Source organism: Ceratotherium simum, chromosome 34 (genome assembly GCF_057802395.1).
Source record: "Ceratotherium simum simum isolate JZ-2026a chromosome 34, ASM5780239v1, whole genome shotgun sequence".
NCBI lineage: Eukaryota > Metazoa > Chordata > Mammalia > Perissodactyla > Rhinocerotidae > Ceratotherium > Ceratotherium simum.
The window spans coordinates 5057519-5197481 of record NC_141933.1 but is presented as its reverse complement, the minus strand read 5'-3'; the positions used below and the strand labels follow the sequence as shown (position 1 = coordinate 5197481).

At 53.0% G+C, this 139963-nt stretch overlaps 5 protein-coding genes across 7 annotated transcripts; 1 reads left to right on the top strand and 4 right to left on the bottom strand.

Moving 5' to 3' along the window:
• Window positions 1-27584: 27584 nt before the first annotated feature.
• MRPL21 (mitochondrial ribosomal protein L21) lies at window positions 27585-40978 on the bottom strand. Its single transcript, XM_004441086.3, has 7 exons — window positions 40845-40978; window positions 37387-37444; window positions 34350-34435; window positions 32911-33074; window positions 30730-30782; window positions 30060-30163; window positions 27585-27702 (listed from the first exon to the last, which is right to left on the bottom strand). The coding sequence occupies exons 1-7, from the start codon at window positions 40942-40944 to the stop codon at window positions 27638-27640; spliced, it is 630 nt and encodes a 209-aa protein (XP_004441143.1). The 5' UTR covers window positions 40945-40978; the 3' UTR covers window positions 27585-27637.
• A 37-nt stretch (window positions 40979-41015) lies between these two features.
• On the top strand, window positions 41016-96434 carry IGHMBP2 (immunoglobulin mu DNA binding protein 2). Of its 3 annotated transcripts, none has more exons than XM_087422514.1 (15): window positions 41016-41158; window positions 42784-42953; window positions 45437-45629; window positions 45813-45910; window positions 47364-47527; window positions 49182-49382; window positions 50752-50902; window positions 55332-55506; window positions 58167-58349; window positions 58680-58798; window positions 59398-59492; window positions 60529-60652; window positions 61656-62486; window positions 64928-65100; window positions 96157-96434. In XM_087422514.1, exons 1-15 carry the CDS (start codon window positions 41073-41075, stop codon window positions 96220-96222), a joined length of 2829 nt encoding a protein of 942 aa, XP_087278640.1. In that variant the 5' UTR covers window positions 41016-41072; the 3' UTR covers window positions 96223-96434. The 3 variants fall into 3 exon arrangements, with proteins under 3 accessions (XP_087278640.1, XP_087278639.1, XP_087278638.1); XM_087422513.1 differs by lacking the exon at window positions 96157-96434 and adding an exon at window positions 67853-69019 and having other exon boundaries at window positions 50752-50899; XM_087422512.1 differs by lacking the exon at window positions 96157-96434 and adding an exon at window positions 67853-69019.
• LOC147912525 (mas-related G protein-coupled receptor member D-like) lies at window positions 85517-91119 on the bottom strand. The gene is made up of 5 exons (XM_087422929.1): window positions 91015-91119; window positions 90515-90639; window positions 90125-90333; window positions 87350-88314; window positions 85517-85543 (listed from the first exon to the last, which is right to left on the bottom strand). The coding sequence occupies exons 1-5, from the start codon at window positions 91117-91119 to the stop codon at window positions 85517-85519; spliced, it is 1431 nt and encodes a 476-aa protein (XP_087279055.1).
• Window positions 96435-103623: 7189 nt separating the features above from the next.
• Window positions 103624-104589, bottom strand: MRGPRD (MAS related GPR family member D). Its single transcript, XM_004441126.1, has one exon. It carries the CDS (start codon window positions 104587-104589, stop codon window positions 103624-103626), a length of 966 nt encoding a protein of 321 aa, XP_004441183.1.
• Window positions 104590-120795: 16206 nt separating this feature from the next.
• Window positions 120796-125258, bottom strand: MRGPRF (MAS related GPR family member F). Its single transcript, XM_087423109.1, has 2 exons — window positions 125116-125258; window positions 120796-122717 (listed from the first exon to the last, which is right to left on the bottom strand). Exons 1-2 carry the CDS (start codon window positions 125222-125224, stop codon window positions 121657-121659), a joined length of 1170 nt encoding a protein of 389 aa, XP_087279235.1. The 5' UTR covers window positions 125225-125258; the 3' UTR covers window positions 120796-121656.
• Between the last annotated feature and the right edge of the window lie 14705 nt (window positions 125259-139963).

Genomic DNA, 139963 nt, shown 5'->3' with positions numbered 1-139963 from the left:
CGGATCCGCCTGCGCCGCGGCCCAGCGCCCCCAGAGGCTGGAGCGGGAGTTGGCTTCCAGGGCCGGCTGCTCAGGCCCCGTTTGTTAAGCTTTTAAATTACGCACTAAGGTGTATTCATTGTGGAAAAACAGTGAACACTGAACCACAAAACAAAAAGCTTTCAAAATTGCCTGAAATCTCACCGGCTGATACCATCGGGCTGTATTTCCTTTCGCTCTTCGGTGCTGCTTTCTATGTATCTTTTCGCTCTCATTTCGTGCGCATTTACAAAATGCAAGCCGTATGGTAATAAGCGTTTCCATTCTGTTTTTCTTAATTTAACGTTCTTCATTTTTCCCAGGTAATAAATGCATCCTCTTGGGAATAAATGGAAACTAGCCAGCAGCCCCTGGTCACCTCCTCCCTCCCTACCGCCGTCTAACTCCCCTCCCTGAAGTACCCACGGCTGTTAGTCTGCTCTATATTCTTCCAGGCTTTTGCACATTTAATGTCACACCTTATATGCATATATAGAAATGCATAGTTTTATTTTGGGGAACTCTTTTCATCAGTCAGATTGGGTTGTGTGTATAATTCTGGAATTTGCTCCTCCTTCCCCACTTAACTGTATATTTTGGAAATCATTTCGTCTACCTCCTTCTAAACTTGATGATATTCCATAGTTTGAAAGCACCTTCAGTTATTTCAAGCATACTCTGTAGTTTTTAGTTCGTTTCCAGTGTCTCTACTCAGTCATTCATCCCAAATGTGTTTCTCCAGCCCCTGCTGTGTGCAGATTTCTTCTAGGTCCCGGAAGCACCATTATTTTTAACAAAATAGCTGCCACCCTCCAGGGGCTCACCTTCCACAAGGGCAATGAACAGGGACAATGCAGGCGGGTGAGGAGGGGTACTTTATATTTTGAATGGAGAATTTGTTCAAGTCGTTAAGATGGTTCAAATATCAAATCAATATTTAAAAAGTGTCGAGGGGGAGGGGAAAGCCTTACTCCCACCCCTGCCCTGCCTGACACACAGGTAACCACGCTTGTTCTTTTCTTGTGCTATCCTCCCAGTATTTCCTTATGAAAATACAAGCAACAGTGAGTGTGTATGTATATTTCCCTCCTTTCTCATGTAAGAGGAAGCTTGCTACAGCCCCCTGCTCTGTGTTCGCCTTTTTAAAAACTTGCTTATATGTCTTGGTGCTTTTTCCTGTCATCACATGGAGAGCTTTCTTGCTTAATGTTATTATATATTGTATAAGGGTACACGGTGTTCCATTACATGGTTTATTTCACCACAATTTGTCTGTCCTCTGTGACACTTGGGTATTTCCTGTCTTTTGCCCTATAAACGTTGTTGCAATGAATAGCTGTACAAAGGTCAGGTTTTCTGCCTGCACGTCTATCCGTAAGGTAGATTCTCAGAATCGTGAGTGCTGGGTCAAGGGCATGTGTGTGCACAGTGTTGATGTATGTCACTGAATTGCCCTCTCTGTTAGTCAGGGTTCTCCAGAGACACAGAACCAATAGGATATAGGAGTTTTATATATATCTTATTTTAAATACAATATGATATGATATAATGAAATTTATTGTAAGGAATTTGCTCACACAATTATGGAGGCTGATAAGTCCCAAAATCTACAGTAGGCAAGCTGTAAACCAGGAGAGCCGATAGGATAGTTCCAGAGCAAAGGCCAGCAGTCTCAGACCCAGGAAGAGCCGATGTTTCAGTTTGAGTCTGAAGGCAGGAGAAGATCAATGTCCCAGTTCCAAGTCAGGCAGGAGGCGTTCCCTCTTACTCAGGGAAGGGTCAGCCTTTTTGTTCTATTCAGGCCTTCAACTGATTGGATGAGGCCCACCCACATCATGGAGAGCAATCTGCTATGCTTAGTCCACTGAGTCAAAGTTAATCTCATCCAGAAACCCCCTCACAGACACACCCAGAATAATGTTTGACTAATGAGCCCCCCATGGCCCAGTCAAATTGACACATAAAATTAACCCTCACATTCTCCATGGGTCTCCTAGTTTGCCCTCCTGCCAGCCAAGTATGAGAGCACTGTTTCACTGGGTCTTACCAAAAGTGTGTGTCAAAATGTTGGACTATACCTAGTCTGAGAAGCAAAAAATGGTATCTTTGTGCAGTTTTGATTTGCATTTCTTTCATTATGAGTAAGACTGAGTATTAATAAATTTTAGGGCCATCATATTTCCTTTTTTAAAATTTTTATTTATTTTTTTATTATACATACAGTTGACCTCTGTCACCCATTTTGCCCACCCCTCAACTCCTTTACCCCCTGGTAACCACTAATCTGTTCTTTGTATCTATGAGTTTGTTTTTGTTTTATTTTGTTTGTTCTTTTTTTTTTTTTTTTTAGATTCCACATACGAGTGAAATCATATGGTATTTGTCTTTCTCCTTCTGACTTATTTCACTTAGCATAATACCCTCAAGGTCCATCCATGTGGTCACAAATGGCAAGATTTCATTCTTTTTTATGGCTGAGTAGTATTCCATTGTGTTTATATACCACATCTTCTTTATCCATTCATCCATCAATGGACACTTAGGTTGTTTCCATAACTTGGCTATTGTTTGTATTTCCTTTTCAATACAGTCATGCCCCACATAACGACATTTTGGTCAACAATGGGCTGCATATACAATGGCAGTCCCATAAGATTAGTACCATGTAGCCTAGGTGTGTAGTAGGCTCTACCATCTAGGTTTGTGTAAGTACAGTCTAGGATGTTCACCCAAAGGGGCCGGCCCCGTGGCGTAGTGGTTAAGTGCGCTCACTCTGCTGCTGGCGGCTCGGGTTCGGATCCCGGGTGTGCACCGATGAACCGCTTGTCAAGCCATGCTGTGGCGGCGTCCCACATAAAGTGGAGGAAGATCAGCATGGATGTTAGCTCAGGGCCAGTCTTCCTCAGCAAAAAGAGGAGGATTGGCATGGATGTTAGCTCAGGGCTAATTTTCCTCACACACACACACACACAAATGGATGTTCACACAAGGACGAAATTGCTTAATGACGCATGTCTCAGAACATAATTCACAAATGATACAACTCATCCATCTAAAATGTAAATTTCAGTGGTTTTCAGCATATTTAGAATTGTACGATAGGGCCGGCCCCGTGGCTTAGCGGTTAAGTGCGCGTGCTCCGATACTGGCGGCCCGGGTTCGGATCCTGGGCGCGCACCGAGGCACCACTTCTCCGGCCATGCTGAGGCTGTGTCCCACATACAGCAACTAGAGGGACATGCAACTGTGATGTACAACTATCTACTGGGGCTTTGAGGGGGGGAAAGGAGAAGGATTGGCAATAGATGTTAGCTCAGAGCTGGTCTTCCTCAGCAAAAAGAGGAGGATTAGCATGGATGTTAGCTCAGGGCTGATCTTCCTCACAAAAAAAAAAAAAAAAGAATTGTACCATAATCACTATAATCAATTTTAGGAAATTTTCATCATCCCAAAAAGAAACCTCTCACCATTAGCAGTCACTTCCCATTGGCCCCAACCCTCCCAGGCTTAAGAAACCACTAATCTACTTTTGGTCTGTACGGATTTGCTTGTTCTGGACATTTCATATAAATAGAATTGCACAATATGTGGTCTTTTGTGTCTGGCTTCTTTCACTTAGCATGTTTTTGATGTTCATCCATGCTGTAATATATATCAGTATTTAATTCCTTTTCATGACTGAATAATATCCCATTGTAGGAGTGTACCACATTTTGTTTATCCATTCATCTGTTGACGGCTATTTTGGTTGTTTCCACTTTTTGGCTCTGCACCATTTGCTATTCCCACCAGCAGTGTATGAGGGTTCCACTTTCCTCACATCCTCACCAACACTTGTTGTTACCTGTGGTTTAGATTATAGCCATCCCAGTGGGAATAAAGGAGTATCTTATTATGGTTTTGATTTTCACTTCCTTGATGGCTAACTAGTTTGTCTTTTGACTGTGACTTTTTTAGGAAGATTTTTTTTTTCTATAGTCAAATTTATTATTCTTTTATGGCTTCTGAATTTTGACTCATAGAGAAAATTGTCCCCACTCTGGGATTGTAAAGAAAATTTCCTATATTCTCTTCTACTACTTCTATGCCTTTGGGTTTTACATTTAAAACTTGGATCTGGGGCTGGCTCGGTGGCATAGTGGTGAAGTTTGCACACTCCACTTCAGCGGCCCAGGGTTCCCTGGTTTGGATCCCAGGAACGGACCTACACCACTTGTAGTCATGCTATGGTGGAGTCCCACATACAAAATAGAGGAAGATTGGCACAGATGTTAGCTCAGGGACAATCTGCCTCAAGCAATAAGAGGAAGAAAGCCAACAGATGTTAGCTCAGGGTGAATCTTCCTCAACAGAAAAAAAAACAAACAAACAACTACCTGGATCCATTTGGATTTTATTCTGGCATATAATGTGAAATATGCACCAACTTCCTTCTTTTTTTCATGCTGTGTGCTGGCACTCTTGGGGGAAAGAATTTTGGTCAGGTGGTCAGGAAGCCCAGTGTGAGGAGGTGACATTTGGACAGAAGGGGAGCAGAATTTGTCACTCCAAAATATGCCACTTTGGCATAAGGATTATTTTGAGCTAAAGGCAGTCAAAACCCAGCACATTCAGGAAAAGCTTTTTACCTCCCCTTCAACTGCCTAAATTTACATTGGAAAGGGGGCCTGTACCGGGAAGAGAGCTGTTACCAGAGATACCTTTTTATATCTGCATAACAGGACAGCCTTTGTTATTCAGACATCTCCTCTGCTTTCCTGTGAATGGCTTTCCTCCCCTTCGTATCCCCAGACCTCCACCCCTTTCCTTGCCTCAGGATGTTATATATCAATGACTTGGCTGCTTTCTGAGTCTTCGTATCTTTATGAGGCTCCTGTACGTATGCAGTCTTATTTGTTTTTCTGCTGTTAATTTCTCTTATATCAATTTAATCAGTAGACCAGCCAAAGAACCTAGAAGAGAAGAAGGGAAAATTTTTCCATCCCTACAGTATGAGGACTGAAGCAAGGAAGAGAGCTGTGCTCAAGAGCACTCCAGTATCACAGATGAAGAGAGCTTCTCGTGCAGAGGTCCCAAGGTGGGAAGAAGCTTGGCAGGTCCAAGAACAGCAAGACCAGTGTGGCTGCAGGTGGTGGGGAGGCCAAGAATACAAGGATGGGTTCTAAGAGGCAGCTGGGTCACAAAGGGCTGTGTAGGTAACTGTGTGGAGGAGGATTTTACTTGGGGTTTAATGGTATTGAAGAGCTGCAGGTAAGATCTTTACAGCACTTTGCCTGATAAAATAACACCTAGAAAGGAAACTTCTGGGTCCTAGGTTAAGGGCACTTCAGATTTTGCTGCAGTCTGCCAAATTGTTCTCCAAAAAGGCTGTAAGAAATTATTCTCCTTCCCCTTTCATTTTGTTATTTCAATACCATTTGCCATATTATTAAATATTTTTGAAATTTGGTTTAATGACTACATGTTTTTTTTTTAAAAAAACATCTATACTCCATGCAAATGGCAATGAAAAGAAAGATGGGGTAGTAATATTTATATCAGAAAAATGGACTTTAAAACAAAAGCTATGATAAGAGACAAAGAAAGGCATTACATAATGATAAAGGGAACACTCCAACAGGAGGATATAACACTTGTAAATATCTATGCACCCAACGTAGGAACACCTAAGTATATAAAGCAATTATTAACAGACATAAAAGGAGAAATAGACAGCAACACAATAATAGTAGGGGACTTGAACACTCCACTTACATCAGTGTATAGATCATCCAAACAGACGATTAATAAGGAAACATTGGGCTTAAATGACACATTAGACCAGATGGACTTAGTAGATATATACAGAACATTCCATCCAAACACCAAAGAATACACATTCTTTTCAAATGCACATGGAACATTCTCCAGGATAGATCATATATTAGGCCACAAAACAAGTCTCAGTAAATTTAAGAAGATTGAAATAATACCAAGCATCTTTTCTGACCACAGTAGTATGAAACTAGAAATCAACTACAGGAAGAAAATTGGAAAAGCCACAAATATGTGGAGATTAAACAAAATGCTACTGAACAATGACTGGGTCAATGAAGAAATTAAAGGAGAAATTAAAAAATACCTGGAGACAAATGAAAATGAAAATACGACATGCCAAAATTTATGGGATACAGCAAAAGTGATTCTAAGAAGGAAGTTTATAGTGACACAGGCCTACTCAACCTATAAGAAAAATCTCAAATAAACAATTTAACAGTGCACCTAAAGGAACTGGAAAAAGAAGAACAAACAAATCCCCAAATCAGTAGAATGAAGGAAATAATAAAAATCAGAGCAGAAATAAATGAAATAGAGACTAAAAAAAAAAAACCAACAGAAAAAATCAATGAAACGAAGAGCTGGTTCTTTGAAAAGATAAAACAAAATTGACAAACATTTAGCTAGACTCACCAAGAAAAAAAGAGAGAAGGCTCAAATAAAAAAAATCAGAAATGAAAGGAGAAATTACAATGGACACCTCAGGAATACAGAAGATTATAAGAGAATACTATGAAAAGCTTTACACCAACAAATTGGATAATCTAGAAGAAATGGATAAATTCTTAGAATCATACAACCTTCCAAGTCTGAATCAAGAAGAAATAGAGAACTTGAATAGACCGATCACCAGTAAGGAGATCAAAACAGTAATAATAAAACCTCCCCCAAAATAAAAGTCCAGGACCAGGCAGCTTCCCTGGTGAATTCTACCAAACATTCAAAGAAGACTTAATACCTATCCTTCCCAAACTGTTCCAAAAAATTGAAGAGGAGGGGAGGCTTCCTAACTCATTTTTTTGTGTGTGTGAGGAAGATCAGCCCTGAGCTAACAACCATGCCAATCCTCCTCTTTTTGCTGAGGAAGACTGGCCGTGGGCTCACATCTGTGCCCATCTTCCTCCACTTTATATGGGACACTGCCACAGCATGGCCTGACAAGCGATGCATCGGTGTGCACCCGGGATCCAATCCCAGGCCGCCAGCAGCGGAGCGCGTGCACTTAACTGCTACGGCACAGGGCTGGCCCCCCTAACTCATTCTATGAAGCCAACATTACCCTGATACCAAAACCAGACAAGGACACAGAAAGAAAGAAAATTACAGGCCAATATCACTGATGAACATAGATGCAAAATCCTCAACAAAATACTAGCAAATCGAATACAACAATACATTAAAAAGATCATACACCATGATCAGGTGGGATTTATTCCAGGGATGCGGGGATGGTTCAACATCTGCAAATCAATCAGCGTGATACACCACATTAACAAAATGAAGAATAAAAATCACATGATCATCCCAATAGCTGCAGAGAAAGCATTTGACAAGATATAGCATCCATTTATGATAAAAACTCTGAATAAAATGGGTATAGAAGGAAAGTACTCAACATAATAAAGGCCATATATGACAAACCCACAGCTAATATCATTCTTAATGGAGAAAAACTGAAATCTATCCCTCTAAGAACAGGAACCAGACAAGGATGCCCACTTACATGACTCTTATTTAACATAGTATTGGAAGTCCTAGCCAGAGCAATCAGGCAAGAGAAAGAAATAAAAGGGATCCAAATTGGAAAGGAAGAAGTGAAACTGTCACTATTTGCAAATGACATGATTTTATATATAGAAAACCCTAAAGAACGGACCAAAAAACTTTTAGAAATAATAAATGAATACTGTAAAGTTGCAGGATACAAAATCAACATACAAAAATCAATTGCGTTTCTGTACACTAACAACGAAGTAGTGAAAAGAGAGATTAAGAACACAATCTTCTAGGGCTGGCCCGGTGGCGCAGCGGTTAAGTACGCAGTTAAGGTCTCAAGCTCCGCTGGGGCGGCTCAAGGGTTTGCAAATTTGGATCCCTGGCGTGCACCGAAGCACTGCTCGTCAAGCCATGCTGTGCCGGCATCCCATATAAAGTAGAGGAAGATCGGCACGGATGTTAGCTCAGGGCCAATCTTCCTTGGCAAAAAAAGAGGAGGTTTGGCATCGGATGTTAGCTCAGGGCTGATCTTCCTCACACACACACAAAAAGAATACAATCCCATTTACAATTGCAACAAAAAGAATAAAATACCTAGGAATAAATTTAACCAAAGACGTGAAAGACCTGTACACTGAAAACTGTAAAACATTGTTGAAAGAAATTGAAGACACAAAGAAATAGAAAGATAGTCCATGCTCTTGGATCGGAAAAATGAACATAGTTAAAATGTCCATACTTCCTAAAGCAATCTGCAGGTTCACTGCAATCCCTATCAAAGTTCCAATGACATTTTTCACAGAAATAGAACAAAGAACCCTAAAATTTATATGGAACAACAAAAGACCCGGAGTAGCCGAAGAAATCTTGAGAAAAAAGAACAAAGCTGGAGGTATCACACTCCCTGACTTCAAACAAACCTATAGTAATCCAAATAGCATGGTACTGGCACAAAAACAGACACACAGATCAACGGAACAGAATTGAGAGCCCAGAAATTAACCCACACATCTATGGACAGCTAATTTTCAACAGGGGAGCCAAGAGCATACAATAGAGAAAGGAAACTCTCTTTAATAAATGCTGTTGGGTAAACTGGACAGCCACATGCAAAAGAATGGAAGTAGGCCACTATCCTACATCTTACACATAAATTAACTCAAAATGGATTAAAAACTTGAATGTAAGACCTGAAACCATGAAACTTCTAGAAGAAAACATAGGCTGTACACTCTTCAACATTGGTCTTAGCAGCATATTTTCAAGTACCGTGTCTGACAGGGCAAGAGAAACAAAAGAAAAAATAAACAAACGGGACTACATCAAACTGAAAAGCTTCTGCACAGCAAAGGAAACCATCAACAAAATGAAAAGACAACCTAACAATTGGGAAGAGCTATCTGCAAACCATATGTCTGAGGAGGGGTTAATATCCAAAATATATAAAGAACTCATACATCTCAACAACAAAACAACTAAGAACCCAATTAAAAAATGGGCAAAAGATCTGAACAGACATTTCTCCAAAGAAGATATACAGATGGCCAACAGGCACATGAAAAGATGTTCAACATTACTCATTATTCGGGAAATGTAAATCAAAACTACAATGAGCTATCACCTCACGCCCATCAGAATGGCTATAATTAACAAGACAAGAAATAAAAAGTGTTGGAGAGGATGTGGAGAGAAGGGAATTTTCATACACTGCTGGTGGGAGTGCAAACTGGTGCAGCCACTGTGGAAAACAGTATGGAGATTCCTCAAAAAATGAAGAATAAGGCCGGTTCCGTGGCTTAGCAGTTAAGTGCTCGCGCTCCGCTACTGGCGGCCCGGGTTCGGATCCCGGGCGCGCACCGACGCACCGCTTCTCCGGCCATGCAGAGGCCGCATCCCACATACAGCGACTAGAAGGATGTGCAACTATGACATACAACTATCTACTGAGGCTTTGGGGGCAGAAAAAAGGAGGAGGATTGGCAATAGATGTTAGCTCAGAGCTGGTCTTCCTCAGCAAAAAGAGGAGGATTAGCATGGATGTTAGCTCAGGGCTGATCTTCCTCACACACACAAAAAAATGAAGAATAGAACTACCATACGATCCAGCTATTCCACTGCTGGGTATTTATCCAAAGAACATGAAAATGTGAATGCTTAAAGATATATGCACTCCTATGTTCACTGAAGCATTATTCACAATAGCCAAGACTTGGAAGCAACCTAGGTGCCCATCAAGGGGCAAATAGATAAAGAAGGTGTGGTATATATACACAATGGAATACTACTCAGCCATACAAAGGATGAAATCTTGCCATCTGTGACAACATGGATGGACCTTGAGGGTATTATGCTAAGCGAAATAAATCAAAGGGAGAAAGTCAAATACTGTATGATCTCACTCATAAGTAGAAGATAAAAACAACAACAAACAAACACAGAGAGACAGAGATTGGATTGGTGGTTACCAGAGGGGAGGAGTGGAGGGAGGAGGGTGAAAGGGGTATTTAGGCACATGTGTATGGTGATGGATCCTAATTAGTCTTTGGGTGGTGAACATGATGTAGTCTACACAGAGATTGAAATATAATGATGTACACTTGAAATTTATACAATGTTATAAACCAATGTTACTGCAATAAAACAAAATAAAGAAAACATCTTTATTGGGGTATCATTGACATACGATAAACTACACATATTTAGAGTGTACAGTTTGGTAAGTTTAGACATACGTATATACCTGTGAAACTGTCACCTCCAAAAGTTCTTCCTGCCATTGGTGGTCCCTCCGCCTCCCCACCCCCGCCCCAAGCAAAGACCTATCTCCTTTTTGATAATGACTCCATGATTTTCACCATGTGAAAATAGTGAAAATGGCTCTCTCATAATTTTTTGAGCATCCCTCTACTGTTGGATGTCCACATTTATCCCATTTTCACTATTTTTTGATCCAGCTAGGATTGAAACGGGGGACCAACTTGCTTTAACTATATTCAGCTAGTTGTCTACTTGCAAAAGTGGTCAGATAACGCATTACTAAAGCCCACCCTATAGATAACATCTCCGATGCCTGGGTCACCACTGTAACTGGTGCTTAAGGTTTTCAGGAACTGAGAGTCAAGTCCTTGTCCAGTTCAGGCCAGTTAAGACCACTGACTCATCAACTGGACCTGAGCAGATTATCGATAGGTGACCTTTGACCTCAGGGAGCTGAAAACTCCACCCTCAGATCAGGCTAATGCTGCCATCTTGTGAACATGCATCCTATGAAGAGCCAGAAAGCTTGAATACTCTTGGGCAGATCATCAGTTACCTCACTTCTCATTGTCTCCAATCATTTATTCCCACTTCAGACCACTCTGCCCCCTTATCCCATAAGTATCCTTAATCCCCATTCTGGGAGGCGGATTTGAGATTTGTTCTCCCGTCTCCTCACTTGGCTGCCTTGTGAATTAAGCCTTTCTCTGCTGCAAACTTGTCATCTCAGTGATTGGCATGTCATGCCACAGGCAACATGAACCTGCTTCGGTAACTGGATGAGTATCCTTGTACATACATATTTCTCCACTCATCTGATTATTGTCTCAAGACAGATTTCCAGAACTGATATTACCAGACCAAAGCTTATGAATGTTAAAACTTTTGAAGCAATTTGTCAAATCCTCTTCACAAGGCTTTCTAGAAATGACATTTACTTTACATCTGATTTTCTTTCTGAAAAGTTGAATCTTTTCAACACACACACAAAAAAAAAAAGCATCAGGGAAATGCAAATCAAAACCACACTAAGATATCATGTTATACCCGTAAGAATGGCTATAATCACCAAGACAAAAACCAACAAATGCTGGAGAGGCTGTGGAGAAACGGGAACCCTAATCCACTGCTGGTGAGAATGCAAACTGGCACAGACTTTATGGAAAACAGTATGGAGATTCCTCAAAAAATTAAAAATAGAAATACCTTATGATCCAGCTATCCCACTACTGGGTATCTACACAAAAAACCTGAAATCAACAATCCAAAGAGGCTTATGCACCCCTATGTTCACTGCAGCATTATTCACTATAGCCAAGACATGGAAGCAACCCAAGTGTCCCTCGACTGATGATTGGACAAAGAAGATGTGGTATATATATACCATGGAATACTACTCAGCCATAAAAAAGACAAAATCATCCCATTTGCAACAACATGGATGGACCTGGAGGGTATTATGTTAAGCGAAATAAGCCACAAAGAGAAAGACAAACACTGCATGATTTCACTCATATGTGGAAGATAAACCAACACACGGACAGAGAGAACTGTGTGGCGGTTACCAGGGGCAAGGGGGTTGGGGGGTGGGCACAAGGGTTGGAGGGATGCATTTATACAGTGACTGACAAACAATAATGTACAACAAAAATTTCACAATAGAAAAAAAAAACTTAGAAAAAAAAGCAGCTAACTCCAAACGTGGCTTAGATGTTCTGTTTGGAAAGCATTTTTGTGGCTGTGAAAGAAACAAACCTTAGCATCCAGTGGGATTGCCTCCTTCCTGGGACCCTAAGACACTCTGTACCTGGGTGGGGTCCAGCCCAGAGCAGCCTGTGATGGCACCGACAGCCTCCTCAGCCATGTCCCACCCTACAGGATTCTGGAGACTTTTGCATCAAGGATGGCAAGATAAAAACCTTGGTTCAACCACTTTCAACTCGACAGGCTTCTCTGAGTGATGCTGGCTCAATACAGGGTTGACATAGGAGAAGCCATGTTGTGGAGAAGAGACCTTATTGTAACTTTGGGTGACCTCTGACTATGGACTTTGTGGACCCTCCCAGCTGCTATAAGTTGATAACTTTGTCCTTTTGAGTTCCTTAGGAATGTGCTGACCCCCAGGCAGAGAGTCTATGCTGACAGCCATCATCACTGACAACTGAAAGATCAGGGTAGAGGGCGTTGCTCTGGTCTCTGATGCACATCAAGTAAAACAAAAGACTGCCAGGAACTAAGACCAGATGGATGCCCCCGCCCTGGGACCAGATGCCTCCCCTGCTTGGAGACCAGCCCTCTATATAACTGGCCTGTAGTCTTTGTTCTGTAACATGGCTCTTTTTGGACATTAGTCGGCCATCTTCCCTCTTGCTAGCAAGCTATAATAAAAAGTCCTTTCTTTCCTACCACCTTGCCTCTTGACTGTTGGTATGTTTTGCAGCGAGCAGACAAACGCGTTTTTTGGGGGGTAACATGAGCAAGGCTGAGTCAGGGTCCTCAGAGTGGCCAAGAGCATACAAGGCAGGTGGAGGGGAGACCAGGGCTGGGGGGCCCAGTACATGCCATCCCAAAATAGGCCTTTTTGGCCTATGGATTATTTTGAGCTGAAGACCATTGAGAACCAGCAAATGCAGGGAAAGCTCTAAAAAAAAAAAAAAAAAAAAACACACACACACAAAAAAAACAGGGCACAAGTTTTCTTTTGTAAAAGACATTTACATTTATAAAGGCGATTTCCACTTGTAAAGGGTCTCCCTCTCCCATCCTAGAAGTGGAAGACTGAACTCGCATCAATGGAGAAGGCAGGGACGTTGAGTCTGCATGACAAACCTTACTCAACAACCCTTGAGTACCATGCTTTTCCTGTTCACATTCCTTTAATTTCCTCCTCCACCTGGAAGGCCAAATCCCCTTTTCCTTGGTTTTAACCTAAGATGGTATGTAAACCCAAATTCTCACCACCCGTTTGGGTTACTCACGGCTGGGTGCTCCCTTGCGTCCATGTGTGATGCACGTATTAACACACTCTGTCTGCCTTTCTCTTGTTAATCCATCTTTGGCCAGTCTCGTTTACAAGGCTGGAGGACCTCAGAGGGGGAGAGGAAAAGATCTTTTGCCTCCCCTGCTGGCATTAACCTCCCCAGGCAGGCTCTGGACGTATGCCCCCACCTCAAATCCAGGTGCTCTCACTTGCTAGCAGTGTGGCCTTGGATGTGTTTTTCAGCTTCTCCAAGCTTCAGTTTCTCATTTGTAAGGTAGAGATCATAAAGCCTACCTTGTAGGATTATTGTCAGGTTGTATGGGTGTGGTGGGTGATTTTGTGTGTCACCTTGACTGGCTGAGGGCTGCCCAGAATGCTGGTAAGATATTATTTCTGGGTGTGTCTGTGAGCATGTTTCCAGAGAGATTAGCCTTCGAATGGGTAGACTGAGGAAAGAAGGTCGTCCTCGCCTCCCCAGTGCAGGGGGCCCCGTCCAACCCACTGAGGGCCTGGAGAGAACAAAAAGGTGGAGGAAGGGCGAATTTGCTCTCTCCTTGGGAGACATTCATCTTCTGCTCTCGGACACCCCGGCTCCTGGTTCTTGGGCCTTCAGACTCGGATTGGGATTTATTCCACTGGATCCCCTGGTTCTCAAGCCTCTGGGTTTGTACCGAATTATACTGTCCTGGCCCTACAGCTTGCAGACAGTAGATGGTGGGACTTCTCAGCCTCTGTAATCCTGTGAACTAATCCCTCATCATAAATCTCTTTCAACAAATCTATACATATCTTATTGGTTCTGTTTCTCCTGAGAACCCTGACTAATACAATGGGATTATTTTCGGGATTAAATGTGGTAATTTATGTAAAGTGCCGGGCACGGGGCCTGGCCTATAGTGAAAGGTCGTGATGGGGTGGGTGGAGCCCGTGTGCCTAGCCTGAGTGCCCAGCTGATGAGGCGGGCAGTCAGACACCTTGCAGAGTAGATGAGAACAGGAGAAGGAAGCAATGTGCCTCCAGAACCTTCTGTGGGCCACTAGGCAGTCACCTGTAAACTGACCTCAGTTTTTATTTTCATAGTCAGGTATTTATTTAATATGCATCAATGGGTAGCTGCTACATCAAGCTAGGATTTCATAGCTGCAATGGCTTATGGCAAGGCTAAAGGAGGAGTCTTTAAAAAAAAAGTGAGGGAAATTCAAGGAAATTAATAACACCTGTGATGGGAGGCTAGGGCAGAAATCACAAAGGTCAAAGTTGAAGAGAGTCTGGGATCAGCGGTAATAGGCAGGGGTCTTGCTGCTCTACCTTGCCCCAGGACATTCCTTCCTCCTGGAAATGGACCACAGGTAAGATGGACGGGTGTGGAATGGTGGTCTTAAGCTTCCATGTGCTCCATCCTCACTTCCTAAACACACACGCGCACACACACACACACACACACACACCCCACTTGTCTGCTGGAAACATGAGGGCCCACAGGTCCTACCATCTTCTCCACTGGGGCAGCAAGACAGGCCCCACCTTCCCAGCCCTGCACCTGACCCTGGGCCCCTCCCCATCCTCCGGGGAAGGACCAGGTGTCCAGGCATCCACGGCAACAGAAAGAGCGGGCAAGAGTCTCTAGGGGAGGTGGGGTGTCTGGAGGTTCCCAGGTGCTCTGCTCCCCATGTCCAGTTGGGTCAACCTTGGCCGACTTTGCCTTGGTGGGACATTGTGATGAATCCCCGTCTTGCTGTGACACTATCAGTAGGACTTCCATGGTCCCAGAAGGAGCTCTAGGCCTTCCCTAAAACCTCCCACCGCCAACACCCTATCAGACTCACCACAGGCCAAGGGCCCTGATCTTGACCTTCTGTATCGCTTCCTGCCTTGCCACTGTTCTTGCAAACTAGAGCTTTTACTAAGCCTCTCTAACTTCCTTTAACTGTTTCCCCAGTGTCACACACCCCATACCACCATTTCCAAGCTGTGATCTTGTGATTTATAATAAGAGGCGTATACAGTATTTGGTCTTCCTCCTTGTCCCTGGTGCAGAGCTCCGAAAACACTTGGCATTTCCTAAGTGACAAGAGCCACCAAGGAGGAATGGGTGTATTTCTTATACTGGCCCCTTTCAGCTACACCTGAGTTTATGTTAAGGAGGTGACTTTTGGAAAGCCCCTAGACAGCCTCAGGATGGGGGCTGGCGGCCAGGGGAACCAACCACGTGGTTAGAGGGTTGGAACTTTCAGTCCCGCCCCCAACCTCCAAGGAGGGGAGAGGGGCTGGAGGTTGAGTTAATCTCTAATGGCCAACGATTCAATGAACCAGGCCTACACAGTAATTATGTGATGTGATGGAGGCATTAGCTAACGCTATGGTGGTAATCATTTCACAATATATAGATGGATCAAATCAACACGTTGTATACTTTACACTTACACAATGTTATATAACAATTATATCTCAATACAGTTAGAAAAAATATTTTCCCCATAAAAAGAAATCATGCTTATGTAATGAAGCCTCCTTAAAAATCCCTAAAGCACAAGGTTCAGTGAACAAGAATGCATCCATGTGCCAGGAGGGTGGCACGCCCCAAACTCCACAGGGACAGAGCTCCTGTGCTCAGGACCTTTTAAGACCTCACCCGAGATACTTTTCCATTTGGTTGTTCATTTGTATCCTTTAATGTCCTCTGTAAGAAATGGGTGATCTAGTAAGTAAACTGTCGCCCTGAGTTCTGTGAGCTGCTCTAGCAAATGATCGACCCTGAGGAGGGCGTCATGGGAACCCCCGATACATAGCCGGTTGGTCGGAAGCACAGGTGGCCACCTGGACTTGCCATTGTTGTCTGAAGTGGAGGGCAGTCTTGTGGGACTGAGCCCTTAACTTGTGGGGTCTGATGCTATCTCCATGTAGACAGTGTCAGAATTGAGTTAAATTGTAGGACACCCAGCTCATGTCCAGAGAATCTGAGAATTGCTCGGGATGGGGGAAAAACCCCACACTGAGTGGCCAGAAGTGAAGTATGGAGAGTATAGGAGTGTGAGTGTGGATGTAGCAGAGAGCAGAGTAGAGAAGAAACACAGGAGTGTTTTCCTATTCACAGGCCTTTTGTTCGTTTCTTTATGCATTTGGTCAATTACTCTCCACCTTTCTGTTGTTCTCAGAGGCATCAGGCCTTTTCATTTTGATTCCTCTCCTTTTAAAAGAAAAAAGTTAGCCTTTCACTTCTTAAAATGTCCATACTTCTTATTTTAAAAATATTTAATTTGTTTTAATATAAAAAAGAAATTTAAAAATGCTTCAAATACCCTCACGTAGAACTCAGCACTGCTAACCTTGGTCATAGACATATTTGGTATGTGTGTGTCTTGTCAGGCAGGGTGAAATTCCCCCTTCTACCCTTCCTGAGTTCTTATGGCTGAACTAAGAATAAAATTGACACAAGACCAGATTAAGAGGAGAAAAACCAATTTAATATGTATGTACTGGAGATCATCAAAACAATGCTGTCCGAGATGGGCAAAGCAGGTTGCTTTTATATCTTTTTACACAAAGAAACAATAAATTTGTGAGGAATTGATAGGACAAAGAAACTTAGGTTTGGGATATGTAACTGGTGAGGAATTTAAGCAGAGTTTAGGCTTGAGGTAGTAAATTAGTAAAAGTAACAGGTTTGTTTATACAGGCTTCTCAGCTCTGAATTTCCTAGCTCTGGTGATAAGGATGTCTCTCTATCTCCTGGTGCTGGGAGTGCACCTTTCACATGGGAGATTTATTTCCTGCTTTCAGGGGGACAGAGAGGAGGGGATGCCCTTTTTGCATTAGCTGCTTCTCAAATAACTTTAAAATAATCAATATGGCATTATGGGATATTTCGGGGTGGCCTGCCCTGGGCCCCAACAGTATACACGTGTGTGTATACACATTCATACCTATGTGCACACAGTATACACGCTCCTCTGTTACATGGCATCTCACTTAGTACCCTATCAGGACATCTGTCTATGTCAATACAAATGGTTCTACATTGGGTTCCCCCAGAAGCAGACCCTGAGACAAGGATTTGGGTGAAAGTAGTTTCTTTGGGAGATGACCCCAGGATGCATGAGTGGGGGACGGAGGAAGTGAGACAGAGAAGGAAAAGAAAGCAAGACCAAGTACATTAATGAGCAGGTCACCAGTTTGGGGCAACCAAGGCCCAGGCCCAGAACCTCTGGGAGATACAGCAGCACATGCCTCCCTGCTGGCCACTAGAGGGACGGGATGTTCCAATATTTATCCTCAGATGTGAGAGCTCTTGGTGTTTACTGCCCAGCACAGCCAGCCTGCCCTGCCCGTGGGGCTGAGAGGAAGCCCACAGGCCACTGGGGCCTTCAGTAGGACACGGTGGGCCATGTCCTGGAAGGTGAGTTCTGGAGCACCAACAACATTGCCTACAGTTACCTAGTTCTTTTTATCAGTTACATAATATTCCAGTTTGTGGCTGTGCTATAATTTACTTAATGAATCTCTTGTTGGTGGGTGTGTAGGTGGTGAGCAGTATTCCCCATTTTGAGCACACAGGTGCAAACTCTGCTCATGTGTGTGATCATCTCCTTTGATAAATCCCCTCACTCCTTCCTCTGCCTTCAGGAACGGCTCTGCCTGTTGGCACCAGGGCCTCCTGCCCTGTCCACGGAGCTCATCGGCTCTCTCGTGTCCACTCCCAATTCTTCACTCAGGCATAGAATTTTCACACGCCTTTGCACAAAGATCCTGTGAGTCAGAATTTTCAGGTGACTGTTCTTTGGGAGTTGCATTTATTTTCTTGCACAGGTAATGCTTGTCCACGGCAAAAATTCCAAAGGCACAGAGGGCATATGGGAAAAAGTATGCCTCCCGTCCTCTGGTCCTCCAGCTCCCGACTCTGGAGAGAGACACTCCTGCCAGTTTCTTGTGTGACCTTCCAGAGATCTTCCACTTTGACAGACATACTTTTCTGCATTTCCCACCCCCCCGTGAAATGGGAATCTTCAGATGTAGGGACACGAGACCTGTGGCAGGGGGTGGGGAACGAGAGCAAGAGTTCTTTCTGAAGTCATCATCTCTGTCCCGAGCTGGGTCCCCTTGCTGGGGACCCCCAGCCATGTATTCTTCCAGCAACCCCACCAGAACCCAGTGCCTCCATCCACCCCTCCTCATCCTCCCGCACTTCCTTGAGCCGACTGGTCATGAGTTCTGCCATTTTCCCTTCCCAGCCTCGCATGGACCGTTCCTCCTGGATCCGTGTCCTTCGCTACCGCAGCTGTCAGCTTATGCCTGGGTCCCTCGGAAAGACTCCAGGCCAGTACCCTGCCTCCGTGCCCTCCTCCACTCCAGACATGGCCAGGACTGCAGACACACTCAGAGTCTCTCCGAGTCTTTCTGTTTGTCCCCTGGGAGGCTGAGCTCCTTGCAAACAAGGACAATGTTGTCACAGCTTCTAGGTGTTGCATAAAGCCCGGCCCAGTGTCCCACAAAGGACAAGGTGACAACCAGTGACCTGGTTGGGGGAGCACAGCTCTGTACTACCTCACAGACCACAGCACTCACTCACCCAGGCCCTGGAGCCCATCTGCTGGGGTTTGCCTTCCAGCTCTGCCCCTTTAAGCCATGTGACCTTGGACAAAGTCGCTCAAAACCCACCTCTGCCTCAGTTTCTTCATCTGCAAAATGGGCAAAACAATAGTAGGTAAAGCATTTAGAATCATATGAAGGGTGTAGAGTGAATAAATCACAGAAGTAACATAGAGTCTGTAAATAAACAGAAGAATGAATGAATGAATGAATGTTGGTAAAGAGTGTCCTTGCAAGCTGATGTCTCAGACAAGCTACACTCAGGAAAAATATCTGCAAATACATGAAACCAAATCCCTGAGTGGGGGTCCCAGCCACCTCATCGTGGTGAAGCACAGAGGCAGGGCTGGGACACTGGCTCTGAGAACAGGCTGGACACACGACAGTGTTGATGCTGGTTATTTGTGTTGCCACCAGCAGACACGGTATACTGGGAACTGAGGCCAGCTTGAGGAGAGGGTGGTGAGTTCCCCACACTGTCTTGACCTCTCGTCACCAAGGAACATATTTACAGTGATTCAAACCTGCGCTCACTGGGTTCCACGCGGGAAGCTCCTGGTGTCTGGGGCTCCAGGGGGTGCGAAGGGTTGAAAGGGGATGCAGTCACAAGCAAGGAGGGTGGCTGGGACTGGAGTCTTGTTTGTCTTAGCTGCCCCGAGTGTGTGTGACAAGAGAGAATTTAGGTTCCTGTGCTACCAGAGGTTACTTCTTGGAAGCTTGGTCTCGTAACCAGCGCCCAAGTCACGGCCACACCCCGTCAAGGTGAAGGGTGACAGGCTGGCGGGCAGGCCTTCGGGGCTGTTGGGTTTGCTCATCCATGACCCCAGCCAGTTCACCCTGGGCAGTCCCTGGAGGGGTGCAGGCCACCAGGGCAAGGAGGAACCACTACTCGAGAAGTCTGGCTTGGCCTTTGAAGGAGAATACAGCACACTTGGATCAATTCCACAGGCTAGACCTGGGCAGAGCCGCACGCTGGCAGCCAGGTGGCTACCCGATGGTGGGGGTCAGAGTTCAGGGCTGATTCGAGAATGTGCCTTTGGTGTTTATCCAACTTCTTCATCTCTGTCTTAGCTTCCTGGGGCTGCTGTAATGAGCTTCCACAGCTGAGGGGCTTGAACAACAGAAATTTATTGTCTCAAAGTCCTGGAGGCTGGAAGTCCAAGGTCACGGGGTTGGCGCCCCTCAGGTACTCTGGAAGGGGCTGTCCCAGGCCTCTCTCTGGCTTCTGGTAGCTCCTTCGCTTGTGGCTGCATCACTCCAATCTTTGTGTGGCGCTTTCCCTATGCGTGTGTCTCTGTGTTCGATTTCCTCTTTTTTTTTTTTTTTCTGTGAGGAGGATCAGCCCTGAGCTAACATCTGCCAATCCTCCTCTTTTTGCCAAGGCAGACATGCCCTGGGCTAACATCCGTGCCCATCTTCCTCCACTTTATATGGGACGCCGCCACAGCATGGCCTGACAAGCAGTGAGTCAGTGCACGCCCGGGATCCGAACCCGGGCCGCCAGCAGCGGAGCCCACGCACTGAACCGCTACGCTCTAGGGCCAGCCCCCGATTTCCCCTTTTTATAAGGACACCAGTCATATTGGACCAGGGCCCACCCTACTCCACTGTGACCTCATCTTAACTCACTACGTCTGCAACGACCCTATCTCTAAAGAAGGTCATATTCTGGGGTCACATTCTTCACAGTATGAATTTGGGGGGGATTTAAGTCAACACATGACGCCCACCCATTGTTCTTTTAGCCGAGCTGTCTGGTTGGACCCTCTCCTTTCTCCGTGTCAGCCCCGGGCACATGCACGTCAGGGCTCTCAGGGGTGGGCTGTGAGGTGCCCCGCGGCCCCCCAGCCGCTTGAGTGTAGGATTCAGCTTCCGCTTGAGTAGCCAGAGGCCTCGGACACGGCTCCTGGGTGACGACAGGACACCTGGTCTCTGTCGCCGGCACTGGGAGCAGAAGTAGAGCGTGGCTGTGGTTGGAGAACTGTGTAAATATGTGTGGCTTTTCACCTGCGTGGCCGTGAGCAGAGTTCAGAAGACTCAGAATAGAGGCTGACACACCTACTCACAGCTTCTTCTTCCCCATCTGCAAACTGAGAGGCCAGAAGCTCTTCAGTCTCTGCTTCCGCCCATGGACTATCCAACAGGTATTTACTGAGCGTCCACCGCGCGCCCAGGCCCGAGCTCCACCCGGCCACCTGCTCTGGGAAGCTGGCCCCAGCTCGCATTTTGTTTTACACGGGGCTCACAATTTTATTCAGATGCTTGCGTGAACAGAGAAGTCAGCAGGAAATGAGTTGAAATACATCCGCATCAAATCCCGTATTGACTCTCACCACAAAGAGAGGTTTTATTCTATGAAGTCCAGTGTTTAGTAACAGCCATCTCTTTGGCCATCTCGTCTCTCTTCCTCTCCTCCGTAGTGACAGCCAGATGGACAGTTTCTAGAACATTCCAGCTCTTTCCAGCCTCTGGAGCTTGGGGAACTTTGCGCCTTTTGTTTCCTCTGAGTGGCATCACTGTCAGTGTCATAGAGGTGCTGCCCGGCCCTCCCTCTGGGGGGTCCCCTCCTGGTTATTTTCTGCCACGGCTCCCTGCTTCTGTGCTGCTGGTCACAGTGCTCCCCATAACTACTTTGTTGATTCATGTGTCAGCCAGCCGCCCAGTCGATTGCAGCGTCTCCAGCACAGGCCTCTTGGCACGAAGCCGGGTCTCAATGAGGACTTGAGAGGTGGACGAGTCTAACCGGATGCTGTGTGTGTGTGCGCGCACGTGTGACGCGCAGCATGGCATTTGATTTACACAAGTCGGTGAGGAGTTGTTCGCTCTGCTTTGTGCATGAGGGAATAGGGCTGGCGAAGCTTCCGTTTTGTTACTCAGCCAGCACCTGTCGAGCTGGCAGGAATCTGGGTTCCGGACTGTAAACCCAGCGTTCCTTTCCGTCACACCCAACTGCCCGACTGTATTAATCACATCTTTTTATTTTCTGTATTTCTGATGCTTTGAAGTCTAGGGTCTGGCTGATCTGGACGGACTGCCCCTGCCCAGGTGGGCCAATTCCTAGAGATGGTCAACAACACACCTGGGAGTGCACCTTTCAAATGCAGACCAGCCCTTCCTGAGCCCACACCCCCAACCCCCTCCTCTATCCTGCGCTCACACTCAGGGCCTCTCCCCGCTGCCCTAATCACCCATGCCACGGAGCCCCCTGAAATTACTCAAACTGGCCAATCCTTAGCCTGCTTACCCCACCTCTCCTGTTCCTTCCTGAGGAAACCACAGTAAAGGCTCCTGCCCACGTTTCCCCGTCTCCCTCTGCCCCGACCACAGGGACGCATTTGTGGCCCCCATGTGGCCCCTATGGCATGGTGCGCCCCCTCTCTCGGGAACTGTAACAAACCATCTTTTCAGTGGCATCGTCTCCTGAATGCTTGAATATAGTGAGACTATATCCGGGACTCCAAAGCAGGTTACCCGGTCTCCAGATGATGACGGGATCCCACAAGATAGCCCCACACAGCCCTGGCATAGCGAGCCTGGTAAACTCTCATTAATGCCTAGCGTCATTCACAGAGTAACATTAAAAATCAGATAATTGGGGAGGGGGCAGGAAGAACAGGTGGGCTTTATGGGGAGGCGAAGGTGCAGTAGGGGGAGGTAATGTTCTGGGGTCGTGGAGGGCTCCAAGCCCAGGCCTCAAATCCTGCTTCCTGAAATAGCCCCACTTGGCATCCAGGGATTTTTCAGTCCAATTCAAACATTCCTGGGAGAGAGAACTCCCCAAGCCTTGGTGATTTCGTTCATGAAGCTGAGCTCTGGGAGGAGGGTGGCAGCAGATAGAGGTGGGGCCTGGGTGTGTGCAGACGGAGGGACCATCGGAGACACACTTGGCTTCCAAACTCAGCCTCAGGCTGGCCCTCCAGGAGGATATGTTCTTTGGGTTCGAAAACATCGGGTGAAATCAGTTTCAATGTCAAGGTATAGGTTTGACAATTAAGTAGAGTCTTCCCTAAAAGGGGAAGGCAAACCATGAGTTTCCATTTGTATGCATTGCATCATCCTGTGAGAACAGAATTTTCTGGAAGGCCAGAAACTGTCAGCGTGCCATAGAGCTGCATGCGTTAACAATTAGCCACCACCATGACAATGACGATGATGTTTACCCTGCACACCCACTGGTGCAAGGCAAGGTGGGTACCACTATGTCCCCACTTTACAGATAAAGAAACTGAGGCACACGGCATGAACTTGCTCAGGGCACAGAGGGAGTAAGAGGTAGGAGTGGGGTTCAGCCTTGCCAGGCTGACAGAGACTCTGCTTTGAATGGTTCAGAAATCCCCTCAGTTCCTTAGTTATTCAAACCTTCAGCCCCAAGAAGCCCTTTGGTTAAGAGGGGGGACTGCAGCTGAGCTTCTCGACCCTGGCCGCCCACATTAGAATTACTTGGGGAACTGAAAAAAATACCAGTGCTAGTCGGGCTCCCACCCCAGACCCAGAGACCAGAGTTTTGGGGCTGGGGGCTGGCAAAGGTAGTTTTAGAAGCTCCTCTGTCCGGGCACCCAGGAAAATGACGCCTCCCAGCACCCCACTTGTTCTGGGGTTATAACTACAAGTTAAGAGAGTGTCCCCTGCTCTGCACCAGGTTTTTTGTGAGCAAGAGATAAAACCTTGCTGTGTAAAGCCTCTGAGAGTCTGGGGTTTATCTGTTACGGTGGCATCGCCTAGTCTGTCCTGACAAACATACCAGACGATTCTCAAGTGCCGCCAGGGTTGAGACTTGCCATCCCTCTCTGTGGCTCAGTCTCTTCACGTGTAAAACGTGTGCAGAATCATCGTACCTGTGTCACAGGGCTGTGGGGGGTTGAGATGGGTTGGCATATGTCATGTGCCTGGCCTGGTGCCCTGTGCATGTTACTTGCTCAACAAATGTTACCATGGCGACATCCTGGCCCAGAATGCACACCTGGGCCTTCCCAGCCCCGGGCTCCTGTCCCCTGGCCCAGGAGACCACGGGCTCCATGGCAGCCCATGCAATGTAATTTTCCTTTAAAATGATCCCCCGATAAAGGGATCTTTGTCCTCAGAGATCATTCCTGGAGACAATCTGATAAAGACTCTGCCACACCTGAACTTTCATTAGGATCCTGGGTGTAGGGCAAGACCTTCACCTGGCACTTCTGTTCTGCACATCAAGGCCTGGAGTGGTTGGCGGGGTTCCCGAGGGGGGACCTCTGTGTGTCCTGGTAGCCGTTGACAGGAGAGAAGAAAGCCAGATGGCGTCTCCTGGATGTTAGGCGGCCGGGGTTTCTGCATTTCCTCCAACCTCCGCTGCACTGTCTGTGCAGGAAGTGGGTCAAAGGGCGCCCAGGCCTCCAGGGGTGCTGCTTTCTCTCTCTGAGGGCCACTGCGGGGTGGCGCCCCGCCTCAGCGGAAGTGGCTCCAGGGTGTGGGACACTGGGAGGAAATGCCACGCGCAGCTGCCGTCCTGCTGGCTACCCTTTGCCTGCGGTAACTGGTGCAGCTCCCTCTGTGATCTCTGTAGACCACGCTGAGCCCCGACTGCCTGGGGTACAATTTCCATGTTTAATGCTTCTAGAACAAAGTCTTACATGGTTCTGGTAGACACGAGGGACTCAGCTCCTCCACAAAGTGCTGGGCCAGCAGCCTCGCCTGACACCACTGGGCAGGCTCCACCGACCCCCTCTAATCCCCAAATGTGGCCCGGGACCCCACCGATGTCTGCCCTCCACGGGGCACCAACCCTGGTCACCAGCACTGTGGAATTAGGGATTCTGATGGAGACCTTCATTCAAAGTGTGCTAACCGCAGGCCTGCCGGGGGCCAGGTGTGGCAGTGGATGCTGGGCGTACGTTGGTGAATAAACAGATGGATGCTGGGCCTACGTTAGTGAATAGAGATGTGTTAGTGAATAAACAGATATACGTCCCTCCTCCTGGAGCTGGCAGTCCGGTGGGGGAGGGAGGCAGAGGAGAAGCTGGGACCAATAAAGATGCATATGCTGACACCAGGAAGGAGTCAGGAGCAGACAGGGCCCGGAGGAGGGACCCCCTGAGATGGGAGGGCCAGGCAGCCCCATCCGAGCTAGTGACACAGGTCAGTAGCAGCCAGGCAGGCTGCTTAGTGACGGAGGTGACAATGGAGTCAAAGCCCTCACGTCTAACCCCTGGGCTGTCCTGTGTCCCCTGTTGTCCCCTTTCACGCCCTCCTTACATCCCCACTGCCATCTCTCATACATGCGGGCTTGGCTGGAGGTTTTGGGGTGGCAGCAGCCTTGGGCCTCGGGCCAGGCCTGGCCCCGAGAGGGTGAGCTGAGCTCTGCAGTCCGGGGGAGCAAGCTGGGGGGCGACGGAGGGGCAGTGCTGGGAGAGGACAGCCACAGAGCCTCAGGAGCTGGGCAGGGCCCCGGTGGGTGCTGACCAGGTGGAGGCTGGGTCACTGGGAGGCCAGGCAAGCAGGTGCGCCCGGGTGAGGCCCACGCTGCTGAGAAGGGGGAACGGAGAACCCTGGCCTGGGCGAACCCAGCAGGCAGCCCACGGAGAGCCAGAGAGGGGCGGTGTGGGCCGGAGCGTCCTGCCCACCTCAGGCGATGCCCAGTGCGGCTGTGGTCTCCCGCCCAGACAGCCGTCTAGAGGAACCTGCGAGGGAACGTTCATACCCTGCAGAGACAGGGACGTGGGTCCGTCTTTTGCCTTTTGTTTTTAGTCAAGTGATGTTATTAACCTAGTCCAGGTTTTTCTATTTTTTTTACGGTGGTAAAACACACCTAACACGTAATTTACCACCTGAACCATTTTTAAGTGACAATTCAGTGGCATTAAGTACATTCACAATGCTGTGCAACCATCACCTCTATCTACTTCCAGACCTTTTCTTGACCTCAAATAGCAACCTGTACCATTAGGCAAGAACTTCCTGTTCCCCGGCTCCTAGCCCCTGGTAACCTTTCCTCTTTCTGTCTACGCATTTGCCAAGTCTAGATACTTCCCATCAGTGGACTCATACGGTACTTGTCCTTCTGTGTCTGGCTTCCTTCCCTTACCCTACCGTGTTGAAGGTTCACCCGTCCTGGAGCACTCGGCCGTGCTTCACTCCTTCTTCTCGCTGAATTACACGCCATCATACTGACCGACCACATTTGTGTATTTGTCCATCTGTTGATGGACACGGAGTTATTTCTGCCTTTGGCTGTTGGGACCGATGCCTAGTTCAGTTTTTTTAAAAGGCGTAAACTTTCGCCAGTTCAACTCCTGACGATGTTAACACTCTGTAGGCACGTCACCAGTTCCCCGGAGCACGTGGTTCTGCCTCTGTCTCCAAATGGCGAATGTCGACCGAGCAATTACTAGCATCCCGTGTCCACGGTGGTCCAGTGGGGTGGATCCTGGTGTCACCCCATACGATGGATGAGGAGGTCGAGGCCCAGGGACTGGGTACCTCGCCCAAGACCACGCCCGGCTCGCTGGGGTGGGTCTGGGTTCACACCCAGGTGTCCGGCTCCAGAACCCGCACCACCACTAAGAGGCCCTGCTGATGGCACGCAGCAGGCGATCTCAGGAGCTTCTGGATTTCAGTGTGTGGACGCGCACAAGTCAAAGAACGTGGAAGGTGAGCCCTGTCTCGCATGTTTTACCACCTGCACGTGGAAAGACGACCACGCGAGATGGCGCCGGGCCCCGGGACTCTGGAGCCGCCACTCTCAGATGGAGCAGCCGGCATGAGCCTCGGCACGTAGCAAGTTACTAAAAATTCCTGAGGTGTCAGCGTTAGAGGGACAGCACCCCACATTCTGAGGTTGGGTCCCACCACCACCCTCTCACCCCAGTCACCGCAGCCAGCAACCAACACGGGAGCTGCAAGTGCCTGACTCCAGGACCTGCTAGTCCAGCGGCACGGCCGCCCCCTGCTGTACACGGAGGGCACTACAGCGGGAGAGAGTCCCCAAGGGCCGGCCAGCATCTCCCAGGGTGACTGGGGACCTGAAGTGGGGGCGAGTGATGGGGGCAGGCGGGAGGCCTCCCGACCCAGCCCTGCCTCCCTTTTCTCATTTCCACACAGCAGGGAAGATTCCAGAAGGAATCACGCAGAAGAAAGTATTTACTCCGGTTTGATAAAAGGTTTTACTACATCCCTTGAAGGAAGTCACTTGGAGAACAGCTCTGCCTCCGTGGATGACTCTGAACCAGGGCCCCGGGGTACCCGAGAGCCCCCACCTCCCCCACCCCCGCTCCCCCGTGTCCTTCCCTGCGTTCCCCGAGCCACTCTGGGTTCAGGACCTGTCCCTTCTTACCTGCATTAGCTGCCTGCCTGGTTTGAATCCCAGCTTTTGAAAAATCAAATCGCTAGAAACAGGTATACGGGGTTCCTCGGAGACGGAACTTGCTGGTGTTTTTGTCCATCTCGCCCAGAGGGGGAGTCTAGACTGTGTCCCTCTTGGCATCGGCTCCGGGTCCCAGCTGCGTCCCTGCCGCCTGTGGTGCGGCGTGGAGGGCGGCCGAGAACACTGGCTTGTCTCTCACACAAGCATCCAGGCTCCAGCCCCAGGAGGGCTGTGCCTGTCATTCTTCCCCAGTTCCTGGCTCCTCAGGCTCAGGGAGGCTGCCGCTTACTGAGAAGCTCACAGGCACGCCGTTCAGGCTAGAACCACCCATAGCAGGATGCAGGCCTTTACACACCAGAACACAGACACGCGGTCTCCTCGGAAAACGGGAGTTTATTTTTACACTTCTGTGAGCGTCAGCTGGACGATCAGCACAAACAGGGAGCGATCTCAATGGTGTTTATCCGGAGCACAGTCTGTGGGCTCACAACAACTGGAAGAGACAGAACACGGTCACAGCCGGACCACGATTCGGACGCTGTTAGAGAGCTGCAGCGAGGCCCTGCCAGCGACGCCGCCCGCTCCTTCCACGAGGGCTCTGTCGTGCACCAGCCCTCCCCAGGCGGCACCCGCATGCCCTGCTGGCCACGTGCCCCGAGTACTTTGTGGGTGCACTGTCCCCCCACTGGTTCTATGAGCCCGTCAGGAGCTGCAGAGGCTGTGACACCCAGGGGCCTGGTGGCCAGGAGAGCCCTTGCCGCGACCCCCAGCCTTTCTCACCCCGCGTGCACACTATGAGACCCCTGGACTGTGGCAGGGGACAGCCCATCTGGTTGACCTCGAGGCTCCCCGGAAGCAGTGAGGGTGTAGGAGAGGCTCCTGCTGGCCCGTGTCTAAGTAAAGCCAGTGCCCCTGTTGCCAGTACATTGTAATCCTCCCCACAACTGGCAGCTGAGGCCGGCAGTCACCGCTGTGACCAGGGATGTGAGTGACACAGATTCTACAGCCTGCGGGCCTGCCTCGTGGGGACTGGGACTTCCAGGGGAGGCTCCTGCGGGCACAGCCCTGTTCTGGCTTGTGGGTCACCTGGGCAGTGCTGGTGGCCGTGGGTTGGAACGAAGAAGGGAACACAAGGGAGTCAAGGAGAATGAGGAGAGCGCAGGCCAGGCCTTGGCCCAGGCTCTCTCCCGGACAGGAGGGCAGAAGTGGGCAGTGATGGCTGGACTGAGACCAGTCTGGGGCTTCCTCCCGGCCGCCTTCTGTGCCCCACTGCCCTCTGTCCCGGCTGCGCTGAGCCTGGCAACCACACGAGGCTGGGCAGGGAAACCCAGATCTGCCTCACTCAGGAGACGCACTCACCTTCCCGTCCCCACCCGCCAAGGGGGGGTGTCTCCTGGAGCCCCGCACTTTCTCAACACTCCTTCCTCGGTGTGCCCCAGAACACCACTAAATGAGGCTTCCTCTTGACTTCCTGCTAACTGGCCGCCCAGCCCACACCCGGCCCCTCTGCCCCCTCATGCACTTGTCACAAGCCCCCTGCCTGTGCCCCCTCACGAGAGGGCACCACGGTGAGACTCTGCTGTGCAGTCACCCCTCAGGCTCGCTGTTGCTGCGTCTCCACGCTGGCTCTGCTGTCAGTCCCCCTCCTCCACGCAGTGTGCTGTGCTTGTCACCTCTCTGACCTCTGGCCTCACCCCTTCCCGCCTCTACTTCCTCTCCCGCCCCAGCAGACCCCCTGACATCCTGCCCACCTCAGAGAAGCCATCAGACAGAAACTGCCGCACCGAATGCCCCCTGACCCCGACTGAGCCAGGATGGGGGCCCTCCCGTCCGAGGCCTCACCACCTGTGCTCCAGAGCACAGCCTCCTCCTCTGCCCGCCAGCAGCCAGACGCCTCGGGCCTCCCTCCCCGTCCTCCTCCTCTCCCCACGTTTCCCTTCTTCCAGGCTTCAGGAGCGTCCCTCCCGAGCCCACGCCCTTCCCGCCACCACCTCTAACCACCTCTACTTCACGGCTGATGCACCATGTCCTTAAAAGGATTTTAGTGTAATGTCAGTAATAGCAAAGAACATGTGGAACAAACATGAGTGCTCTGAAGCCCAATAGCCCGATGAGCTCCAACGAGCCCACCAAATGCACCTGAAAGGAGAACACCACTGACCCCTCTGCGGTAGCCGGCTTTCTCCTCCTGCTCCCCTCCAGAGACAACCACGACCACAGACTCTGCGCTTACTGTTCTGCCTTTAAGAAATGTTCTGTGTACGCGTATGTGTATATATGTGTGTGGACACACGTGCCTGAAGTATAAGGCTGAGTTTGCTCATCTCCAGGCTTTATACACTGGCATCGCCCCGCGTGTATCTAAGACTCATTCTTGTTGTCGTGGAGAGTGAGGGTCCTTCACTGCCCTTGGATAACATTCCACCGAGAGAACATCTCTCCATCTATTTGTCCATTCTCTGTGGTGGACACGTGAGTTGCTTCTGGTGTTTCCCAGCACGAATGAGGCTGCCACTGACGTCCCCGTACATGTCTCACGGCACATGCTGTGCCAGGCTCTGGTGAAGGTGAACGTTCACCTTGCCACCGACGGGCGGCAGCGTCTGAGGGCTCCCAGGGCCCTCTCCCTCCATGACCCCTGGGGTGGTTAGGAATGGCCTCCACCTGCCCCTCCCTGTCACCCCACAGACTGGGGCAGAGCTCTCTCACTGGTCTCTGTGGCCACCACACCTCCAATGATGCCAAGCAGCAAGAGGTGCCTGGTCCGAGCTGGCCCAGCAGCAGGACGCGGGGGTCAAGCCCACAGCAGGACATGAACACTCGGGGCCAGCTAGCCTTTCTCTAACTTACTTTTTTTCTTCCTGTAGTTTTTCCTCTTCTTAAATTTCATATTGACTTTTGGCCATGATTCTGTCTTTTCAATGACTGTGGCTTCTACTCGAACAAGATCCTTTCTAAAAGGAGGAAAAGAAACAGTGACCTACCTTCTTGATTTTTCAATTTTACCAATGCTTTATGTAAGAATTTCTCTCTTTCTTTTTTTTATGAGGAAGATCAGCCCTGAGCTAACATCCAATGCCAATCCTCCTCTTTTTTGCTGAGGAACATTGGCCCTGGGCTAACATCTGTGCCCATCTTCCTCTACTTTATCTGGGACACTGCCACAGCATGGCATGACAAGCAGTGTGTCAGTGCATGCCTGGGATCTGAACCCTTGAACCCTGGGCTGCCAAAGCGGAGCGCACGCACTTAAGCACTTGCGCCACCAGGCCGGACCCTATGTTAAGAATTTTTAAAATGAAGTTTTACTTTCTTTTCTGCTGATTATAAAAGTAATATGCCCTTCCTGCAGACATTTTGAAAACGACAAGGCAGCATAAAGAACAGCACAGTGTGTCAACAAATCTTGAAAGGCCACACTGTAACGAACTAGTAACAGACCAATGATTTGGTCTGAGGTTCTCTGCTCGGCCTCACTGCCTGGGCCCTCGACAGAACCAAGCATCTGAGAGCAAGTTACCCGAGGAGCGGCTTGCCAAGTAACGTGAAGTTGTCAGCTCCAACCAGCAGGACCTGCAAAATGAAACAGGCGCATTATCAATACGTGATACAAAAGTCGCCAGAACAGGTAGTGACGGGAGCACACGGGAAAATGAGCAAGGTACTGCTAACTAAAATTGTGATATGGACTTGATCTGTTATCTAACCAATTATTCCCTTAACTTTAAACAAATGGGGATGCGAACTGACAACATGGCGGTGTGTGACAGGACACCCCACCCCAGACGAGCCCAGGACTGTCGGAGGCAGCACAGGTATAACCGATTACTTGACACAATGACCACGCATCCAGATAACTGTGTTAACCTCCTGTGGAAATGGTGGCTTTTTTTTTAACTTTTTATTGAAGTATAACATATACAGGGAAAAGATGCATGAATCATTCTGTGTTATCTTTTGAAGCTGTTCACAGTGCTGCTAATACTGCAAAGATTAGGTTCAAGTGTATTCTTTTAATAACTGCAAAATTCCGTATAGCCAGGCAATCATTCTCGGTGTCAGGGAAATTGTGATGCTAACTGCGGCCTCAGATGAAGACATCTTTGCATTTCAAGGGCAATGGTGTTTTTATTAGATGCTGGAAGACTGTCTTAAATTTTACTGATAAGAGAAAATCCAATCATACTAAATTTAAATGACTAAAGACAAAGCTTATTTTATCATCACATCAGTGGACCATGTATATTAGATAATAACAAATAATAAAACATTTGTTGAGAGTTGCTTTCAACATGGCAGGCTTTCTCCCACTGGACTTCCTAAGTCAGGAAAAACAATCAGCAACGGGGCCGGCCCGGTGGCTAGCAGTTAAGTTATGCACTCTGCTTTGGCGGCCCGGGGTTCACGGGTTCAGATCCCGGGCACGGACTGACGCACCGCTCATCAAGCCATGCTGCGGCAGCGTCCCACATAGAGCAACTAGAAGGATGTACAACTATGACATGCAACTATCTACGGGGCTTGGGGGAGGAAATAGGAGAAAAGGAGGAAGATTGGCAACAGATGTTAGCTCAGGGCCAGTCTTCCTCAAAAAAAACAATCGGCCTTAGATGGGGCTTTCTAGAACGTCTTTGTTAATGTGAAATGTTTCAAAAGAATGTCTTTTCAGAAGTCTTCGCAGACACACTCGTGAAGTCGCCTGCTTATTTCAGACGTCCGAGCAGACACGCTCTTGTTCCTGAGCTCATGGCATGGCCATGAAGCCATCACGGAGGAGAGAGCCTTGCTGGCTCCTGTCAGTTAATTAGTTCAGCCCTGAGCTAAGCAGGCGTGCTCAGATCACAGGTGTGAGAACATCATCTCAGAAAGAGAGTTTAACGCTCTCCTTGGTGTAAATATGCAAAAACTCTACAATCAGAGGAAGGAGGAGTTTTAATTAATAAGGAAAATCATATACGTTATGTTACATTATACTAACAGGTAAATATATCCTAGCAAAATGATCCGGTACAGAGGTCTTATATTTTATATATAGTTTTATAAATAAAATCGGGAACAACCAAATAGACCCCCAAAACCCAGCCACAGAACCATAACCAATGGGTAGAAATGCTTAGCTCCATAGAGAGGCCAGCGGTTTAGAAGGGTCAGGAAGATAAACTGGTGCCTGGGGAATGCCTCGAAACCAGTCCTTACTGTCTAAAAACAGAGGCGGCCCTCAGATCTAATGTCAGAGTAGTGTTCCAGCTGAAACTGAACATTTTTTTTCCATAAATATGGGCTTGAAAACCCTTTACATCCTTAGCTGGGATTTTTATTATATCTGCAATCAGGTGTTTTTCTATGGGAATACATTCACGAGATGTGAGACCATCAACAGACATACTTCTCCTTAGAGAAATGCACTGACCGTGTCCCTGTAGGGAGTAAACCTCCTGAGGAAGTGGCCGTCCTGGGAGGGGTGGCACCAGCTCTGCCCACACTGCCCCTGGCCCTGCTTGCGCCTGCCCTGCCCCTGCCCGGCCAGCCCGCTGCACTCCAGGGAGGATGCCGGCACCCTCGCTCCCCCGTCCCCCGGCTCTGCTCACTTTCACCCCCCACTCCCAACTTGAGGAAACCTCCCCGGTGATGACCCCGAGGGGCAGGAAGTACACACTTGATGACTGAGTCCCCGAATGCCAAAAGAAACCCACAGTCCCACCTTCTCCAGCCGAATCCTCTCTCCACACGCAATGTCTAATTCATTTTCGATTAGAATCAGGTCCTCAGAGGTCACCTTCCACTGGTGGCTGGCAAAGTGCACCACGGCAAAGAGCCGGCCGTATTGGCCCGTGGCGATCAGCGCGTTCACCCTCTCCACAACCTCTGCGGGGAGGAGGCAGGTCGGTTACTCACAACTGCAAAGCGACTTTATTATATGAAGCATGCTCCCTCCTTCCGTTCTCCCACGGCAGGTGACATGGAGCTCCTGTGGAGTTGCCACAGGGTGGGCAGGACAGCCACCCCTCCCATGAGGCGAGCTCACTGCCGACGGCCACGCCCTCACTCTCCTGACTGCAGGCACGGGCGCCTGGGCACGGGGCAGCCTGCTCTTCCCAGGAGCACCACAGCTCCGCATGTGGGGCACGTGGGGCTCTTACAGAGGGAAGTTCCCCTGGACGTCACAGAATGCCCCCACCCCTGAGTCTCTGGCCCGAGCACTCAGCACGCCTGGCTCCATCTCTGACTCTGGGGTGGAAAAGCCCTCACCTCGCTTGATCCCAGGCATTACTGATAAAGAGCTGGAGGACTGGGGGGGTGTGCAAACCCTGGGCAGTGGGAGGAGAGGCCATTTTGCAAACAAGGAAAACCTGGAACTACACCCCCTGGCACTGGATTCCGGCTCCTTGCTTCCCGTGTCTGTAGTCACCCCCGACTCAGGTCACAAGCCCTTCTACCCTCACCGATACTGTCTGAGCACCAACCCACCCGGCGTCGTCTAGGGCTGGGTGCACGGGGATGAACACGACCCAGCTCCTGCCCTGGAAACAGTCCAGACCAGAGGCTGCACCTGGCGAGAGGGCAGAGCCAGCCTGCAGCTTTATTTGTCTTTATTTGTCTATCTCGCACAGCATCTGAAACTACTTTAAAACTAGAAGATTCCACGCGTGAATCCAGACCTCCAGCTTTTTTGGGAAGACCGAGGACCCCCCACTCCCTCATGGCAGCGGTGGCTGTGGTGGCTGGCCACAGTGTCCCTCCTCATGACACGCTGCAGGCTGACACGCTTCCTGACAACCTGGCGGTTTCTCCAACACCCAGGACAGCACCAGCCCCCTGATTACCGTGCACATTGTTCCTCTGACTGGGGGGACATTGGTCCCTGAACCCACCTTTCCACCACAGTAGGAAGACAGAGATGCACCCAGGGCCCCTTCCCTCACTTACGTGACCTGCCTCGAACACGGCTGGTGCTCGAGGAGGATTTGCTAAATGAATGAGGGTTTAAGTTTTGGTGTTAAGTGGCAAAGAATGAACCTGAGTGTTCATGCTGTGCCATGCCCCGGAGCATCTAGAAACTGAATCCCTGTTCTGGGGCCAGGTGCCGACCTTCATCGGGGGAGGTGGTGGGCACGGCCCTCGAGTTTCTGCCTCTCTTACCTGCGTGGTGTCTGGTCTCCTCAGCTGGGTCTGGCAGGACAATTTCTGGCCACGGTGGTGAACTCAGCGATGTTTTAGGAACATATCTGTAAAAAATATTTTATGTATGCATGTCACAAACATGTGAAAAGACAGTTCAAAACCTCTAAGAGATGGCTGTATGCAAAACACTGGGAGGGACCAGGATCTACTGTGTCGCCAGTTGATGTCTCGGATGCTCAAGTCACTGGCTGGGGCGGCTGCCCTGCAGTCAGAGTGAGCCATGCTCCCACATCCACAGGAGGCCGCAGTGCTGGGAGGGGACGTGCACGTGTGGGGTGACGTGACTCCTTGGCACAGACCCCACCCCTTGGCGTCATCCTGAGGATGGGCTCCCACATCTCCTCCTAGAAGGGCCATGTACTTCAAGGAACAATGGCTAATCATTCAATAACCAAGCAGGAATTCTAAGCATTCTAGTCCAGAAGAGCCCCTCCTAGGAATAACTCTCTTCTCCTGGGCTGGCGGCCCACCCGAGGCTGGATCCTCTCGGTGTCCTCAGGACACACGTACTCTGAGCGGTATAGGCTGAAACGCTCCACCCTTCTCCCCAGCTTCCCTCCAACACACAACACAGGGCCAAGAAGCTGTCCCGCCTCCCAGGCTCGCATCCCGCGCTCCCCCCGGCATTCAAGGGCCCTCAAAGCAGGGTTCCAATTCCCCTTCCCTGCAGCTCGCTCCACCGGGCCCACTTCCCTCGCTCTCCCCACACCTGGGCAGCCCCACCTCTAACTCCTACCAGGGAGGTGCTGACCCTTCCCTCAGCCCAGACGGGAGGCGGGCAGACCTGGGTCTGAACCCAGCTGTGCCGCTGACGAGTAACACGACCTTGGCAAGGATTTAACTACTCTGTGTCCTGGTTTCTTTACCTGAGAAAATGGGAATCAAAGCCCCTGCCTCCAAGGGCTGTGGGGAATCAGAAGGGATAGTGGGCCCAGCGGGACCGGAGAAAGTGGAGATGCCCTCAGCGCTCAGGACCAGCGGCACCGTGACCACAAGTCTGTCCTGTGCTGGGGTCACCTGTCTGCCGTCAGCCTGGTGTAGATGAGTGCGGTGGGTGCAGGGAGGGGAGGGGGGCAAAGAGGAAGGGGAGCAGGGACGCAAAAGGAGGAGGAGGGTCTTCCTAACTCCCTGACCTATTTTTGCCTTGAATCCCTAAGTCTACACAGCAGGGAGAGGTCGGCAGGGCCCAAATCAAATCACTCAGAAGAGCTTTTAAGCTTTCGTTGCGGTTTGCCACCAGAGAGTGAAATTGTAGTCTCTCTGCTCCAGAGTTGCACGAGGGAAAAACGTTGCTCCACAGGGAAAAACGGCCCGCTCCCACAACAGGGCCCCGGCCTCTCTGTCAGTGGACCTGGTAGTGCTCCAGACAACCTGTGCACTGAGGGAACGCTCTCGAGCTGGAGCTCATTGGCCATTTGGCGTCAACTGGCCAAAATATTAAACTGAGCTTCCCACCGTGCTAACCTCAGAGCACCTAGAGAGAGGGACTCCACGCTCTGTGGCTGGCAATGACCTCTGAGGGACGAGGAGGAGCGGGAGGGTGCTGCTCTCTCTCCCCCTCAAGGCTGAGTCTGACCGTGGGACCTCTGGTCTCCCAGCACCCCGCTGAAGACCACAAACAGAACAAAGACTGGAAAACCGGAGCCTGGCGGGTGGCAGTGACCTTTCATAGAGGGCACAGGGAAGAAGCAGCCAAATTAACTAACATGCCCACTAATGATCTCTCTCTGCGTCCTGATTCAGTTTTTCAACTTCTTTATGGGGCTGGCCCGGTGGCATAGTGGTTAAGCGTGCGCTCTCCGCTGCGGCGGCCTGGGGTTTGGATCCCGGGTGCGCACCGATGCACCGCTTGGCAAGCCATGCTGTGGTGGCGTCCCATATAAAGTGGAGGAAGATGGGCATGGATGTTAGCCCAGGGCCAGTCTTCCTCAGCAAAAAAAAAGAGGAGGAGTGGCAGATGTTAGCTCAGGGCTGATCTTCCTCACACACACACACACACAAAAAGAAACAAACAAGACTCCTGTGTCTCCCCGCTGCAGAGAACCTCTGGGGCAGCAGTGCAGCAACAGCAGCAACAGCCAACAGTTTTCGAGTGCCAACTACGTGCCAGGCACTGCTCTGAGCCCTTCAAATGTAGAAACTACATTTCTCACAAAACTACAATTCTCACAGAAATCCACTGAGATGGATACTAATATCGCTTCCATCTTGCAGAAGAGAAAACAAAGCTCAGAGTGGACCACCTTGCTCGGGGTTCTCGGGCTGCGAGGGGCCAGGACAGGACCCCGGGGGGCTTCCCTGTATTGCTCCTGTCTGTTCCTACCAGTGAGCGTGACTTTGTCATGTTTACTTTCTGTAGTTTATGTTAATCTAAAAAGCGTTTTCCTAAGTATAAAATTTTAACACTGAATATGCTTTTTCAAACGTACCTAAGTTCCTCCTAGAGATTCTGATAGAAGCTTCTAGTGATTCAACCTGCCCAGTTAGAAATCTCTAATTATGGAGATGGCCCGGTGGCATAGTGGTTAAGTGCGCGCGCCCTGTTGCGGCGGCCTGGGGTTCAGATCCCAGGCGCGCACTGATGCACCGCTTGTCAGGCCATGCTGTGGTGGTGTCCCATATAAAGTAGAGGAAGATGGGCACGGATGTTAGCCCAGGGCCAATCTTACTCAGCAAAAAGAGGAAGACTGGCAGATGTTAGCTCAGGGCTGATCTTCCTCACCAAAAAAAAAAAAAAGAAATCTCTAATTACAAGTTTAAAAGCTTTTCCTTAAGAAGATAGAGCTACGTAAGGCCCAGGAAGCCCTTTCTCTTTAGACTCTTGAAGTTCTGTCTATATTTATATATGTCAACGGTCTGAGAAAAAACACCATCAAAAAAATTAAGAGAAAATTGAAACATTCCCGAAAACCCGAACGTAAGAAGTTTTGACTTTAGAAAGGCAGTCCTACAAATGAAAAGAAGGGAGTCACCAAAACCCACATTTTGATATTACCCTTGTGGAAATGAAGCGCTCTGTGAACGGAACCTCCGAGAAGCAGACCACAGGGAAGCTGAGGGAATAAGAGAAACACCGGCAGTTACCAATACGAAACGCACACCTGCTGTTACTGGTATCAGTTTAAACCATCACGTCACAACTTGTCTCCAGAAAAGTCTAGGTCGACAAAACGAAAAGGTCCTTGCTTACAGTTACTGGTTACTACTGTAAGGATGGAGATGCGGTCACCACACCCTCTAAGGGGCCTACAAGCGAATCACCCCCCACCCCGCTAACCCGCTCCTTGACCACCAAGCGCCCAGGAGGCTCAGATCCTGTCGTGCCTACATGTGGGTGCAGCTGCCAAGACGGCCCCATGAGCCCGCCTCCTGGCCTTCTCACCCCTGTGTACTCCCCCCACATGGAGCTGGTTTCCGTGACCAAGGGCGCGCGACAGAGGTGATGGAAGAGAACTTCCGAGGTGAGCTTATGAGAGACTGCGGCCTCCCTCCTGGCTGCGGTTGCTCACTCTCTCTCTCCCCCTCGCTCTCTCCCTCCCATCTCCGGCTGTCGGGGCTGCCACGCTGTGAGAACGCTGTGAGAGGACTACCTGCGGCCTCCTGCCCACAGCTGGGGGAGAGAGCTGGGAGGCAGACCCTCCAGCCTCAGTGGCCTCTCAAGGGAACTGCAGCCCCGGCTGACAGTCTGACCCCCAGCCCAGCTGCTCCCGCAACCCTGACCATCAGAAAGGCTGTGAGATGATAACTGTTGGTTATCTTAAGCGGCTAAGTGGTGGGGCAATCCGTTACACAGCAGGGGATGACTGACACACCAAGGGACAAGGGCCCTCACAGTCTACCGAGGGGAGAAGGGCTCAGAACAAAATGCACTGTGCTCAGGCAGAAAGCAGAGGACAGATTTCTCGATAACCATCGTTTTCATAAAAATTGGGCTATAATTTACGTACCCCCAAATTCACCCTTTAAAGCTCACCTACCAGCAGTGGCTCCCCGCTCTTGGTCCCCTTGGCTGGTTTCTCCTCTCCCTACCAGCGTGGTGTGCCGGGTATGGACCTGGCCCTCAGCTCTTCTTTATCTACGGCCACTCCTCTGGTGACGGCTTTTGGTCAACTGGATTTAACACCACTCTACACTGGAGATGCCAGGTTCACCCTGCAGCCCGGGCTTGCACGCCCCCTGTCTGTCTGCCATCACCACGTGCGTGTCTAACAGGCGTCTCAGAACTAACAAGGCTCCTGTCGCCCCCTCATGCCCGCTTCTCCCAGACTCCCTCCCACCTCACACAGCGGTAACGTCATCCTTCCAGCTGCTCCGGCCAAAAGCTCAGTCGTTTTTGACCCTTCTCTCTCACGCCCCTCAGCCAACCTATTGGCAAATCCTCTTGGCTCTTCTTCAAGATCCAGGCTCTGACGCTTAAACCATCCAAGCCACCCCAGCCTCTTGCCTGGGTTATGACTAACACCGGGTCTCCCTCTCGTTCCCTTCTCTGCACAGCAGCTGGTGATCCTGGTAAGGCTTAGGTCAGATCATGTCAGTATTTTGCTGAAATCTCCAAGAGCTTCCCCCTTCATTCAGAGAAAAAGCCAAAGCCCTTCCAGTGGCCTACAAGGCGGTGGGCAGTGCGATCCCCTCTGTCACTCTGAGCCGGTTTCTCAAGGGCCTCCCCTTGTTCACTCTGGCCTCCTCGCTATTCCCGGGACACGGCAGGACCACGCCAGGCATGCACCTGCCCACCAGCCTGTGCCCTGACAGCCCTTCCCCTAGAACCTCACCCTCAGAGATCCGCAGGGCTAGTTCCCTCATTTCCCCTAGGTCTCCATTCAAGTACCATCTCTGTAGAGAGGCCTCCCCCATCATCCTATTTAAAACTGAACCCCTCCTTCCCGACTCACGCTTTATTCTTCTCCATAAGACCCATCAACTTAACATACTATGTCATTTGCCTAATTAAAAAAATTGCTGTCTCTCCACAGACCCCTCCTCCCATCAGAACGCTGGCTCTTTAAGCAGGGACTCCTGTTTTATGTTTATTACTGACGTATCCCCACCCCCGGACCAGTGTTTGACACCTAATAGGTACTCAATAAATGGTGAATGAACGAGTGAAGTCTACTGTGCTCCGTCATCAAATGCACACCCTGCTGGAACATTCCACAACTGGGAACTCGGCATCCTTCTTGGGAGCCATCCCACTGCTCAAAGCTCAGTTAGAGAGTTTCTGCACCCAATCTGCTTCCCTGCAGCTCTCCCCTACGGTCTGAGCTTAGCCGTGGACCCCGCGGGGACAAACGTGCTCCCTCCTCTCCCACAGGACCGTCCTTCAGAGCTCTGAGGACTGTGACTGCGTCTCTCCATCCCGTTTCCTTCACTCACTCTTCAAGGCCCCGTCTGCTCACCGTTTTGCTCACCTTCTCTGTCCTCACTATACTTGATCTGTTTCTCTCTTAAACAGTTTGAGTCTGGAATTGAATACAGCCTCCTAGTGGTAGCTTCATGTCAGCAGAATAGAGTAAGTCCCACCGCTTTTGTACAAACTTCCCTGCTACCTAAACTCAAGTTTTATTATGGAAAATGTCAAGCACACAAAAGTAAAGAGACTGGAATAGTGACCCTGAGCCCTCAAGGGTCCCTCTCCAGATTCAACAGTTACCGACTCATGACCAGACTTGTCTGATTTGCACTGTCTCGGGCCCAACTCTGCAATTATTTTTAAGCAAATCAGACATATTGTTTCATCGGTAAAGATGTCAGTATACTTCTATGAAAGGTAAGGATTCGTTATAAAAACCCGACATAACCACACACTGTTATCGCATCTAAAAAAGGGTAAATTCTTTAACATCGTCAGATATACATCTAATCCAATTTAAAACCATACATAAACACTCATGCACACAAACACGCACTCCAACTGTTTTCAGGCAGAAATTTACAGTGTTTTTGATGAACATAACCTTTTCTGAGCCTCCTAACAACCCAGTGCCTACACTACAGCTGTTTTTTTTGTCGAATGGGTTCAGTTTAGGCGAGGACATTCATCATTATTTTCCAGATGAGGACAACGAGGCTTAGAGAGTGGCTCAAGCCTGGGGGCAATGGTAAGGCCCAAGTTTTGGAGCCGGGCAGAGTTGTCTGAATCACTCCTCTCCCTCTTCCGTGCTGTGTGACCCTGGGCAAGTTAACCAACCTCTCTGAGCCTCGGGTTGCTCCCCCGGTAACATACGGCCTATTCAGAAGTTAAAAAGCTATTGTCAGTATTCAAGCTACTAACTTAAAAGAACCAGAATCTGAACCCAGATCCCCGCCGACTCCAAAGCCCGAGCTGTATTCACCGCATCAAAAAAGGCGATCAACCCCGAAGGCATCAGGTCGGCCACAGACACACCGGTGGCGGGACGGCGGGGCGCCCCGCTCGGCCCGCTCCCTCCCTTCACCCCGCGGCCCGACTCTCACCCGCTCCGGGCCCCGGCGGTCTCAGGATGCTGCGGCTGCACGCGGCCACCACCCGCCCGAAGGTGACCGTCAGCGCCGAGGCCGCCACGGCCGCCGCCATCTTCCCGCCGCCTCGGCCGGAAGCGGAAGTGGCACGAACCTGGTACGTCGACGCACGGGGCCCGGCGGAGAACAGCGCCCGCGCGGCGGGTGGACCTCGGCGGCTGCGGACCCTGGCGGGCGGCGGCCATGGGCTCGGGGGCCGTGGAGAGCTTCGTGACCAGGCAGCTGGACCTGCTGGAGCTCGAGAGGGACGCGGAGGTGGAGGAGCGCAGGTCGGCGCGGCCGGGCCTCTCGGGGTCGCTCCGGCCGGGCCCCCGGCCCCGCCGCGCTCAGCCCCGGGCGGGCCTCCGAGGGCGCGGCCCGTGCTCCCCGCTCCCCGGGCCCGGCCGCCTGCGGGGAGGGACGCCGCGTCCCCTCCCGGCCCCCCGGCGGCCGGTCCGGTCTCGACCCCTGGGACGCCCTCTCTTTGCTCGCCCTGAGTCCCCTCTGCCCGGCCACGCGGGTCCTGCGCTGTCCCCAGTTCCGTCCCCGCGTGCCTCAGCCTCGCCCTCGGTGTCCGTCTCTGGATGCTGGCGCCCGTTCTCGGGGGCCCGAGTGAGAGGGAGCCATTGATGGGGTCACTGAGAGGCCGAGTCTGGGCAGAACGGGCGGACAGAGGCGTGGACGGTTCCCTTCCAGCCCGACCTGTGCGGACGCGCTGGGGAGCATGGGGGAGCACGGCTGACCCTGGGGGGGCAAGTCGAGGATGGCTGCGGGGAGGAGGCGGTGTCGGAGGGGGATGCGGAGGAGGAGCATTCCTGGAAGAGATGCGGGGAGGACGGGAGCCAGGGGGGAGCCCGGCTTGTTGGGAATGTTCGTTAGGCTGAAACACTAAGAGCTAACACTCCTTGCGGTCAGTGAAAGCACTTTACATGCGTTAATTCCTTTAAATCTCGTGTCAACCCAACGAATTAGGTTACTGTTATTCTCATTTTACGTCTAAGGAGGCGGAGACAGAGAGAGGTTAAGTAACTTGCCCCACGTAACAGAGGTGGAGTGAGGATTTGAGGTCAGGCAGCCTGATTCTAGAGTCTGCACTCCAGCATTGTGCTACATGCGTTGATAGGATTTGCTTAAAAGGTTTTTAATCGTGATGGTTAAGAGCTTTTGCAGTCATATTGACCTTAGAAGAATCCCGGTTCCTTTGTTTATGGCTGTGTGACTTTGCAGGGTACATCTCTGAGCCTTAGTCACCTCGTCTGTAAAAGGGGTTATACCCCCCACCCCCCCAGGATTGCTGTGAGAATGAAATGATGTTTGTCAGGTGCTCAGCGTGATACCCAGCGCAGAGTAAGCACCCACCAATAGATACGCAGGGCTCAGATTGAGAAAGGCCTTGCTGAGGAGCTGGTGTGATGTTCTGTGCGCAGAGGGTGGCCCCCAGCGCAGTTAAAGCAGGTGAGGGAGGCGAATGGATTTGCATTTTAGGAGGAGCGCTCGGGTGCTGCTTCTGGTGACTGGACGGGAGAGCTAGGAGGTGAGACTGTAGGAGGCTCAATTTAGTCCAGAGGATCAGTGATGTGGGCTTGAACGAGGCTGTGGCAGCCAGAATGAGAGGCAGAGGCGGATTCTGAGGGTATAAATAGGAGGGCCTGAGAGGACTTAGTGACACATGGGAACCAGGATTCGAGGAGAGAGTAGGGAAGGTAAAGATGACCGAGGGTTCTGTCTCAGGACCTGGGAGAAGGGCCGTGGCGTGAACTGCAGTGGAGGATCTGGAGGAGCAGGTTTGAGAGAGGGGCAGATCTGGAGTTTCGTTGGGTCGTAGTTGGTCCCTGTGCACAGATCCTGGTCTGTTTTTCTCTCCTTTTGCATTCCTCCTGCGTGGGTAGACACTTCAATATTGCGTGTCTTACAGGTCCTGGCAGGAAAACATCTCTCTGAAAGAACTCCAGAGCCGAGGCGTCTGTCTGCTGAAGCTGCAGGTGTCCAGCCAGCGGACTGGGCTGTACGGACGGCTCTTGGTCACCTTTGAGCCCAGGAGATGTGCGTCTTCGGCTGTGCTGCCCAGTAACAGCTTCACCTCCGGTCTGTGCATTTTTGACATACATTGACTATTGCTGATTTTCAAACTGCGACTTTTACTCTTGTAAGGACTGGGTTACATGTGACCAGTTGGAGACTAAAGCATTGCAATGAAGAACGCTTAATTAGAAGTTCAGCAGTCACGTGGTTCTTGATAGCCCAGATCAGCACTGTCCAGACTGGTAGCCATGTGGCTAGTGATGGCGGCATGTGTAAAGTACACACCAGATTTTGAAGATTTAGTACAAAAAAGTTAGAATCCCTCAAGAGTAATTTTTTTGAATACTGACTGCATGTTGAAGTGATAATATTTTTCATATATTGGGTTAAGTAAGATATATTGTTGTTAAAATCAATTTACCTGTTTCTTTTTAATTTTTTAATACAGCTACAGGAAGATTTAAGGTTATGCGTGCCTGTCGTTACATTTCTTCTGGGCAGCCCTGGTCCCGATTGTTAGCATGCAGCGTGCCTGGTTCTGTGTTCCCACACCTGTGTCGTGCCACGCACACTTTGGCTCAACTTGTGGCCGCCATACTGGAAAGGAGAGGCAGTCAGAAGTAGCTTCCTAACCACACACCTGGGACGCTTGTTTAGGCCTCAGACTGGAAACCTGGAGAGAGCAGTGCTGCCAACACTGTACTCTCCCTAGAAACGTCTCTTGTCTAACGTCTCTTGTCAAGGCACAACAACGTGCCTTGTCTTGGTGGGGCAGTTGATTTCCTAGACTCTTGCCCCACAGTTGTTGGAGTACTGGCTGGATTTGGAGACAGATGGGAGGGAGAGTGATGAGGGGAAGCTGCTGGTCAGAGTCGGACCTCAGCAGAGTTTGAGATCTTACACTTTCTTGTTAAGTGACCGTCCTCTGAAGGCCAGGGCCAAGGGGCTTATAGCGGTGCCTTTTGGCCTGACTGTCAGGATTAAATGAGCGGGATTGAATGTGCAGGGGGTTTGTAAACCCCGAAGACCAAAGGTAAAAGTCTATATTCAGTTAGAAAGCCTTGTGGCCTGAATGACCCAAGAGATTGACGAATAACAGGAAGTCGGAGGGAGCGGCATTTGTGTGGAAAAGCAGCCGGCTGGGAATTTGATGTGTTGCTGCTGCTATTGATCAAATTCAGGTGGACGTATGTTTCATCTTCCGAGGAGTAGTTTTAAAGCTCAGTCACTTTGAGGTGTAAATTCTGAGGTGTGAGCTCCTATTCAGGGCGCTCACGGGGAGGTCACAGTGGGGATGGGGTCCCTGCTCACAGAGCCAGACCTCTGCCTCAGGAGCGTTGCTGCCACCTGCTCTTTGTTTTTAAAAGTTGGGGAAGGAGACAGAGGAAAGAGTCAAGGTGCGGGTGAAATTCATTGCCTAGAAGGGAAACAGCTAGGGCTGAAAATGTGCCTGGTTGGTGCATGGCACATACTTTCGGACGTGGACTAACTAGGGTGTGGATACATGGGAGCCCTGGCTTTATCTCAGTGGATTCTCTCTTGGTCAGAACTGTCTGTGTTGCGGGTGACAAAACCCAGGCCAGACTGTCCTGTGCAGGAAGGCTTGCGTTGATAACTGGGAGGTTGGTTCAGGGCCCAGAGGACTCAGTTTCTCTCCGTTTCTTGGCTTTGCCCTCTTGTGGATTGGCTTCCTTCTCAGGCGCCACGTGGTGGTGGTTCTAGCCCCTGTGTCCTCTCAGGTTTCTGGTCGAGCTGGAAAGAGTGACGATTTCTCCCCTAGATGCCCGAGCAAGACTGTCACTTGTCTCAGGCACTCTGATTTAGTCCCTGCCTCTCCCTGAGCCAGTCACTGGTGGGGTGTGGGGAAGCCCTGATTGGCTCCCACGTGGGTCCAGTGCTCCATCCCTGGCATCGGGGGAAACCCTTCAGACTCACCTGGCGGGCATGTGAATCGCCGAACAGCATCACAGGGAGTGGGGAGAGCCATGCTGAGTGGGCAGCAGACACCCACTGGCCCTCCTGCATCCATGTTCGTTTCTGCCTGGAATGCTCCCCCCTAGATGTGCTCATGGCCCCCACTTCAGGGCCCACCCTGCTTACCTGTCACCAGAGAGGCCTGACCACATACTCTTTCTGAACTGGCCCCTCATCCCTGTCACCCCGCCCTGTGCTTCATCTTTCCATGGAGCCCTCGGCACTGACAACTGGCAGACGGGTGTGTTTATTCCTCTCGTCCCTAACGGGAGGGCGGGGCCTGGGTGTTATTCCTGATCAGACCAGTGCCTAGACCAGTGCCTGGCCCGAGGAGGCGCTTAAATATCTCATAGACTCTCAGGTTTGTTTTAAACAGTTCATTGATCTCAATGATCTCGAGTCAGTTTTCATATGTGATTTAGATGGTAGTTAAGAAAACTTTTTTGTGCTGCTACTGATTTCATTTCTAATGAAAGTAACAGGATATTTGAAATATGCTGGAATTAGTATATGAAATAATCTGCATTTAACTTTGTCCAGTGTTTTATGTAACTGAGCCTTTGTTTCCACAGGCGATATAGTGGGTCTGTATGATGCTGCTAACGAAGGCAGCCAGCTGGCCACCGGGATCCTGACCCGGATCACCCAGAAGTCGGTCTCGGTGGCCTTCGACGAGTCCCATGACTTCCAGTTGAGCTTGGACCGAGAGAATTCCTACAGACTCTTAAAACTTGCTAACGACGTCACGTATAAGCGACTGAAGAAGTGAGTGTCTGAGACTGGACATCACGCATAACACTTTCCTTACCTGCAGCTCCCTCCCTCTGGCCGCTTGTCCTGCTGGGCCAAGAGGTTCGCATGCCCCTCCCGTGAGGTGGGGCAGGGGCTCGGGCGCTGAATGAATGGCTGGTTTTCACCCAGCTCCTAATTAGTTTTCTCCCTCGGCAGAGCTCTGATTACCCTCAAGAAGTACCATTCTGGCCCAGCATCCTTGCTCATAGAGGTCCTCTTCAGCGAGTCAGCCCCCAGTCCTGCCAGTGAAATACGTAAGAACTTTTGGTTTTTCTTTTCTGGTTGAAATCACCGCGGAAAGCATCAGGCACGGCATGATGGTCATTTTAGCAGGAGTTTGAGAATGTACAATCAGAAGAAATCCACCTTCTTATCTGTGTGTGAATTTCTTCAAATGCCTTACATGAACTCGACTGTTTCCTGTGCTCGCTGTCAAAGAAGTAGCTCATTCCATTGATTTTTTTTATAGTGTTCTTTCTAATATATCTAAATATTTTATTTTGAAATGTAGGGATATTTCTTCTAGCTCAGTGCTCTGTGAAAATAGAGGATAGCTGATCGTACTTTATGCTCAGTAGCATTTTCTTTCTTCTTTTTTTTTTTTGTGAGGAAGATCGGCCCTGAGCTAACATCTGCCAGTCCTCCTCCTCTTGCTGAGGGAGACTGGCCCTGGGCTAACATCTGTGCCCATTTTCCTCCACTTTATGTGGGACGCCCCCACAGCATGGCTTGGCAAGCGATGCGTTGGTGCGCGCCCGGGATCTGAACCCGGGCCGCCAGCAGTGGAGCATGAGCACCTAACCGCTACACCATGGGGCCGGCCCCTCAATAATATTTTATTTCTGCCAAATATTAATACTGAGAGGCTACTGCGTGCTGGAAACTGAATTAGACATTTATTTACTGTGTTTGGAGGAACGTGATGTCTTGATTGTAGCTGACACCTAAGGGAAGAGGGATGCGGTATGGAGCGGTGGAACACACACTGAAACTTTGGGTCAGACGGTCCATGACCGCTGTCCTAGTTTGTTTCGGTTGTACAGGTCTAGGTGGGCTCCCTGTGCCTGTGAGTCTGGCACGCCCATCTATCAGGCGCCTCTGTGGAGCAGGCGCTCTGTAGCGGATGCTGTGGGAGCAGAGCTGGACATAACGGTACTGCTCTGAGGGAGCACCGGGCATACGAAGCAGATAATTAGTCTTGCTCATGAAAGATTCCAACTCGAAACACAGTCCTGGGATTTGCTTGTAGTTCTTTTTTGTCATTTTATGGGCACTTAAGAAGGGCCAATATGGTAGAAACAAATATGTTCCAAGAAACATTTACTTCAGACAGCTCTGTTCCTCTGGAGCATGAGTTGGCAGACTTTGTCCATAAAGGGACAGATGGTAAATATTTTAGGCTTTGTGCGCTGACGTAGAGGCAAGCAGCAGAGACAGTATGTGACTGAGTGGCCTGGCTGTGTTCCAGTAAAACCTGACTCACAGAAACAGGCAGGAGGCTGGGTTTGCCCTGTGGTCCGAGGTCGCCGATCCCAGTTCTAGGAGAAATCTTCTGACAACAAAGCAGACTGATTTTGTGTTAATGGATGACTCCTGGGGAGGGCCGAGTCTCCTCGCGTCCGTCACTCATCTCCATCAGTGTGCTCTGCGAGGATGGAGCGCCGGGTCCCCGAGAGCCGGAGCCTAACACTGTTGCTTCTCCCGCAGACTCGCTGACGTTCTGTAACGCCTCCCTGGACGCCTCCCAGAGGGAAGCGGTCAAGTTTGCACTGTCCCAGAAAGAACTGGCCATCATCCACGGGCCTCCTGGCACTGGGAAGACCACCACTGTGGTCGAGATCATTCTTCAAGTTGTGAAGCAGGGCTTGAAGGTGGGCAGTGGACGCCATGTCCCCATCAGCACCGCGCAGCTTCTGTCTTCCGTGCTGGCAGGCGCCCCACAGGGTCCCAGCCTGGGCTCTGGGGGCACAATCAGGAACATTCCTGAGCGTTTCCTGATTGGGCATTGGGCTGCACCCTTTTTGATTTTGACAGCTGCGTGAGTCGTTGCGTCCTTGCTCAGGAACTTGGCCTGGGTGATTAAGAAAGGCCCAGCGAGCCCTCCGAGGCTGGAAGCCTTTGTTGTCGACTGGGCCACGGTCCAGATTTGTCCACTCAGCACACTCGTTGTGCTCACGCTCTGTGTTCAGGCCTGTGCCAGGCACGCTGGGGGCGTGGAGTGGACCAGAGCCCGACTGTGCCCTTCAGAGCCCTGTGGCTGGTTAGTCAGATGGTCTGGTGAATTGATAGGACGCGCGTGTGCAGTGCGCGGATTACTGATTTTCTGAGATGTGGAATATAATATTCTACGTTGTCGTTCACACACATTTTTAATGGTTGGGAAAGGATCTTTTATCCTCACTTGCATCAACACAAGTCATCCTGGATTCTGAACACACAGAAAGCTTTTTAAAGTATCTTTCTGGTTTATCAATGTTGGGTAATGATGAGAATTGGAAAAATAATGGCCAACATTTGTAGGTCGATGTTTACTGGGTGCTTTTTGTAAACCAGGCACCCTTCTGAGTGCTTTCCATGCATGCACTCGTTTAATCCCACAGAAACCCTGGGTGTCAGTGATGGTCCGTGGCCCCAGTTTACAGAGGACACTGAGAAACAAGGTCGCATGCTCCAGCCACTCAGCAGTGAGGGGCAGGGCCAGGATTTCAGCCCGGGCAGACGTTCCCTCCAGAGCCTCTGTTCCAGGCCACACGCCTCTCTGGGCAGAAGCACTCCTTCTGACAGCTGCAGCAGAATCTGTCGCTCGCTTCCAAAACTACGTCCAGTGGTTTCCTATAAAGGAATGTCTTGGCACAGGCAGTTGAAGCTTGATGAAAAGATGACTTATTGGCAGGAAGCAGATTTGGTGGTTTAATTGGGTGCCTTCTGTGTCAGTAAACAGACAGATCACACCTGTGTTCACACTCGGGCGCAAGTGTGCCTTTGGCCACCTCCATGCAGGTGGAGGTGATGCCAGGACGTGGGGAGGGTCGGCCACCTGTTGGGGGTGAACAGGACTCTCCTCTCTGCCTCCTCTGCTGGCTGCCACCTGTCCCTGGTAGTGGGACTGCAGTTCTGGGAGCACGATGGAGCCCATTCAGAAAGATTTTCCCTTGTTCCACTTTGTCAGATGACAAAATGATTGGTGGTAAGTGGATGTCCCAGCTCCGATTATTCAGGGCACTCTTTGGTATTTGAGTCCTTTTCTTTCCAGTTGCAGGTCACTTAACGTTTCTGGTGCTTTGGAGACTGAAGGTTCTTAGGACCTGAATCCTAGGCACCCAGGTGTCGTATCAGCGCACAGTGCTGTGTGTCCTTCAGGCGTCTTCGCCCATCCTTACAGCTGTGTGCTTACCCTTAACACTCCCACTTGTACACGCTCCGCTTGCCTCTCTGTACCTGTAAGGCTTTCTGTTTGTTCTAGTGTAAACTTAAGTGGTTTCATTGAAAAATCAGCAAACCTGAATTTAAGCCTTGCTTCCCCAGGTGCTGTGCTGCGCGCCCTCTAACATCGCCGTGGACAATCTGGTGGAGCGTCTGGCTCAGTGCAAGCAAAGGATCCTGCGCCTCGGGCACCCTGCCCGGCTTCTGGAGTCCATTCAGCAGCATTCCCTGGATGCGGTGTTAGCTCGGAGTGAGAACGCCCAGATCGTTGCCGATATCAGGAAGGACATCGATCAGGTCTTTGTATGTGTCCCGGAGCCGCTGTCTGCTTTACGTGTGGTTTTCCATCTGCACCCTTTTCAAGGAGTGAATTGTATCTGTGTTCTTGCTTTTCTCTGGCTTCCATCCATTCAAGAATTGTAAACATTGGGTCTGCCAATTTTTGATGGAGACCTATACTCAGCATTTATTAGGGACTCGGCTGTCTTCAAGGTAGTTTTACGAGGAGGTAAGGAATTGTCTTAAAGAAAACATTTCTCTTAAGCATTCCTTATGTCTGGTCATTTGTCTGGGTCATATTGGCAAGCAAAAAAAAGCAGCCTGAAAATAAAAATTGAGGAAATATGCATCCTTCCCAATTTTTTGGTCCATTTTGCATTATCCTCGTGAAAGAGAACGCAGTTGGTGATAGGTCAATTTGAGATGGCGTTTTCTCTGGCGGTCCAGTACTTTTGAGCTCTTTGGTTTCTAGTATACATGTTCACCTGAATTTCCTTCGCTGGATGTCCTGCCCTGTGTTTGCCCACCATTAGCGGTCTCCTGGCCTCCCGCTGGTGCTCCTTGGTGTCCCGGCCTCACAGGGCTGGTGCGGCGAGTCGGCCTTTCTTGTGGGCCTGCGGAGTAGTAGGGTAGCACATGGGGTGCTGTATGGGAATAGCAGGTCCGGGAACAGAATAAACGCAGGTTGCTCAAGTTAAAAGCCGTACAGGAATACGCAGCAGTCGTATTTGCTCCATCCCAGGTGTGGGTGATTTCATTTTCCTTAAAATCAGTGCTTTTCAGAGTTTTCCTCTCTGTAAGTTAGGCGCAATAAAATCCCTCCTGTCACTCCTGCCACAACCACATCCTCCAAAGCAGAAATCACAGATAAGGAAGGGGTTATGTGTCGTTTTGAGTATTCAAGTTAGTTGGGGTTCAGGTAAGCATTTTATGGGCTGAAGAAATTGTTTTTAATCTCTTGACAAGTGTGCAACGAGAAGTGGAGCTCAGCCTCTCCGTGTGTCAGCTGCTCAAACCCCAGTCCTGGGACGAGCAGGTGCTGTTTCTTCCCGGAGAACATATCTGTGACTGTGCGGGGCAGGGCTGGCAGCCAATGTCTGGTCTCATCTGAGTTCACAGTTAAAACACCGTCCACTTCGAGGACCTAGGCTTTCCCTTCTGCCTGTCCCCGTGCAGGTGACAGTGGCTCTCAGGTCAGGCAGGATGTCAGGTGCTTCGTCACCTGTGTATAGCTCTTCTCCTTCAGTAAAGAGTTTTGACTTTTACTGTCTTTTGAGGAACTGACTAAAGTGGACCAACTGATTGTAAATAAAAGCACCTCGTGAATGGAAAAGAGCTAAATAAGTACAAGGTCATGTCCAAATAATTCCATTTTCTTGGCTTTCCTTTATAGGTAAAAAACAAAAAGACCCAGGATAAGCGAGAGAAAAGTAATTTTCGAAATGAAATCAAGCTGTTAAGGAAAGAACTGAAGGAGCGAGAGGAAGCGGCTATGCTGGAGAGCCTCACGTTGGCAGACGTGGTCCTCGCAACAAATACAGGTGGTGAGGGGCAGGCTCCATCCCTCCATCTGGCCTCAGCGAGGGTGGGAGGTGTTCCCTCTTCCTCAGGTTTCTGGAAGGGTTTGTGTAGAATTATCCTTCAAAGTTTGGTAGGATTCACCGGTGAAGCCTTCTGGGCCTGGAGTTTTCTTCGTAGAGAGGTTTGTAACTACAAATCCAATTTCTTTAATTGATAGAGAGGTACCAGTTTCCCTGTTCTTGATGAGCTTGTATCTTTCAAGAAATTTGTCTGTTTAATCTAAGTCATTGAATTTGTAGGCATAAAGTTGCTCATAATATTTCCTTATAGTGTTTTAAATATCCAGAGCATCTGTGGTGGTTACCTTGTTCATTCCTGATACTGGTCATTTGCATCCTCTCTTTTTCCCCTGATCTTCTGACTAGAGGTTTGTTGATTTTATTGATCTTCTCAAAGAACCAGCTTTTTGTTTCACTGGTTTTCTCTATTTTTCTGTTTTCTGTTTCATTGATTTCTGCATTGATCCTTATTATTTCCCTTTTCTGCTCACTTAGGTTTAATTTGCTCTTCTGTTTCTCCTTAAGATGGAAGGTGAGCTCATTGACTTGAGATGTGTCTTTTTTTTCTGAAACAGGCGTTTAGCGCTATAAACGTCCCCAAAGTACTGCTTGTGTGGCATCCCACAAAGTCTAATGTGCTGTGTGTCATTTTCATTCATTGTGAAATACTGTCTAATTTCCCTTTAATTTCATTTTTTTACCTAATCTACTTGTCCTGTCACTTATTGAGAGAGGAGCGTTGAAATCTCTGATTATAATTGTACATTTGTCTATTTCTCCTTGAAGTTCTGTCCATTTTTGCCTCATGTCTTTTGAAGCTCTTTTATTAGGGGCATAAATGTTAGGTTATGCCCTCTTGATTCAGTGACCAATTTATCATTATGAAATGACCTTTCTTATCCCTGGTAATGTTCTGTTTTTGAAATCTGCTTTGTCTTGTGTTAAAATCACCACTTCAGCAGGAGACTGCTGTTCGCTGCTTTAGACCTTCCCACATGGCCACTTCTTCAAAGCCAGCAAGCGACAGTCTTCTAGCAAGAGGGGTCATAATCTTAGATAATGTTATCAGCTGTGACATGCCATCACCTTTGCTGTATTCTGTTGGTTAGAAGCAAGGCGCAGGTCTGGCCCACACAAGGGGAGGGATTGCACAAGGCGTGAACACCAGGAGGCCAGGGCCATGGGGACAGAGACACAGAGTCCAGACTCTGGCTTATAATTAGCATTTTGTCCAGTTGTCTTCTGAATCAAATAAGACAGAAGAAGAATTACATGCAGAAATCCCTCCATGCTGTCTTTTATATTTACCTTTGTGACTGTCTTTACTCATTATTTCTTATTGTGGATTTGAGTTACTGTGTAGTGTCCTTTCGTTTCAACTTGAAGGACTCCCTTCAGTATTTCTTGAAGGGCAAGTCTGTTAGCAATGAATTTTCTCGGCTTCTCTTTATCTGGGCATATCTTTTTTTTTCCTTTGTTTGTGAATGATAGTTTGGTTGGATAGTTTTGTTGGATAATTTTATTGGATAGAATTCCTGGTTGACAGTCTTTCTCTTAGTACTATGAACATGTCATCCCCTGCCTTCTGGCCTCCAAAGTGTCTGACAAGAAAGCAGCTGTTAATCATACTGAGGATCCCTCGTACGGGACCAGTTCCTGCTTTGTTTGTTTCTCGACGGCTTGATCATGATGTGTCTCAGTGTGGCTCTTTGAGTAAACCACTTGGAGTCTGTGAACTTCCTTAGAGGTGTGGATTAATGTTTTCATCAAATTTGGGCAGTTTTCAGCCATTAGCTTTTCAAACATTCTTTCTGCCCTTTTCTCTTCTTTCCTTCCAGGACTCCTGTTATGTGGCTACTGATGCACTTGGTGGTGTTCCATGGGTCTTTGAGGTCTTTCGTTTTCCTTTGTTCTTTTTCTCTCTGGAAAGTTCGCTGATTCTTCTGCCCTGCTGTTCAGCCCGTCCAATGAGCTTCAGTTACTGTACTTTTCAACTGCAGAATTTCTGTTTCTTTTTTTTATAATTTCTGTCCCTTTATTGATAGTCTCTAGGTGGTGAGATACCGTTCTCATACATTCCTTTATTTCTTTAGATGTGGTTTATTTTTGCTCTTTGAACATACTTAAAATCGCTGATGTTTAGTAAGACCGACATCTGGGCTTTCTCAGGGATAAATTCTGGTGACTGTTTTTCCCCGTGTGGGGGCTGTACTGTGTCTCCTTGTTTGTCTTGTAATTTTCCGTTGAAGCCTGAACATTTACAACAACATACCATGGCACCTCTAGAAATGAGGTTCTCTTCCCTCCAGGGGGTTAGTTGTTGCTGCTCTGTTATTATTTGTTTGTTTAGTGACTTGTCTGAGCTGATTCTGTAGAGTCTGTGTTCTTTATCCTGGTTGGCTGCTGAAGCCTCTGCTCAGTTAGCTTGGTGGTCAGGTAGTGATTAGATAGATTCCTTCAACTCCTGGAACCGGTAAGTCTCCCATCTTTGCCGAGGGGCTCTGTGTGTCTGTGTGTATCAGGACGCACTTTCACTGCTCAGCCAGGCAGTTTACAACTCACCCTTCACTTCCTGCTTGTGCAGAGCCTCAAGGTGAGCCAGAGGTGCACACTTAGGGCCTCCTTGGGTCTTGCCTGAGTGTGCACACAGCCCTACATGTGTGTGGCCTTCTAGATTCCCAGGAATATGTCAGAGGTTTTCAGAGACCCCGTGGATATCTCATTGCCTAGCTTTTCCTTTGAAGCTTTTTGGTCATCCTATCATTTGCTGCACCTGTTACCCAGAGGTCAGAGAGCTCTGATGTTCAACAATCGCCTCTGATTGTTTTCACCAAACAACCCCAGAGGAAGGGCTGTTTGCACTGGGTGAGCTCCAGGTCAGGTCAGAGAAAGACAGTGGTGTGAGTGGGATCTTCCAAGGAACCAGCAGACGGTTCAGATAATGACACTTCTCTGGGAACGGGGCTTTGAAGGAGCTCTGTCAGGCTGCTGGTTTTCACTGTGATAGCAGGCCGTTGGTTTCAAAGCTGCCGCGGACCTGGGCAGCAGCGCCTGGTCCACAGGAGTACCGCAAAGCTTGCTGCTCTTGCCCAGATTTAGCCTTTCTTTTGAATAAAAGCTCCCACATTACTGCAAGCCTTTGGTTAATTTCTAGAGTTCTGAAAAAGTTGATTCTGACAATTTTTTCAGTCTTCTCGTTGCTTTAGTGGAGGAGAGAATTTTCAGAGGTCCTTACTCAGCCGTTTTTGCTGACGTCTTTCTCCGACCTACTTTAAATGCAGCACTTTCTGGAAATCACAAGGCAGCTGGCCTCCCCGTCCCCCCACTGCAAGGTCAATGTGTGGCCTTTAGGTCTCTCCCGATTGGCTTGGGGAACTAGAGTGAGTTTCCTGGAAGTGCTTCCCTTTGCACCGTGAAGTCACGTCCACAGTCTAAACATGCCTCTTAGTTCTGCAAAGCCCGGTCCAAGTTCTCCTTCTTCTGTGGACACTTCTTCTGACCATTTCCTAAGAATCAGTCTTGGGAAATTCATCAAGATACATATCTTAGTCATCAAATAACATGTATGCATCTATCTATCTATCTATCTTAGTATAATTAACCAAGGGGGAGAAGGGCAAGAACTAACATTCATAGCATTTATTAAAACCTGCCTTCTTGTGGTAGACACTTTATATATATTGTTAAGTATGTGTTAAATTTTTATGTATGTCCTTATATGATTTATATATATTATTGACATACATGTGCTATATTAGTTTCTAGTCATCGTGACAATCCTGTGAGACGCAGGTATTCTCCACGTTTGCAGATGAGGTGCAGGGGTTGGGTGGCTTGCCCGGGGCCGCACTGCAGTTTGCAAGAGTTGGCATGGGGCTCAGGTCCTGCTCGCACTTGGACTTGTTCCATGTACTGCTCTGCGTGCCAGGGAGGAGGAGCTGGTATGGTGGTTTATGTCGTCAAATGCACGGAGTTTTTTTCCCCTAGTGAATTCTCAGCGGTTAATTGTTCTATGTGTACAAGAAAACACCTTAGAGGAGACAATTAAATTCTAAATTCAGAAAATGATACAGAAATAATATTTAGAAATAAGACAACCTTCCAGGATTTGGGGTCCTGGGCCCAAAGGAGGGGTTGATTTTAGTGATTGAAATGTTGGGGTGGCCTGTGGCTAGGGACACACTGCTGCACATTTAAACACAAGTGGGCTGGCACCGTAAGCTTTTTAATGTCCTTCCCAAGTTTTTATTCCAAGATGCAAGTTTATCACACACAGTCTCAGTGCAAGCCTAGACTGTGAAACGCCTGGCTTGTTGCCTCTTTCGGGGTGATTGCAGCTGTTGGGACACAGCCAGCGCCTTCTGTAAAGGCTGATGGTTCTGATTTCTGCCAGGTGCTTCTTCCGACGGCCCTCTGAAGTTGCTGCCCGACAGCTACTTTGATGTGGTGGTCATCGATGAGTGTGCCCAGGCCCTCGAAGCCAGCTGCTGGATCCCCCTGCTGAAGGCCAGAAAGTGCATCCTGGCCGGAGATCACAAACAGCTGCCCCCCACCACCGTCTCTCACAAGTACGAGCCCTCTGCCTGAGGGCCTGTCTCTGCCCCTCGCCCGCCACCCCTTTGGTCCGTCCTTCAAAGTCCAGTCCAGAAGCCCCAGGCTCACCAGGAGGCCCTGGATATGCCCTCCTCTGCACGTTTCCTGATTATGGCGCCTACCCCATTGTATGGCACTTACTCATTTACACGTCTCATCTGTCAGACCGTATGCTCCTTGAGGTCAGGGGTCAGATGGAGTTCAATCTTTTTGAGGTCGGGGTCATATGGTGTTCATCTTTATGAGGTCAGGGGTCGGATGGAGTTCATCTTTACGAGGTCAGGGGTTGTATGGTGATCGTCTTTGTAGCCTTAGAACCTGGCATGCTCTCGGTCCACCCTTGCTGAATTGAATGTCCCCAGTGAGTGAGGCAGGTTGATCGCGCGTTCATGCTGGGTGGAGGCCCGTGAGAGCCGCTGCTGTGGGCTGTGCTAACTGACCTCTGGGTTGGTGAGCTCACAGCCCAGCCAGGGACTCCCTGAGCCCTAGAACACGAGGAGTGACTTAGTAAGTGCGATCGTGCCCGCTGTAGAGACGCGGTGTTCCCTGGTGTTGAGACCGAGCACAGGCTCCACCCTAGGTGGGGGGACGAGCTGCCCCGCCCAGCCCCTCTCCTTTCCTCATTTCCCAGCACTCCCCCTCACTCCCTGCTCCGGCCACGCTGGCCTCCTCTGTCCTTGCTGGCCGCCGTCTGGACCGCTCCTTCCCTGGATATCGGGTGGTCACGCCCTCTCTTCATGTAGTTCTCTCTCAGGTGGACCCTCCGCTTGCTCCCCTGTGACCAGCCCATCTAAACAGTGTCCCTGTCACCTGGCCCCTTATTGAGCTTACTTAGTGTTTGTAGCACTCGTCGCTCCCTGCAGTGGTGTATGTTCCTCTGTTCCATTCGTTTGTCTTCCCCACCAGAGTGTGGGTCACATGAGGCCTGGGGACAGAGCCTGGCACGTGAGTGTCTTTGAACAAACCGCTCTTTTACGGTGCAGCTGCAGAGTCCGTGTCCCAAAGGGCATCCTAGAGGAAGGAGACCCTTCGAGACTCCCGGGTCACTTGAAGATCCCTTTCTTCCTCTTTCTGGTGCTGTTTGAGACTGTTCTCTGCTTCACTGTGTGTGTAGAAGTCATGATTGACCTTGGGACTCTCGTTGCTTTCTGAGGACCAGAAAAAGATGTGCAGGAAAGTCCGTCAGGTGGAGCCTCCCCGGAGGGGTGTGGGGACCCCGGAGCTGAGGGTGGTTAGGTTAGGGTCCCTCAGAACGAGGGCATCCAACCTGGTACTTCAGAGTGAGGATTCGGGCGGGAGACGTTTGGGGTTGAATAAAGGGAAGCTTGTCCTGGGGGAGAAATGCTTCCAGGGGAGGGAATCGGCTCCAGGAGAGGGGGGCTCAGTGCGTGTTCATTCAGTGACTTGTTCCCAGAGGAGCTCCCAAGGGGGCCTTAAAGGAGGGCTTTGTGCCCCAGAAAGCCTCTGTGTGGAGAACTCGGGGAGTGGGGACCCTGCCGTGTCCCTGGAGAAGGTCGGTGACGGGGGAGTGTGGGGTGGGGTTGTGCTGGGTATTTCTAGGGGTACAGTTGGGACTGGCAGTCACTTCACCCCCTCACTTCTTCGGCACTAATCGTTTTTAGTAGATATCTTTATTACAAAGGTTAACCACAGAGGTCTGAGAAGTTCACAGAGGGAGGACCCCTGAGGTAGGGTTAGGTGCTTTCCGTGCTCTTAGTATGATCACCGTGGAGAGAGACGGTGTGCCGTAGTGGTTAAGAAGGTGGCCTGGAGCCAGGCTGCCTGGCTCTGCAGCTCATGGGCTGGGTGACCTTGGGCTGGTGACTTAACCTCTCTGTGTCTCTGTCTCCTCTTACGGAACATGGGGAGTGCAACAGTGATGGCCTCGTAAGGTTGTGTGAGGGTCGGGTGAGTCGACAGGTGTGAAGTGCTGAGGGCAGAGCCTGGTACGTAGGAAACACTCAGTGAGTGTCACCTACTGTCACCACAGTAGTGGACCGCTCATGGCTGCAGTATACCGGAATTTTAAAAATTTATCTGTATTGGTTACTGTTGCTGCTGTAACAACTTACCACAAACTTAAACAATGCAGGTTTATTATCTTACTGTGCTGCAAGTTGGCAGTTCCTAATCAGCCTCATTGGGTTAAAATGAAGGTGTTGGTTACATTCCTTCTGGAGGCTCCAGGGGAGAATCCCCTCCTTTGTCTTTTCCAGCTTCTGTCGGCACCCACATTTCTTAACTTGTGGCCCTTCCTCTGCCTTCAAAACCAGCAGTGCAGCATCTTCCGTTCTCTCTCTCCTCACGTCGTCTTTGACTCCGGCCTTGCTGCCTCCCTCTCATGAGGACTTCGTGATTACACTGGACCCACCTGGACTGTCCAGGATCATCTCCCGTCTCAGATCCTTAACTTCTGCGAAGTCCCTTTTGTCGTGTGAGGTCGCGTATTCGCAGGTCCCAGGATTAGGGCATGGGCAGCTTTGAGGGCCATTACTCGGCCGACCACACCCTTGGTCTAGGTCAGAGCTGGGGAGAGAGTGGGTTCTGAGGTCTGAGGACTACTTCCTCCCTGGCCCTGGTTTCAGCTGGACTGGGGGACTCAGGCCCTCCTTCGGTTCCTCTCCTTTTGGTGCAGGGCCGCGCAGGCTGGGCTGGCGCTCAGCCTGATGGAGCGCCTGGACCGGGAGTACAGCGCCAGGGTGGTGCGTACGCTGACCGTGCAGTACCGCATGCACCAGGCCATCATGCAGTGGGCCTCGGAGGCCCTGTACCGCGGGCAGCTCACGGCGCACCCTTCCGTGGCTGGGCACCTGCTGCGGTGAGTGACTTGGTTACACCCCCGCCCAGCTTCTCCTGTCTTGTCCTTCTTCCCGCCTGAGCCCCCTGTGTCACGTGAACTGTGTTCCGTAAAGATTTTAGAGTAAAAGTCGCCTCTAGGCCTGGTGTTCGGAAAGGAGAATGGCCTTGCCCTGAGGGTTGGATTTGAGTTGCTCCAAGTCTCTGATGTTCCTCATGCTGGTGTGTGGGGTGGGACCCCGTTTTCCTGTGTAAGGGCCAGTGCTGCAGGGAGTGGAGAGGCGAGCTCTGGTTTAGGGTCTCAGCACTGCTTTCCTTCGGGCCTCACTGTTCAGTCTCCGCCTGTGTGCAGGGATCTCCCGGGCGTGGCTGCCACAGAGGAGACGGGCATTCCCCTGCTGCTGGTGGACACGGCCGGCTGCGGGCTCTTTGAGCTGGAAGAGGAGGATGACCAGTCTAAAGGGAACCCTGGTGAGCCTGCTTGGGAAGGGTCAGCCTTTTTGTTTAAACACCCCCGAGCTCCTCTCTAACAGCAGAAGTCCCTCCAGATTGCCCACTTCAGAGAGGGGCTGAGTGAAAGGAGAGGGGAGAGAAGGGGAGAGCACATCACTGACGGGCTGTGGGAGGTTTGAGCCAGATGCTCTAGAAGGTTGAAACCATCAATGTTCCTCTCAACGAGCAAACAGCACTGATCCAGGAGAATATGCAGGCCAGGGCAGGGTTTATGTTCTCGTTCTGAGTGAAGTGGCCCAGCACTGCCTGGTGTAGCCCTGGGACGAGGACTTTGCTCAGCCAATGGTACCAGACTGCTGGGTTCCGCTCACAGGGCTGCCACGGTGAATGGAGGACCCACGGCCGTACTTAGTTCACTGTTGATGGAAACTCAGGTTCAGCTGGGCGTCCTGTGTCTGCTAAATCAGGCAACCCTCTGACTCAGATTGTTAGTTCCCAGGATGCTACCTCGGGCACCACAAAAGATCAGCTCGTCGTAATAGTCAGAAAAGTGCTTACGAAAACAAGCATTGGGGGTGGATGTCCCTTGTACTGAAAGCCTGTTTGTGTCCCTCCAGGTGAAGTGCGCCTCGTCACTCTGCACATCCAGGCTCTGGTGGATGCTGGCGTCCAAGCACGTGACATTGCTGTCATCACACCGTACAACCTCCAGGTGCGAGAGGGCCCCTTTGTCCCTCTCTGCGTGTATCAGTGGGACTCAGCCACTGCAGAGTGGCTCAAGAAAAAGGGTGACTTATTGGCTCTTGTGACCGAAAACTCCAGGGTGGAATTGACTGCATCACGACTGGATCCAGGGCTCAGGCGGTATCAGCTAGAGCCTCTGTCTATCTGTCCGTCTGTCTGTCTCCCTTGCTCTGCCACAGCCCCGCCTGTCCGGATCTCTTGGCCTAGGTCCCTGTTGTCTTCGTCTGCAGGCCAGCTTCCCTGGTGGCTGGGCAACCCTGGGCTGACGGTGTCCTTACATGGGCAGTCCTGGGAGGAGCCTGGCCTTTTACGGCATTCCCCACAGTCTCGGCTGTGGATCTTCATGGTCTGGCTCAGGCTGTCCCCATCCCTGAGTCAGTCGCTGTGGTGGGGAGCTGGTCCTCGCCCATCTCTGCGGTTGGGTGGGCTCGGCTTCATGGGACACTGTAGGACTGAGCATGGGAGTGGGGGTTTCTTGAAGGAAAATCAGAGGTGCTGCTGTGTCTTGGAGAGTGTAGGTAGTGGGCCAGCAGAAGCAACGACGTCTGCTCCCTCCTCGTCGGTTTTTCTTGCATTTTCTCTCTCCGTGCCTGTGCGCTTATGAAGCAGATCCTGTCTCTTTTGGTAGGAAAACGCACCTGCTTCAGAGTGTTGCGAGGTCCATGGATTGGTTGCCCTCCCTGGTTTACAGGCATCGCACATAGGGGTGTCAGAGGCGGGGGGACTGTCGTGAGCCAGAAGAGGTGATAGAATATCAGTGCTGGGGTTTGGGGCAGTATTTGCTGTGTGTACGTGTTATTTGGGGCAGTGTTTGCTGTGTGTACGTGGTATTTCGTCTGCTCATTTGCATGCCCGTGAGAAGGGCGGTTGTAGACACTTTCCCTGCGGGGCTCCCCTACGGTCGTGGCGGTTTTGTAGCGCCAGGCCCACTGCCGAGCTGACGAGCAGAGTATTGGAGCCGCCTGGCCCGGGTGGTGACGTGGCTGCGGCCTCGCTTGTTCCAGGTGGACCTGCTCAGACAGAGCCTCGCTCACAGGCACCCCGAGCTGGAGATTAAGTCCGTCGATGGCTTCCAAGGCCGGGAGAAGGAAGCCGTGATATTGTCCTTCGTCAGATCCAATAGGAAGGGTGCGTATGCCTGTGCGAGGCCTTTGGGGGAGAACGGAAGTCAGCTGTTCACTCAGGGCATGCTGGAGTCCTGCTAGGGGCTGTGCTGGTGGCTGGGCTGTGGCAGTGGAGCAGTCTCTGTCTTCCACGAGCTCACTGTCAAGCAAAGGGCCTAACGGGAAGGCCAGCAGGAGTGTGGTGTGACGGGAGCTCTGACAGGAACCTGTGCAGGGGTCGGCACCACATGGGGTGGCAGGAAGTGGTCCTGTGGAGGGGACATCTGAGCTGATGAGCCAGTCAGCTTGGGGGAGCGAGTGGGGAAAGGTGTTCCAGGCAGAGGGAACAGAGGGTGGAGGTTCAGAGACACGAGTGTGCAGTTGGGGTGGTGGGCTGGGAGCGCAGGCCGAGGACCCTGCTGAGGAGGCAGAGCCCCCTAAAGCCCAGAGGTGGTCTCTTGGTCTCAAGGCGGGTTCAGCCTCAGGGTGTGATTTTGATGCCTCCGGGGCTGTGGATATCCCATTTGGTAAGAAAATTGAACCCAGGATGGTTTTTAGTTAATGGGCTTTGTAAAATGTTTTCAGTACAAGGTTGAAAACAGATGAGAGCAGTGGGATAAGCTGCAGTGGAGAGAAGATGCTGGAATGTCCCTTGCGTGTTCCCGTGTGTATCAACTGCAGCCACGTCCCCCGGGCTGTCTCCTAGGTCTAGGCTTAGGGAGGAGGAGTCCATACATACTTGGAAATGAGCAGCAGTCTGATAGCTACCAAAATCCCACTGGGTGCCGTGGGACCACATGATAAGCAGTGGTGAGCCACCAGGATGACCTGGCGGCCCGTTGGTGCCTTCATGTGGTGGATCTGTCAGCAGTGTGGGGTGAATCATGGTACGTGGAGACAGGGAGGGTGGCCAGTGGCTCAGGAGGCTGACTTGTTAGGGGATTGTTACTGATGAGGGCGGGGGAGTCTGGCTCTCTGTTCTCTAGTCTTAGATCTGCCCTTTCACTCACCCCTGGCTCGCCTTTCAGGTGAAGTTGGTTTCCTTGCCGAGGACCGGCGCATCAATGTCGCCGTCACCCGCGCTCGGCGGCACGTGGCGGTCGTCTGCGATTCTCGCACGGTCAACAACCATACCTTCTTGAAGACCCTGGTGGATTACTTCACGCAGCACGGGGAAGTGCGCACGGCCTTTGAGTATCTGGATGACATCGTCCCTGAGAACTATTCCCACGAGAGCTCCCAGGGCCCTGGCCACTCTGGTGCAAAGCCCCAGGGCTCTGCCGCCTCTGCTGGGAAGGCTCCCGGAAGCAGGCAGCAGGAGGGAGCCCGGGGGGCCAGGACAGCTGCGAAGCTGGATGGGAAGAAGCCGGGCGGGAAGCCTTTGGGCCAGCCCAGCCTCAACGGAGGCAGCCCCGAGGGAGCGGGGAGCAGAGACAGCGCAGACCACTTCAGGGCCGTGATCGCCGAGTTTGTGGCGAGTGAGAAAACACAGCTGGAGTTTCCTGCTTCCCTGAACTCACACGACAGGATGCGGGTCCACCAGATAGCCGAGGAGCATGGGCTGAGGCATGACAGCGCTGGGGAGGGGAAGCAGAGGTTCATAACCGTGAGCAAGAGGGTTCCGCCGGCCCCACCACCTCCACCAGGGGCCGGCAGCAAAGCACCTCTTGGTCCCGCACAGATGGAGCCCCCAGTCCAGAAGCAAAGCGGCCGGGAGCAGCTGGATCTGAAGGCGCTGCACCTGGAGAGACTGCAGAGGGAGAGGAGCAGGCAGGAGCGGCAGGCCAAGGAGGGGCAGCAGGCCACAAGCTCAGGGCTGCGGAAGTTGCCAGAAAAGAAGAAGAAGAAAGATGCAAAAGGTAAGTCAGTCAACTAACAAGGACACAGGCATGCTGTGCCCTAAACTGGGGTGTTTGCCCCACCTGAAACCCACCTGCCTCCCTCGAAAAGCATTAGGACTTGCAGGAGGAAGATGGGCACGGATGTTAGCCCAGGGCCAATCTTCCTCAGCAAAAAGGGGAAGATTGGCAACAGATGTTAGCTGAGGGCTAATCTTTCTCACCAAAAAAAAAAAAAGAATTAGGACTTCCTCCTGGTGCTGCCACCGTCCTGATTCTGCATTTTGTGCCTTATTTTTAATGGGCTTGGACTGAGCTTCCTGAGGGCGGTGCCTGGTCGTGGTGACCCTCGCGTCCGCAGAGCCGTGTGCAGGGCCTGGCAGATGGAAGCTCTCGGGCACTGACTGCAGGGAAGGGCCTGAGAGCAGGCGGGGGTGGCATCTAGGAGCCCTCTGGGGATGGAAGAGTGCTCACAGGCCCCCCTGCTGCAGCGACAGCCCTCCTTCCCACTCAGACACCCACACGGGCTCACATGGCAGCTGTCCTGCGTCCCAGGAAGGACCACATGCTCTGCTGTTGTGCCAGGGCGCCCCATCCCACACTCTGATGAGCGTCGTGGCATCACAGCTTGGATTTTCTGGAGACATCTTGTCACAACCATTTCCCTCTCAGCAGGACCATGAAGCCGTTCAGGTTCCCTTTTATCATGTAGTTCCTGGGAGCAAAGCTGCATCAGCATAATTTGGGGTCTTTGAAACCAGCCTCCAGTCTGAGGCTCTGGCTGGTTTCGCTCTGCGGTATTTAGTGAGCAGCTGCTGTGCACCAGGCCTTGTCCAGTGCACAGGCAGATGCCACCCCTGCCCTCCAGGAGCTGGTGTTCTGGCGGGGGAAAGAGATGCTCAACTCCTTCCTAAAGCATGCTGAGAACATGGTAGACCCTGTGAAGGGTTGATGCCAGCGGGAATGACCGGAGGGCCTGGCCTTCCTTCTGGGAGAAGGTTTGCGGCATGATCATTTGAGGACAGAGCATCCTAGGGGGACTTCACCCCATTTCGGGGAGGTTGGCGCCACTCAGGGTTAGGAGCATTTCCTCAGGCAGCTGCCTTCAGAATCCCTCTTGCCGCACAGGCTCTGAACGTGACCTGTCAGTTGGTCTCCAAGCTCTGTGCCGATGTCCCAGCCGAGAAGCAGAGGCCAACCTGGGCAGGCTCCTGGGGCCACGGCTGGAGCCCCACGCTGAGAATGGTGCTGCTGAATGGAGCGAGGGCTGTCTGACGACCCTGCCTGTCATGCGGGGGGCTAGGGGGAACGTGGGTGCGTGTCCTGCAGGACAGGGCCCAGTACTTGTGTTGATGAGATTTTGTGTTGGTTTGGGGCCTGAACACCCTCTGCCTGGTCCCTTTGTCTTGTCCGTCTCCCGAGGTTGCTTGCAGCTGCCGAGAGAAGGGGAGCCTGCGGGCAGCGAGCACCTCCCGGGCCTTCTCCAAGCCTTGTGGGACTGCTGTTGGGGCGTCAGCACTTGTGTCCCTCCCCTGACCTCGGGCACCCACCGGGCCTGTGTGTGAGTGTGGTAGAGTGTGGCAGCTTTACAGCCTGTCTGTGAGGACAGGGTAGGGGGTGTGTCCCCATCTGCAGGTGACCGTGGCCAAGTAGTGCCCGCCTAGAAGGATTGACGTGGCTGCTGCAGACGAGGCACTTGCAGGCCAGTGGGGGCCTGGGAGCCCCTGGGTGGTGTTGCCGTTATCCTGGTGTCCTCCCTGAGGCTGCCCATCGTGACCTGTGTGCTGGGCACCGTGGGGCCCATTACAGAGGCTAACTCGGAAGTGGCAGTGAATCCTGCCTGTGCATGTCACCCAGATAATCGCTACCATCGCCGGGGTAGAGCCCTCGCACTGTTGCCTGAGCATCTGCGTCCCTGTGTGTGTGTGTGTGTTACACACGTGAATTTTACAGAATTACACCCGTGTAGAAATTTGTATCTCTCGTCACTCTTGAGCGTTTTCCTATAACTTTAAAAGACTTCCGTGGTTAAAATTGTTAAGGTCTCCTGGCATTGTACCTCGTGGATGCACTGTGGTCCATCTGATCTCTTCCCCGGTGTGGCATGTTGAGTGTGTTTGGCTTTTTGTTTTTGTAGTTAGCATCATAAGGAACATCCTCGTGTCTGAGTGTTTTTTGGACTAAAGGGGGTGAGCTTTCCGAGGCGCTCTCCGTGCACCACCAGCCCCTTGCAGGAAGTCCACGCTGTGCTCACACCCCCAGCAGCGAGTGGTCAGTGGTTCAGTGAAGAAGGGCCCCTCGCAGCCTGGACCGACACCGAGCTCCACTGAGCCTGCATTTGCTCACTCGCCATGAACCCGAAAGCAGGGCGCCGGGGCACAGCTGCTCGGTGGGGCGAACGTGGGCCCCGTGGAGAGTTCTCTCTGTTCCTCCCCGTCTGAGTGACGCTGTTCTTCTTCCAGGACATGCGGCCGTAGATCTGCCCACCGAGGAAGACTTTGATGCCCTGGTCTCGGCTGCCATTAAGGCTGATAACACCTGTGGGCTTGCTAAGTGCACAGCCAGCGTGGTGACCCTAGGCCAGCTCTGCCTGCACTGCGGCCGCCGGTACTGCCTCAGCCACCACCTGCCCGAGGTATGCGCCCCTCCGGGCTTGGGCGGCCGGGGTGGGGGCGGTAGGGCTGCGTCTCCAGGACCCGGAGCCAGGGCAGATGTGCTCCTGATGGAAGCAGCGGCTGGTCGTGAGCTCTAAATATCTTCAAACAGGCGTTGACTCATGGTTTGTTTTCGGCACATCAGGGTAGAAGTAAGTAAAGTGTCATATTTGCTGAGTTAGAGCCACGTCCTGGGGATTCTGGGCAGGGAATCTTGTGCCAGTGTCCTCGGGTTCTGTCAGTGGGTTAGTGCAGGGGAGGTGGGGCCTCGGGGCTGTGGTTGGAAATGGGCTGCAGCCTGGCCGCTTGTTCATTCATTCCTGAGGATGTGTCAGTGGGAACCTCCTCTGCCAGGCCTGGGGAGCTGGGGGCCAGAGTAGGCTTCGTCTCTGCCCTGGGTGGGCGCTGGGCCCAGTGGGGGATCTGGATGAGAGATCAGCATGTGGTACCTGGTACCTTGCGCTGAGCACTGAGGGAGGGACCCAGGGGCCAGGCTGGCAGCAGGGGTGGGCGCTGCTCAGATGCAGCCGTCAGAGCGGGCTTTCTGGAGAAAGTAACCCTGGGGCTGACCTAACGGGTGAAGGTGGGGAGCTGAGCGGGGCAGGGCTCGTGCAGAGGCCCTGGGGAGAGGTGGTGGCGCGTTCAGGCAGCTGGGAGGAGAGTGTGGGGCAGGCTAGTGAGAGTTGAGCCTGAGCAGGGCCCCATGAGCTGCCTCGAGGAGTGCAGACCTGGTTCTGAAGGCAGTGGGGAGCACTGGAGGGTTCAGCAGGGCGGGGACGTGGGAGCGTTGGCTGCAGTGAGGAGAAGGTGAGGGCGGGGCCGGGAGGCAGGTTGAAGTGGCTGCAGGGACGTGGGTGAGAGGCTTCGGGGTCCACCCTGGGTGTGGGGAACAGCATGGAGGGGTGGTTTTGGGGCCGTGAATTGGTTGTACGTCGGGTGAGAAGAGGAAGGAGGACCAGAGTGGTCCTCGGGCTTCTGGTCTGGGCAGACGGGGGGATGGTGGTGGCGCCCTCGGAGGTGGGAGGAGGGGCAGATCTTGGGGAGGGTGTGTGGACCCTGGGCTGACACCATCCCGGAGGGGCTGAGTCAGAGTCCTGGGGGTGTCCCGCTCCAGGTCAGGGGTCATAGCTGCCTGCTCACGGGGGAGCTGTGCTGGCTCTGAACCCAGGAGGGGCCTCCCGGGCGAGGGGCTTGTCCTTCGCACACCCACGCAGCCTGTCTGTGTTCACGCTGTTGATAAAGTGCACAGTGTTGTAGAAAGATTTTTACCCACAATGTTTAAAAATTGTCAAACGCAAGGTACGGGGGCCAGTTTGCACAGCTCGTGCTGGTCGTGGTGCCGTGGGAGGCAGGGAGCCCCTGGGCGACTCCTGCTGCTGGAGCGGCTCCCGGTCCTGAGCTCCCTGTGCCCTCGGTCCCAGGATTGGGGGAAGGCCAGCACAGCGTGTTGTCCAGCAAGAGTTCCTGGCTCTGGGGATGCAAGTCCCCCTGCTCTGAGACAGTCGTGCGGGAAGAGGCTCGAGGAAATGGCACAGGGCTCGGTGTCGGGGGCTTGGCCTCAAGCACCAGCTCCACCGCCCGCTCACTTTGTGATGTGGGCAAATTAACTTGGCGTCGGCTCTGAGCCTCTCTCCCATAGAGATGTGGGAGGAGCAGTTGTGACCATGGACGTGGGTCCTGGGCCACGTGGAAAGGGTGACTGCACGTCTGTGTTGGGGAGAGCTGTGGTGGGCAGGGCACGGGCCTAGAGTGGGGCAGCCCAGACGGGCAGAGGACGGGGGTAAGGACATCCAGTGAGCAGGGTGTGCGGTGGGTCCTAGGCAGCTGGCAGGCCCCTGGGCCCTCAGTGACCGGGGCGTGGGGCTGGGTGAGCCGAGTAGCTGTCTGTTCTGGGATCTTACTGGGTCCTAACTCACGTCCCACCTGGCACTTCCCAAGGGAACACCCTTCCTTTGTGCAGCAGGGAAGGCTCTGGCTTTGGGGACAGAAGTCACGGGTTCAGTCCGCTCCTCCACTTTCTAGCAGGAATCCACGAAACGTGCACGTTGGGCACTGGGCGTGCTTGCTGCCAGCACTTGGAAGATGCTGAGGGTTCTCTTCCCTCTTTGCTCCTTCTCCTTCCCACCCTCCTCTTAAGCACAGGAGTCATGCTAGGGTTTCTCTGAAACAGTGGCAGGACGGATGTCCCCTGCGATGGATATTCGTCACAGGAGCACCTGCGACGGGCCTGGCATCTGGGTCACATAGAGAAAGTGGTTTCTTCCCAGAGGAGATTCTCATCCTAGTTTGGGTGTGTGCCCGTGAAGTGATTAGGCGGAAAGACAGGGTGACCTCACCAGCGTGATTTACAGAGAGCGTGTTGACATGTCACCGTATGTGTCGCACATGCAAAACGGGGGCCCGTGTGCATGTGTGTGTCACCCGTGTACAGAATGAGCTCACCCTGCAGGGAGGTTGTGGGGAACCAGCCCTGCACTAACATCTGCGCAGAGGACGGCCCGGCTGAGCCGAGGGTGGGGCGGGGGAAGGGTGTGGGTGCTCCAGCCTCCAGCCCTGCCAGGGTGTGGAGCGTCCCGGCGCCTGGCAGCCTGCGGGAGATGGATCTGTGTGTGGGAAGAGGAGGGGCCCCCCGAGGCCTTGTGCTGGGGCGTCATGGTCCCGGAGCTCCACGCTGGGCAGAAGCGCAGGACCTTGTCCCCACTCGGCCCAGCACTGACTGTTGTGTCCCCCCAGATCCATGGCTGCGGGGAGCGGGCTCGAGCCCACGCCCGGCAGAGAATCAGCCGGGAAGGAGTCCTCTACGCCGGCGGCGGGACCAAGGCCGGGGCCCTGGACCCAGCCAAGAGGGCCCAGCTGCAGAGGAGGCTGGATAAGAAGCTGGACGAGCTGACCAGCCAGAGGAAGAGCAAGAGGCAGGAGAGGGAAAAGTGACGGGCGGGTCCTCCCAGCACGCGGCTGCCAGAGCTCCTGTCTGTGAGGAGGCGGCTGAGGGGCGAGAAGGACGGCCCCCCGGCGCTCTCCGTTCCTTGTGGCTGCACCTGGGCCCGGTGCACAGCCCCACCAGGGCCGTGCGGGGTGACGCGCCTGTGGGAAGAGGGGGCTCTCTAACGTGACAGATGGTGAGGGGCGCCCGGGCACACCATCCATACCAGTTGGCCCTTCCTCAGGACGCGGTGTAGGCAGGCTCAGGCATGCCGCGTCCCCTCCCTCACTCCCGCCCTGGACCTTTTCCCAGTCTCTTCCTTCCCTCCCCGTCAAAACCGACATCGACCCTCTGAATCTCGGGGAGCTGCCGTGAGGGTCAGGAAGGGTCTGTTCCCTTGAAGATGCGTCCAGGCCTGAGCTCCGTAGAAGTAACAGCCCACTGTCCAGGGCTGGCCAGCTCTCTGCCCATGAGGATGAGACAGGGCGCTTGAGAGCTCGGTGAACGCGCACTGAGACGGCGTCTGAACGCCAGCCATTTATTTCTCCCTATGGCCCCATGCGGCCAGCTTGCCCCTTGTTGGAGCTGTGACTTCACTGAGGCCACCTTCTGTCTGTCTTCTGCTCCCTGGTGGCTGCAGTGACCCCATCCTGCCCCTACAGGGCAGCAGATGCAGCCCTGGCCATTCCTTGCTCCCGTGTGGTCTGGATGGTGGCCCTCAGCGTGGTTCACAGGCTCCCTGGCCTGTATGAGCCCTCCCTGCGCTGTGCCTGGGGATGATCTCGGGAAAGAGCCGTCCAGAGTCCCGGCATTGCTAACCTTACAGTCTGGAGCCCTCTCAGGGATGGTCTCCAGCGTTCTCCACAGACTCGTATTTAAGAGAATCTCGGGTGGATGTATCATTTCAGCCTCAGAGTTTTATCTGTTTCAAAGGGAGATAAATTATTTAAAAATTAAATAAAAATGTATGCACACTGCCCACAGTCTGTTGTGTCTAAAATGAACATTCTTTCCCCTTTTTTGCTCAAAGTGTTGCTCTCCTGAACCGAGAGCACAGGATGAGCCAACGTGGGTGCTAAGGACTCAGGGCGTCCGGAAGGCGTCACTGAAGCTCCCAGCAAGGTGGACGCACAGACCGCTGTCGGGAAATCCCTGTCCTGTTAGCGGAGGATGAGGGGGACGAAAAAGTTCCTGTTTTGCTTGACTTGACTACCAACTGGAAGGGAAGTTTGAAACTGGGGAGTGGAGTTGTGAACTGATGAGAGCAAGGCCAGGCTCGGTGGAGGGCGGGGGGGGGCGTTTGCCTGAGAGGCTGCCGCTGAGGAGGAGGAAGTGCCAGCGTCGGCGGGGGGTGCCCCCGGAGTGTTGGGGGTCTGCCCTGTGGTCTCAGCTCTGTCTCCTTTCCCTGCTTTCACAGTCCGGGTCTGACCCATCAGCTCGTCCCGGCTTTCATAATGCCCTCCACCTGCCGCCCCCTCCAGACCCTCCTCGCTCAGGCTTTGCGTCCACTGTAAGTGCCGTTCAGGTCCCCGTGGCCTCAGCCCCCCGACCAGGCATGCAGGGTGTCTGCGTCGGCCTCAGTCTCCCTCAGGAGCCTTGTACTGTCCGTATGTGCTGGTCCCAGACACCATTTATTCAGTGTGTCCTCTGTGCCAGGCCGGCACACTTGACCACTCTGCTTCTGCCAGCACCGGGCTACCCTCCCCTGGGGACACCCTGTCCCCCTGCCCGGGCCCGATGCCCGCTCTGGGCCACCCTCCCGTGGGGACACCCCGTCCCCCTGCCCAGGCCCGATGCCCGCTCTGGGCCACCCTCCCGTGGGGACACCCTGTCCCCCTGCCCGGGCCCGATGCCTGCTCTGGGCCACCCTCCCGTGGGGACACCCTGTCCTCCTGCCCGGGCCCAATGCCTGCTCTGGGCCACCCTCCCGTGGGGACACCCCGTCCCCCTGCCCACGCCCCATGCCCACTCTGGGCCACCCTCTCGTGGGGACACCCCATCCCCCTGCCTGGGCCCGACGGCCACTCTGGGCCACCGGGGCCCCTCCTCCTCCCCCTTGTGTGGACGCCTTGTTCCTATCAAGTGGCCTTAGGATGGAATTGTGTGGATGGGGAAGGGGCGGGGACCCCCTTGCACGTGTATTTAAGTGCCCCACAGTCAGTCCGCTGACTCCCGTCGGCACAGAGAGCCTCCCACGTGCAGGCGTGCGCAGCCGTCAGCTGCTGTTTTCGCTGCCCTCGACGACCCGTGGCTGGTGGAAATGTGAACAGGTGCTTACGAGGGAACGGGAGGTCTGCGGTTGAAGCGTTGCCTCTCGGTTGTTGAAGGGCAGCCGTTGTGCCTGCTGAGGAGGCTGGCTGTATCTCCCTGTCTCTGCGGTAATAAGCTCCAGTCCCATGACCACAGGGACGCTGGGTCAGTCAGAGAACCACACTCTCCCGGCCATGGCAAGGCCAGGTTCAGGGCTGGGCCAGAATCCAAACAAGGCCCATCAGGGCTCCACCCTGGGGTCCACACACAGATGCTGAAAGGAAGATGTGGGCTCTTCTTCCTTGGGGGTGGCCAGCAGCCACCCTCCCTGCCTCCTAGAGGAAGCCAGTCTGCAGGACAGAAGGGGGCAAACACAGAAACAGAGCCAAAATGGGGACAGGGGAATCACCTGATCACGTTGTTTGAGCACCTGGATGCAGCCACACCTGACCCCCACCCCATTCTTCCCAGTGTCCTGAACTAATAAATCCCCTTTTTTAGCTAAGGAGAGTCTGCCTTGAGTTTCTGTTGCTTGCAGCTAAAAGGATCTTGGCCGGTCCAGTTGTGCCCACGGCTGTATATCTTACGGGTATACCCAGTCCCGGGATGGAGGCAGTGCTGAATCGGTGCACCTCTGCTCATTAGAGAAGGAGCGGGCCCCGTACCTTCACCCACGTGCTCTTCCTGTGGGCCACCTGCCAGGAAGAGCTTGAAGTAGAGGAAGGAAGGCACCGCAGCGTGGGCTGGGGTGATGGGAAGCCTCCGGAACTGGAAGGCCCTGATCTGAGCGCTGGCTCCATGAACGTGGCTGCAGCAGATCCCTTCCCCTCTCCGAGCCTGTCTGCTTGTCTGCACTGGGGACGAGAGCAGTCTCCACCCCACCGGCTGAGAAGTCAACGGGATGAGCGGTGGGCAGCGGCGTGTGTTGGGCTAGCAGGCTCCATGGCCGTGCCCAGCACAGTGCTTGCCCGTGGTCATCGTGCCCTCCGGCCCCCACATGGAGCATTCTCCCCCCCACCACTGACCTCCACTCACGCCGGTTTTGACGCATTGTTAAAATGTCAGAGTTGACCATTGCAGCACAGAGAGTTTCTGTTTCTTATCCTGGAGAGACCTTGTTAGGAAAATGTTTGTAGCTGGTTGCTTGAAAAATACCCTACAATTTGGCCTGGACGGGGTAGCTGAAAGAGAGGAAAAAATGTGCCATGCCAAACATCTTCCCAGCCTGCGAGCGTGGTCTGCTGGTCAGCTACAGGCCGCAGAGGAGGGGCCCTGCCATTTTCTTCTTTTGGGGTGAGGGGGGCAGAAGGGCACAGGATGGAGCCCCAGCTTTGGAGCATGTCAGCCCTGGGGTTCATTCCCAGATTTAGCTGGTATGGGCTGTGTGGTCTTGTGCCTCAGTTTCCTCATCTGTAAAATGGGGAGTTACCAGGACCTGTCTCACAGGGCTGTTGTGAGGATTAAATGCTTTAAACTCACAAGGCCCTTGAAACAGGGCTGAGGAACTATCTGCTGTCCTTGTCATCATCTCACAGAGCTGCAGTGAAGATGCCATGAGATGGGACATGTGAACCTCGTACGGGTTCAGCAAACGGCCTTTGGTGCTCGGGGCCAAGGCGAGGGCGCCCAGGGCCCCAGGAACTGGTCGGCTGCAGCTGAGGCTGCTGGTGCGGGAGCCCTGCCCCTCCACATGAGCACACGGGGCATCCTTCCGAGCCACGGGCCTCACCCTCCTCACCCCTGCCCGTGGGCAAGGGCGACGCTGGGCCAGCCTGCTGCGTGTTTACCTGGGTTTGTTTGGAGCGTTACCCGGAGGGAACAGAGCGGGCTGATGGGCACTGTATTGCTTTGGGATGTTTTAGGCCCGAGTTATAACCTGGCACTTAAATGGAACTGTGTTCCGTGCCAGGAGCATTGCAAAAGCTGCAGCCTTATTTGGGCTGGAAACTTCTTTGCTTGGAGGAAGAGTGGAGCGCGTAAGCAGACCTCTCATCCGGGCGGGCAGATTTTTAATTCTGCCGGGACGGGTTGTCCATTGTGTGAATTATTTTTCTCTCTCACCTCTGTCTCTGTTTTTGGCTGCCTGCCTTTTTCATCTGTGATTCTCCCCCTTTCTGCTGGGACCGGCACTCGGCTCTCTGTCCCCTGCTGTCAACTGCCAATGAATTATTTTGTTGTACAGCTTTACTGGGGCGTGATTATCATTCCATAAAATTCACCCATCGCAAGTGTACAACTCAAGGGATGTTAGTAAATGTATGGGGTTGTGCAGCCCTTCACCCCACCAATTCCCTAATGCCTGTTTACATTATCAGGTTGAGGAGGTTCCATCCTTAGTGTGCTGAGGGGTTTTATTTATGTATTTATAAATTTTTTATTAGAGTTTTAACTTTTTAAACTACGAATATGCTTTTTCTCTCCCTTCGAGATGACCATGTGGGATTTGCCGTTTATTCTATTAATATGGTACATTGCATTAACTGGTTTTTGAATGTTAAACCAACCTTGAATTCCTGGGATAAATCCTACTTGGTCATGGTGTGTAATTTCTGTATATGTTGTTGATGGGGGGTATATGATTAAAAACCACTGTTTTGAGGTCTGCTCCACATCAGAAGTGACTCTCCTTGTGGGGCAGCCTTACTTGGATTCTTGTGGAAAGAGAGATTTCAGGACCCAGAGAAACAGAAACCCGCAGAGGGTTTCTCCTGCCCCTTTATTCCCTATGAAACACGATGCCCAAACCGCCCTTAGATTGTCATGCCACTTGTTTTAGTCCTCAGCCCCAAGGTGGGAAACTTGAGCAGTCAGAGTGGTCCTGACCCGAGCTAGCCCTGCCCACGTCTTGGGGGTGGACAGAAGCAGGCCCCTGCGTAAGGCTGTGCAGGTTGGGCTTTTGGGGGCGAGTTGGGGCTGCAGCCGCCTTGTGCCCTGCCCGTCGAGTCATGCACACAGGCTATGGCCACTCAGAGGAAGGGCTACGAGTTTCTAATTTGCACAGAGATGCTGTGGAGGCTGCTGGTGGCCCTGGACGGACGGAGGTTGTCGGGGGGGGGTGGGGCACCCAGGGCTCAATCACACAGCCAAGCCTGTGCAGGAAATTTCTGGTGCATCCTCTTTGGCGAGTGAAGGAGTATCCTGCTGTCTTTCATACCCTTCCTTTGAGCCAAGAGGACAGAGCTTGTGGCTTGCTGGTGACGTCACCTCCCTGTCCTCCAGCACTTAGTTCCGTGGGGCCAAGCCCTAGCAAATCGTCTACAGAGTCCAGTCGTCTCCCTAAATGTACGGGAAGACGCCTTAACGCAGGCAGCCAGCAGGTTGTTGCACAGAGCACTCGGAGCCGGGAACGAACCCATCTCTTGCTCCCATGGGGCACAGATGCAGCTGTCTTCCAGGCCAAGGCTGGGACCTGCTGCCACGGCGTGCTTGAGAACAATGGTCGCACCATCATTGTTCTTTATTCTCAAGTGGAGAGGCCATGGGAGGTGCAGACCCCAGTGGGGAGTCCCCCAGCGCCCCGTCATGGAGGGCAGCCCATTTGCAGGAGGCATAACAGAGACATCCGGTGAAGATGACATTGCAAGTTTATTCTTAGGGGCTCAGCCTCCCATTTCTGGCCCAACACTCAGCAGTGATAAAAAAATGGAAAAAGTTTTAAAAACATGGAGCCACACTCAAAAGGAGATAGACATCCCTGTATTCCAGAAAACAGGCAGAAATAGGGCAGCCAGAGGCGTGGAGGCTGTGGGCCTGCTGGGCTCCTGGTCTGGCAAGGAGCAGGGGGTGTTTTTCCTGCAGGTAATGGGGACAAAAAGGGCCAGTGCTGAGGTGGGATGGGAGCCAGGCTCATGCTCTGGAACCAGATGCCCGGGTGCTTTCCGATTCATCGGAGGGAAAAAGGGCTGTTCCCGTTTCTATGGCTGCATAACAAATTTACCCAAAACTGTGGTATAAAAGACCCATTTATCATGCACAGAGGTTCTGGGGCTCAGGAATTTGGACAGAGCACAGAGGGATGCGGAGGTTCAGAAGGCCAGGCCTTTGCCTCAAGGCGGGAGGAATCCGGTGAAATTTGTCCCTAGCGCTGCCATGGGGTCAGGCTGATGATGGTTTCCAGCCAAGGCCGCGTCTTGGCTTAGCTCCGAGTCCACCCTGCGCCCCTCGCTCTTCCCCGCGGCGCCCTCGCTCTTCCCCGGGGCGCCTTCACTCTTCCACGGAGCGGCTGCCCCCCGTAAACCACAGGCACCTGAGTCCCGGTCCCAGCTGGGCTCCGGCTCTGCTTCCGGGACTGGGCCTGATCCCCTCCCCACAGCCTCGGGGCTTTAAATGCCAATATTTGCAGTGATTATCTTCCACTTGGCTTTGCTGTCTTCCCCCAACTCCGAATGAACGCTGCTCACATTTCCACTTGGAGATTTAAGAGGCATCTCAAACTTAGCGTGTCTGAATCCGAGCGCCTGATCTGCCCCAGTGGCGGGCTGAGTGGTGCCCCCGAAATATATGTCCATGTCCTAATACCCAGCACCTGTAAATATGACCTCATGTGGATAAAGGGTCTCTGCGGATGTAATTAAGTTAAGGATCTGAGATGAGATCATCCTGGAAGGCCCTAAGTCCAGCGACAGGTGTCCTTATAAGAGACACACGGAGGACAGACACTAGAAGAGGAGAAGGCTGTGTGAAGAGGGAGCAGAGACCGAGGGGACGCGGCCACAAGCCCAGGGACGCCTGGGGCCCCAGAAGCTGGAAGAGGCAAGAAGCATCCTCCCCTAGAGCCTCCAGAGGGAGTGTGGCCCTGCCACACCTTGATTTCAGACTTCCGGAAACCAGGAGCGAATAAGTGTCTGTTTAAAGCCACCCATTTGTGGTCAGCCCCAGGACACTACCACGCCTTCCAGATCTGCAGCTCTGTCTTGCAGGCTACTCATACCTGAATTTAACCTAGAGTCATCCTGTACACTCTCTTCCTCTCACACCCACGCCCACCTGCCAGCAGACCCTCTTTGCTCTGCCTTCAAAGCACTCTTGGAATCTGTTTCTCCCCATCCCATTGCTACTGCCCTGGGCCGAGACAGCTCGCCTCTCCCCTGGCTCCCAGCACGGCCCCTCACTGTCCACTCCGCTCTTCTCCTCACGATCGCTGGCTGTTTACAGCGCGTCTTTCTGCTCCAATCCGCTTGGCTCTGCTCTGTTTCTCTGGGCTGACACTCAGCACACACGTTCTGCCAGTGGCCGGGTCCAGAGGGAGATGGGGAGACAAGGGGGAGGGACTTGTGTCCCCTATTTTCCTGTCCTTCTCAGTGTCACCCCAGCAGCAGCAGTTACTTCCTGTCCTAGGCTTCTTTTGGTGCTTCCAGAACCAGCCTCTTGCCCGCCCTCAGAGGCCACACAGTACCCCCTCCTCAGAGATCTGTGGGGCCTGTCCTTTGAGCTCCTGAGTTCTGGAAGCCCTCTCTGTCCCTTTCTGTCCTCCCAGTGCTAAGGACATAGCTGCTTCCCTTGGCTGTTTCCTGTTTTGTTGTGTGTGTGAGGGAGATCCGCCCTGAGCTAACATCTGTGCTAATCCTCCTCTTTTTTTTTGCTGAGGAAGACCGGCTCTGAGCTAACATCTATTGCCAATCCGCCTCCTTTTTTTCCCCAAAGCCCCAGTAGGTAGTTGTACGTCATAGCTGCACATCCTTCTAGTTGCTGTATGTGGGACGTGGCCTCAGCATGGCCGGAGAAGTGGTTTGTCGGTGCGCGCCCGGGATCCGAACCCGGGCCGCCAGTAGCGGAGCGCACGCACTTAACCACTAAGCCACCGGGCTGGCCCGGCTGTTTCCTCTTTGCAACCAGTTTCTGGACCAGATGCTTGGTTTGAAGTGCCCACTGTGGCTTCCCTTTTTTCTGACCGGACCCTGACTGATGCACTAGTCTCCCAGCTGCCAGCCTTCCGTCCACGAGCTACTCTCAGCAAAACAGTCAGAGGGGTCCTTGGAAATGCAGTGCTCACTCCCTGGCTCCCCGGCCAGGAGACAAGGGGCACCCGGAGTTAGCTGTACAACGGAGGGCTCTGGGGTTCAGGGTGAAGTTGCGAAGCTTAGCAACGTGGAGCGCACACAACTTTATTACATCTGCTGTTGCAACATCTGCCTGCCCCTCTAGCTTGGCATTTTGTTTTTCTTTTTACTTCAGGTCATATCCCAGTGGTGGGCTGTGACATCAATATAGCGAGTTGTGACAGGTGTTGTAACAAAAGTGGAATGAAATAGAATAAAATAAGCTAGAATAGGAATTATCAGAGAACAGCCAGTTGCAGAGTCAGCATCATTCGATGACACTTCTGGCGATGGTGCGTGTTATGGAGTCAAGATGGACGTGCATTTCTCTCTGAGTCTTAGTTAAACATGTTTGTAAGCTCCTCAGGTTGGGTCTGCACCTGTCTCCTCCCCTGGGTCCGCCTCATGGAGCTTTCCAGTAAACATTTGTCGAGCACCTGACTAGGGCCCATCCCTCCATCGCCAGTGCGAAACTTTTGGGATTGTGTGTGGGGGAGTTTTCTGAGATGGTTTTGCTGACGATTTTCCTCTCTCAGACTTCTCTCCACCCTTACCTAGAGCTTCTCTTGCTTGTGGGCAGATCCGGACCTACTTGCCAATATTATCTCTCCTCTTCCGTTTTCTTTCTCTTCGTCTTTTGCTTTCTTTTTATGAGCTGTTCCTCAACCTTATTTTCCAGCCGTTCTATTTAGGTTTTAAACATCGACACGATCACGTCTGGGCCCTTTAAGAACTCTTCTTTTTCACAGCGCCCCCTCCTAGGTCATTACCTATTCGTTCCCCCCTTAGCAGGTTATTGGTGTATCGTTTGATGTGTTCTTCCTCCTGCGCGTTTTTATTCCAAATTGCTTTTGTCTACCTTTGGCACGAAGGCTCTCTTCAGACACCTGGCGGTCGTCTGCTCACACTGAGTGAGGGACGGGACCCTCAGGGCCTTGTTGACCGTGGGCCCCGCGGGAGAGCCAGCGGCGGGCCGTGGAGCTGGGGAAGGCCGGGTCAGTCCCTGTCTCTCCCCTGACTGGTCAGTCCCAGAGCTCTGGGAGCCTGGGGGAGGGGCCAGGCCTCAGCGTCTGCTCCCTTCCTCTTAATGCCCTTTCCTCTGGGGCGAAGCCCTGCCCCCTGTGCCTTGGGCCCCAGGCAGAGCTGCCTCGGCCACCCACAGCAGAGACCAGACCTGCTGTTAGGCTCCTCCCAGACTGGGGAGGAGGCTTCACTGAGGAGCAGATGGAATTTGAGCGTCTGCTTGCTTTAAAAATTGTGGTAAAATTTACCATTTTAACCATATTTAAGTGTACAACTCAGTGGCATTAAGCACATTCACAGTATTGTGTCACCATCACCACCATCCATCTCCAGAACTTTCCATCTTCCCAAATGGAAACTCTGTCCCCATTCAACACTAACTCTGCATCCCCCTCCCCTGGGCCCTGGCCCCCACTGTCCTACTTTCTGTCTCCATGACCGTGGCTTCTCTAAAAGACTTTCATCCACTCTCCTTCTTTTGGCACCCTGCACCCCACTTCCTGAGTGCCCAGGGCCCCAGTTCTCGAGCCTTTGGTGAGTCTCTGGTCTGAGTCTGTTTAGTGGCTTCTGTTGATGTATGGGTTCAGTCAGCCGGCTTTACGTGGAAGTGCCTCCATAATATTTAAGAATTCTTCTTTTTGTAGATACTTTGTAAAATCATCCAGTAGAAAGATTTTATAATCGCATTGTTATCATTTATTGTTAACGTTTAATGGTAAAAGTAGGATAAAAAACTGTATATTCAGTATGCTCTAACTTATGTAAAACACACATATATGCATAAAAAAGATGGAAAGGCAGAGGGCCAAATTGTAAGCATTTCTGACCTTTGGGATTTGGTGTGATTCTTGTGATTTTATTTATACTTCTTTTTGCATTTTTTAAGTTTTCCACAGTGGTGAGTATTGGTTTTGGAATCAGAACAGAGCAGTTCCTGTTGGCTGGTTTTCCAGTTGGTCAGTAGAATGGGTCACAGCCAAGGAGAGGCCAGTCCCTGTTGGGTCTGGGGTCCTCCACGAGCTTTCTGCATCTTGGGCCTCATATGGTCCTGGTTGACTGGGTGTGAGCCTGGGTCTCACACGGATGGGAGGAGGTGGAGGTGGGCATCGAGGAGGGGGAGATAGGCCGGATTTGTGTTCTAGAAAAATTCCTCTTGTGACGGCCATGAGAAGGTGTCGGGGGTGGACAGGACTCGCGCAGGATGCCCCGTTGGAAGGTGTGGCAGGCGTCTGGAGAGGGGACCAGGCGGAGGGGGGTGGAGGGGCACAGCTGTTGCACATTCATGGGTTAAGTCATCAGAACTCGTCACCGACCCCCTGGGGCGGTAAGGGCCTGGGAAGATTTCCACGTGTCTGGCTTGGGTGACGGGTGACTTAATGGCTCAGGAAGTGCTGCCCAAATGTTCTTAATAATAATAGTATTTCTCTCATTTTGAATTCACACCCGCTGCCCAGAAGTTCTGCGTGCCTGGAAACGTATGAGGATGGGGGAGTCTGGACTCCCCAGCCTTGTCAGTTAGGGGGAGCGGCATCTGCTGGTGATATGCTCCACTGAACCCCCTCGGGCCCTCGCTGGCGCAGCGTGGGGCGGGGGGCAGACTCAGGGAAGGCTGCAGCCCCCAGGGGGCAGTGGGCTCTCTGGGAGCTCTCTGTCCTCTTTGGGGAGAGGTGGCAGCTGCCCTGGGCCTGGCCCTTCTCAGGACAGGGCCCGCGTTCTTCCTCCCCTTGCCCCAGGGTCTGTCTTGTGGTTGGTGTTGGTGTGTGTTTGTTGGATGGAAGAATTGGTGTATACATTTGTGTGATGTCCTGTTATGACATCTTGCCTGTTCTCGATGGCACCATTCAGCTGCCATATCCGCCCCCAGGCCAGGTCCCTCTGGACTTTTTTTTTTAATTGAGGTAAAATACACATAACATAAAATTAGCCATTTTAAAGCGAGCAATTCTGTGGCATTTATAATGTTGTAAAACTATCATCTCTATCTAGTTCCCAAACATTTTCACCACCCTAGAAGGAAACCCCTGCCCGTTAGCACTCATTCTCCATTCTACCCCACCCAGCCCCTGGCAACCGCAAATCAACTGTGTCTCTACGGATTTGCCTGTTTTGGTCATTTCATATAAATAGAATCATGCACTATGTGGCCTTTCGCGTCTGGCTGCTTTCACTGAGCATCACGTTTTCAAGGGTCATCCATGTGTCAGGAGTTCACTCCTTTTTACGACTGAATACTATTTCATCGTATGGCTATAACACGTTTGTTTATTCGTTCAATTGGTGGATATTTGGATTTTTCCACTTTTTGGCCATCATACAAGTTTTTACGTGAGCGTGTTTTCACTTCTCTTGGGTTTATACCTAGGAGCAGAAGTGCTGGGTCATGTGGTCATTCTGTGTCCTCGGGACTTCTTGAAAAGCAAACAGTGGTGTCAGCCTTCCAGCCCGCCTCGGAGCCAGGCTCTTGGTCAGTCTCATCTCCTTTGGCCCTCACTCTCCTCCGTGAGGGAGGTGCGGTGCTTATCTCCATTTTTCAGGAGGAAACAGAGGCTCAGGGCAGCGAGACTTGCCGGCCACCACTGGCCGGTCTGGCCTCTCGCCTCTGCTCTGGGGCTCTGTGGCTGCCTCCCTCTGACGGAGGAGCTTGGTTAGGGCTTGTACGGGCCAGGCCGGGCCCCAGGGCTGCAGGAGCTTGTGGGCAGGTTGAGGAGGTGTAGCAGAGAACTCGCTGACCACTAAGACACAGGAAACAGTCGTGAGGGAGGTGCCTGTGAGGGACTGTGGCTGAGGAGGACACACGGGCTCCGACTGAAGCGCCAAGGAGGGCTCAGTTTAATATTAAACTAGCTTGAACAGCTAGTTTAATGTTTTGCAGATTACCCTCCATATGCTTGCATAATTTTACACAGTTGACATTAAGTTCTTCATACCCTTGTGTGTTCTGCTATTTTTCACGTTATGTGTCATGAACATTTTCCATGTTTTCTTTTATATATATATATACATATGTATATTTTTTTTGTGTGAGGAAGATTAGCCCTGAGCTAACATCCAATGCCAGTCCTCCTCTTTTTGCTGAGGAAGATTGGCCCTGGGCTAACATCTGTGCCCATCTTCCTCACATTATATGTGACGCCGCCACAGCATGGCTTGACAATTGGTGCGTCGGTGCGTGCCCGGGATCCGAACCTGCGAACCCCGGGCCACAGAAGTGGAGTGCGCACACTTACCCGCTGCGCCACCGGGCCGGCCTCAGGCTGGCTCTGTCACAACTGTCATTTTAAATCGCCTCAGGGGCCGGCCCTGTGGCGTAGCGGTTAAGTGCACACGCTGCACTGCTGGCAGCCCCGGTTCGGATCCCGGGTGCACACCCACGCACTGCTTCCTCACACACACACAAAAATAAATAAAATAAAATAAAATAAATCGCCTCGTACTGTTGCCTCATGGGGCTCCCCGTAATTTTAGTAAACCATTTTCCTAATGTTTGGTATTTAGATTAGGGGTTTTGCACACTGCAGCCCACAGGCCAGATCTGGCCCATTGCCCCTTTGTTTTGTGGCCCACAAGCTAAGAACGGAGTTTACATTTTTATTTTTATTGTTTTTTAATTTTATTTATTTATTTTTCCCCCAAAGCCCCAGTAGATAGTTATATGTCATAGTTGCACATCCTTCTAGTTGCTGTATGTGGGACACGGCCTCAGCATGGCCAGAGAAGCGGTGCGTCGGTGCGCGCCCGGGATCCGAACCCCGGATGCCAGCAGCGGAGTGCGCGTACTTAACCGCTACGCCACGGGGCCGGCCCCCACGTGTCACTTAATGATCAGGATAAGTTCTGAGAAATGCATCTTTAGGCGATTTCGTCGTTGTGCGAACATCATAGAGTATACTTGCACAAACCTAGAGGGTATGGCCTACTGCACACCTAGGCTCTATGGTACCAATCCTATGGGACCACCGTTGTATATGGGGTCCACTGTTGACTGAAACATCATTAAGCGATGTGTGGCTGTATAATTCCTACGATGGAGCAGACTGGGAGAGGAAAGGGATTTTGGAGCCAGGGCCTGCACAAGACTGCCAAGACTCTGCCCCTGATGAGCTGTTCGTGGAGCTTATTAGATGCCCAAGGGGAGATGTTAGGAAGACAGGTTGATGTGAAAGTTGCAAGCTCAAGAGGGTGCTGGGTGATGCGATAGAATGGGGGAGGGAGATTTTATTGGTCTCTAATGTATTTAAGGCCTTGAGACTGGATGGGCTCATCTAGGCACCTAGGAGGACAAATGAGGATACAGAAGTATGATGTACTCTGATTATAGTTCCTTTCTCGTCCAGCTCTTTGTTTTCCCTAGAGTTATTAATTGCCTTGTTTTTTCCATTGGCTTAATTTTCTATGTGCTCTCACAAATTCATCCCCAAACACCCTCACTAAACTGAAAAACTTCTCTTTCTTGGTTTTTGCTATTACTTGGATGGATAGTGTGGATCCTAGGTTGAAGATATTTTTTACCCCGAAGTTGGAAGGCATCATCTTCCATTACTGTAGTACCCTGCATGACCTGTGTTCTCTGAGTTCCTTTCTTCTCTTTCTTCTGGCATCTTGCCTTTCACATTTAAACTTTCCTTGTGTATCTAGAGATCCTTAACTCTATTTTTATTTGAGTGTAGCACCAAGAGCTGATGGAAAGCTCTGTGTGTGGAGGGGGCAGGGGCCAGGGTGAGTGGATTAATGGTTTCATTGTCAGTTTATGGGGAGGGGACCATTGGTTTCTTTGGGCAAACTTTACACAACTGTCTGTAAATCTTGATTCTTGGGCCATTTTCCACAGTGCAGTAGACAGAATAATGGTCCCCCAAAGATCTTCATGTCCTGATCTCCAGGACCTGTGAATTTGTAACCTTACATGGCAAAAAGGACTTCGCAGATGTGATTAAGCTAAAGATCTTGAGATAGAGAGATTATTCTGGGTTATCTGGGAGGGTCCTATAAGTCCTTAAAAGAAGGAGGCAGACGTGAGAGACAGAAAAGGTGATGTGGTGATGGAAGCAGAGAGAGAGTGATTTGAAGAAGTTATGCTGCTGGCTTTGAAGATGGAGGAAGGGGCCACCAGCCAAGGAACGCACATGGCCTCTAGAAACTGGAAAAGGTGGGGGAAACGCATTCTCTCCTATAACCTCCAGAAGGAACGCAGCCCTGCCGGCCCATTTTAGACTTTGGACCTCCTGAACTGTGAGATAACAAGTTGTGTTGTTTTAAGCCACTGAGTTTGTGGTCATTTGTTACAGCAGCCACAGGAAACTAACACACCTAGTAAAGAATGCTGCGACCTTCTGCCCAGGGAGCTGGGGGTCTCCCTGACCAGTGCGTACCTCCACTTTGTCTCCAGTTTCCAGAATGAGCTTCATCCCTGCTCAGTCTGGTCTGGTGTCTCTGGATGCAAGCCTGAGTTTCGCTTGTTTTAAGGTGGAGAATACTACGGGTTTGTCCATTTGTCTGGCCTTTACCAGTGCCACTTTGTGCTGGGCTCCAGATTTGCTGAGTGTGACCTATGAAGGAGACTTGCTTTCCCCCTCAGTGCGGACCCTCGTGAGGCCGAATAGCACGTGGGTTGAGCTCACAGACTCTGGAGCTGAGTGCCAGGTCCCAAAGTCCACTTCTGCTGCCTCCTGGGGTCGTGACAAGCCACTCAGCCCCTCCCCGCCTCAGCTGCCTCATCTGTAAAAGGAGGATGCTGATAGGACCACCTGCCGGTGCTGTGGGGAACGGAATGGGTTCATGTCTGTACGGAGCCTGGAACTGCGCCTGGCCCCTAGTGAGGGTGGGCCTGCGTGCAAATCATGACGGGTTAATAATCACATTTTGAGCGGGTCTTAATGCGGTGGGGCCTTCTCCCAGCACACGGCCTCCCCTGACCAGGCAGGGGGAGGCGAGCCTCAGACCCCCCAGGTATCTGAGGCCCAGGGTCCACAGGAGCCATGGTGGGGATGTGACTGCTGGAAGCAGTTTGCATGCGGGGCCTCCTCAGGTTGGGCAAGGGCTCCAGTGGGAGGCCCCCTGTTACATGCCCCTTCCGCCCCACCCAGGCCCAGCCCTTCTTCGCCCATGTAGGACAGACAGGCCCTTGCTGGGGAATTCTTTTTAGGAGGTGGGGGGTGGGGCTTGGCGCTGGACTGGGCTCGGCTGGGGGGCCTGGAGGCAGGGCTTGTATGGGCGGGGCTCTACAGGGGCGGGGCCTGGGAGGAGCTTGTCTGGGCCGGTCTGCGGCCAGTCTTGCCTGGGTGGGGCCTGTGGGGGCGGGGCTGTGGGGGGCGGTACGGGCGGAGCTCGCCCGCTGGCCTCTCGGTTTATGCGCGAGGAGGGGCCTGGCCCGGTGGAGAGGCAGCCTCGGTCGCTCGTGCAGGGCCGGGCTGAGCTCTCGGCCGGGGCTCACCGTGCTGGGGCGGCCGTGCGCCTCTCTCGTGGAGCGGAGGTGCCGCGCGGGGCCTCCCTCCCGTCACCCCCTCTATCGAGGAGTTTGGGGTGGGAGGAGGGCTTGGTGAGGGGACAGCCTTTTCTCTTTTCCTCTCTGCGTCCCTCTTCTGCATGCTCCTGGCTCTCCCCCAGTGAGGCTGCAATGAGCGGGCCTGGAGAAGGCACATGTGCCCCTTGGCCAAAGGGAGCCAAGAGGAGCCTCTGAGGCAGGGGGCCTCGGCAGCAGAGCGGACTGGAGTGGAGGCGTCCTGGCTGCCCCCTGTTGTCCTGGTCTCCCCTGGTCATCCTGGCCTCTCCTGGTCATCCCAGTCTTCGTCCCTTGTCATCCTGCCCCCTGCTCATCCTGACGGCCCTCTGTTTACTGCCCCTGCTTGTCTCTGGCATGAGCGGGCCCTGGACTCTCCCAGTCTGAACTGGAACCCCTGAGTCAAGGATGGGCACAGCCCTACCACGGAAAATGAAGCACAGCAAGTGCAAGAGCCTCATATTTGGGGTGAGAGCTCGTCCTCAGGGGCCTGCAAGTCCTCTCGGGGGTTGACATCCTTTACCTGACCCTAGGTGGACTCAGAGACAGGATGGAGGGGGCCTGGGATGGCTCAGGCAGGGCTGGCTGGGCCCACACAGCTCTGATGCGCTGCAGGCCCCTCCTGGAAGGGCAGGGTTCCACCCTGGAGATAGCACTTTTCAGTGCCCAGTGATGGACGGCTGCAGGACCCGCACGTCCCTTCCGCACAGCAGCCTGGAAGAGGAGGGAGCTCTCATCCCCATTTCACAGATGAGAAGACAGCTCAGAGGGGGCACAAGATGGGCCAAGGGCACCCAGGGAGGTGGTGGTACAGCGGGGGCTCAAAGCCAGAGCCAGTCCTTCCCCTGGTTGCTGTGGCCCCTCAGTGAGGGCTGGGGCTTCCCACCCGCTCACCTTCCCCCTCCTCGGGACTGGCTCCTGGGATGGGGCCTGAGGGGTTCAGGACACAGACTCAGTGACTGCGGTGATGGGTTTAATTTCCAAAGTTGTAGCTCAACCCAATTCTGAATTGTTTACAAGTGATACGTCTAATGGATACGGATGCAGAAAGTCTGAATGTCAAAGGAGGCGAGAAGAGGAAGCATGCAAGAACCAACTGAAAGAAAGCTGGTGGTGGGGCTGGCCCGGTGGCGCAAGCTGTTAAGTGTGTGTGCTCCGCTGCAGCGGCCCGGGGTTCGCTGGTTCGGAACCCGGGCGCACGCAGACACACCGCTTGGCAAGCCATGCTGTGGCAGCGTCCCATATAAAGTGGAGGAAGATGGGCACGGATGTTAGCCCGGGGCCAGTCTTCCTCAGCAAAAAAAGAAAAAAAAAGAGGAGGATTGGCAGATGTTAGCAGAGGGCTGTTCTCACAAAAAAAAAAAAAAAAAAAGAAACCTGGTGGAGCTATGTTAATATCAGACAAAGCAAAGCTGGTGGAGCTATGTTAATATCAGACAAAGCAGACTGTGACCAGGATTAGTGAGGGTAACTTCATAATTTGTCACCAAAGCTCTGGTTCCCCAGGATGATATAACACTCCTGAATTTGCATGCTCCTAATAACAAGGCCTCAAAACAGGTAGAGCAACATAGCAGCTCAGGCACGAGCTTGCTTGTTCATCCTTGAGGTCAGGTTTTGTTGAGGGACTGCAGCCTTCGCCGTCAGCCTTGGGCAAGATTGGAGAGTCAGGCCATCCTCTTGGGAAGTTTGCCCTACAGAGGGGAAAGAAAATCATGGATGCATGAAACAGCTGGAGACCAGCGGCCAGCACCCGCTGAGGAGGGTGTGCATCATGCACTGTAGACACACACCCACGGAGGCCACCAACAGGCAGACACAGTCATTACTCTCTCATTCACACAGTCACACACGTGTGTCCACACGAACACCGACGCCCCACCCAGGTGCGGGGGAAGATGCTCAAGGGTGTGTCATTTGAGGGTGAGCCCCCTGGAGGTGAGTGTGGGCTTGAGCCACCTGGGTCACCACCCTGTCCCTCTGCTGTGGCTGCTGTCCCCTCCTCCGCCTGGACCCCCAGGTCTGCCTGCCCTGTGGGGCATTCCACACGTCCTCAGCCCCTCTCTGTGGCAGGCATCATCCTAGGCCTGGAGCTCAGCAGAAACCAAAATGGACACAGCCCCTGCCCTTGCGGTGAACACGTAAACATGGGGCATACCAAACAGTGGTGAACTCACTGGGGAAATGAAGCAGGTTGGGAGGATTGAGGGGTGCGTGTGTGCGTTGCGTTATTTTATGTCATGGTCAGGAAAGCCCTCTCTGAAGAGGTGACATTTGAGCAGTGACCTGAAGGAGGTGAGGGAGAGAGCTCTTCACACAGCTGGGGGAGGAGCATTTCGGGCAGAGGGAACAGCAAGTGCAAAGGCCCTGAGGCGAACACTTGGTGGAAGGAGCGGGTGTGCGGGGGTGGGGAGAGGAGGGCACAGAGGGGCGGGGTGGGGCAGGGGGACCCTGCGGGTGGTGGGCACCACCACTGCCGCCCAGGAGTCTGTGCAGGAGGAGGGAAAGGGCCCCAAAGGAGAAGGTGAATGAAGGCAGGGCGCATGTGCAAGTGCACTGTGAGCATCAAGCCCAGCACAAGGCAGCGTTGCTCTTACTCAATTAAAGCCTGCTGCATGCATGGTCTGTGCAGGGCGCTGGGTGCTCACTGGGGTCAGGGTGTGGTGGGCGGAGACTGCCCCGCCCTGTGTGTCTCCTGGGAGGCACCCACCCAGTGGGGAGGCAGTCACTTGGGGGGCTGTGCCTCCCCAGCTCCTTGTTCCTGGTGCAGGCCTCTGGGTGAATGGGGCCCTCCCAGCCACCCCCACCGCCTGGCCGGGTCTCCTAGAAACGCTGCTCAGATCAAGTCCTGTCTCCCCGGCTGCGTGGCTCGCCTGGTCGCTGTCTCCATCCGCACCTTCTCTTGCCCACTGCCCACGGCCCGCCGCAGGCCCCGCAGGGCCATCTGTGCAGCTCACGTGGCTGTGCACGGGCTGCCTGCTCCCGACTTGTCACCCACGCTGACATTCAGCTGCTGCGTGGACAGTAAGGCCCTGAGGCCCTTAAAATACTGAGCCAGCTCCATATCGGTTGATAGCTCGCCCTCACCCTGACCCCCCGATCCCCTCATCCCCACCCGCGCAATTGCCCTAGTTGTTCAGCCTCCCCCCCGGGACCCCCGGAATTCCTCTCAAAGATCCTGCAACCGAAGGGTTGGCGCCTGACAGCGGGGGGCCTGCAGCTGCCCGAGGCTGTGGGCTGCCTGTCTAGTTGTTCAGTATTCACGCCTGGCCGGTGTCAAGGTTTTTGTATAGCCCCATCTCACTGCGTCCCACTCTCACTCCCAGGACCTGGCCCACAGAGCTGTTTGCCAATTAAGTGACCACTGGATGCTCAGGATCAGGAAAGGGTGGAAGCCAGGCAGGGAGCCACGGAGCAGGGCCATGCACGGCCGTGTACGGCCTGCAAGGATGGGCAGCTCAGGGCAGGGGCATTGGGAGGCCTCGCCTTCGGACCCTCACCTGGTCGGTGCCGGTGGAGGGCGTCTCCCTCCCCTCCAGCTCGGGCTCCTCGTGCAGCGCCCTGCGAAGCACGGCCCCCAGGGGCTCCCGCAGGCTCTGGCTGCCCTGACTGCCCGCCAGGAAGTAGATGACAGGTTTGGTGCTGCTGCTCACGGACGCGAAGAGGCGTTCCAAGTTGCCAAACAGAGTCTTCATCTGCTGGGGCAGGTCCAGCCGGTGGAGGATGAATCTGGAGATGCCGACGGCCAGGGCGCAGATGAGGAACACGAAGACCGAGGCCAGGATGGCCGCGTACAGCCGCGTGGGCCGCCACTGCCATGGCTGGGAGCTTCTCCGAACCTGGATGAAGAGGACCACGCTCGACAGGACCATGATGGGCGTGAAGCTGACCAGCGTGAGGACGTGGAAGATGGTGTCCACCGTGGAGCCCTGCCGCGGGTGGGGATCCCTGGGCTCGTCGTGGAAGTACAAGACCAGCGCGGCCAGCAGGAGGGACAGCAGCCAGAGCATGGCGCACACCACGGCCGACAGGCGTGTGCGCCGGTGGCTGTGGTGCCAGGCGGGGAAGGAGATGCAGAGGCAGGGCTGGACGCTGGCGGCCGTCAGCAGGCCGAGGCCCGCGGTGTAGGCCAGGTGCTTGATGCCCCTCAGCGCCTGGTGGCCCAGCTGGTTCACGTGGGCCGCCCAGGAGCTGGCGTTGAGAACAGTCAGTGCGGCCGAGCAGAGGAGGAAGAGGAGGTCGGCCACCGCCAGGTGGAGGATGTAGACGCCCACGGTGCCCCTCTGCACTCGGAAGCTCAGCAGCCAGGCCACCACGCCATTGCCCGCTATGCCGGCCACGCAGGTGAACGTGACCAGAGCAGCGACCACCTCCTGGGCCGTGTGGGTGGGCTCCTCCGCCGGGCTGGCCGCGCCAGGGCCGCTGCTCCTGGAGCTGCTGCCGTTGAACACGGCGTCCGCCATCCCTGCCGACGGAAGGAGAGAGAACTGAGGGCCACGCCAGAGCCCCCTGCCCACAGAGCTGGGGCACCCGGGCCTCAGGGTTCCTGCTCCTCCCTCACCGGTGTCCCCAGGGCAGCCACTCACGGCTCACGTGCAGTGCAGAGGCAAAGCACGACCGTGGAGTGAACGAACGGGGAAGTCTGGGCAACCGATGTGTGCGGGTTTGTCTTATGATCTGCCGAGAGCTGGCCGGCCCCCTCTTGGAGTCTGCTCTTAATTCTTCTAATCACGAGGCCATGAAAAATGGCATTCTCTGCTCCTTGCAGCCCGTCCCCTGAGGATCCTTCTGGAGTGTTGCTGGCGTTTCTAACCACTGCCCTCCTGGCCCTGGGCTGGGAGGTGTCAGGTCCTCCTTGCTCCTTGTCCAGACCCTTCTCTTTGACGTCCACTCTCGCGTCACCTGGGTGCACCAGCTGCCACTCCTTGGAGCTGTCACTGGCCCTGCCAGGTTGCTCCCCCGCATGCCTCGTTCACGCTATGTGCTCCGGCTCTGGGGCAGGCCAGGGCCTGTTTCCGTGGCTGGCCAGGAGGGTGACCAAGAGCGGGGCAAGGCTCCCTGAGCAGCTGCGCCCAGCCTGGCCCCCAGAGTTGGCCATCAATGCCCAGTGTGGGCCTGGCCTCCGCCCTGCAGAGTGCTGGTCCCTTGGAGCCCCCGAGTGCCCAGCTCAGCGTGGATGGGCAGGGTGGCTGTGCATGACTGGTCACTATGGTGGGCCCCTGGGAGAGGTGGTCCCTGGGCCTAGCACCTTACACCCCATCGTGGTGAGGGTACAATGTGACATGCTTGGCACAAGGCTTGATCACAGCAAACCCTCAGTAATGGCCCAGTGAGCTCCCTGACCACTCCCAGGAGCCTGAGTGCCTGGGGGCAGCACGGCCCCTCTGCGGTTACTGCCGGGCTTGCTACCCTCCGGAACCCCTGCCAGCCTGGAAGGCTGTTTTTCTCGTATAAATGTGCACCAGGCTACGTGGAGGAAACCGACCTTTAAGACTTAGGAGGGATTAAGGAGCTGTTAGAAAAGCTTTGAAAACTGGGACAGTCCCTGGGCATGCAGTATTCCACTGGAAGAGTCCCTTTGGAATGGTGTCGCCCCCTTTGCTGCCTCAAGGCCCGTCTTCCCCTCTGAGCCCCCCAGACACCTCAGATGCCAGCATGTGCGTCCCGCCTATCCCAGTGCCCCCTTGTCAGGCAAACACCCTGGAGTTATGTCTTCCTCCGGCCCCCTGGAGGCCCTCCCATGTTTGCTGAGAGGGCCCTTCGCGCCCTGGTCATCAGGTGGGGCAGGGACATCAGGGGACTGGAAGCCAGCCAGCCTCAGCTCCCCGAGAGTGCTTCCTGGCCCCGCCCTGTGCCCTGGGGTTGCCCCGGCGTTTATGAACGACAGACAGTAACACAGTGAAGTACCCCAGAAAGGGGCTGTTCACGTCTGAGATTCAAGGCACCTTTGACCCTGTGGGAGGGAAGAACTCCCCGCCAACCTGCTGGCTGGTTTCTTACCTATCTTTCCCACAAAACTGGAGAATTAGAACATTCCAGGCCGTGGGTCTGGGCTGACCCCTGGCCATGGAAGGTGAGGATGCCCAGGAAGAGCGACCTTACTGAGGGTGTGCCTGCTGCTTCTCGGGCGTCGTCTGATCTTGCAAGCCCCGGGGGGCGGGTGTCAGCATCCCCACCTACAGATGAGACCTGGGACCAGAAAAGGCGGAGGAAGGGTGTCACTCAGCCCCGGGGCACCTGCTTTCTCTAAGGGTCTGAATTGGTGGTCCTCTCACCTGGCCTGCCCGCGTGCCTCGCCTCCTGGAGAAGGTCCCCGGCGTCCTTGGAGGCCTCGGCAGCTCCGGGGTCCCCGGCCCCTGAGCCGCTCCTGCCGCGGGTCTGCTCGCGCTGTCTTCTGTGGCTCTCTGACCTCAGAGGAGGCCTGTGCCCGGGATCCAGCCGACACACTGCCTCCTCTGAGAAGTAGGAGAGGCACTCAAGCCATCTACGGGAAGCACAGCCCTCAGGGGACCAGGAGGCCCCCAGTGAGATCAGCTGCATTAGGCCTTTCCCTGCAGGAGCTGGAGCCTGCTGCGGCTATTGGGCTGTCTCAGAAGCTCTCCTAGCTCCCCGGCCCCCTGGGAGGGCTGTGGCTTGCGAGCAGGGAGGGCAGGGCAGAGAGGTACCTGTGACTACACTTCACCAGGCCTGGCCTCTCCCGGAGACAGCTTGTCCAGGGCATAGGGGCCGTCAGGGCCTCAGCAGGGTCCCCAGCCGGGAGCTCCGAGAGCCCACAGAGGGGCTGGTGCCTCTGGGAACCAGAAAGGCCACGAGGCTCACCCTGCAGTGCCAGCATGAGCAGAGTGTCTGGTACCTGGAAATTTCTGGTTCTCTGAAGCTACTTCCAGTAGGGGCTGGAAAGACAGAACTCTGGACTAGGATTCCCAAGACGGATTAAACCCCAAGTCAGCTAATGTCATTGGGTGATGCCTGTCACCTTGGTTTGCCCCTTCACGTGTCACAACAAGTCTCAACAGAGACTTCAAGAGACTAGATGACGCCCCAGAGCGTGAGAGGCAGGACAGGGAAGCTGGCAGATGAGCGGGGAGTCTGGGATGGGAGGCTGGGTGAGGATGGTGAGGACGGTTTCTTTGGTGAGAGCGGCTGACGGGCAGTGATCTCTCACCTGGGAGGCACCGAGGCTGGCGCTGCTCCAGAAGGGGCCTGCCAGGTTGGGAGTGGCGGTGCCTCTCAGGATGGGACTCGGGAGCCTTTCCCGAGGATCAGACATGGGCCCCGTGGGAGCAGGGAGGCACCAGAGCCGTTGTGTTCCCGGGGCCAGCCCACCGGCTCAACACTCACCCCGGGGTGACCTTGGCCAGTTCCTCACACGCTGCCTCAGTTTCCCCATCGGTGGTGTGCGCCTGCCTCACAGGGCTGTCGTGAGGACTGAAGGAGTGGGCACGCGCACGGTGCTGGAAACAGTGCCCGACGCGCTGTCACTGCCAGGCAGAGGGGACGGTCGCCACAGCTCGTAAAGGGCCCTCTGAGGAGCCCATGGCGCTTCCCTGAGAGGAAGAGTCTGTGTGAACCCTTGTCAGGCCCAGGGGAGAGCGGATCCATGTTGACAGTGCCAATCCAGCAAGAACTTTCCGGAACTCCCTTCCTCCCAAGTCTCTGAAACAAGAATGAAGGAGGAGGAAGGAGGAGGGGATGCTGGGCGGGGAGGCCCAGACCCCGAGAAGGGTCCACACTCGGGTCCCTGACTGCCCCCAGGTCTACGACACAGGATTTGCGATCTTGTTTCCGAATCGGGACTTTGTCATTCTGACCTGAGAAATCGCGGAGCCTGCCCAAGTCTTCGTCCACGGCTGGGGAAGAATCGACCCCTCCAAGTAAACTTTAAAGAACCACAGGAGGAAACGGTGGTCACACCCCGTGGGTCCTGCTTGTCACAAATCAAGTGAGGCCAGACCCCTGTGGACCGCCTTGACCTCGACGACTGCGACCACCGCATAGATGTGAGGGAAGGGAATTTGACCTCATTTGACTTGTAACAAGGTTGTTGAAAAATCTTCCTAAAAGGGACCGAGTCTTCCTTCCTGCTTCAGCCAATGGGGAGTCTTGGATGTAACCAAGTCTTCTCCGGGATGGACAGTCACTCATTTATTCATTCAGTGTACAATTATGAAGCACCTACTGTGAACCAAGGTCCATGCTGGATGCTGGGAACGCAGCGGTGGATGAGCTCCAGACAATAAGTGAGCAGATGAAGAAGCGAGAAGACGCTGAGTGCCAATCATGCGATGCTGGAGGGCGAGGGGCGGGTGCTGCTCTAGGGTGCAGGGCGGGGGGCCCTCGGAGGCTCTGGCTCTGAGCTGAGATCTTAATGGTGCGACAGAGCTGGGTATACGCAGATCACAGAGAAGGGAGTTCAGGCCGAGAAAACAGCGAGCACAAAATCTCTCCATCAGAAATGCACTGGGGGCCGGCCGAGTGGTGCAGTGGTTAAGTGTACTCGCTCTGCTTCAGCGGCCCAGAGTTCGCCGGTTCCGATCCTGGATGCGCACTGCTTGTCAAGCCATGCTGTGGCGGCGTCCCATATAAAGTAGAGGAAGATGGGCACCGATGTTAGCCCATGGCCAATCTTCCTCAGTAAAAAGAGGAGAGTTGGTATTGGATGTTAGCTCAGGGCTGATCTTCCTCACAAAAAAAAAAAAAAAAAAGAAACAAATGGGCTGGACATGTTTGAGCAGGGCGAAGGTGGACCGTGGGAGGGGGAGAGAGACTAGGACAGGATGACAAAGGCACTGGGATGGATCATGTAGGCCCTCAGGACGAGCAGGAGCTGGGGTTGTCTTCTAGGTAAGGGGGCAGGGCCTCCTTCTGTGTCCCCCACCCCTGCACCAGGGCAGGCTTCCTTGGCATGCAACCAACCCGTTCACACAGGGCACTGTGCTCAGAAGGGCCCAGGTGTGTTTTTGTGAAAAATTGAGCTGTAATTCACATACCATGAAATCCACCCTTTAAAGCATACGATTCAGTAGTTTTTAGTCAATTCACAGAGCTGTGTAACTGTCACCATCTAATTTCAGAACATTTTCATCACCCCAAAAAGAAACCCCTACCCAATAACACAATCCCCCCTCCCTCTGCTTTCTGTCTCAGTGGAGTTGCCTGCTCTGGACATTTCATAAACATAGAATCATACAATATGTGGCCTTTTGTGTCTGGCCTCATTCACTGAGCATAATGTCTTCAAGGGTCATCTACATTGTAGCATTTATCAGAGCTTCATTCTCTTTTATGGCTGAGTAATATTCCATTGTATGGATGGACCCCAATTTGTCCATTCATCTGTTGATGGCCATTTGAGTTGTTTCTACTCTTTGGCTATGATAAATATGCATTATGAATTTGTGAATTATGAATGTGAATTGTGGCTATTAGGACTATGAATCACGCTGCTATGAACATCACGTACATGTTTTTGTGTGGACGCGTGTTTTCAGTTCTCTCGGGTGGGAGGTGAATCTTGAGCTGAACTTGACGAAGGTGAAATCCCTCTTGTCCTCTGTCCCCCGTTTTCATGTCCCCTCTGGCCGTCCTTGGAACCCACCAGAAAACCTTCACTCGCCCCCCTTTGAGAAGTGGGAAGGGGGCTTGAGCTATAAATGCAGGATGGCGCCTGCCCCACCCACCGGGAGGCCTCCCCAGGTCATGGGCAACCTTGCCGAGGGCCGATGGGCCTGCGTCCCTCCTAGGACACCTGCCGGGGCAGCGTGATGGGGGAGTGGGCTGGGAGGGACAACCTCCCAACCCCTGGCTTTCCCCCGAAGCTGTCCCCTGAGAGCCGAGTTCTCAATACGCAGGAGCCACCCTCCTGGGGGCATCAGGCAGAGATGGCCGAGGGCCCCACTTAGGAGCCACTGGGATGGGGTCTGGTGCTGACCGGCTATGAGGTGGCTCCTGGGCCTGGGGACAGTGGTGCCTCTCGGGCACAGGCTCCCATCCCTGCGTGTCCTCCCACCAACCAGGCCCTTCGAATGGCTTACTCTCATCGGTCCAGGCGCCCTCCTCCCCCACTGCCCGGACTTCCATCTATTCTGTTTCTCATCTCCTGTTACATTTTTATTATGGAGACTTAAAACCGTACACAGCAACAGGGAGAAGACTGTAACAAACCCTCAAGTTCCCGGCTCCCAGGTTCAACAGATGTCACCACTCTGCTGTTCTTGTTTAATCTCTCCCACACTCTCCTTTTTGCTTTTTCTTCTGGAATATTCTAAAGCAAATCCCAGATGCTGCATCATTTCACTCCCAAATATGAGGACTTTTTAAATGCACCACCCGATGCCATTATCGCACCCAATGAATGTACGCTAATTCCTTCTAAGCATCCTGTTTCCCTGCCTGGTCCCATGGCCCTGAGGATGGAACCGAGTCCCCAGCAAGGCCCGCCCTCCCCTTCGCCTGATGGCTCTCACTCTGCTCTCCACTGAGCGGTGTCAGCGGCCTTGGACCATCCTCCCTGGATCCATTATTCCATTAGGGGCTGCAGGTGGATGCCGTCCTAATTCAGCCCTCCTCCCGCAACTATTAGCCCTGCTTCCCGGTAAACGAGAACTTCCCCACTGCCGGAAACCTGGTCCCTGCGGGAAAGCCGGGATAAATGCTCCTTCTTTCCCTTTCCTCACCAGTTTTCAGATTGAGGAGTTGTCGCACCAACCTCCAGATGTGGCCGTGGAGGCCCGCAGGCGGGTTTTAGTTATGGTCTCGGGAATTTGCCCATCTTTGATGAGTTTCATTTGATGCTTGGCTTGGCCAGTGGGAACCTCCTCGGACATTCCTGACAGTCTCTCCTGTGTGGCATAAACTTGATGTACTGAATTTTGGGGACTTCAATTTTTTCTTTTTATCTAAAATATCCTCATCTTATGAATCAAAAGCTTTGGTTTTCAAAACTGTCACCTTTGCTACAAGAACTGACTTTAAAGTTGTGAAGGATTGCTGTCTTTGTGCTCCGGGCCCCTCCCTTGAGCACAGAGCTCCAGTCTGGGGTCCCCAAGGGGGCTCAGAAAGTGCAAGGGGGAGATATTTCAAACCATCAGATGGCACGGTGGTCTAACTGTCGTCCTCCTGGGCCTAGCGGTCCCTGTGACAGGTGACGAGCCTCAGTGGGCTGCAGGAATCATTCCTGAGGTGAGTTCCCTAGTGTTGGATCCTCCTGGAGCCGGAGCCCCCAGGCTGGTCGTCTCGGATGAGAGTCGGCCCGTGCAGAGCTGTAGAAGGAAAGGGACAAGCCAGCGAAATTTGAAGGCGGGAAGAGCCCTACCTGGTGTGTTTCCAGGTGTCCCCATGAGCCACCGTGTCACCTGGCACTAAACAGCGTCGCTTCCATTGATGGGAGAGCTCAGAGAGCAACGGGGAAGTCCAGGACTTTGGGGCCAGGCCGCCTGCGTTTGTACCCTAGGTCTGCTCCTTACCTGGGTGTCCCTGCGAGAAGTCACGAATCCCCTCCCGCCTCAGTTTCCTCCTTGGTAACGTGGGACAAGAAGAGTTGCTACCTGGGGGCTGAGGGGAGGGTTGAGTTTGTTAACGAGGCTCAAGCACGGAGCCCGGCAACAGCGTGCCCGGCACTGGGTGTCGGTTATTGTTATCGCTCACGTGCTTTATTTCCTGGAACACTCGGAGCAGCCCTGCGGGTAGGTGCTGATCTTCCTCTCATTCAACGGGAGAGTAAATGGAAGATTAATTTGGGGTCAAATAGCTTGCCCAAACACGAAACAACAGGCAGCAGTGCCACAGCTCAGCCTGTGGTTGGGGTCCCCCCGCCCCGCCCGGCTGCCCCGCTACCCAGACCACCATCCCCAGGAGAGTGTGGGGTCTCCAGGTCCCGGCTCCTCCTCCTCCGCGAGCCCGCATCTCTCACTGGCCCCAGGAGCGCTCCTCTCGCCTGCTCTCCCTCGAGGGTCTTTGTAGGGGAACCGGGCCACCCCTGAGAGGCTGTGGAACGGAGCAATTTTGGCTGAAGCTGCAGAGGTGAGGGCGGTGGGCACTGAGGTGTCCTCGCACTCTGGGCATCCCAAGAGGTGGCCAGACCCTTCCTTCCGCGTCACTCCACCGCCCCCTCCAGACGACCAGCAGAAGGCAGAGGTGGTTGACAGCTGGGGGGGGTCCTCGAGGTGAAGGCGGCCGTGGACCCCCAGAGCCGGCCCTGACCACGATCTGGATTCGGCCCCCAGCCCTGCCCAGCAAGTCCGCAGTCCCTGGTCAGTTCTCTCCCACGTGCTGCCCAGAGGGCTTCTCACACCTTCTCTTGTTTCAGATCTCACCACCCATCCCTCTCCTGGTGACCCACAGTTGCCACCCAGAAACGGCACTGAAGGCGTGAAAGTGACAGGAGCCTCTTCCCGCCTGAAGTCTGCTCAGTGCCCTGCACCTGGCGCCGTGAGCTGTCTTCCGCCTGTGCCGGGGTGGACCGACCCCTGCCGACCCCACCCACCCTGGAGCAGTGGCCCGTCTGCCCTCACTCAAGGACGGTGATCCTGCCACCAGCACCCCCATCCCAGCATCCTGTTCCGCCGTAACACACCATCCCCACCAGAGCACAGCCTGCAGTAATGGTGAGGGAAAGACATCCTCACTGGAGCCCTGCCCTTCACTCACTTGCAGCCACTGCCTCGTTGTCTTTCCTGCTTTTCCACCAAACTCCTCGAAAGCTTTCTCCATGCTCCCCGTCTCCATCTCCCGTCTCCACCCATCTGCATGCTCCCCGTCTCTATGCTCCCCATCTCCCTCTCCCATCTCCAGGCTCCCCGTCGCCATCTCCTGTGTCCATCTCCTTTCCACCTCTGCCTCCTTTGAATACTACTACCAAACGACAACTAGAATAAAGAGAGGTGTGAGTGGGTGAGTTTTCTTTGGCTGCCATAATAAATGAGCACAAACTGGGTGATGACACAACAGAAATTTATTCTCTTATGATTCTGAAAGCTACAAGCCCAAAATCAACATGTGGCAGGACCGTACTCCCTCCCGGGGCTGTAGGGGAAGATCCTTCTTCCCTCTTCCAGCTTCTGGGGGCTCCAGGCGTCCCTGGGCTTGTGGCCGCATCACTCCCATCTCCGCCTCCACCGACACATAGCCTCCTCCTCTCCTCCCTGTGCCTCTCCTGTGTGTCTCTTATGAGGACACCCATCCCTGGATTTAGGGCCCACCTGGACCATCCAGGATGATCTGATCTGGTGATCCTACACTTGATTACCGCCCTGGGAATGTCCCCCCAGTGCACACTTCCCGCCTGGGAAGCTGGATGCTATCCCAACTGTCAGAGCCATCTCTCCCCTCTGCTGTGACCGGGGGATGGGGCAGACCAGGTGAGCCCTGTTGGAGAAATAGGAATCAAGACCCAAAGGAACATACCAATTCATAAATACAGAAATTAGTGAATTTTATTATTGAGCAACCACCGCCACCACCAGGGACAAATTTTGTGGGGTCCAAAGCTTATCAACAAGAGGGGTGCCCTTTAATAAAAAGAATGCAAAATTATAAACACAAAATTAGATACAACAATGAATATTTATTTAGAATAGGAAAAGAAATCACAGCAAATCACAGTTTTAAAAGCTGACAAATACCACAAATAATACAAAATAGAGAAAAACATCTGTAATCTTTTTTTTCTATCTCTTTTGGCTGCACACTCTTTGATAGCCTTTTCTTGTGTCAACTGTTTTGAATATTTTCCATAGAGAGAACTGAAAGATACTTCAATCTTTTTTTTTTAACATGGTTGATCAAACTTTGTTTTGTATTATAAATAGTTTAAAAATGTTTCTTAGCTTCACGACTCGTTATTGGTAATGTCCTATACATTTTTAGGATTTATATCAAATCTAGGAAGATCTATATCAAGTTTTTTCTCATGCATGAATGGTAAGATTTCAGGGCATTTCAAGATTTCTTGAATGGTGATTAATCTGAAATATTCTTTGAATTGATGACACTCGTTAACTATTTGTGGTCAATGTCCTTGCTGTAGCAGTGACTTATGATTTTAAGCTGCCTTCATTGATGTCCAATCAGCAGGAAATTTAAATATTTCCCAGTGTGTTCATAAGATACATTCCTCTTCATTAATTGGATTATTGAAAATACAAGATCCTGTGGATTTCTTCCATTCTAAAATTATCTCTTTCTCTTACTGAATTACTTTTGATTACAATTCAGTTCTCAACTTCAAACTAATTTCTATTGACTTCAATATTTACCTTTATCCCTTTTGTTTCAGAGTCCCTTGATTTAAATCTGAACTTTCTCTTACTTCTTTCATAAACAAAATTAAAAATAACAAAAGAAGGTCCCCTTCATATCCGCTTAAGTCAAGAGTTTATAATTTCTCGTTATTTCTTTTGAAATGTTGTAAAATTTCTTCCACAATTTGAATAATCTTTTTTTGTTTCTAATTTTGATACTGAACCTCTTAATCTCAAATTTGTGTGTCTGATGTGCAGTAAGCCAACCATTGCGACACTGGTGCTTGGAGAGGGAGAAAGTTTATTTGAACTGGCCAAAATGTGAAGGTGGGAGGATAGATTCTCTCAAATCTGCCTTAAGGAAAGAAGAAAGCAGGGGTTTTTATAGAGCTAAGGGGCTTGAGGGGAGGAGTTTCAGAGAAACAAAGGGGAAATACATGTTTCTTTCACTCCAGATAAGCCCTTGGGCAACCAGACTTCTGGGCGTCAACACAGCTGGGGGCTGGTTATCTGGTGATGGTAACTTCCTTAAAGGCATTATTTTTCTTATGCAAAACAAGCTTATAAATCCTCGTGACCCTTGAGTCACCCCTCAGGTTAAACAAGAAAAATAACAAATTAACAAGATTAACTTCTTTTCGTCTGTGTCTGTGTTGGGAACAAGGTCAAAAGGTAATCATGTTCTTATTGAATATTTAAAGTAACCCTTAGGTACCCAGCTTCAATTTGTGTTTTTCTTCCAAGTACAGTCTTCAAAAATACATTTTAGAGTCTTGAAAATGTCACCGTACCCGTGATATAAGGCTTGGACAGCTTTGTGATGGAAGCCCATCTTGTCATGCTTACCTCTTTGAAAGGAAAAGCCAAGGCAGTGTGTGTGTTAAAATATTCCACTCACACGATGAACTCAAAAAGAAAACCTATAACCACTGAAAACACTGAATTGGTCGGCAACCGTGTGGGATGGCTTTTTCTCTATTGAGATCAATGGTGCATTATACAGTCATGTGTCACCTAACAATGGGGATACTCTCTGAGAAAAGCATCATTAGGTGATTTTGTCATTATGTGAACATAGTGTGCACGTACACAAACCTAGATGGGATAGCCTGCTGCACCCCTAGGCTGTATGGTACTGATCTTATGAGACCACTGTCACGTATATGGTCCGTCATTGACTGAAAGATGTGGTGCATGACTGCAGTTGGTTGCTACATTTTAGCATCCCTGAGAAGTAATTCCTCCACTTAAAATGCTATGTATCTGATGGTTGGAAGAATTTCCCATAGACTGGCTTCTGTCTCTGTACATTCTCCTCTGCCACCCATCTCCTTCATGTTCTGGGTGCCATAGGGCTCCCTCATAGCTCTGGACGACCTCTGGGGCTTCGCCTTCGTGTCCTGATACTGGTAAATCCATGAACCAGACTGGGGAGCAATAGTTACATAGAAGTGACTGGAAGCTATGTAAATATATGCCACTAAACCCAAACTGAAGATATCCCCAACTTGGCTACCCCCAAAATGTCCACCCATGAACACTCCGATGTCACTGACACGAAGGGGAGAGTGACAGAGAGAAGTTGGTGGGGAGACAGCAGTCGTAACTAGTGGTGGTTAAAATACACCACCGTGCGCGTTCCACAAACATACAACCGTGTGCACACATTGTGGGGCTTCCTCCCAGGGCCTTCGATGGAGCCCGTGCAGCAGGGAGCTTCTGGGCTTACACGTTCTCACCTTCACCCCTCTCAGCCAGGTCTCTGTTCTCAACACCCTGTGTTTACTAACTGGGGGATCCGCTGCCTGCAACGCCCTTTCTGGTGGGGGTTCTGTGCAAGTTAGTGTTCCTTGGTTGCAGGCAACAAAAACCCATTGTGGCCAGGTTAAGTAAGAAAGGAGATTAACTGGAAAGAGATCAGAGAGCTCGCACAATCAACACACAGACTGGAGAACCTGGCATAAAAAGAGAAGAGGCATCGGAACAGATCTGAATTAAATGTCAGGAAGCCACTGTGGGAATGGATGACTTCCAAATGTGTCTCCTCCCTTGTTTCACTCTCCTTAAGATTCAGAGTTCTGGGAGAGAGAGTCGGCCTGGCCAGTTTAGGTCCTGGGCCAGCCCCTTAGATATTCTGGGATGGTGAGGACCTGGCAGAAGGAGATTCAGGGGACCCTGGGGTCTCTGGAGGGGTTGATTAACCAAGCTGTCCTGCAATGAGGGACAGTAGCTAATTGTGGGCTCCTAAGAAAGGGGACTAGAGGCTGGGTAACACCCCCTCCAATCCTCCAAAAGAACCGGTGCATAAAAGTAGTAACCATTTCCCGAGTCCTTGCTGTGTGCCAGATACAGCTAAACTTGGCATGGGCATCTCATTGAACCCTCACTAAACCCATGAGACAGGCGTGAATATGGTCCCCACTTCAAAGATACGAACATGGAGAATTAGAAAGAGTTAGTGACTCGACTAGACCGTACAGCCAGTGTGTGATGGAGGCAAGGTTCACCTCCCCCACCCGGACCATGTGACCTCAGAGCTCTTGTACTTGCGCATTTTGTAATAGTTTCTATAGAGAAAATAGAAAGATAACGTGATCTAACATTGATCAGATTTATTTTAAAACGCTGAAAGCTGGGATGCATGAAACTTGCAACTTCATTCAGACATTTTTGCTGTTTGTACCCCTGCTCCAGGATTATGTCTACAAAGACAGGACATCTGATACATTATATTTTGCACATTTCTCATCAAAAAAAAGGTGTAGTGGGGCTGGCCCGGTGGCGCAAGTGGTTAAGTGCGTGCGCTCTGCTGCGGCGGCCCGGGGTTTGCCGGTTCGGATCCCAGGCGCGCACCGACGCATGGCTTGGCAAACCATGCTGTGGCAGCGTCCCATATAAAGTGGAGGAAGATAGCACGGATGTTAGCCCAGGGCCAGTCTTCCTCAGCAAAAAAAAAAAAAAAAAGAAGAGAAAAAAGAGGAGGATTGGCAGATGTTAGCATAGGGCTGATCTCCTCACAAAAAAAAAAAAAAAAAAGGTGTAGCATGTTTAATGATTACACATGCTGCATTATCAAGCTTATTCCTAGCAGATAAGAACTTCCATTCTGACCAGGCATCAAAGAGAACTGAATCTTCCACCTACGATTTTATGTGGCGGATGGTTGGAAGAATTTCCCATAGGCGAGCTTCCGGTTCTGTACATTTCGAATCTTATTTCTTCTCTGCTATCCACTACCCACACACCTCCAGTGAGGTTCATATCTCCATACAACTTCTGGCCCTGCAGTTTTCTCCATGATGCCAGGTGAGCTGGCACAGTGGGAACATTCCTGGAAGCCATTCGTACACCAAGGTGGCTAGAAATAACCTAGCTATACATAGACGTGACTGTGAACCTCGTGAATGCACCCCAGGAAGCCCAAACTGCAGGTACCACCAACTCAACTTTCCCTTAGCCAGATCCTCCGAATACCTGTGGCCACGCCAGTGCCACCTGGCCTGAGGTGAAGAGTGATGGGGGAAAAGTTGGAGTAGAGGGAGACAGTGGTCTTAACTGATGTGTAATATAAATTTTATCATAACATAACTGTGTGAACAATTTCTAGGGCTCCTCCCCTTCCCAATGCAAGTGTGGGGCCCTGTGGTGGCCGCTTACCCCTGAGAGGTGAGGTTGCCCCATTGCCAACCATCTGCTTCAGACGGGCCACTTGGTCACTGCCCAGGCTAGAGTGTGCTGTGGAGCATGGGGTCTGTGGTCAAAAGATGACGGTTGAATCGTAGCCCATCTATTCACCAGATGTGTGACGCTGGACAAAACATTGGCCTCTCTGAGCCCCACTGCTATAAAGTACTGTATGGGCATCAGTGATTCTTATTAGCCAAATGAGCACTTATTAAGTGCTTATGGCATACAAGGCCAGAACTGGTACTGAGTGCTCCATTAGATGCTTGGAGTGACTGATAAAGAGCCCCTTGCCCCACGTGCCTCCCTGAGACGCACAGATCCGGGGGTCTGAGCTGAGAAGGGAACGCAGGTGACCCAGGAAATGGAGGGCGCTCAGGGCACAGCTTCTCTTTCTAGGGCTGCACAGCCCCAGGATCAGGTCAGTGAATGTCAAAGGGCAGGCTGGGACGGCGGGTCCCAGGTCCAGACACACGAGGATCTTAGTTCCTAGGACTCCAGCCTGCCCACCGCAGCACAAATCTAAAGACTGGGAGATCTACTGCCATGTGGTAACATTTCCTAGATTATTGATGAGATTTCTCTTCCTTTCTGAGGATCTGACCTGCGTCCTAGCTGGCTTGAAGCCTCCCTCTGTCGGGAGGAGAGTGGGAGTTGCTTCAGAAGGTGCCAAGAGAAAGAATAAGGTATTCTTCAGCTTCCAACACAACAAATACGTTTACATGGCAAGATGCCAGTTTGTGGGCAGGGCCGTGGCCTTGAGAGGGGATCTTTCCACTTCCCGTCTTTCCTCCTCCCACGGCTCTGCAGGGACCTCCTGGGACGCGCCCCTTCCACCCAAGACCCCAGCCACGAGGCTGGATACTGGAAGGCAGGAAACCTAAAAGAAGCATGCGCTCCTTGTCTGGACCCAGGGGACTGTGGAAAGAACAGAGGGAGGGAGGGAGCCAAGCATGTGTCCCCAGTGTTCCCTCTTTGGGCTTGGCCCCAGAGACGAAGTGTTTTGGGCAAGTTGAGGGAGCCCCTGCGAGGGGCAATCAATCGGGGTACAGAAGCCTGCTCTGCTAGTCACGTGGGTCTCTGGGTCTCTGCCCACGGCCCAGGGCACAGTCCCATCAAAGCCAACTGTGCATCTCCAGGGAGGCCAGGCAGAGGCTCTCCCAGTTCCTGTGCGGCCTCTCGGAGGAAAGTGAGCAGACCTGCCAGGGGTGCAGGGGGTGGCGGTACAAGGCGACCCCAAGGGAAAGGCCAGGGTTCAAGGGCCGGCCAGGGGCCTCATGGAGGACGAGGCAGTCTCGTGGTCTGCAGCCAGCGAGAGCTGGGTCAACAGTGGCGACACAGTTGACCGCCAGCAGACGGCAGGCATGAGGGGGGTCAGCAGGACACCTAGTGGAAGGTGGACCGGGGTATCACCCTGGCAGCCAGCTGATGCCACCAGCAGATGCCCAAGGACCAGCATGGGGCAACAAGGTCACAGGAACCACGTCTCGCCTCCTGTGCGAACATGCGGTCTTAGGGAGGGAAGGAGGCTGGGAAATGCACTTTCCCATCCGCATGGGATGCATGCTACCCATCTGCAGAAACTGTTGAGAAAACCAGCTTTAAACAGGCCGGGGCTAAAAGCTAACATTCACCCTCTAACCAGAAGATCCTCCACCAACAAAGAAATTACATGTCATCTTCCCAGCTGAGTCGCATTGTGGGATCCGGGACGCGACATGCTCTGGGAGAGCTTTGGCACGTAGGAAGGGGACCCCAACAGGTTGACATGCAAGTGTTGGGGCTTCCAACAGCCGGCCAGACAGGCACTGGGCAGGGGCAGGCATGCGATCTCCAGGGCATGGCCGCTCTCAGACCCCTGGCTCGTTGGTGCCGCTGGAGGGCGTCTCCCTCTCCTCCAGCTCCGGCTCCTCCCGCAGCGCTCTGCGGAGCACGGCCCCCAGGGGCTCCCGCAGGCCCCGGCGGCTCCTCTGGCTGCCCACCATGAAGTAGATGACGGGGTTGGCGCTGCTGCTCACGGAGGAGCCGAGGCGGGACAAGCGGTAGTACAGAAGCTCCACCTGAGGCTGCACGTCCATCCAGGAGAGGAGGAACCAGGAGATGCCCAGGGGCAGGGCGCAGAGGAGGAACACCAGGACGGAGGCCAGGATGACCACGTAGGGCCGCGTGGGCCGGCGGCGCCGCCCCCGGGAGCTCCTCTGCACCCGCACGAAGAGGATCACACTGGACAGTGTCATCACGGGTGCGAAGATCCCCAAAATGAGGCAGCTGAAGACGGAGTCCACCGTGAAGCATTGCTTCTCATTGGGGTGCCAGAACTTGATGCAGAAGAAGGAGGCCAGCGTGTTCATCAGGAGGGACAGCGCCCAGAGCAGGGCGCACACCACGGCCGATAGGTGCTGGGGCCGGTGACACTTGTACCAGATGGGGAAGAGGATGGAGAGGCAGCGATGTGCGCTGATGGCCGTGAGCAGGCTCAGGCTCGCAGTGTAGGCGAAGTACTTTGCTCTCTGCGCCACCTCGTAGGCCTTCCAGCACCTCTTGGCCAGCGAGGCAATTTCTAGACTGAGCATGGAGGCCATGCAGAGGAGGAAGAGGAGATCAGCTACCGCCAGGTGGAGGATGTAGACGCAGAAGGGAGCCCTCTGCACACGGAAGCTCAGCAGCCAGAGCACCATGCTGTTGCCTGCTATGCCGCACACGCAGACGAACATGACCAGGGTGCTCAGCGCCAAGGGGGCCGTGCCCAGCTCATCCGCCTCCTGGGTTTTTGGGGTCGACGCTGGAGTCTGGCTGCCGTTCAGGGTCTGGTTCATCCTATGGAAGGAAGATGGACCACCGTGAGATTCTGCGTTGCTTGGACCACGGGGGACTTCTGGGAGCCCCCCACCCCGAGTTTCCTGTTCAGGGCTTTCACCCCGGGTTCTTTTTGCAACAGACCACGACCAGGAGGCCTGACATTTTCCCCGCTCCCCGTGGCTCCCGCCCGGCCTGAATCTGCCGCCAGGTCTACCATTACGTACACGAAGTTGTCATAGACGCCCTTTGTCCCCTTAAGAGGTTCTCTTCTATTTCGAGTTTATTTTTTTTTTTTTACATGAAGAGGTATTGACTTTTACCACAGGCTTTCTCTACATCTATTGATAGTATCATTTTTTTCTCCTATAATCTTCCAATCTTGTGGTTTAATTTTTTAAGCCGGACCTCAGGTGCAAAGAGTAGATTGTGTGACACCCCTCACTTTATGGCACCCCATGATCACCAGGCCGTTTAAAATCGAATAAATTCATTGATTTAATTCTCCCTCTTCATCTCCGTCCCAGCTTCGTTTTCCCTCTCCCAACTCGCCTCTCTTCTAACCTGTTTGACAAAGGTCCTTGGACATCTAACTATCTTTCAAAACAGGTGGTTGCCCATAAGTGTTTTCAATTTCCACAAATGTTGTGATTTAGAATTCTCGCTGTTTTTCTCTTTTTCACTCAACAATATGTTTTTGGAATATTTACAGGTGACTATGTGGAAAGGTGGTGGGTTGAGATTTAAAATTTTGAACTGTACACCAGCCCTGTTTTGCTTTTCCAACCCTGCGTTCCCATGATCATAAAAACATTGTGTTCCACATCCTCCCGCCTGTCGCCCTTGGACTCGGCTCGGGATTTTTCTGGGATATGTTTGGGAGTGGAATTGCTGTGTCGTAGGACATATGTCTGGTTATTTCCCTAAATGGCTTCTCGGGCTTCACTTCTGCCAGCAGGGCAGGAAGGGTCCTGTTTCCTCATTCCCTCACCAACACTTGATATTATGCGCTTTTCTAATTTTTGCCTGATAATCGTAAAGTGGCATTTTGTTGACGTTCAAACTTGCTTTTCTCTGATCACAGCAAGCTTGAGCATCAGTTTACTTATCTGTCCGCCATTTGGGGTTCCCTTCTTTGAATTGCCTGCTCACGGCTGTGGCCCACTTTTCAGTTGTCTTTTCTTCCTTTTGCTTCTTGATTTGCAGGAGTGGTTTGAATCCCCGCTGGGTTTAGACACTGCAGGTATTCTCTGAGAACTCTCTTCAGCACAGTAACTTCATCTGTTGTGAACTTGGGTGGACAGATGCGCTCAGTGTTGGTATAATTTTTCACCCTGAAATGTGGTGCCTTTTAAGTCAGTCCATATCCCTGGGTGAAAAAGATATTCCCTTATATTTTCCTCTGTTACTTTTATAGTTTTTCCCTTTCAGAGTTTGGTCTTGAATCCAACCGCAATCTATTTTTATGTGGAATAAAGAACGGATACAGCTTGATTTTTCCTCCCTGTTATGAGCCAGTTTCCCCAGCACCATCTCCTAAACAGCTATCCTTTCCCGTTTGACTTACCAAGTTCCATTCACACGTGGGACTGTTTTTGGACTCTCCATTCCGTACCGTTGGTTTGTCTGTCTGTTCCTACACAGTTTCTTTTTAAATATGTATGGCTTTGTGTGAGCTCTGGGAATTGCTCAGCTGACAGCTACTCAGTGGTTGTTCTCTGCTCAGTTTCATTCCGTGCATAGCTAAGTCATCAGCCAAAAACTCAAGGGGAGCCCTATGCAGATTTTTGGAGTCCTTTCTCTGGTTAGCACTCTCGCTTCTCTCTGGCGCTTCATCTCACAAATTCCAGCCACTTCAATCTCCCTGAAGTCTGACTTCTGTATCTTCAGCTCAGGGAGCCCACCATGCTCTGTCTGGTTTCCCACTTCCTGTGCCACTCTCCAGAAAGTACCTCCAGGCAGAAAGCCGGGGAATACAATAGGGCTCACCTCTTGTATTTCTCTCCTCTCAGAGTTCACAGTCCTAGGATACCTCCTGTCCAACATCCAAAAGCAGTTGTTTCTTATGTTTTCTCCAGTTTTCCAGTTGTTTACAGTGGGAGGGCTGGTCCAGTACCAGTTACTCCATCATGGCCACAGACAGAAATGCCTCTATTATATCTTCCTGTTGATCGTTGCTGGTGGAGAGGAGCACAGTTGATTTTTGTAGTTTTTATTAATCAGGCAAATGTCTTGATTTATTTGATCATATCAGTTTGCCTGTTGAATGTTTTGATTTCCTATGCAATTGTCCTCATTCCTCTAATTTCTTTTTCCTGCCTTATTGCATAGCCCAGGACATCCAGCACTCTGCTGAACAGTGACTGGAATCAGCAGATTATCGTCAGCAGATTAAGATTATCGTCTTCCTAATCTTAAGGAGAATGTGTCTACGGCTTCTCCATTAGATGCGATGTTTACTGTAAGTTTTTGGTACTATTTTTTATCAATATGAGAAGGTTCCTTTTCTAGTTTTCTGAGAGTTTTTATCATAAATGAATGATTAAATTGATCACAACTTTTTTCCTGCATCTATTTAATCATTTTCTTTTTTTTCTCTCAGTCTATTTATATGGTGAATGTATAGTGATAGGTTTTCTGGTGTTTATTCATTCTTATATTTCTAGGATAAACCATTTCTAGTTTGCTCTTTTTTTTTTTTTTCTTTCTGGGTGCTCTGATTTTATTTAGAAAATTTTTACCCATGTTCATAAAACAGGCCCGTAATTTTCTGTTCTGGTACTATTTATTTTTTATTTCAAAGTTGTAAGTGTATACTGGCTTCATAAAATGACTTGGAGAGATTGTCCTTTTTCTTCACCCTCTAGAACAATTTGTATCATGTGAGGATTATCTTTCTTTGAGGGTTTGGCAGAAGGTAAAACCATCTGGTCTGGTAATTTTTATGTGAGTGTTAGTGGATATGCATGGCTTTGAAAAAAAAAACTACAACTCTAATTTATTTAATGTTTTAGGTCTATTAGATTTTAAATCTCTTCTTGAGTTAGAATAGGCAATATTATTTTTCTAGAAAATTGTCCGTGCTTTCTGGCTTCACATTTATCATTATAATACTCTACACAGTATTCTCTTGTAGTTTTTAAAACCTCAATTCCATCTGCCATTTTTAATTTGTGTCTTCTTTCCTTTTTTTAAAAATCAGTTTGCCAGAGGTTTGTTTTTCGAGAACTGTTTTCTTTTTTTTTAAATCATCTCTATTGTTCATTTGCTTCCCATTTCCTTAATTTGTGCTTTAATTTCTTCCTCTTTCTTTGGATCTATCTGTGATTCCTTTTCAGCTTCTTGTGTTGAATGCTTAGGTAATAATGTTTAAAGATTCTTTTTCTAATAACAGGTATTTAGGGCTATTTCTTTAGATGCTTCATGAGTTTTGATACATAGTGTCTTCATTGTTCTTCATGTTTAAATATTTAAAAATTTAAAGCCATTTAAAATATTTTAAATTTAAATTTCCATACATTATTTAGAAGTACATTTTACAGTGCACGCTTTGGCCATCTTTTAGTTCTTTATTTATTTATTTTTTTGTGAGGAAGATCGGCCCTGAGCTAACATCTTCCAATCTTCCTCTTTTCTTTTCTTTTGCTGAGGAAGACTGGCCCTGGGCTAACATCCATGCCCATCTTCCTCCACTTTATATGGGACGCCGCCACAGCATGGCTTGACAAGTGGTGCGTCTGTGCGCACCCGGGATCCGAACCGGCAAACCCCGCGCTGCCGCAGCGGAGCGTGCACACTTAACTGCTTGTGCCACTGGGCCGGCCCCTCTCTTTTTGTTATTGATTTCTGATATTATTGCCTTGTGTTCGGATAATGTGGCCAATTTTTAAATTTTTGTTGAGACTCTCTCTGTAGTGTAGTAGATGGCCAATTTTTGTTTTCTTTATATACTCATTTGATTAAGCTTTTAAAATTGCACTGTTTAAATGATCTGTATCCTGGTTAATTTTTTATCTGCTACAAATATTAACCCGTTATGATTATAGTTTTGTCATTTTTTTCCTTCTTTCACCTATTTTGAAACTTTGTGCAGTGTATACAAACCCCAAATTATTATATTATCCCGGTCAATTGTACCTTTTATGTAGTGGCCCACTTCATCCTTAGTACTTTTTTAGCCTGAAAGTCTATTTGATCTGATGTCAATCGAGTTTCATTAACATTTCCTAGTCTCCCTATTAATTCCAGTTTTGGATTGTCTTCTGCAGGGATAATATTACTTCTAGTGGGAGCCCCACAAGGTCACAAGGTCCTGAAAATTTTGCTACCCAGGCACTTGCATTGGTTTCTGTTGGGCGTTCAAAGGACTTCACAGGTCCAGAACCAGGTTCTTGACAGATTTTGTGGTTTGGAGATTTGGCATCATGCAAGTCCCTGTAAGTTCAGATTCTACACCTGAATGGTGCAAATCTGGGGCTGTTGTTACTCGATTTGGTGCCCGACTCCACTCACACACCGCCCGCCACACACACACACACACACACACACACACACACACACACATACATACACACAGTCTTGGGCAGGGAGAAGCTCCTAGTGGCATTCTGGCAGGACATTGCTTTCTGCAAGCAGCAGGGTCCTCCCAGGCTCTGGCCCCATGCAGCCTGCTATGTTCAAGCTCCCTCCTCCAGGACCACGTCCTAGCCCCTCAGCCCTTCCTCGCCCCAGCCCCACCTGACCCCATCCGGTGGACCCTGGCCTGTGAGCTTCAGCTCTAGCTGCAAATTCATTTGTGGCACCTGGAGATTTCCCTTCCCATCTTTTCTCTTTCAGCTCCGTGTTCTGTTTTGGTGGGGCAGGAGTGGAATTGTGTTTTCTCCCACATTTCTCTGTATCCACAGTGGGGATGTGGTACCACATCACACAGTTACCAACCTCCATAGGCGCCCTGTCACTACAGTCAGAAGTCTCTCCTTTAAGTTCAACACAGGTTTAAATAATATTTATCAAACTTATATACTGTGTGCCAGATACATAGTGCTATATATACATATATCACACATATACATATAAAATAGCACGTACACGTATATATGCACATACACACATATACATATATATAGCACACACAGCACATATACATATACACATACTACATATACATATACAATAGCGTATAGGCACATATAATATATACATACACATAGCACACAGACATAAAATAGCAATATACATAGAAACATAGTACAAATATGTATATAAACAAAGCACACATACATACACACATAGCACATGTGCATACATACACAATATGCACATACACGTGTATATATGTACACACACACACACACACACCACATGTACAGCAATGACCATGATGGACAAAGCCCATCCTCACAGAACTCACGGTCCAGGGGAGGAAATATACAATTAGACAGATTACCCCCTACCGCCCTGGCGGGCCTAACGCAGAGGGAGGGTGGGGCCAGGAGGTACTGAGGTGGGAGGGCAGCTGGGAGAGGCCAGGTGAAGGGGGTGCCAGGACTGATTGAGGCCCCCCCCGGGGGGCTCAGACTGTGTTTCCCCAGCCCCTCTCTAGCCAGCGGGACCCCTCCCCCACGCTGCTGTCCTCAGCCACTAGCCCTCAGTCTCTGCCCGCCGCAGGGCCTGGTGAGCTCGAGTTGGCTCAAACACCACGCTAAGTGAGGAGGATTGGGGCAGCACTCCAGGAGGGGAGGACGCGGGCCTGCACCTGCTGAGCGGGGAGGCGGGATGCACACTGCTGTCCTTATGATGCTGGGCCCCCCAAGCCAAAAGCCCCCGACCTGCCCGCATTGGGCCGGGGTCTCCCTGCCTGCTCTGGGTCAGGGGCCCAGGGGCCGGGACAGGGGCCCTCGGAGCACCTGGGCGTCTTCCTAACAGTCATTAGCTACCCACCCCCCGAACACTGCCTGAGGGTAGACTGGGCCAGTGCTGCTCCAGGTCCTGGGGGCACGGGGACAAGAAGACAGACACTTGCTGCCTTCCTGGAGAAGATGTTCCAAGGGAAGGTGGTCAGTAAGCAAGAAGGATGCAGCTTCAGACGTGACAACTTACAGAGATAGTGACAGCTGTTCTGTAGGAGCTTTCCTATAAAACTCTGACAGATAATGGAGCAGGACAAGGGGATAGAGCTCGAAGAGGGGGAGCGGCTGGTATTTTACGGGGGCTCATCCCAGAAGACCCCTCCAAGGGGGCGGCACTCAGCAGCAGAGACCCCCAAATGCGCTGAGGGGCCAGCTGTGGAGGCAGGGATTTCGGTGACCTTTTGAAGGAGGTTGTTGTAATGGGTGGGTGGGTGGGGAGGGCAGAGAAATGAGATATGGAGACAGAGGTTTTAAGAAGGATATTACTGCATGCTGGTGCGCGGATGGGTGATTCAGCAGAGTGAGAAGAACCAGTGACGCAGGAAAGAGGCCACAGCTGCAGGGCGGGTTCCTGTGGGAGGAGAGAGGAGAGGGGACAGGGCGTGACAGAGGGCTTGACCCAGCCGTGAGCTGGGGCGTCACCCAGGAGAGAAGCGGGCACTTCGGCCATGGGTGCAGGACCCGAGGTGGGAAGATGCTGCTGCTGTTTCTTAGGCACCCTCTTTTCCATCAAAAAATAGACAGCAAGTCAAATAACAGATTGAAGAAAGAAAAGAGAGATTTGGGGGGTTTGAAGAGAGAGGAGCCCTTATCCTGACTGCTGTGGACTGAATTCTGTCCTCTTCAAACTCATCTGTTGAAGCCCTAACCCCTAATGCGACTGAATTTGGAGATGGGGCCTATAAGGACATAATTAAGGTTAATTGAGGTCATAAGGGTAGGGCCCTGATCCAATAAGATTAGTGTCCTTTTAAGAAGAGACACTAGAGACTCTCTCGCTCTCTTTCTCTCCCGCTGCCAAGTGAGGAGGCAGCTGTCCGCAAGCCAGGAAGAGGGCTCTCACCATGAACCCAATCAGCTAACACCTTGATCTCAGACTTCCAGCCTCCAGAACTGTGAGAAAACAAGTGTCTGTGGTTTAAGCTGCCTGTGTCTGTGGTATTTGTTACGGCAGCTCGAGCTGACTAATGCACAGACCAAAAGAAATGATGAACTGTGAATATTTCCTAATAAAAGCAAACAACCCACACACTGCATGAGACTGGACCCCATGGTTGTTCATGCCTGGCTTCTCTGCAGTGATGTGACCTGTACAACAGGGGCGGGGGTATGTGTCCCAGTCACCCCTGCACCAGGTCCTGGCACACAGTGGGTGCTCATAAGTGCGGAGGGGCCCCTAGATGAAGTGCTAAGCTAGGTACTCCCCAGATACCCCCATCCTCCTTCCCTCTGTGCGGTCTTCCCACACTAGTTGAGTTGGCTGAAAGTCGGACCATGAGCGCCCTGAGCCAGGCTGCGTCTGCCTCCATCCCTTGACCTGTCCTCCTGTCCCGAGCACAGGGCCTGCCCCTAGTGATTGCTCAGTCATGACTCGTTGCTGGACGAGCGGTTAAAATACAGACTCCGTCGAGTGAGCTCTGGTGTTCCTGTCTCTGAAGCCTCGTTTGAATTTTTGTCTCTTCCACTGAAGACTTATGGAAATGCATTATTTTCCACTACTGTTATGATACTGACACTTATTTTAAAGATTTTATTTATTTATTTTTCCCCAAAGCCCCAGTACATAGTTGTCTGTCATAGCTGCACATCCTTCTAGTTGCTGTATGTGGGATGCGGCCTCAGCATGGCTGGAGGAGTGGTGCCTCGGTGCGCTCCCGGTATCCGAACCCGGGCCACCGGCAGCGGAGCGCACGCACTTAACCACCAAGCCACGGGGCCGGCCCTGACACTTATTTTAAAAGATTCGAATGGTAAAGAAGAAATAAGGTCTTGCCCTGCCCTAACCTGGGGTATCACCATTACCATCACCATTAACGCTGTTTGTATCCTTGAAGGTTTTTTTCTGTGCGTTTACCTATAAATTTTTTTTACATAAATGAAAATATATTATCTGGTTGTTTCATAAGCTGCCTTTTCAAAAACTAGTTGTGTCTTCTCCTTAATTGTGCTCCCTCGGCACCTGCTGTGTCTCGGCCCTGCCATCACCGCTGATGGGGCCTCTCCGTGTGGCAGGCTCTGGGTGGGTGACATGAACTTGTCACCAGTTTAAATGGCTGTAAGGACGGCTTCATTAGCCCGGTTTTATTTAGAAGATGCAGGATGAGAGAAGTTGAGACTTGGGCCCAGCTCATCCAGCTGCGCGTGGCGCGGCTGCAATGCAACGCTTGTCACCGCCACGCTCTCCTGCCTCTACCCAGAGAGTGAAAACATGGGGCCTCTCACCTGCTCCCCGGCGTGGCGCTCAGTCCTTCAGGGAAGAGTGGCCGGCCCCTCCTCACTCTGGTCCTTGGAGGCCTCAGCAGCTCCTCTTGGCCCAGGCCCCTGAGCGGCTCCTGCCCCCGTCCCTGCTCACAGGGCTGCTCTGAGCTGTCTTCCGCTCCCCCCACCCCAGACCCCCAGAGAACCTTCACCTGGCTCCCTCTGAGAAGAAGAAAGGGGAGCTTGAGGTATAAATGCAGGATGGCGCCCGCCCCACCCACCAGGAGGCCTGCAGATGAGCTGGCCAGGGCTAATGGGCCTGACCAGGCCTGGCCTCCCCGGCTCCCCGCCCAGGGGAGGGCTGGGTTGCAGGGAAATGGAGAATGAGGCTGGGGGCCCGCGGGGAGCAGTGGGAGGGTCACCCCTTTCCTACGCCATCCTGGCAATACCTTCCTTCCTGAAGGCCGTCTGGGACAGCCAAGGAGACCTCAGAGCATTAGCAGACCCATCAGCGGGGAGTTAGGGTAGGGCTGTGGAGGGAATGGGGCTCTTGTGGCCTGGGAGAGGCCATTATGTCTGCCTCCACTGCCCGCATGAAGAGATGCTCTGGCTAATGGACTAGCCCAGTGCTCTGCACGCTGGGGGGGTGGGGAGGAAGGAGCACTGGATCCGGAGTCCAGGACCTTACTTCAAGTCCGAGTTCTGCCGCTTGTTAGCTGGCCAACTGTGCAGTTTTGGTGACCTCTCTGAGCTTCCAAGTCCTCACTGAAATGCTCAGAGTCCCTCCCTGGCCTCCCCCAGCTCCCCATGAGAATCAGGAGATAACACATAACGCCACCCGAGGCAAGTGGGAGGGAGGGGATTATTTCAGCCCTGGTTGGGGACCTTTCCGCACACTGGCCGAACCCACTTTCCTGCCTGGTAAGTGAAGAATCCCGATAAAACCGAGTCCCCTCCAGGGCAGGATGGAGGCTGACACAGCACCTGTATCACGTAGCGTGCCAGGTGACCTGCGGAACCTGAGCAGGTGCTCGGTGGACCATGGGCGTTGGGCGACTGATGATCAAGCTCCAGGAGCTGTTGTGTTGATCCTCACAGCCCTGCCTGGAGATGCAGCAGGAGTCAGTGTGGGAGATGTTGGCATCAGCTTTGGAAAGAAATGTGAGTGAAGAAAGAAACGGTGGTGACCTCAGATGCTGAAACTGTTACCAACCCCAGATTTTTTTTTTTTTTTTTTTTGCTGAGGAAGATTTGTCCTGAGCTAACATCTGTTGCTAATCTTCCGTCTTTTTTTTTCATGTGAGCTGCCACCACAGCATGGCCACTGACAGACGAGTGGTGTGGGTCTGCACCCGGGAACCAAACCCAGGCTGCTGAAGCGGAGCACGCCGAACTTAACTACTAGGCCCCTGGGGCTGGCCAAACCCCAGATCTTGATAACAGAGGTGACTTAGGACACGGAGGCTCCACTGTGCTCATGGATATTCCCAGGGAATGTGGACCATCCTAATTTTATGGGAACAGCTCAGACTGTCACAGGCTTTTTTTTTTTTTTTTTTGTGAGGAAGATTAGCCCTGAGCTAACATCCGTGCCCATCTTCCCCTACTTTATATGGGACGCTGCCACAGCATGGCTTGACAAGTGGTGTGTCAGTCTGCGCCCAGGATATGAACCTGCGAACTCCGGGTTGCCAAAGCGGAGTTCTTGAACTTAACCACTATGCCACCGGGCCAGCCCCATCACAGGCTTTTATCCGGGGCTTGCTGAGCTGGGGCCATGGTGTACATCTTGCATCCAGGAGGTGAAGTGCAGTCTGAGAATGGGCCAGGAGAGGAACGCAGGGCCTCAGACCCAACAGACACAGACCAACTGCCCAAGAGGACATGAGCTTCCGGAAGGCAGGAATCCTCACGTTCTTGCACCTTCTGTGCCTAGAACAGTGCCTGGCACGTACAGATGCTCCCATTTCTTGACTAATTATTAGTGGATTGACAGAATCCTCAGATCCAGGTACCCAGATCTAGCTGTTCTTGGAGCCCATCCACACCTGGACTTTTCAGTAACATGAGCCAATCCATTCCGTGTGTGCGAACATGTGCATGCATGTGTATGCATGCATGTGTGTGTGTTTCAGTGGGGATTCTGTCACTTGCAACCAAGAATCCTGACCAGTGGGGAAGCTCGTACCTGGAAGAGGCAAAGAGGCAGGTTGCAAATCCCCCCTCAGATGTGCACTCGGCTGGGTCCTGGTGGGACGACACGGTGAGGATTGTTAAGCCCCACTTTCTGCACCAGGAGGCAGATCAGCTACGTTTCCTCACTCCCAGGGCGATTGTTTTTATTGCTCTGAGTTCTCATGAGGCCATTCAGTTGAGGCCAGAGGGATAGCTGAGTCCTCCAGACCTGCACCCAAGTGACAGGACACCCTGGACTAGGGTTTAGATTCAAGGACTGTGAGTCAGCAAGGGGTCTGGTTTTGGTTACTGGCTTGTGGCGTTGACGGGAAGCAAAGAAGCCAAGCACTGTAAAGGAGTGGAGGCTACATTCTCAGAGATACCCCAAACCTGGCAACAAACGGCTCATCCCCTGGGGCCGTTGCCAAAGTCTTTGAACCTGTACCATCAGGAAGTGGTCTCTGTGGGTCTCTCATCTGAAGGCTCAGCTGGGGAAAGATCTGCTTCCAAGCTCAGGTGGGTGTTGACAGGATTAAGTTCCTTGCAGACTATTGCACTGAGGGTCTTATGGCACTGCTGGCTGTTGGCTAGAAGCTGCCCTCGCTCCTTGCCATATGGGCTCTCCATGATGGCAGCCCACATCATGGAGGCTTGCTTCCTTAGAGCCAGCAATGGGGAGAGTCTGCTAGCGAGATGAAGTCACAATCTCATGTAGCCTCATCATCTTTGCTCCATTCTGTTGGTTATAAGAAGTTACAGCCCATACTCGCAGAGAGGGGGTTACACAGGCTGTGAATACCAGGAGGTGTATCGTTGGGGGCCATCTTGGATTCTGGCTACCACACTGATGGGCTGACCAAGAACCTCCCAGTGCCAGCCCTTATGGCTTCCTCTCCAATATAGAATGGCTAATGGACCAATACCATTGTGTGTTGTTTCTGTTCTCTCCTTTTCCAAATGGGAGTTTTTAAAAATCATGATTATTCCTTTTGTCCTGTCCACTGCGAACTGTGTGTCTTTCGAGGGGTCATCATTTGGCCGTAGGGTACCAATCCGAGAGGAAGAATCCCTTGATCTGATGGAGAGAGATCCAAATAGCCCCCAGGTCCTAGGCTCGGATTGGTACTCCAGTCCCCAGAGTTGGATTGTCTCTTCTCATGGATGCATTTGCTGCTGTGAATAATACAGCTACGGATTTGGGGTGGGAACATTTTAAAATCATACGTGGGAAACAAGTGCGTGTGTGGGTGGTGGAATGTCCGGGGAGGAACGTAGCCTGCATTTGCCACTTTGCCTGCCAGCATCTCCTTCTTGTGCCAGCGTACCCTGGATTTACCTTGAACTCCCCTCTTCCCCGCTCTCCGCCTGTTGGGTTTAGATGAGACAGGCTGGCACCCTCCTCAATCCCCCATCCCTGCCTCCCGATCCAGGGGAGGGCATGTGGCTGGAGCCTGGCCAGAGAGCAGAATCCTCGGGACTTTGGTTAGAATTATCAGGAAAGGGAGGCTCTTTCTGCTGCGATTGCTGGATTTGTCGAGTGTAAACAGAACCACTGGTTACCTGCCATCTAGTTTATTCATTGAGAATAAATGCAACGCAGACAAAGCAGAAATGAGAAACAGGAAACAAGAGAAGTAACTTTGAGAACATGATTTGAGGCCCTGGATCCAACTATGTCTGAAATGAAAATCACTTCTGGAACCTCCCTGGTATGTGAGTCAGTAAATTCCCTTGAACACACATATACCCCTGCACTCCCCCGCAAGCTAGATTAAACTAGGGTTTCTGTTACTTGTCACCAAATCCTGGCTGACACCGTATACAAATCTGCCTATGAAGTGAGTCTGTAATCTACACTCGAAAGCGGCATAAAGCAGAGATGAGCCGTCGCCTCAGGCTGGGGGCAGGGGCGGGGTGAGGGGCTGGATGCTCCGGGCACTAGGAGACTTCTGGGGAGGGGGGTGATGGAAATGTTCTTTTTGGGGGGATGGAAACATTCTATATATTGATTTGGTGATGACATGGGCATACATACATGGGTCAAAGATCATTGAACTATATATTAAATGTGTGCATTTTATCGTGTGTAAATTAGACCCCAATTAGATCAATTACAAAGATTTTTTTAAAAATCCGCCTGTAGGTAAGCCTTCTCTTGAGCTGCCAGGAAACTTCGTGCTGGCACTCTGACTCACTGCAGCAGAGTTTTCCATGAGTTTTAATTCTGTGAACTGTGCCCTGTTGTTTTCTCCAAGCCCCTACTGGCTTCTTTCCAGCCCCGCTGGCTTAAAATGTAATATTTTTGCACTTTTGCATGCTCTGTTGTCCTGATTCGGGAAGATCTCTGCAACATGTTTGCATGGCTTCCTGGCCTGTCACCAATGTGTTTAAGGGCACGTTTCCTTGGACCTGGGCTTCTCCCCATGTATTGAGAGGCTGGACCATAAATGGACCCATCTCTCCGTCCCGCCTTCTAGATGAACCCCTTGGACCCTGGGAAGAGGAATTATCTTGGCTGAGGGTTCTGAACCAAGTCGTGCATATGTGAAAAGACCTTGGGCTTCAAAATTCTAGCATAAAATATCAAACCCCAGTTATCTCAAAACCACAGCTGGCAGGGGATTTGGGAAAGCTGGGCGGATGCCGGAGAGGCATTCTGTCTCCTCTTCCTAAGACGGAAGATGAAGAGGGGAGGAGGCGTCAGCTCTCAGGCCAGGGGCTGCGCTGTCTGTAGAACACATGTCCCTTTGTCACCCCCTTGTTTGTTTCAGACGCCGACAGCCTGAGACTGAGCTGTCCCCTCCTTTGGTCTCGATCGACTGTGGAATCCAGCAAGCCTGGTCTGGGGTGTCCTTGGGCTGCGATGGGCGTGTCCTGTCTACTCCACGCATCACCCCTGAACCCCAACTCCCAGTGCTTTGCTGGTGGGAGACACAAAGGCGGGAGGCCTGAGCTCCCAGGGGAACAGGATGGCCGCTGTGCTGGAGCCTTTGGACGGCGGCTGGGCTCTCGCCAGTGCTGGCCGCCTGGCAGGACTGGCCTTGGATGAGGACATCCACGTGTGCTTCCGCAGCGGGCGCCATCAGGCTGTACCTCGGAGCCCTGCTGTGAGGAGTAAACGAGATCTGTCCGTGGAGCTCTTAGCCCGGGACCCACTGCACACAGTAGGTGCTCAATAAATGGCATCATTGCCCTAACCGCCAGCGCTTGGGATTTGCTGTTCCTGTGAATGCCCCTCCTTCAGCGGCCACCCTCTCCCTTCCCTCCACCTAGTGCCCCAATGCCTGACCGTAGTACACGGGGAAACCGAGGCACAGCACGGCCGGGGTCCCATGGCTGGCAGGCGGCAGCCCCCACCCCATGTCCCGTCACCCCCACACTCCACCCTGCAGATCATGTAGTGGCAGAAAGTCGGGCTTAGTGACAACCAAAGCAGCCGGACAGGGAGACCAGTGCCCTTTCCAGCTCCCAGAAGCCCCTCGGTAGGAGAGGCCGTACCCACCCCCGAGCCTTAGTTCTGCTCTTCTGTTGACCAGCAGCTGTCAGGGAGATGGCCAGACCCCTGGCTCCACACGGTTTCGGGGTGGAAACTGGTGATGCTTAGGGCCCTCGGCTTCCTGCCTTTACCAGACAGAATCCCAGAAAGAGGGAGGCTTGGGGTGGGGGGATGATGAGGGCCCAGCTGTGCTGCCTTGGGGGCGGGGGATAGCAGAGGCTCACTGCCCCACCCTGGCTCGCTTTAATAATTAAATACCAAGGGAGGGGGAAGGAAGGTGGTGGAGGGCCTGCGGCTTCTGCTCCCCGTCCTCCGTGCCGTCTCCCTCCATTAGCTCAGAGATGAGGTGGTCCAGGGCATGGACGGAGGTGCTGGGAATCCTCCTGGGGGCTGTGGGGCGGGGCCAAGAGAAGAAGGCTTGCTTCCTAGCCAGATGGAAGTGATGGTGCATGAGAAGGGTCCAGAGGCTGGGAGAGGCCCGAGTCCTGGAGTCCACCTTCCCAGGCCCAGCGCCCGCTAAGGGCAGATGCATGTTCATATACGGGCCCAGCCCTTCCCTGACCTCCAGGCCCTGGCAGTGGGTGAGGGCTGCCCTCCTGCTGACCAGGCTTGGGTTCTGAGCCGCAGCAGCTGGACCCAGGCAGGGGGACCCCTTCAAGCTCATGGGGGGCAGCTCCCCACAAGTGCTCAGGGCTGGGGACCTGGGGTGGGGCTCGAGGAAGAGATGAACTGCCAGGGCCTGGATTCACTGGGCTGTGAGGAGCCAGGCCCCTAGACGGCCCTCTTGGTCACCTTCAGGCCTGGGAGGCATTTCTGCCCGTGTGGAGGCCTGGGCTGGTGGAAGCTTCCAGGTGGATGGGCCCTGGCCCCGCCCCCTCACATGGGTCCTCAGGGTCGCACCTGGTTTCTCGGAGTCCCCAGAGGTGTCAGATGTGGTGGCATCCAACTCAGCTCTTCCTGGATTCTCTGACTGGTGTGGGGAAGGCAGGCGGGAGGATGGGGAGGGCACACCCCCGGCGCTGGGAGGGGGGCAGGCGGGCACCCTGACTTCCATCATCTGAAGCTTCTGGAACCTCTGCCCACAGACCACTTGGGGTCCCCTCTCCGCAGAGCAGTGGCCTTGCTGAGAGGAGCAGCTGGGCCTGTTAGAAAGGGGAGCTTGGGAGCAGTGGCCTGGGAGGGACGAGTCGGGCTGCCTGGGGGCCGGTCATCAGGGAAGTACCCTTGGGGGTCCGCCCGCCCGAGGGTGGTGCTGCAGCCCCTGCTGTGGGACCACCGGGGTAAGGCAGAGTGGGTCCAGGGTTGGGGCAGAATGCTGGCCGTGGGGCGGTGCTGCTCCCTCGACGGGTGGTTCACTCCGTTAGCCACCCTCCTGCCCGGAGCTCGGGGAGCCACCCTCCCCATCTCTCCCCGCTCTCCCTGCTCCTTACCCGGGCCCCCGGGGCCTCTGCCCTGGTCTCTCCTCAGGCTCACACAGTGAGCAGGTCCCCCTAGAGCTTCCCTCAATGGGGCTGGAGTCCCAGGCCGGATGCCAGGAGCCCAGGATGGGCCTCTTCGGGGGGCTGACCGGAGGCAGGGGGCAGTCAGGAAGCCTTCCTGCCCGGCCCTCGTAGAGCCTGTCTCCTGGGCTCCAGCCTACTGCTGGGAAGTAGGGAGGAGCTGGCACAGGAGGCCAGCCCTGCCTCAGAGAGGTCGGGGCTCAGAGATGTTGGAGCTCAGAGAGAGCAGGGCTCAGAGAGATCGGGGACTTCGGGACGGGGAGCAACAGGAGAAGATGCTGCAGCCCGCCCCGGGGGCCTCTGTGCGCTCACACCGTGTTCCTATGTGCAGGGACCGTGTTAGCTGCACAGGCCTGGCGCCCAGTAGGTGTGATGAAAACTAAGGTTCCCAGGGAAGCAGGGGGCCTGGGAGGGTGAGGAAGCGCACTGGGGTGAGCCAGCAGGGGCCAGCATGGCTGACCAAAGCTCCCTCTGCCAGAGGAGTGGACACCTACCAGGAGATGGAGCACCCAGAGGTGTAGACAGACAGCCAGGAGAGGGAGCACCCCAGAGGTGTAGACAGACCAGCCAGGAGAGGCGGCACAAGAGCTGGGGTACAGAGCAGGCTGCAGGAGGGTGGAGGGGTGCGCAGGAAAGGCTGCCCGGCTGGGCCTCCCGTTGCCCGAGGGCGTCCTCACTGTGGGAACAAGACCACGGACAGGACAGAGGACAGAGCCTTCCTCAGTGCAAGATATAAAATGTTTATTGGTACACATTTACTGTCTTTTATAAAACTTGCTTCAGCTACATGGGCCACTGTGCTCGCAGGTGGGCTGGGGGCCAGGGAGAGCCAGTGCCCACTTTCAGTGGGGGCCTGAGCCCAGAGCCCCAAGGCTGGGCAGACAGCAGCTCGGACACACCGCGTGCTCTGAAGGCTGCTGGAGCTGGCCGGCACGGGGTCAGAAAAGAGAGTGACCCAGCCCAGCTGGCCGAGAGTCCTTCCCATCCCCAGCTCCTCGTGGGGACCAGACACCCTCCTGTTCAAGTGACCAGAGGATGCATCCAGGGGGCAGGGACGTCATTTGCAGAAAGACTGAGCCACAAGGCAGGTTACCAGAAGCCCCTCCCAGACAGACAGCAGCATCTCCTTCGGGGCTGCTCACTAAATGGCCTGGAGAGAATGGAATGGAGGGAAGAGGTGCCCCAGCGGCGGGGACGAAGCTGCTGGCCCGATGGGCGATGGTGCCGGCTGTGTCATTTCCAAGGAGGCCTGACTGAAGGGGGCAGGACTTCGCTGGGGCTGGATGACCCCCCTCCTTTCCTCACCAGCCTGCTGGGAGAGCAGCCCCACCGCCTGGGACAACTTCTGTATAATGGGTCACTGAAGGAGAGCCTGGCGGGGCCACAGGGTCCACTTGCAGGTGGCTGCTCGGTCTCTCGGGCACCCCTGGAGCCTCGGCCCAGGGCGAAGGAGGCATGAGGGGCGGGCGGCAGACTTTCCTCCTTGCGCATGGGCACCGGGGCGGCTGCCCAGCTCCTGTCCTGCAGCAAAGGGTCTCTGGAGGCCACCGGCTGCTCCCGGTCCCTGCCTCCTCTCCAGGTGCAGACCTCTCAGGAGGCGTTCCCAGAGGGACACTGCATCTCCATGGTGACCGTGTTGGGCGTGCCGCCCCCGGCCTCCCCCAGCTCGGCGCCGTCTCGCAGGGCCCGCTGGAAGACCACCCGTAGAGGCTCCCACAGCCGCTGCGACTTGTCCCTGCCGGCCAGGAAGTAGACGACAGGCTTGGAGCTGCTGTTGATGCAGATGCACAGGTCGGTGACGTACTCGGGGAAGGGGGCCGGGATCTGGAAGATCCAGAAGAGGAACCAGTCGATCCCCAAGTAGATGGAGGACACGAGGAAAACCGAGACCATGGCCAGGATGACGTGGTTGAGCTTGGCGGAGCGCTGGCGCCGCCGGGCCCGGCATTCCACGTGCAGGATGAGCGCCAGGCAGGGCAACACCATGAGTGGGCAGAAGACCAGGAAAAGCAGGATGCCCAGGAAGATGTCCATGTGCCTGCAGGCCACCCCAGAGGCCTGGCGGCCCAGGAACACACAGAAGTAGTTGTGGATACTGGTGACCAGGAGCGACAGGGTCCAGAGCAGGGCGCACACCACAGCCGACAGGCGCTTGGGCCGTCGGCGCCAGAACCAGGCGGGAAAGATGACCGACAGGCAGCGCTCCGAGCTGATGGCTGGCAGGAGGCTCACGCCGGCGAGAAACATGCAGAGCCCCAGGATCCTGCACACGGCGCGGATGTAGTCGGCAAACGCGCCCAGGAAGCCGCCCGTGTTCAGGATGGAGAAAGCGGCCTTGCTAAAGAGGTAGCCGACGTCGGCGCTGGCCAAGTGCAGGAAGTAGGTGGAGAAGGGGCTCCTCTTGATGGAGAAGCCGAAGATCCAGAGCACCAGCCCGTTGCCCACCAGGCCGCACAGACAGAGGAGCAGGAAGATGTAGTTCATGACGGCCGGTGGGGGCAGCATGGTGATCTGCTCGATGGTCAGGAAGCCACGGCTGTAGAGCTCCGGGGCCTCGCTCACGCCGGGGCATATCTGCGCAGGTGCAGAGGGGAGACGCCTGGTGATGCTGGCTGGGCCCCACGCCCAAACCCGCCCCAGGTGTGCTGGTCCTGATTACGGACCCGTACAGCCACTGGCCCTGGAGCAGAAGACACCCCTGACCCCACATAGTGCTACCACTCTGTGCCCCAGGGAATGGAGCTAGCGGCCTGCAGGAGGGAAAATAATCAGGCCGTAATTCGGGCACTGGCCTGCCCAGCTGTCAGAATAGACTCTGGTCCAAAAATGTCCATGTCATGCAGCGTAAAGAAGAACTGAGGGACCTTTCCAGATGGAAAGAGACTAAAGAGACATGACCAATAGATGCAGTGCTGGGATCCTGGATGTTACAGTGGATCTAACAACTGCAACAGAGGCTGTTACTGGGATGACTGGGGAAATGTGAATAGGGACTACGGATGGATGCTGGTATTGCATCAACGTTACATTTTCTGAATAGAAAACGGACTGTGGCTATGTAGGGGAATGTCCTTGTTCTTAGAAGATACAGGCTCTTTGGGGCAAAAGGGCTTGGTGTCTGCAATTTACTTTCAAATAGCACTGGGAAAGAAAGTCTGTCTATCCAGAGATGCATAGAGAGAAAACACACGTGCCGAAAGGTTAATAATTAACGGATCAGTGAAGGGTACAGGGGTGCATTGAACTATTCTTGCACATTTCCTGTACACTTGTGATTTTCACAATAATACATAAAAATATTTATTTAAAAAATAAAATCATTTGTAAGTTACAAAAAATAGAAAAACAAAACTCAAAAAGCGGACCCTGGCCCATAGTGGGATCAGAGAGAACCGGGGAACCAGAAGCTGGGCCAAGGTGACCCTTTGGGTTTCTGAACTGTGAGGGATGTGGATCTGGCCTGGGGGTCCCTGGGGAGGGGACACACTTGAGGCAGTGGGCATTTATCACGCTCAGTATTTTAACAACTGGCTGTAGGAGTGCATCCCACTGAGTGTCAGTCTTGCCTGCAGCATCAGGGCCGGCATGTAAATGCATGAAGGTGAGCCCGGGGCAAGAAACTGGTGTTGGGGGAGGTAGGGGGCAAAGCAGAGGCACCCATCCTGAGCAAAGTGGGTGCTGGGTGGACAGGCAGGCTGGGGGGCCGACCATCCTTTCCCCCTCTTCCCAGAGAAGCCAGAACTGCAGATCATAATGTGAACTATCCTGATCTTTAAATGTTCACATTTAAAAAACACTGTGTGGGCCAAACACAACACAAGACAAGCTGGATTCAGTTCTCAGGCCGTCGATTTTGACCTCTCATTCCCAGCGGCAAAAGCAGGCGGCCCAGAGCTCTACGCCCCTTCCCACACCCCGGCAGACAGCACCCATCCACCCCAGCCCTCTCCCACCGAGCCTGAACCTGGCCTTGGCCCTCCCCGCAGGCTGGCTATCAGTTCCCATGGCTCAAGACTCGCCAAAAAAGAACCGGGAAGGTTCTTGAGGCAGGACAATTCTGCTACCTTCCAGATGGCCCCCAGCTCGGGCAGAAAGCGGGGGCCTGAAAGATTGCTCTCTGGATCTGACCACGCTCTCCTCCAAAGGGAGGGGACTTCTGGCCTGGCTGGGGCAAGGGGAATCTGCAAGCAGGGACTGGAGGGTGTTGGCACAACTTTGGGGAGACTCCGTGAGGTCAGAGCAAGCACTTTAAGGGGGTCCTATCCACCAGCCATCAACTTTAACTAGCTTTATTGGCTCAATATCTCTATCCATCTGTTGACCCCCAAATCCCTTAGCTTGCTCTTTACTCAGCCTTTCCTGTTGGTGGCTTTGACCGCTCCAAGCCACCGAGTAGTCTCCTGTCAGCCTCCTCTCAGCTGGGGTACCAGACCCAGTCACTCCTAAGACGGGAGGCAATTGGGCTGCAAGGGCTGGACCCGAGAGAAGGGATCATTCGCTGCCTCTGCAGGCTGGAAAAAGTCTGCAATCCCCTCCTTGGAGTCAGAGAGGGAGGGCGGGTGAGTCACTGGGTGTGTAGCTGCCGTCCCCGGCCGCATACCGCCTCGTAAAATGCCTGCTCTGGAGCCTGGCCCCCCTCCCTGGGTGCTGTCTTTTCTCTGGGGATTCCCCCCCGCTCCCCAACAAGCCAGTCCCATCTCTGCCTCCCTGGCTGCCACTCTGCAGTGGTCACCATGGGAAGCAGGACAGGGCCGCAGGCATGGCAGGAAATGGCAGGGAATAGGGTTCAGGGACCCAAGCGGGAGTCCCGCCTCTGCCTCCACCTCTGGGCTCACCCCAGTCCAGTTACTACGCTGGTGTCTGCCTCAGTTTCCCCAAATGTGGAAGAGGTTGCACCAGGTAAACTCGAGGGGTCCTTCCAACTTGAGAGTGTTTTGGCCAGGATTCAGAAGGGAATTCCAGAGTTTCCAAAGGCCTCAGAGGAGTAGAGGGCCAGTGGGGGGAGGACAGAGGCTATGGGTCAGCCTGATGGTCTGTCAGAGTCTCAGCCATAGCTCGTGCCTGGAGAAGGGCGGGGGGTGTGACCTGTGACTAACGGACCTTGGCCTGGGGCAACACTGGTGGGATGGCCTAGGGCGGGTAACGCTCTGGGAAGCATGTGACATCAGGGCCACCTTGGAGCCAACCTCTGGGGGCCTCCTGGCAGGGCCTGGCCGTGGGAAGTAGCTGACCGCCCCATCTCCACAGGGAAGAGATGGAGCCAGGCTTCTGAAGGCTGCTAACAGATGCCCCCAAGGTCTGCATGGGAAGGGATTTGAGAGTGTCCAGTCCCCTGTGCTTGCTTCTCTGGTGAGGACACTGGGGACCTGAGGGACCCAGTAACCAGTGCCAGGCCACACAGCCCAGAGGGGCCCTGCTGCCCGCCTGTCTGTCCCGAGCTAGATCACAGAGCCTGGGCGAGAGAGAGAGAGAGAGAGAGAAAGAGAGAGAGAGGGAGTGTGTGTGTGTGCGTGTGCGTGCGTGTGCGTGTAATGCTGGGCTGGGTCTGCCCCCTCCCACCACACCCTCCCGACACAGAGTCCTCCCTGCCGTGAGCTGCTGCCCCCGGCGGCACCTGCCTTGTTCCTGTTGGCAGGATGGGCCTCCCAGGAGCAGTTTCCCGCCATCTCCAGGCCTGGCGAGTCCAGATTCCACACGGCTCTGCTCTCGGCTCACCTGCCTGCAACCCAACCTGGCAAAGGCAGAAAGGGTCGCATCAGTGTTCTCCGCCCCCTCCCAGACCCCTGTCCCCAGGTCCCTAGGGCTGTCACCTTAGAAGAAAGGTGATGAGCAGTCCCCTGGCTTACTCACAGGCAGGGCGGTGTGGGAGGCACAGGGACTGCCCTGCAGAGTCCAGAGCAGGTCACTTCACGCCCCCTCTCCTCCTGCCCTGGCTCCTCATTCGCCCCCCTGCTGATGCTAGTCGCCCACTGCCACGGGCTGGGGAGGAAGCCCCTCTCCTTCCCCGACTCTCGCTCTGTCTGTGAGATTTCTGGAGCCCAGGTGGCTTCCGGAGATATATCTTTAATTAGCCACACACATTTCCTGGGTGCCTCCTTTGTGCCCACCCCAGGGTGCGACAGAGGTTCCTGGCTGTCAGTCCCAGAAGGCAGGGAGGCTTCCTGGAGGAGGAGACCTTTGGCTGGGCCTTGGGTATGTAACACGCTAAGGTATCCCCCTACAGGGGACTGGAAGGCAGGACAGCCCAGCCATCATGAGCATCATTGTCACCACCATCAACCCCGGGAAAATGAGTAGCAGCATGAGGTGGGCACTGTGTCAGTGGCCCACACCCATCCTCCCGTTTGGTCCTCAGTACCAGCAGAGGCAGGTTTTGTCACTCCCCTTTGACCCGAGCACTGAGGCTCAGGGAGGCGAGGTCACCTGGCCAGTGGCACAGCCATAACCGCGGCACACGCTGCAATTCTGGAGATCTGTGTTATCTTCAGGACTAGAGAGCTGCGTAGGAGGGAGCGGCTGGAGGGGTCAAGCCAGGAGGCCACTGCGGTTACCCCAGCTCCAGGCTGGAGGAGGGGCAGCTGGACTCCGCCAGGACTGCAGGTCGGGGAGGCGTTGTCCCTGCCGGAGACCGGCCCACCCCGGCCGGGCAGAGCTCACTTGGTCTGCCTGCCCCGGGGTTCTCTCGAACTGACTCCTGTCCCCCAACCTGGGCTCTGCCCCTGCAGGCAAGCACCTCTCCCTCCCACTGTGCAGGTGGGGAAACTGAGGCTGCAAGCGGGGCAGGGGGTCTTGCGAGGGCACGGCCAGGCGGCAGGCAGCCGGGCCCCTCCACCGCCTGGAGGGAGCGCAGGGCAGCGCGCTTGGCTGACTCCCCCGGAATTCCTGCCTCCGCCGCCCGCGGCCGCCACGCGCACCCACTGCACCCCCTCCAGCCGGTGGGCGTGGCCGAGGCAGGCGCGCCCGTCATTGGCTGGAATGGGTGGCCGTCCGCGCGAGTGGCCCGCCCCCCCCTTAACCCTTGGGACCCCGGAGCCTGTGGAGCCAGTGCCGCCCCGAGGGGCTGGGGCGGGGCACGGGGCGCGGAGATTCCCGCGCCGGTGCTGGGCCCCCTCGCTCCCCGCCCGCCCCGCGCGCCTCGGTCCCGCGCGGATGAACAGCGCGGCCCTGCGCCTTCCGGGGGACAGCGAGGGGGCTTGCGCCGGTGCCCCAGGGTGGCTTCGCGCCGAGTGGGAACCCCTGTGCCCGAGAATAAGTGAGCGAGTTCATGATGCGTGTGCAATGTGCTTGCAGAGGGCGGGGTCCGCGGTGCGCATATTTAACCCCCCCATCTTGACTCTAGTTGGGTTGCTGTCCGCGCTGCCATTGACAGGCCTCGTGCTTCTCCACCTGTTGGGGCTGGCCCAAACTTTCCCCGTGGCTGCAACCCCAAAGCTACCCACCTCACCCCCATCCTTCCTGCCCCCAGGTCCACTCCACCCGGGCTGGTCCCACTCTTCTCAGTGGCCCTTCCAAACGCACACCACCCCTAGCTCTGGGCCCTAGGTTTGGCCCCCAGGGATGTCCTGACTCAGGAGTGCCGTGCCCTTTCACCTCTGCCAGGCTAGACCTGCAACCACACAGATGCCCCCCAAGGGCAGCTGGCTGGAGCCTGCCCATGAGGCCAGGCTGGCACTGGGCATGTGGTTGGCAGGAGCCCACCTCTGCTGATTGATTCCATGTGTGGGTGTCCCTTGTGTGTCTCTGAGCCCTCGTCCTGTCCTGCCACGGGCAATCTGAACAGCTATTGCACTCATGCGGAGAGATCTGGAAGCCAAGTGGACCCCACGTGCAACGTAGAAAGACATGCGTGTGACATGTGTATGGGGTGGTGTGAGTGTGTGCGCCCCTCAGGTCAAGATCTGGCCTATGACAGAGCCAGCGTCAGGTAAAGCAGACAAAAATGCTGCCAGCTCAGCTCACCCCTGACCCTCCCTTCAAAACACAAGCCCCCGAATGGGCCCCCAGCCACCTGTTTGCCTCCTGCTGCCTGGGTCTCAGGAGGTTCATCTTCTCCTGTCACCCTCGCTCCACCTCCCCCCAACCCCAAACTAATTTGGGGCCCCCAAGGCCACCAGGCAAGGCTGTCCTCCAGGAGGCCTAGATGGGAACCGTCGGACTCCAATTCTCAAACTGTTCTCCCAGACCCTCTCCTTGTCCCCGGCTGGCCACCACCTGGGCTGGGCCTGAGAGCACTGGCTTTGAGGTGGGCTCCTGGCTGTCACCCACTCCAGGTGCAGAGCCTGTGTTTCTCCCTCCAGGCCCCCTGAGAACCCTGCTCACAGCTTAGACTGAAGAGGTTTATTCTCTTATTGGGGGGAAGTGAGACCTTCCAGAACTCTCACGAACAATACCAGCACGGGGCGCCTCCGGCCTGGGAGAAGGTGGGACGCAGCTGCCCAGCCTCCCGTGGCTGCCATCCCTCGGTGTCCACCCTGGGGCCGGTCCTGCGGCTGCCTGAGCTCAGCACCGACAGAAGGCGAGGAGAGCAGTGGGTGAGCGTGAGAGCGATGGGAGCTGTCTCCCTGAGCTTGGGATGCTGCCCGCTGGGTGTTCCCTTCCCGCCCTTCCAGAAAGCACGCTTGGCTGCTGGAGAGGGTGGAGGAGGGACATGGGGGAGCCCCCATTCCCAGGAGGGCAGAGCAGGAGCTGGAAGTGGAGGACAGCTTGGGGGGCAGAAACTGCCAGAATGTCAGGGCCTGCCACCCTGAATGGGGACTCGCCAAGCTCTCCTGTGTCCCTGGGACTCCTGGAGCCTCGGGGGTGGTGCAGGAGGTCCGCCGGCGGGTGACAGCCTTGCCCTGGGTTCCCAGCACTCCCTGCATGGGGCCGTGTGATTCCTTCAGCCCCAGCTGGCCTTCCCTGTGCAGCCCCGAGTCCGGACCGCCCTCCCCTGGGCTCTGGGCCCCGCCGAGCTACCTGCAGCTGTCCCGATCCCGATCCTCGGAGGCCTCCCCGCTGTGGAGGGCTCCTCCCGTCGACGCCCACCTCCAGCCTCGACCCAAGGGGCAGCCGGCCAGTGAGGAGCTCTGCCCCGAGCCTCGGAAAATGCGAGCTCAGAGTGGAGGAGAGCCCTCGCCTGCTGCACGAAGAGATGGCCTTGGAAGCAGAACCCGCCCCAAACCCAAGTCCAGGCCCGGCGGGAGGGGGAGGGGGAGGAGGGAGGAGGAGGGGCTGAGCTGGGATGAGGCTTCAGGAAGGAATGCCCCGCTCGGGAGCCCCCCCAGAGCCCCGCTGGGAACTCATCTCTCCGCCTGGTGACGTCACGTTGGCCCGAGCACTGCGGCCCGAGTCCAGCTGTTCATCTCCCTCACATCCTGCAGCTCCAGCAGGCTGTCCCGGAGAAGGAGCGCCAGGCTGTCCACTCGCCTGGTGCCTTCTGGCTGCTTCCACTGGGCATTTCGGGGCATTTGGGCCCAGGAGGGGCGGGTCCCACCTGTTTGTTGAAATGTACTCAGGGGCTGATATGGAGACACCAGGAGGCGGTGGGTGAGGGCTCCACGGAGGGGCGGTGCAGGTGCTTCAAAGAGAGAATTGGCAGAAGGGCGTGACTCCCCCGGGGGGCACCCCAGTCTCCCTTCCCACCCTGGACTCTGCCCAGGGCGCCCTGCGGGCTTCTGGAACCGGGAATTCCCTTTTCCCAGCCCTAATAGCAATCAGATGGTGCAAGTGGAAAATCACAGTCCTCGCCTGGGCTGAGGGGGGAATTGGCGGGCTGTGGTGCCTGGTGCGTGTGCCGCTCAGTGGGAGGATGAGTCAGCCTCCCCCTGCCCCGCCATGAGCCCCCGTGGGGTCCTGGGGCACTGAGCCAAAGCCTGGGGAGGGGGGGTGCAGGAGCCCGAGGAGTGGCTGTGAGGATGGCCGTGAGTGAGGAGTGGCTTCCCAGGGAGCCACCGGGGAGGGGCCCCTGCCCTGGGCCAACTCTCTCATGGCCCAGGGAGCCCAAGGGAATTCCGATCAGTGCTTTCCCTGCGGGAGCAGATAGTGCCCAGATTGTGGCGTGCCTCTGGGCATCTTGGAGAGAACCCAGAAGCAGAACTTCCCCTGCACCTGCCCGGGAGCGCAGGCCTCTGTGGAGGAACCCGGCGTCCTGCACTTGGGCTGGAGGAGCCGGGGGTTGTTCCCTGCGTGGTCCAGCTGGCGTCCTGGGCCTTTGCTTTTAGGGAGGGGGGAGAGGGAGGGCTCTCGGGGGGCCGCGCCCGAGGCTGTGAGAGAGGCTGGGCAGGCGGCAGGCCGCGTGGTGACCCTTCCCTCCCCTCCTCTCTCGGGCAGGCGAGCCGGGGCCCAGCTGGGCCGCTTGTTTACACGAGGAGGCCAGGCGGAGGCGGGAGGAGGGCCGAGAGCAGGCAAGTTCCAAGAGTAATTGCATTTGGACACTTAAAAGGAATTGTGTGAAGTGGGCAGTGGCTCCGAGTCCGCTGCCTTATTTGGTCTGGAAATTTGTTTCTTTCGAAACTAATGAGAGGCGCTTGCGGATGGAGAGTCGTCCCGTGCCTGGGTTTGCGGGGTCCCGTGGCTGCCCGGTGTCCCCACCTGGGGAGCAGTGAGTCAGGGCTGCCGGGGGCAGCCTGGGGGCTGGGCTCCTGCAGGGACAGTGGAGGGACCCCGCTGGCTGGCGCTGGGGCTCCCGAGGCTGCCTCCAATCTTGGGTGACCCTGGGCATCGGTTTTCTCACCTGTCGGGTGGAAAAAATCGTGCTTCACGGAGGAGCAGTGAGGAAGGGATCGGATGTCAGGTAGGAAGGCCCTTCATGCACCTCGAAACACTGCCCCGGGCTCAACGCGTGGGCCTGGCGTCAGCCATTCATTCGTTCATCATCCGTTCGTTCATTCGTTCATTCGCTCCCTCCCTCCTTCCCTCCACAAGGCTTAGGGCTCAGGCCTGAGGTGACCAGCCCAGTGCTGGCCAACACGGAGACGGAGACGAGGTCCCTGCTCCCTCGCATCCTGTCCTCATGCGCTGAACAGCCACCACCCTGCCATCAGGTGTCCCCCTCCGCCCCTCCCAGGAGAAAGGAACTTTATTTTTAATTTTTCCCTGCCATGGGCCTCACAGGAGGCCTCTGTGGTCCCACACCCCACCCCACACCCCCCACCAAGGGTGCAGGCCAGGCCCCTCCTCTGCTGGGGCTTCCTGGGGGCAGAAGGCTGGGTCTGGGCAGGGCTGTCTCCTGCCAGGGTCCTTCTGTGGTCCACGGTTGCCCCGCTGCTCCCCGGACGATGGGTGGGGCACGGACCGGCCTTGCTGCGGCCCCTCTGAGCTGGCAGGGCAGCAGAGCCTCTGGGGTCCTCTCACATGGCAGGTGTTCCCGAGAACCTGCTGGGCCCCAGGCCCTTGCTCAGGGCTGATGAACAGCTCAGACAAGGTCTCTGCCCTCAGGGAGCGACAGCAAGCCGGGAGGCAGACTGGAATCAGAAGACCCAGATGTGTAAGAGTGCACCTGGCCAGAAGCCACGCAGGGCCAGGTGGGCCAGGTAGATCAGCATGACATCTCTGAGGAGGCGACCACGAGCCCATGGGGAAGGTTGGGCAGGAATGACTCAGGAGAGAAAGGGAAGGAAGGCATCCCCAACAGAGGAAATGGCCTGTGCAAAGGCCCTGAGGCAGGAAGATGGGCAGCACAGTGAATGAGGGGCTGGAGGAGGCCGAGGGGATGCACAGAGGGCAGAGGTGTGGATTAGGACCCGAGATGGGCAGCTCTGAACGGCCCCTGAGTCCTAGGATCTCGCTCTCCTTGTCCTGTTCTCACCTCTCTGAGCCACACGTCCCATCTGCTCAGGGGACAAGTGCGGTGATGGTAATGACAACAACTACAGCCACCATTCACTTGTCCTGTGAGCCAGGGCCTACGTAGACTGAATCATTTAATCCTCACAACATCCCCATTTTACAGTCATCCAGCACACAGTTCCTGAACACCCGCCATGTGCCAGGCACTGTTCCAGGCCCTGGAAATCCACTGATGGATGAAGCAGATAAAGATCCCTGCTGGCTGGGTGTCCAGATTCTGGAAATGAGGAAACTGAGGTCCAAGGAGAATCTCTGTGTATCTGCTGGACACCCCCCACTCCAACAGGACCTGAGCTGGGGAACTGGGCCACTTTATGTCTACTGGGCATGGAGATGTCAAGATGCGAGGAGAGCTCCGGAGCCCCGGGATCTCGCCCTGGCTCTGCCTCTGACAAACGGAGGGAGACTGAGCCTCGGTTTTCCCATTGTACCAGGGAGTGGGAGTGGTGGGGTGGGATTTGATGACACCTCTGCTCCACGCCCTGTTCTCACCTTCCACTGCAGCTCTGGTGGGCTCATTCTTCTTTTTTCTCAGCAGATCTATTGAGATATAATTCACATACCAAGAAATTCAGCTCTTTATAAAGTGTACAATTCAGTGGTTTTGGTATATTCACAGACTTGTGCAACCAACACCACAATCTAATTATAGAACATTTTTGTCACCCCCAAAAGAAACGCCGGACCCGTTAGCAGTCACTCCCCATTCCCCCACTCCCCAGCACCTGGTGGCCACTAATCTGTTTTCTGTCTCTGTGGATTTGCCTATTCTGGACATTTCATAGAAATGGAATCACATACTTTGTAGTCTTTTGTGACTGGCTTCTTTCACTCAGCGTAAGTTTTCAAGGTTCATCTGCGTTGTAGCGTATATCAGTGCTTCATTCTTTTTTACCGTGGTAAGCTGGTTCTTTAGGGCTGTGTGGTCCCAGGTCCTTCTCTCTTCTGCTTGACTAAGATCCTCCAGGAGTCAAGGCAAATGTGTGCGTGGTCTGGGTCTCCCAGGCTAATTCCCAATGCCCTCTGGTTTCAACCCTTGAGATAAAAAGATCTCTCTAAGGTCTAGCTGGCTTACCTGATGGGGAAGGGTGAGTGGGACCTCCTCCTCTTCTCTTCCCCTCCTGCAGCCAGGCTGGACCACCCATGATGGAAGGTGCATCTTGGGAATCTCCCAGAAGCCTACGTTCTTCTCTGTCCTGCATGTAGGAGACTATTCATTTGTTCATTTGTTCATTTATCCATGCATGCATGCATCCATCCACCAATCATCCATCCATCCATCCACCACCTTCCCTCCTTCATCATCCATCATCCATGCATCCATCCATCCATGCATCCCTCCCTCCATCCATCCATCCACCAATCATCCATCCACCTATCATCCATCCATCCATCCACCACATTCCCTCCATCATCCATGCATCCCTCCCTCCATCCATCCATTCACTAATCATCCATCCATCCATCCATCCATCCACCACATTCCATCCTTCATCATCCATCATCCATCCATCCATGCATCCCTCCCACCATCCATCCATCCACCAATCATCCGTCCACCTATCATCCATCCATCCATCCACCACCTTCCCTCCTTCATCATCCATGCATCATCCATCCACCATCCATCCATCCATTCTTATCTTCATTCAGCATGTATTTACTGAACACCAACAATGTTGATGCTGGGGAAAGAATTGTGGAGTAAGCAGGCATGGGGCAGAGAAGAGCAGACGGAGAGCAGAAACACATGAACACAAGAATTCCAGTGGGGCTCAGTGCCGTGAGGAGAACACACAGGTGTGGTGATGGAAAATCATGTGGAGGGAGACGAGGGGTTGTGATGTAGGCTGAACAATGGCCCCTAAAGATGCTAACGTCCCAATCCCCAGCTCCTGAGAACATGTGACCTTAGTTGGCCAAAGGGACGTTTGCAGATGTGATGAAGTTCAGGATCTGAGCTGGGAGATGACCCTGGATGATTGAGGTGGGCCCCGTATAAGCACAAGTGTCCTTATAAGACAGAGGCAGGAGGGTCAGAGCGAGATGTGATGATGGAAGACGATCTGGAGATCGGGCAGGAGATGTGACGACTGAAGAAAGAGGTCGGAGTGACGTGAAAGAGGGGCCACGAGCCAAGGAGGCAGGCAGCCGCTAGAAGCTGAAAAAGACAAGGAGATGGATTCTCCCTGAGGGGCTCCGGAAGGAACCAGCCCTGCCAACACCTTGATTTCAGGCTTCTGGAACTGTAAGAGAATAATTGTGTGTTGTTTTAAGCCACTGAGTTTGTGGTCATTTGTGACAGCAGCCATCAGAAGCTCATAAAGGATGGTAGGTAGGCCTATTCAGCAAGGGCGGCCTGGAAGCCCTTCTTTTTTTTTTTTTTTTGTGAGGGAGATCAGCCCTGAGCTAACATCTGATGCCAATCCTCCTCTTTTTTACTGAGGAAGATTGGCCCTGGGCTAACATCTGTGCCCATCTTCCTCTACTTTATATTGGATGCTGCCACAGCATGGCTTGACAAGCGGTGCATCAGTGCGCGCCTGGGATCTGAACCTGAATGCACTTAACTGCTGCGCCACTGGCCCAGCCCTGGAAGCTCTTTCTGCTTGAGCTGAGACCTGAAGCCGGGAGGAGAAGGAGCCAGCTACTCACTGAGCCCAAAGGAAAGCATTCCAGGACAAAAACCAGCAGGTGCAAAGGCCCTGAGGTGGGAAAGGATTTGTGTGTTAAAAGAACAGAAAGGGTGGCTGGGGCAGGAGTGGGAGGGTGCGTGCAATGAGGCTGGGGAGGTGGGTGGGGCTCCAGCCCCTACAAGCCCAGGTGCAGAGCCGCCTCCTGGAGCCCGAGGTTGGGATGCTGGTTTCCCATCTTGCCTGTCTGAGACTCTGCCCAGTTTCCAATTCCTCACTTCCCTGATGCCCACACATTTCCCGACTGTGTCCACTTCTCTCCCTCCCCATGCCCACTACCCTGGTGCAGACCTCTGGCACCTCCCGCCCTCACTCCTTGCTGGCGCCACAACCTCCACAAGTCCCAACGTGCATTCTGCTAACACGTCAGCCTTCTTCATGTGGGTTACCCAGCCCGTGGGGACCCCTCCAGCATTGTCGCTCCACTGCCCCACCCACCTTAAACTCCATGGCCAACCATGATACCAGCCTTGGTCCACCTCTGCTCACCTACAGCCCTGCTCCCTTCCCTCCACACCCACCCCCGCCTGAGCAAATCCCAGACGTCGTAGCATTTGATCTGTGACCATTTCAGTGTGGAATTGAAAATAAGGAAACTTTGAAAATCCACAACACCATTATCACTGCTAAAAATAATGAACAATAATTCCTTAAAATCAATAAATATGCAGTCTGTATTCAAATTTACTTATTTGTTTGTTTTTATTTATTTCTTTATACAATTCTCTGTGTGCGAATCGGGATCCAAACAAGGTCCGTTGGTTGATACACTTCTTTTTTCTATTTTAATCTATAGGTTCCCCACAGCCTCTCTCCGTCCCTCTCTCTCTCTCTCTTCTCTCTCTATCTGAGTTGGATCAGGAAACAGAGACCTCACACTATTACGAAGATAAGAGCTTGAATACAGGACTGTGGGTGGGGCCGGGGCGTGGAAGTCCCGGAGGCTGTGGCCAGAGGATGGGAGAACCAGTCACTAACCAGCCTGAGCCGGGGCGGGTGCAGAAGCTGGAGAGGCCAGAGAAGCCGTCCCATCTGGCCTTCACCGGCCCCAAGCAGTAGCTCGTGGAGAGGTCTTCGAAGCCACGGCCTCCTGAGAATAGCGGCTCCCACTTTGCTCCATCTTCCAAACATTGCCATGAGTTCTTCTTGTTGGCAAGCTCTGACACGGTATCACTCTGGGAGAGAACTCAGAGAAACACCGTTTCCAGCCTTAGACAACATGAAGGGTCAGCAGGCCGTCCAGCACAGTCAACCCCTCTGTCCCGCTGCCATGCAAACACCCGCCCTTTGACTATACTTAACTTTTTTGGGGGTGCAAGTAGTTTCTTTGGGTGCTGATCCCAGGAAGCACAGCACGGGAATGGGGAAGTGAGACAGGAAGGAACGGAACTATGAGAATCGCTGCCTCCTTGCTTTGAAGGGTCCAGTCTTCAGCTCAGCATCGCCCCAGCCTCCTTCAGTGGGTTATTGTGACAACTGATACCTGCAAAACCCAGGCAGGTGCCAGGGAGGGTGGCTTGAGGGGGAAGAGACAGGCTGCGACCAGCAGTCAGGGTGGCTGTCAGCCCCTCGGGGGGACTGGTGTAAACCTACTCCTGATTTGGGGAAACAGGAGGGAGGGAGGGAGGCCATTGGTGACATTGCACTAAATACCAAGCTCACCTCTGGATTTCCGCCTGCTGTTGATGCATATGTGCAAATACAATGGAAATGTGTCTGGATACCCACATCGAATTCATCACGGTTTTCCCTGGGGCTAGTGCAGAATCGCAGAGAGTGCGATCGTTCTCAAGTCTGATGTCTCGAGCTGCTGTCTTCTGTTTGCGGGAGGCCACGTTTCCTGAACTTTCTGGTAGAAGTAGCTATTTTCCAGATAAAACTCAAGATTGTTTAGCTCCTGGTACATCTGTTTGATCTAGAATTTCCCCCGAGGCCTGGTTCCATCTGCCAGCTGAACAGATTACACTCATTGGTGTGTGTGTGTATTGGTGTATGTGTAAGTCATTTTTTCTTCTTTTAAAAAAATTTTCAATTCCAGGATCTTTTTAAAAAAATGGTGGTGAAATATACCTAACATAAAATTTGCCATTTTAACCATTTTTAAGTGTATAGTTCAGTGGCATTAAGTACATTCACATTGTTGTGCAACCATCCATCTATCCATCTCCAGAAATTTTTCATCGTCCCAAACTGAAGCCCTGTCCCCATTAAACACTGACTCCCCATGCCCCTGGCACCTATCATTCCACTTTCTGTCTATGAATGTGGTGACTCTAGGGACCTCCTAGAAGTGGAATCATACAGTTTTTGTCCATTTGTGTCTGGTTTATTTCACTCAGCACGTCCTCAAGGTTCATCCATGTTGTCGCATGTGTCAGAATTTCCTTCCTTTTTAAGGCTGAATAATATTCCATTGTATGTATAGACCGCATTTTTATTATCCATTCGTCTGTTGATGGTCACTTGGGTTGCTTCCACATTTTAGCCATTGTGAATAATGCTGCTATGAATATGGGAGTGCAAAGTTCTCTTTGAGACCCTGCTTTCAGTTCTTTTGGGGATGTACCCAGAAGTAGGTTTGCTGGGTCATATGGTCATTCTATGTTTAATTTTTTGAGGAACTGCCATAGTGTTTTCCATAGCAATTGCACTGTTTTACCAACCAGCGCACAAGGGTTCCAATTTCTCCACATCCTCGCCAACATGTGTTATTTTCTTTTTTTTTTTTCATAGTAGCCATCTAATGGGTGTGAGGTGGTATCTCATTGTGGTTGCCTATACTTAACTATTGAATAAAGAAAACAATAATATCCTTCTACCTAATATAACCCACCTGTCCCTTGTTACAACCGAGCATACACTAACCCTCCTTCCAAAAGAGGAGACACAAAGTCCCATTCGTGTCTCTCTATCTCTGGGTGTGTTCCCTTCTCTTCTAGCTGAGCCACACCCGCTTCTGTACCCTGTAACTTAGATGTTAAGCATTGGGTGACCACTATTAACACGCTTTATATTAGATGGACTAGGAATGGTGGGGGCAGAGAACGCACACATCTCTACAACAGTCCTCGTTCCTACAATTCCAACTAGGTAGATAAAACTTCCTTCTCCTCTACGCATTCCATACCATTCCACACCCATTCCTTTGGCCCCCAGCACCCATCTCAGTTTGTCTTGGTTCTTTGCCTGGTGGGGTGATCCAAACCTCATTCCTGAAGGATCCATGCCATTAGTGGGCCTGCCTCTTTTGGGTTGTTGCGGTTTCCCACAGATTTGGACCACAGGACATGGGAGTGCTAAGAGATGCCTCAGAGAATCTCCTGGATTCCAGGCAGATGCTCCCCACTGCGCTGTAGAACCCCATTTTCCTCACGGAACCAGGAGGAGTCATCCCAGCTGGTCCAGTAACTCCCTTCTTTGCCTCGTGGTTCAGAGCCTAGACTGCATTCATGAGTCCTGTGAAGTACCATTCACATCAGCCATCAGAAGGCCATTCCTTCATGCAGAAATGCCTAAGATTGGGGCCGGCCTGGTGGTGCAAGTGGTTAAGTGCGTGTGCTCCGCTGCGGCAGCCCAGGGTTCGCCTGTTTGAATCCCGGGCGCGCACCGACGCACTGCTTGGCAAGCCATGCTGTGGCGGCGTCCCATATAAAGTAAGGAAGATGGGCATGGATGTTAGCCCAGGGCCAGTCTTCCTCAGCAAAAAGAGGAGGATTGGCAGATGTTAGCTCAGGGCCAATCTTCCTCACAAAAAAACACAAAAATGCCTAAGATGATGGGAAACATGGCAAGACAGAGAATTCGGTGGGCATAGCCTACGGATACAACTCATTTGTGGAGAAGTGAGTCCTTGATCTAAACAGTGTTGTGGGGGAGGGGAATATAACAACGACAAAGAAAGTTCCGTAAGTCCATGGATGGTGGTTTCGACAGAAGCCTTGCAGGCAGGGAAGGCAAATTCATATTCAGAGCAAGTGATTATTCCAGGAAAAATAATTTGCTGCCTCTTCCATGATGGAAAGGGTCCAGTGAAATCAACCTGCCACCAGGAGGCTGGCTGTCCCCTGGGGAATGGTGTCCTATCGGGGTGTCTGCGCTCTCAGCAGTGGTTGAGCCATGTCAGCGTTGGTGAGGGGAAGCTTGGGTTGCTGAGCCGACACAAAGCAGGGTGGCTGGGGACACAGGCTGACCGACACCATCAGAGCAGCTCGTCTTGTCCATCTGGTTATCGAGAGCCTCCTCTGTGAAGTTGGCCTTTGGCGAGTATTTTCGTGGGACACAAATATCTATCTGCTCGCCTCGTGTCCACTAAAAGAGGTTCTTCCTCCTGCCTCTTCCCCAGACCTCCTGTGACCAGTCATCCAGTCTTGTTCCTTCTGAGTCCCTGGCGATCCATTAGGCTCTGCCAATGAGTCTATACATCTATTTTTCTGACCATCTCTCCTTCTAAGTAAAATGAACGACCAGGTGCACTGTTTGGAATTCTGTCCCCAGACTCTCAGGGCCACCTCACCGGAGCAGCAGAGCCACAGCTGCCCGCTCTCGGGTGATGCCAGCGTATGGTGCAGAGCCATCCGTGAAACAGGCCTGGAGTTGTTCTTCCTCAGTCCGCTGGTCCTTAGGAACTCCCCGTGAAGTCACTTGTATGGACGGATGGAGAGGGGCCGATGCAGCGGAGTAGGTGCCCAGGGAGTCTGAGCATTTGCTTCTGCAACTAGCTTGTGCCGTCAGGACCTGCTCAAGTCTGATCCCCTATGTCCCACTTCCACTTGACCATAGAGAGCTACGGTGCCCAGCTAAATGTGTAGTTCGTGGGGTTGGTTATCCTCTAGTTCAAGATGGGCAGCTCAGAGCAATGGTAACTTTGTGACCCCTGGTCACACATATAGTCTCTACCAGGGCCCAGCAGCAAGCCAGAAGCTGTTTTCAAAACGAGAACAGTTATCTTCAGAAGAGGACATGCTTTGCTCCAAAATTCTAACAACCTGTTCTTTTTTTTTTTTTGGTGAGGAAGATCAGCCCTGAGCTAACATCCATGCCAATCCTCCTCTTTTTGCTGAGAAAGACTGGCCCTGGGCTAACATCTGTGCCCATCTTCCTCTACTTTATATGGGACGCCACCACAGCATGGCCTGACAAGCGGTGCGTTGGTGCGCACCCGGGATCCAAACCCGGGCCACCAGCATCAGAGTGCACGCACTTAACTGCTACGCCACAGGGCCGGCCCCTAACCACCTGTTCTGTGAAACACCTGTAAGAGCCTGCTGAAGGCTTCAGACAGGATCCCTACTTCCCCCAGACACTTTGAGATCCATCGGCTCTGGTTGGTCCACTGGCCCAATTTGTAGAGTAGCTTGCACTGCAGCCTGGACTATGGC

Bases quoted from the DNA above. Each gene is read 5' to 3' on its own strand.
- MRGPRD (XM_004441126.1), bottom strand. From the start codon at position 104,589: ATGAACCAGACCCTGAACGGCAGCCAGACTCCAGCGTCGACCCCAAAA.
- IGHMBP2 (XM_087422512.1), top strand. From the start codon at position 41,073: ATGGGCTCGGGGGCCGTGGAGAGCTTCGTGACCAGGCAGCTGGACCTG. The intron at 41,159-42,783 runs GTCGGCGCGGCC...CGTGTCTTACAG, and splicing joins GCGGAGGTGGAGGAGCGCAG to GTCCTGGCAGGAAAACATCT. The intron at 49,383-50,751 runs GTATGTGTCCCG...TTTCCTTTATAG, and splicing joins AGGACATCGATCAGGTCTTT to GTAAAAAACAAAAAGACCCA.
- LOC147912525 (XM_087422929.1), bottom strand. From the start codon at position 91,119: ATGTCTGATCCTCGGGAAAGGCTCCCGAGTCCCATCCTGAGAGGCACC. The intron at 90,334-90,514 runs GTACCTCTCTGC...TGCTTCCCGTAG, and splicing joins CTGGTGAAGTGTAGTCACAG to ATGGCTTGAGTGCCTCTCCT. The intron at 85,544-87,349 runs GTGAGGGTCCGA...TCCCCTCTGTAG, and splicing joins CCTCCACCGGCACCGACCAG to GGCAAACTTCCCAAGAGGAT.
- MRGPRF (XM_087423109.1), bottom strand. From the start codon at position 125,224: ATGCTTCCCAGAGCGTTACCCGCCCTAGGCCATCCCACCAGTGTTGCC. The intron at 122,718-125,115 runs GCTGAGACTCTG...GTCCGTAATCAG, and splicing joins TTCTCCAGGCACGAGCTATG to GACCAGCACACCTGGGGCGG.
- MRPL21 (XM_004441086.3), bottom strand. From the start codon at position 40,944: ATGGCGGCGGCCGTGGCGGCCTCGGCGCTGACGGTCACCTTCGGGCGG. The intron at 30,783-32,910 runs GTGGGACTGTGG...TTCATTTTGCAG, and splicing joins AGAGGATTCGGCTGGAGAAG to GTCCTGCTGGTTGGAGCTGA. The intron at 27,703-30,059 runs GTAAGTTAGAGA...TGTCTCTTCCAG, and splicing joins AAACTACAGGAAGAAAAAAA to TTGTTGTGAGCCCACAGACT.